At 38.2% G+C, this 116,198-nt stretch overlaps 7 protein-coding genes and 1 pseudogene across 8 annotated transcripts; 4 read left to right on the forward strand and 4 right to left on the reverse strand.

Annotated features, from left to right (window-relative positions):
* The first annotated feature begins 22,424 nt into the window (after positions 1-22,424).
* On the forward strand, positions 22,425-23,438 carry LOC127192022 (olfactory receptor 10T2-like). The gene has a single exon (XM_051149367.1). It carries the CDS (start codon positions 22,425-22,427, stop codon positions 23,436-23,438), a length of 1,014 nt encoding a protein of 337 aa, XP_051005324.1.
* A 9,197-nt stretch (positions 23,439-32,635) lies between these two features.
* LOC127191847 (olfactory receptor 480) lies at positions 32,636-39,696 on the reverse strand. Of its 2 annotated transcripts, XM_051149177.1 has the most exons (2): positions 39,677-39,696; positions 32,636-33,563 (listed from the first exon to the last, which is right to left on the reverse strand). In XM_051149177.1, exons 1-2 carry the CDS (start codon positions 39,694-39,696, stop codon positions 32,636-32,638), a joined length of 948 nt encoding a protein of 315 aa, XP_051005134.1. The 2 variants fall into 2 exon arrangements, with proteins under 2 accessions (XP_051005134.1, XP_051005135.1); XM_051149178.1 differs by lacking the exon at positions 39,677-39,696 and having other exon boundaries at positions 32,636-33,670.
* A 5,849-nt stretch (positions 39,697-45,545) lies between these two features.
* On the forward strand, positions 45,546-46,490 carry LOC127191849 (olfactory receptor 481). Its single transcript, XM_051149180.1, has one exon. The coding sequence runs from the start codon at positions 45,552-45,554 to the stop codon at positions 46,488-46,490; it is 939 nt and encodes a 312-aa protein (XP_051005137.1). The 5' UTR covers positions 45,546-45,551.
* Positions 46,491-66,602: 20,112 nt separating this feature from the next.
* On the forward strand, positions 66,603-67,549 carry LOC127191848 (olfactory receptor 478-like). The gene is given in 3 exon segments (XM_051149179.1): positions 66,603-66,650; positions 66,652-67,368; positions 67,370-67,549. Coding segments are annotated over 3 exon segments (945 nt in total).
* A 6,225-nt stretch (positions 67,550-73,774) lies between these two features.
* Positions 73,775-74,719, reverse strand: LOC127192292 (olfactory receptor 478-like). Its single transcript, XM_051149616.1, has one exon. The coding sequence runs from the start codon at positions 74,717-74,719 to the stop codon at positions 73,775-73,777; it is 945 nt and encodes a 314-aa protein (XP_051005573.1).
* A 6,759-nt stretch (positions 74,720-81,478) lies between these two features.
* LOC127192293 (olfactory receptor 502-like) lies at positions 81,479-82,424 on the reverse strand. Its single transcript, XM_051149617.1, has one exon. It carries the CDS (start codon positions 82,421-82,423, stop codon positions 81,479-81,481), a length of 945 nt encoding a protein of 314 aa, XP_051005574.1. The 5' UTR covers position 82,424.
* Positions 82,425-92,867: 10,443 nt separating this feature from the next.
* LOC127192023 (olfactory receptor 497-like) lies at positions 92,868-93,804 on the reverse strand (annotated as a pseudogene).
* Positions 93,805-103,519: 9,715 nt separating this feature from the next.
* LOC127192294 (olfactory receptor 497-like) lies at positions 103,520-104,445 on the forward strand. The gene is given in 2 exon segments (XM_051149619.1): positions 103,520-103,724; positions 103,727-104,445. Coding segments are annotated over 2 exon segments (924 nt in total).
* Positions 104,446-116,198: the final 11,753 nt, after the last annotated feature.

Here is a 116,198-nt window from a genome sequence, read left to right on the forward strand (position 1 = left end):
TGGTGCAAATGGATCTTGAGGTAGCACTATTCTCAAATTTCTGAGAAAATGCCAGATTGATTTACAAAGTGGTTGTATAAATTTGTACTCCCACCAGCAATGGAGGGGTGTTCTCCTTTCTCCACATCCTTGCCAGCATATGCTGTCACTTGAGTTTTTGACCTTAGCCATCCTGATAGGTGTAAGATGGAATCTCAGAGTAGTTTTGATTTGCATTTTCCTGATGACCAAGGACATTGAGCATTACTTTAAGTGTTTCTCAGCCATTTGATATACCTTTGTTGAAAATTCTGTTTAGCTCTGCAATCTATTTTTTACTTAGGTTGTTTGGTTTAGTGGTGTTTAATTTCTTGAGTTCCATTGGTAAGTGGTTTCTATCAAGAAAATCATCCATTTCATTTTGAATTTCCAATTTTGTTATCTACATGTTTTTGAAGTAAGATCTAATAATTCTTTGGATTTCTTCATTGTCTGTTGCTATTTAACTTTTTTATTTTTTGAATTTGTTAATTTGGACACTGTCTCTCTGTCTTTTACTTTGGCTAAGTAGTCATCTATCTTATTGCTTTTCTAAAAGAACCAGCTCTTGGATATGTTTATTTTTTGTATTTCTCTCTTTATTTTTAATTTAATGATTTCATCCTTGAGTTTTTATTATTATTATTATTATTATTATTATTATTATTATTATTATTATTATTATTATTATTATTATTGCCATCAATTTCTCTTGAGTATGTTTGCTTCTTTTTCTTCTACAGGTTTCAGATGTGATTTTAATTGCTAGTGTGAATTCTTTTCAATTTCTTTTTATGAAGGCACTTAGTGCTATAAACTTTCCTCTTAGCTCTGCTTTCATTGTGCCTCATAAGTCTTAGTACGTTGTGCCTTTATTTTCATTGAATTCTAGAAAGTCTTTAATTTCTCTCTTTACTTTTTCCCTGACTGAGTAATCATTGAGTATAGAGTTGTTCAGTTTCTATGAGTTTGTAGACTTTTTGTTGCTTCTATTGTTGCTGAAATTCAGCTTTAGTCCATGGTTGTCTGATAAAATACAAGTTGTTATTTTAGTATTCTTGTATCTGTTGAGACTTTCTTTGTGACTGACTATATGGTCAATTTTGAAGAAGGTTCTGTGAGTTGCTGAAAAGAAGGCATATTCTTTTATGTTTGGATGGAATGTTCTGTAGATATCTATTAGGTCCATTTGATTCATCACTTCAGTTAGTTTTATTATTTCTCTGTTTAATTTTTGTTTTGATGACCTGTACATTGGTAAGAAAGAGGTGTTGAAGTCTCCTACTATTAAGGTGTGGGTTTGATATATGTTATAAGTTTTAGTAATGTTTCTTTTTAAAAAATTAATTTATTTCTTGACTTTACACCCCAATTGTAGCCGCCTCCCTCCTCTTATTCCTGTCCCACCCTCCCTCCATCTTCCCCCTACCCACTGCTGCCTAGATCTTATCCCTACTAATTCAGCCTAGCACATCAAGTGTCATCAAGACTGAGTACACCCCCTTCCTCAGTGGCCTGGCAAGGCAGACTCACCAGGGTGAAGTATTCAAAAAGCATGCAACATAGTCCTTGTCAGAGACATCCACTACTTCATTTACTAGGGGACCTATACAAAGACCAAGCTGCCAACTGGGTTGGACGTAGGGGGCCTAAGTCCAATCTATGCATGGTCCCTTGTTGGTGCCTTGTTCTCCATAAGACCCTCTCCTCACCCCCCGCCCGGAGCCCAGGTTAATTGGTTCTATTGGTTTTCCTGTGGAGTTCCTGTCCCCTCCAGGTACTTCTAACCTTCCCCTCCACTCTTCCACAAGGCTCCCTATGCTCTACCCAATTTTTCGCTGTGAGTCTCAGCATTTGTTTTGATCCACTGTTGGGTGGAGCCTCTCAGAGGACAGCTATGCTATGCTCCCATTTGCAAGCATAGCAGAGTGTCATTGTTAATAGTGTCAGGGGTTGATTCTCTACCTTGATGTGAGTATCAGGTTAGACCAGGCATTGGTTGGCTATTCCCTCTACCTTTATACCTATGTATCTTGTAGACAGGGAAAAAGTTGGGTCAAAAGTTTTGTGGATGACGTGGAATTCTCCTCCCTCCACTGGGAGTCCTGTCTCATTAGAAGGTGGCCTCTTCAGTATCCATGACCCCTGCTACTACAGGTTTAAGGTAGAGTCACCCCCATACCCTCCCAGAAGTTCATACTGTTGTATGTCTCCATCTTATCTCAGAGATGCCCCCACCCTCAATTTCTCTTCTCTTTGCAAGCCCTCTACCTTCCCTCCCTCCCCCTCTCACCACATCTGATCCACACCCTCATTTCTTTCAGCACCCCCTCTCCTATCCTGTACCCTCTCTTCAACCACTTCCACTGTCTACTCTATTTTTTCCTTCTGAGTGAGAGTAAAACCTCCTCCCTTAGGCCTTTCTTGTAACTTAAATTGTTTGGGTTTGTTAATTATAGTATGTTTATACTGTACTTCATGGCTAATATCTGCTTAAAAGAGAATACGTGCCATGTGTGTCTGGGTTACCTCACTTAGGATGATATTTTCTAGTTCTATCCATTTGCCTGCAAATTTCATGATTTCATTGTTTTTAATAGCTGAGTAATATTCCATTGCATGAATGAGCCACCGTTTCCTTATGCATTCTTTAGTTAGGGACCTCTTCGTTGTTTCCAATTTCTGGCTATTATGAAGAAAGCATCTATGAACATAGTTGAACAAATTCCCTTGTTGTAAGGTGAAGCATATTTTGGGTATATTCCTAGGATTGGTACAGCTTGGTCTTAAGGTAGAGGTATTCCTTATTTTTCTGAGAAAGTGGTGGATTTATTTCTTTTACGAATCTGAGTGCCTTTGCATTTGGAACACATATGTTCAGAATTAAGGAATCAACTTGGTAGATTTTTTCTTTGATAAGTGTGAGAAGTCCTTAACCATCTCTTTTGATTAATTTTGGTTGAAAGTCTATTTTATTAGTATTAGAATGGCTACTCAAGCTTGCTTCTTGGGTCTGTTTGTTTAAGAACCCCTTTCCCTCCATTTACTATAACAGAATGCCTATCTTTGGTGCTGACATGTATTTTGTGTTTGCAGCTGAATGAGGAATCCTGTTTTCACATCCATTCTGATAGCTCAAGTCTTTTTATTGGGGAATTGAGTCCATTAATGTTGAGACATGTTAATGATCAATGATCCCTATTATTTTGAAGTTGGTGGTGCTAGTGTGTGTGTGTGTGTGTTTTGTGCTCTCCCTTTCTTTTGTTTTTGTTTGGAAATATTTATTTCCTGTGTTTTCTTGGATGTAGTTAACCTTTGTTTGGAGTTTCTTCCCTTAGTATTTTCTGTAGGGTTGGATTTGTGGACAAATATTGTTTAGATTTATTTTTTCTTGCAATATTGTGTTTTCTCTATCTATGATGAGCTAGAGATTTGATGGCTATAGTAGTCTAGGTTGGCATCTGTGATTTCTAAGAGGCGGCAAGTCTCTATTCATGCTTTTCTAGATTTAAAAGTCTCTGTTGAGAACTCTTGTATAATTATGTGTGGCTCCTGTGCCACCTGGTACCGAGTCAAGGGTGAGGGACTGCAGATTTAACACACAATAAAACAGAGGGTCCTTTGTGTTAAGAGAGCAGCACCAGCCTTTATTCAGCGCCCAAAGAGCCTTTTTATAGGCAGCAAAGCAGGAATGCCACTCGCAGGTGAAATCCCTCAAGAGGTGATTGCACAGATGAGGGAAAGTCCCAAGGAAAGGAGGGGTGTGTTCTCAGAGCGGTAACTATGACTAGCTAACCAACATAAGCACAGACATGGAAGCTGCTAAAAACAGGGCATGCAACAGCAAGACAGGCAGGCAGCCCAGTGCCTGGTTCCCACAATTATGCCTTTGTAGGTTACTTGGCCCTTTTCCCTTGCAGCTTTTAATGTTTTGTTGTCATTGTTCTGTAGATTTAGTATTTTGATTATTATGTAGAAGGAGGATTTTCTTTTCTGGCCCAATCTAATTAGTGTTCTGTATGCTTCTTCTGTGTTTATAGGCTTCTCTTTCTTTAGGTTGGGGAAATTTCTTCTACAATTTTGTTTAAAAATATTTTCTTTTCGTTGGAGGTGGCATTCTTTACCTTCTTCTATTCCTATTATTCTTAGGCTAAGTCTTTTGATACTATCCCAGATTTCCTAGATGTTTTGTGTTTGGAATTTTTTAGATTTAATATTTTCTTTGACTGATGTATCAGTTTCTTAAATTGTATCTTCTATGCCTCAGATTATCTCTTTCATGTTTTGAATTCTGTTGGTGATGCTTGCATCTGTTGCTGTTCTCTTATCTCCAGGATTTCCTCAGTTTATGTTTTCTTTATGGCTTCTACTTCCATTGTCAGGTTGTGAACATTTTTATTAATTTCCTTCATCCATTTAATTGTGTGGTTTTTAAAGTTAATTTATTCTTTTTTTTTTTTATTTTATTCTTGTTACATCTCAATGTTTATCCCATCCCTTGTATCCTCCCATTCCTCCCCCCCCATTTTCCCATTATTTCCTTCCCCTATGACTGTTCCTGAGGGGGATTATGTCCCCCTATATATTCTCATAGGGTATCAAGTCTCTTCTTGGCTACTTGCTGTCCTTCCTCTGAGTGCCACCAGGTCTCTCCCTCCAGGGGACATGGTCAAATGTGAGGCACCAGAGTATGTGAGAAAGTCGTATCACACTCTCCACTCAACTGTAGAGAATATTCTGACCATTGGCTAGATCTGGGAAGGGGTTTAAAGTTTACCTCCTGTATTGTCCTTGGCTGGTGCCTTAGTTTGAGCGGGACCCCTGGGCCCAAATCTGCCTATCATATTGTTCTACTTGTAGATTTCTAGGACCCTCTGGATCCTTTTATTTTGCTGTTCTCCCATGCGTCTCTCATTTCTTGTTACATCTCAATGGTTATCCCATCCCTTGTATCCTCCCATTCTTCCCTCCCTCCCATTTTCCCCTTATTCCCCTTCCCAATGACTGTTCCTGAGGGGGATTACCTCCCCCTGTATATGCTCATAGGGTATCAAGTCTCTTCTTGGTAGCCTGCTGTCCTTCCTCTGAGTGCCACCAGGTCTCCCCCTCCAGGGGACATGGTCAAATGTGAGGCACCAGAGTACGTGAGAAAGTCATATCTCACTCTCCACTCAACTGTGGAGAATATTCTGACCATTGGCTAGATCTGGGTAGGGGTTTAAAGTTTACCTCCTGTATTGTCCTTGGCTGGTGCCTTAGTTTGAGTGGGACCCCTGGGCCCAAATCTGCCTATCATAATGTTCTACTTGTAGATTTCTAGGACCCTCTGGATCCTTCTACTTTGCAATTCTCCCATGCTTCTCTCATTTAGAGTCACAATAGGATGCCTTCCCCTCTGTCCCAGTTTCCTGGTAAGTGAAGGCTTTCGTGGGACATGCCCCTTGGGACTAGTATGCAGATATAAGTGAGTATATACCATTTGAGTCTTTCTGCTAATTGTGTTTTCCTGTATTTCTTTAAGGGACGTTTTTCCTGGTTCCTCTTTAAAGGGCCCTATTTTTTACTCTATTTTCCTGTATTTCTTTAAAGAGTTTATTCATTTATTCTTTAAATGCCTCTATAATTTTCATAATGTTGGGTTTAAGGTCATTTTCTTGTGATTCAGCTGTATTAAGATATCTTGGACTTATTGTAGTATGATAGCTGGGTTCTGGTGGTACCATATCCCCTGTCTCTTGTTGTTTGTGTGCTTATGGTAGCCTTTCATCATCTGGCTGTCTCTCGTATTGGCAGGCCTCAGGTAATGCAGGTAGAGTCGTGGGCCAGAAAATAGAGCACCAGGGAACAGGTGTGGTTTACCTCTGGTGGTCCCTGATACCCACAGGACTCTGGTGGTCCCTGATGGCTGTCAGCCTCTGGGAAATGCAGGCAGGGCTCTGGTCCTGGAGGTGGAACACTCAGGGGAGACGATGTAGCTCACTGCTGCTGGGCTTGCTTAGGGCCACCCAACAGATGGGGGCTGGGCTGTAGAGGTCTCATTTAATTGTGCTGAGTAGGTGCAGGTGTCTGGGGATGGAGGCTGTGCTGAGGGTAAGGAATGGGATGCTCAGGGGACAGGGCGGTGTGTGTGTGTGTGTGTGTGTGTGTGTGTGTGTGTGTGTGTGTGTGTGTGTGTGTGTGAATTTTATATTATGCACCTCAATCCCATTCCTCTACTCATGCCTCCATATTCACCCTCTGCCCCTGCAACTATGTCCCCACAAACAAACAAAAACAAAACAAAAACAGCAACAACAAAGCCACTTAGCTGTGGAAGCTGCGGTGTTTCACAGTGTGTCACACAGTATATGCTTTTGTCCAAACAGCTTTACTTGCAAATATTCATTGCAATGAGTCACTGATCTGGTTCAAGGTCTCTGTCTTCGGCTACACTTTCAATACTCTATGCTCACCAGGACTCCTTTCAGAGACTCTGTTGTTGCCTTGTGACATGGAGATCCTGAACCTTTGGTTCTGTAGGACGACCCCCTTTATGTACTCTAGCAGCCCGTAAATGTGGCGGATGTTGGGGCACGGCAACTCAACGCCCTGGATCTGGTACTGGGTGGTAGCTGAGTTGTTCAGCTTGCCAGTTTTTCTGCACCAACCCCCAGGGTTAGCTCTTTTGCTTTTCCTGGGTGAAGAGCAGGGCCAGTGCTCCTGTTTGCTTTAGCTGGCAAGGGGAAGGCCTGGCTCTCTGGTGCTGTGCCGTCAAGCCAGCTATTCTCCACTGCCCAGGCAAGGGGTGTGGCCAGATCTCCTAAATTCTGCAGACAGTGAGGTATGAGGACACCTCTGTGCAGCCCTCAGACTTTAAGATGGCTCCAGGAGGCAGTCTGGACCAGGGATGTCTTCATGCCATTTTTTGGTAATATGGGCCACAGATATCAACACAGAACCCTGCAGCTTCAGGGCCCTGGACCCAGATATGGCCTTCAGCAGCACAGGCTGGGACCTTACTATGGCCTCAGGTATCAGTGAAGGCTGATCACATCAGACTATTCCTCACCACCCTCATGTTTCCAATTTGCCTCTTTATAGGATACAAATAATTCTGGTTCTCTTTCTCTCACAACTCTCCACCACAAATTGTTAATTATAGTGAAGGCCACCAGTCTACCAACCCTTGGTGGTTGGCATGTCTCTGGGTGTCCAGTGTTTCTCTTGGTGTCTTCTGTGCATGCCTCCTTTCTTGATCCTAACTATCTTTTCCCACTTACAGATTTTGGTTTGGCTTATTCTTGTTTTCTCAAGGTCTTAACATGAAACATCCAGTTACTTAATTGATATATATATATATATATATATATATATATATATATACACATATATATGTATATATATATATTTGTTTTTTTTATTCTGAAAAGTAGAAAATAAACAAACATCTCCTAATTCTTTTCATGCAGCCATTATTTACCTATACCCAAATCAGATAAATATCCAACAAAAATATAAAATTATAGGGCAATATCTCTAATGAACACAGATATAAAAATTATGATAAAAAACCACTTGCGAACCAAATTGTGGAACATATTAAAAAGGTTCTCCACCATGATAAAGTCAACATTATCCTTGATGGTTAGGGATATTTCAACATATGTAAATCAATAAATGTAGTCTTTCAATAAATAGATCAAAGGACACAAACCACATCCCAGTAGATGCAGAATAAGGCTTTGATAAACTCCAACATCCTTTGATGATAAGACTCCCAGGGAACTTGCCTAGGCCTTCTGCACATGTGTAACAGTTGTGAAGCTTGGTCTTCATACCTTCTTTAACTGTTGCCTGCCTTTGTGACTCTTTCTCCATATTGGGCTGCCTCATGTACCCTCAATAGGAGAAGATACCTAGTCTTACTACAATTTGATATGCCAAGGCTGCTTGATACCTATGGGAGGCTGATGGGAGGCCAGCCCCCATTTTCTGAAGAGAAAGGGAGGAGGAGTGGATGGGATAGAGGGGGCTTGATGGAGAGGACTGGGAGGCTAGGAATAAGGGGATGTAAAGTAAATCAATAGTTTAATTTTAAAAGTCCGAGATAATCTAGGGCTATAGGAAATACACCTCAACATATTTCAAGCCCACAACCAACATCATGATAAATGGAGAATAACTCAAATAATTGCCACAAAAATCAGGAACAAGAAAAGGATGTCTATTCTCTCGTATCCTGCCTAATATAGTGCTTAAAGTCTTATCTAGACTAAGAAATAATTGAAGAGGAAAACAAAAATACAACTCAAAATATTCTGTTTTGATGTCATCTTATATCTAAAAGGCCCCAATGACTCCACCGAAAATGATGATAACAGACTAAGCCTCTGAAACTGTAAGCTACCTCCATTTGAATGTTTTCCTTTATAAGATCTACCTCAGTCATGGTGTCTCTTCACAGCAATGAAAACCCTAACTTGGACACACACACAGAGGAGAAGAGTGAGAGAGGGAAAAAGGGAGACTGGGTGGCAGGGAAGAAATTTTAAATGTAGGTCTTGTACATGAGAGAAAATATGGAATATTTTTCTGTGTAAGTATACTTTTGCTATTCTTAATGAATTCCAGTTTCATCTCGTTCCTGTGGATGCCAAGATTTCTTAATGGCTCAATGACGTTCCATTATTTATATATCATTTTTTGTTGTTGTATTCAACTGCTGATGGACATCTAGACTAGTTCTGTTTTCTCATTATTGAGATTAGTTTAGCATTAACATGGATATTCAAGTGTCTTTCCAGTATATTGACATAAAGGCTTTCACTGTATACCCAAGGGTGGTATGGGTAGGCCATATGATAGTGGCAGTTGTTTAGTAAAGTCTTTATTCATTTACATGGTGATAGCACAAAGTAAAGTCAAGTTCATCTTTTCTCACATCCTAACCAGCATTTGCTGTCTTTGTTCCTTTCTTTTGTTCCTTTCTTTCTCTTTTTATTAAACAGTTTTTATTTTTTACATATACATTTATATTATCACACATATATACAATAAACTACCTACAGCAAGAAGAACCATGACACAATCAGGAATTATATGTAAATGTTACATTCTTAGTGTTTTGGCTATTTGTATTTGGCATCCTTTAAGAAAACACCCTTCCTACCTTGGTGCGTCTAAAATTCTGAATGTAAATCAATCTCCATGACATCTCCTCATTATCAACCTAAAACATCTATCTAGCCATAAAAACATCTTAAGCCCTAAACAACTAAGCTGCACCTAAGATGTATATTCTTGTGATAAAAGTAGACCAGTAATTGATATGACTATGATTTGATCAACTAACAATTAACTTTAGTAATGGCTATCTGACTTGGGTAAGATTGATTCTGAAAGGAGTTTTGATTTATGTTTCCTTAATGGCTAAGGATGTTAAAAAATTCATCCGTTTATTTGAAATTCTTTTGATATCAGTTTATTTATCTCAGTAGTTCCTTTGTTGACTTAATAATTATTTTTAGTATTTAAAATTTACAGTTCTTTTATATTCTGGGTAGTAATCCACTTTCTAATGCAGTGCATTTGGGTACACTTTTGAATTTTTTGCATTACATGTGTTATCTTTTTGCTCTGATATCAACCCTTCCACTATGCAGCTGCTTTAGATTTCATATAATCCCACTGGTTAATGATTGAGATTCTTATGACTTTATCTTGAGGACTTGCTTTTGAAGGTTCTATCAGAGGAGTGCAGCCCCACATGTGTTCTTGGCTGGAGAATCGATCTATAGGTGATGGTCTTCCTCTTTGAATGAATGCACAGCTTTGGACAAATGAGCATGAATCAGTGATTGGAGAAAGGCAACATCTGTTAGCCAGACAGATCAGTGGAATCATCCTTGGTGACAGATGCTACAGACCAAATTGTCCTTGCAGCTATGTCTATATCTTTTTTTTTTTTTAACTTTTAAAAATTTCTATTTTGAACTGAAAACAATGTAGAATTCAAAACATTAGATATGCATTATTCACTCATTTCCATAATGTTTATCAAGCATTTATCATAACATTCCATGGTATTAAAACATTCCATGGTAGTGCATACAGGAACAATTGGAATAACAACAAGAAAAACAAAAACAAACAAACAAAAATACTAATAGCAACAAAAACTGCAATGTTGTCACGAAGTCTCTACATTCAAAGAATTAATCTTTCTTTAAGTGGCAAACCCTTTCATCGTTTAAGAATGATTTATTAATTTATCTCATCACCACACATAAAAGACTGTAATTCGTGTTATTCCTGTGAAAATAGTATAATATTAAGTTTAATATTTCTAGAGTGACAGTGTGAATGCAAAATGCCCCCTACTAGTGTATGAGTTTGAAAACTTGCCCCTAGCTGGTGGTCCTGTTTGGGAGGTTATGAAATTTCTAGAACAGGAGCCTTGGTAAAAGAAATATGCCACTGGGAGTTGGGTTTTGAGCTTCTACAGCCTGACCACACTCCCTGTTCTTTCTCTCTGTCCTGTGTAGATGAAGTGTGATCTTTCTGTTTCCTGTCAGTCCAGTCTCATACCACTGCTGCTATGTCTTCACCATCAAGACAGACTGTGTCCCTCTGGAACTCTACATCCAAATGGATACCTTTCTCCTCTAAGTTGCTCTCTGCCAGGGTGTTCTAGTGCTGCAACAGAAAAGCAACCACTTCTGAGACCACTATGCTGAATTGATTATATTAACTTAATTGAGAACATTTCTATTGTAAGACTCTGCCTTCCCCACTTCAGGAAATTCACCTAGAAGGCAGTAGGGTGCAGGCTGAGAGGGTGAGGGAGAGTGACTGATCATGCTGATGCGACTGAGGCCCAGCTCAGGCCACATCATGATCTGTGCTGCATGGCTCATCTGAATCTGGGCAGGTAGCATGTGGGGAGGGTACCTGGGGGAAGGGTCAGAGACATCAAGGCAGGAAAGGCATATCTTGTGACCACCTGGTTGTCACTGATTCAAATGGCCTGTCATCTGCACGTGCATGCACTCTGATGGTCCAAGAACAGGAAGTCATCCATGAGCATCTGCAGTCTCAAGTTAGATGTTTGCTTTTCTTCAAAGAACTGTATGGGAAGAAACGTAACTGTAGCTGGATTGAGCTTTCTCATCACAACCACAATCTAAATACAATATATTATGGGCTATTTTTATCTCACTAAACAGCCATTCCCTTCCCTATTCTGTGTTGAACTGAAAAACAGGTTACTAGATTCTTGAACTACATAGACACACTGGAAGTTCAATCTGCTGGAGGCAATTTCTCAATTGAGTTTCCTTTTTCCCAGGTGATTCTAGTTTGTGTCAAGTTGACAAGACTAACCAGCACAGTAAAGATTAACCAGCACAGTAGACTCTCTCTCTCTCTCTCTCTCTCTCTCTCTCTCTCTCTCTCTCTCTCTCTCTCTCTCTCTCTCTCTCTCTCTCTCTCTCTCTCTCCCCACCTGAGCAATTCACAGTTGAGAGAAACCAGGTGGACAAGCCCCAGAGTTAGCACTGTCACATCAGCAACTCTGACTGCTGCCTTGGGCAGGTCCTTGAGTCACTAGGATGGGGCAGATAGGACAGGATGCCTGAATTCCACAGAGGAGAAACTATTCTTTGCCTCTGCCTGACCTCTGCCTTCATTTAAGAAATACTAGCCACCACTTCTAAGAAAAAAAAAATCAACGTGTATTGTGTATAATGTACTGATATTTTTTTTGAAGAAGTGAATGAAATTTTTTCTTGCTGTTGTTTGTTTTGCAGCAGTGGGTCTGAAATTTAGACCTCATGCCTATAACATGTACTATAATCCCTCAATCAGGAGTAAGACAATCTAAGCACACTTATGCCAACTTGACTTCCCAGACTGTCAGACTTCAGCTGTCAGACTGCTGAAACAACAGCCCTGGGTAATGGAGTCTCATGGTGGGAGGAGGAAAAGGCTGAAGCCTGCTGCCAGACAGTAGGGAAGCTGTCTCCCACTAAGAGATTTCACACAGTTCTGACAACTTGTCAGGCCACCTTGCAGGAGAGACAAGAGCTGAGACAGTGATGATTGACAGGACCACACCTTGACCAGGATTGCTTAGCTATGCATACCTCTTGTCCTCCCAAACCTCCCCAAACCTCATGTCAGGACTCCAAAGATGGACTTGGGGCTACAGTCACTGGACCTTTTCATTTGTTCTTCTTTAAAATGGGTCCACATTGAATAAATTTATTTTCTTTGTTTTTCACTGTTGACTCTTCACTTGGTCTTTTGAGGGCTGGTGGCCAAGCCCAGAGCCCAGGCTCTGACACACCACCCAGGTAACTGTGCTGTGTCCCTGAGCACTGTGTCAGCACATAGGAAGCATTTTTAGAAGTGATTTGGGGACACGGTTCTAATTTGTTGGAGGCTTCCATTTAGATGCACTCTGGATGGTTTTATGCTGCTGGAGTACTTTAGTAGGTATGAATTTTAGCTAGCATTGAATTCTTAAATTGGGTTTCCTAGTTTATTTTCTAAGTACTAAAAGTCAGTTTTAACGGGTTTGGGTCTTTCATTTTTATTCTGATCAAAAGTATCTTGGCTGCTTGAAAGATGGCTCAATCCTTAGGAGCCCACCAGGCTATATGACCACCTCAAGGGTGGGGGGGGGCTTATAGGAGCTGGGCCATGCAGGCCCAGAGCAGGGAGGAAGCAGTCCTACTCCTGCTGGTCTCAGGTTGAGATTTTTGAAGTATGAACATGATTTGACCTCATTCTTGCTCCTGACCGACTTTCTTTCTTTTCTTTTCTTTTCTTTTTTTTTGCTTCCACTTTTTTTAAATTAATTTATTCTTGTTACATCTCAATGTTTATCCCATCCCTTGTATCCTCCCATTCTTTCCTCCCCCCATATATCTTTTTTTTAACCATTGGAAATGTCTATTTAAAAGATTTGGCTGTCTTCTTTTTTTTTTTTTTTAAAAAGATTTATTATTTTATTTTTGTATATGAGTGCTTTATCTGGCGAAGAGGGCATCAGATCACATTATAGATGGTTGTGAGCCACCATGTGGTTGCTGGGAATTGAACTCAGGACCTCTGGAAGAGCAGGCAGTGCCCTTAACCACTGAGCCATCCTTTATCCCACCTCTTTTTTTTTTTTTTTAACACATTTTTATTGAAAAATAAAATAATTCATACTACATCTCTTTGGTATCGCATCCCCTGCATCCTCCCATTCCTCCCTCCATCCCTCCTTCCCTCCCTCCCGTTTTCACCCCATTCCCCTTCCCTATGACTGTGACTCAGGGGGACCTCATCCTCCTGAATATGATGCTAAGGTATCAAATCTTTTTTGGTCATCTGCTATCCTTCCTCCGAGTGCCATTGGGCCTCCCCAACAAGGGGACATGGCCAAATATGGGGCACCAGAGATCATGTGAAAATCAGTCCCCAGTCTCCACTTAACTGTGGAGAATGTTCTGTCATTGGCTAGATCTGGGTAGGGGTTTGATGATGACTGCACATATTGTTCTTGGTTGGTGCCCTAGACTGAGCACAACCCCTAGGCCCAGATCCCATCATAGTGTTCTTCTTGTAGGTTTCTAGGACCCTCTGGATCCATCTATTTCTCTATATCCTATATTTTTTCTCACATAGAGTCTCAATAGGATGTCCTCCCCTCTGTCCCACTTTCCTGGTAAGTGAAGACTTTCATGGGACATGCCCCTTGGGCTACTGTTCAGTTATAAGTGAGTATATACCATGTGAGTCTCTCTGCTTCTGGGTTAGCTCACTCATTATGATCATTTCTAGTTCAATCCATTTGTCCACAAATTTTGGAAATTCCTTGTTTTTAATAGCTAAATAGTATTCCATAGTGTAAATATACCACAGTTTCTTTATCCATTCTTTGGTTGAGGGACATCTAGGTTGTTTTCAGATTCTGGCTATACAAATAAAGCTGCTATGAACATAGTTGAGCAAACATCCTTGTATGGTGGACCATCTTTTGGGTATATACCCAGGAGTGGTATAGTTTGGTCTTGAGTTAGCACTATCCACAATTTTCTGAGAAGTGCCAGATTGATTTCCATTATTACTACCCCATTTTCATTTCTGATTTTGTTAATTTGGAGACTGTCTCTCTGTCTTTTAGTTTGACTAAGGGTTTGTCTATTTCATTGATTTTCTCAAAGAACCAGCTCTTTGATACATTGATTCTTTATATTTTTCTCTTTATTTCTAACTTACTGATTTCCTCTGAGTTTGATTATTTTTTTTTGCCACCTATTCCTCTTGAGTGTGTTTTCTTCTTTTTGTTCTACAGCTTTCAGGAGTGCTTTTAAGTTGCTAGTATGATATCTCTCCAATGTTTTTATGAAAGTGCACAGTACTATGAACATTCCTCTTAGCACTGCTTTCATTATGACTCATAAGTCCGGGTATGTTGTGCCTTCATTTTCATTGAAATCTAGAAGGTCTCTAATTTGTTTCTTTACCTTTTTCCTGACTGAGTAGTCATCAAGTAGAGAGTTGTTCAGTTTCTATGAATTTGCAGGCTTTCTGTTGCTTCTGTTGTTGTTGAAGTTCAGCTTTAGTCCATGGTTGTCTGATAAAATACAAAGTGTTATTTTAATATTCTTGTATCTGTTGAGACTTGCTTTGTGACTGACTATGTGATCAATTTTGAAGAAGGTTCTGCGAGGTGCCAAAAAGAAGCCATATTCATTTATGGTTGGATGGAATGTTCTGTAGACATCTACTAGGTCCCTTTGATTCACAACTTCTGTTAGTTTTTGTTTTGATGACCTGTCCATTGGTGAGAGAGAGGTGTTGAAGTCTCCTACTATTAATGTGTCGAGGTTTGATGTATGATTTAATTTTTAGATATGTTTCATTCTTTTCTGTGTGTGTGTGTTTCTGATTCAGGTGTATGTAATGTGTCTTTTAAAAAATTAATTAATTAATTTTTTGACTTTACACTCCAATTGTAGCTGCCTCTCTACTCTCCTCCTCGGTCCACCCTTCATTCCTCTTCCCCCTACATCCCATCCCCTAGATTTTATCCTCACTAACCCACCCCAGCACATCAAATCACAGCAGGACTGAGTGCATCCTCTTCTTCCATGGTCTGGCAAGCATACCTACCAGGGGGAAGTGATCAAAAAGCATCCAACATAGGCCTTGTCAGAGATAGACCCTACTCCCCTTACAATGGGACCTATATAAAGATCAAGCTCCCCAGTGGGTATATGTGTAGGGGGCCTAGGTCTAGTCCATTCATAGTCCTTTGTTGGTGCTTCATTCTCCAGAAGACCTCCAGGCCAAGATTAATTGGCTCTATTGGTATTCTTCTGAAATTCCTGTGCCCACCAGGACCTTCTTTCCTCCCCCTCCACTCAACGTTTGGTTGTGGGTCTCAGCATCTGTTTTGATCCATTGCTGGGTGGAGCCTCTCAGAGGACAGCTATGCTATGCTAGCAGAGTAGAGTGTCAATAATGTCAGGGGTTAGCTCTTTAGCTTGGTGAGGGTTTCAGTTTGGGCCAGGCATTGGTTGGATATTCCCTCTATCTCTGCTCTATCTTAATTCCTGCATATCTTGTAGTCAGGGTAAATTTTGGATCAAAGGTTTTGTGTGTGAGTTGGAGTCCTTCTCCCTCCACTAGGAGTTCTATGTTGTTAGAAGGTAGTCTCCTCAGTCTCCATGACCCCTGTAACCAAAGGTCTCAGCTAGAGTCACCCCCACATCTTCCCTACTCTGTTGTAGGTCTCCAGCTTGTCTCAGAGATGCCCCCACCCTCAGTTTCTCTTCTCTCTACAAGCCCTCTGTCCTCCTTCCCTCTCCATCTCACCACGTCTGATCCCCACCCTCATTTATTTCAGCACCCCCTCTCCTATCCTGTACCCTCTCTTCAACCACTTCCACTGTCTACTCTATTTCTCCTTCTGAGTGAGATTACAAGTCCTTCCTTAATCCCTCCTTGTAACTTAACTTCTTTGGGTCTGTTAATTATAGTATGGTTATTCTGTACTTCATGGATAATATCTGCTTATAAGAGGGTACATACCATGTGTGTCTGGGTTACTTCTCTCAGGATGCTCTTTTCTAGTTCCATCCATTTGCCTGCAAATTTCATTGTTTTTTGTTTTTTATATCTGAGTAGTATTCCATTAAGTAAATGTACCACAGTTTCTTTATCCATTCTTTAGTTGAGGGACATCTTGGTTGTTTGCAGTTTCTGGCTACTGTGAATAAAGCAGCTATCAACATAGTTGAGCAAATGTTCTTGTTGTATGATGGAGCATCTGTTGAGTATATTCCCAGGAGTAGTATAGCTGGGTATTGAGGTAGTGGTAGTCCCAATTTTTTGAGAAAGTGGCAGATTGATTTCTTTTATAAATGTGGGTGCCTTTGTGTTTGGGGAACATATGTTCAGCATTGAGGTGTCATCTTGGTGGCTTTTTCTTTCATAAGTATGAAGAGTTTTTACCCATCTCTTTTGATTATAATTGGAAGTCTATTTTATTAGCTATTAGAATGGCTACTCCAGTAGATTTAATTTTATAAATGTATTATTATTTTTAATATATTATCTTGGCTTTCGTAATTTCTTATAGAAACATGGAACATATGGATGCAGGGAGAGACAAAGGAAGGCAAAAGAATAGGAGAACAGAGAAGAAGATGAGTTCTGATGCTAGTTTTTAAACTCTATTTTATTTGTTGTATTGAAGCCTCTACCTCCCTTTCACCAAACCATTAACCCTGGGTATGAGAAAGAAAGCTTGTGGGGAGAGAAGGCGCAGACCCTTTTACTTCTCCAGGCTGTTTAGGGTCAACAGGTTCTTTTGGGCATAATGCCAGTTTCTGCCAATAATAAATGCAACAAGCAGTCTCCTTAGAGCCATTGCATTTCTCTGCAAAGCCATATTTCTCCCCTTCTGTCACACCAAACCTCTCTAGTCTCTCCAAACCACCACATGCCACACACACTTTCTCTCTCCTGGCTCTCATATTCATCTTCCTCAGAGTCCTAGACAATGCTCCTCTCCCTGCTGCAGGCCATTATCAGCTGGTGAACACCATGCCCTGCGTGAGACAATTATCAGCTAAAACCCAAACTAAAATCCCACACTGGGGATTAAAACAAAAACCTATTTACATAACACAATGGACTTTACAAAGAAACCAAAATTCCCATTAGATGCAAGAAATAAGCAGAAAAGAGAAAGGGGGAAGGGTAGAAGGAGACGGAATGGTACTACATGAATATGGCCAACATGTATGACTAGCGTGAAAGAATGTACCTTTATGAAACACCTTGCTACAAATAATGAATATACACCAATGGAAAAAAATCTCTTGCAAGAGTCCTAAATCATTATTGTCTATACCTGTGTATTAGTTACTGTGTGTCTGATAGTAGTGAGGTATTGAAATCCAGGGGAGGCCATTTCAAGTGCCCCTTCCTAATAGATTTCTTAATAGACTGTCTTTTTTGGTTATGGACTTCTTCTTGAAGAACTGTGCTTCCTGTCTCTGTCATTATGCAAAATGGGAAATTATTGAATAAAATATGATTTGTTCTGAAACAAACAAACAAACAAACACAATGATAAAACATTTGTGAGGGTTTATAGCTTCTTAGGAAGTATCAAAGAAATTGTATAGACAGGAAACAGTATTTTCCAATGGAAGAAATATGGAGAAGGGCAAGTGATATGGAAATTTTAAGGCAGAGCACCAATTGGTTCATCTATTGTATTAATATAACAGCAGATACTAGGGGTAAAACTGGAAAAATAGTGTAGGTCAAATGACAAGAACAGTGAAGATGCTGAGGGCAAAGTAGATGAGACAGATAAGAGGGGCTATTTTGGGCACTAATGACAGAGTGCCATCACTGGGGACTGGGGTGAAAGTGGGTCACTCCTAGAAGAAACAAGCACAGTATATACACTGTACTATATTTCTTTATCCATGCTACCTTTGCTTCCTCAGGCAATTGCTTCTTATGGCACCACAGTCTCATGTCCTGTAAATAAGATGTAGATGACCTGAGAGACTTGGCACATTCTTGGAACTTTAAAATGAAAACAAAAGGTATTGTGTAAGAAGCAAACTGTGCCTGTGGGAATCACGTCCATTCCCTAGGGTGCTGAAGATGACAGAACAGTTTTTCTGCATATTACAACATATGATGCTGAATACAATGTTCCTTGCATCTAGAAGCAAGAGTCTCAAGATGATGGCCCCCAAGGCATCAGGATTCTCATTAAGAATCCATTGTACTCAGCTCTATCGACAATAAATGAACACAGAACTGCCCTTTAGGGAGTCGAAATTTATAAGGGACTTATCACAGACAACTAAAGGGGTAAGTACTTAAAACTTAACCCTGAATTAAGATATATAAACCACGAAGACCTGCTAAAAGTAGCACCCACGCTGTGAAACTAAATTGTTCAGAAGGTGACAATTTCAGAGCAGTTTTGCTCTTAATGAATATTATTCTAATGATCAAGTGTTTGTGGGGATTATAGTCTGTTAGGAAGTAGCAAAGAAATTAAATGCACAGACAAGCTGGAAGTTAACAATACTACCAGTTGTTTGTTCTTGGTAGAGCAGAGAACCACGAGAGGCTTGATGATGTGAAACAGAGACAGAAGTACGAGAGTCAAGGCAAAGGGGTGGTGTATCTATAAAGAAGAGAAGTTCTTGGTAAAAACAAAGATGAGATTATATCTAAGTTATAGGTGTCTTATTCCTCAGTGACTGCCATGGCATTGGGAAGGTCGGAAATAATGTTATATAGAAGTATCTCCCATCACAGCTGCACCTGGATACTATGAGGACATCAGAATACAAGAACCATCATAACCAGATCAATTAAAACCGTCATCTAAAACGACTGAGAAACACTGTCAAGCAACATATAACCTGGTATGGATTAGAAGTTTGGCTAAAGCGTGTGGTGTGTGGGGGATCTGTGGGGGTGTGGGGGGGGGGGCAGGAGAGTGTAGCACTCTCTTTTAGTGATTCTAAAACTTCTGTAGGAAGATCATTTGGAGCTTTGTGGGAATTGCCACTATAGCAATATAAAAAATCTTTCAAGTATAAAATGATGATAGCATATTTCTCCTGGATGCTCTTACACAGTAGGGATGTTAAGAGGCACCCAAATGCTTTTATCGCTGCCACACCTCATTATTTTAGTTAAGCACACATTTGTAAAGCACCTGTTCTCACCACTTCATCTTAAAGACTTGAGTTTTAAAGTCTGTTTGGAAGGCAGCCAGCTCTTTCAGTGCATATTTAAACGCAGACAAATGTATCAAATAATGTATTGGGGGGCAATCAGTAAGAAAACTGAAAAGGCAGAGGTGGAAGGCTTTCTTCAGATGATGGGGCTTCTATTTTTCCCCCTATGGTAATTAAAAAAGCAGTACTCACAAACTACATTCACTCAGCTTAGGCTGACAGTTGGGGCATATGAAAGTTGACATAAGCCTCTCCTTTGTTTCATACCAGAATCAATCTTAGGGAAAAATTTTCACCACTATAAAATTTATATTAATCCCCTCTGCAAATAAAAAGACTAGCAGCCAGGATAACTTAGTAAGGATTCTAAGAGTAAAGTGGTATTCAAATTGCCCTTTCAAGAAAGCTGTGGGTTGTTTTTAGTTTTGTTTTGTTTTGGCAAAAAGGAAAACAGACAATCATTTTAGTTCAGAAAAATTTGTAAAGTAGAAGAGTCAAGAAATAACGTATTGTGTTTTAAAAATAGTGCATGTTGCTCATATGCATGTGACAAGAAATGAATATGGAAGGGCGGGAAAACTCATGCTAGAGCATATGAGTTTGGGGAAGAGGCTTTGTTGGCAGTGAGGAAAGTCAATTGTTTTCCATCCTCAACATCTTGCTATAATGTACCATCCAGGTAGACTTACCACCTGTATCACCTCTGAAGCCACACAGCTCTCTGCGCTATAGCTTCCTTCTCATAAACAAGGTCCTTTTAGTAGCTGGTCTTAAAACATGAGGACATAAGAAGTGTTACCCGAAACATTAGTGGTTTTACACAGATCAAGATGTCAGCAACCACAGCTCTGTAATCATAAAAGAAGCTTACCAGCATGAAAGGTGGGAAAGGAAAAAAATCTTTTATTCAATACTGAGAAGAATTATGACACTAATGATGTACCAGGAAATAGTTAGAGTGTGTTTGTTTCTTTCTGAGACAGAGTCTTGTTTCATCAAGCCTGGTATTGACTTACTATGTAGCCAAGGCAGCCCTTGAACTTCTGATCTGCTTGTCTCCTTCCAAGTGCTGGGATTATAGGCATGTCCTACCAAACCCATCTGAAAGCATTTTTGTAAGATCTAGAACAGGGGAGTCATATAGAGTAAACTGTATTTTAATCAAAAAGAACAGAAAAAAAAAAACAAGCGATTTTCCTTTAGAGGTAAATTGAGCAGGAAACCTTCAGGGAAAGAGTTTATGTGGGTAAACTTGAAGGCAAGCCTTAAGAGCCTGAGTGAAACCTGCTTGAGTGGACCTATTGCTCTGTGTCGTGGCTGTTTCCGATGCCACTGATGTTTTCCTCGCCAAGCCTCACGTGTTGAACGCAGTTTCTCATTCCACTCTATAACTGAGAGTGTCACCTCCTCAGAAAGGGAGTCTCTGATTGAATAACCAGTCATGCACTCCCACATAACGGGACTAACATTGTGTTTCTCACACAAGTTTAAGTATCTGAAACATCATGGTCATTTAGTTAACATATATTGAATACATTAATAACCTCTAATAGACACCTAAACATTCTGCACCCAAATCCCCTCTTTGTAAATCTAAATGCTGACCCTATCACATGTTTTGTGAGTATTCTATGAGATAGTACTATTTGTGACATAAATGTATGAAATATGTGCCCATTTTCTGGTTTGGATATTATGTTCTGTACCTACATTCACAATACAAATAGAAAACAGTAACTCTTCAAATAAGAATATATTTTTGTCATTTTAATTTATCTTCGTGACTTGTACTAGATAATTTCTAGCTAACATCTCTTTCTCTATTTCTCTTCCATGCCTTCTTTTTCTATCCAACTTTCTTAGTGTGTTTTTTCCTACACCTTTAACAGTAGCTGAGATTAAAAAATAAAATTGTATGAAAGTCTTTCTGGCAATTCCCTCTCCCCCCCAGCCTTCTTCATAGACTGCATGCCAACGGAACCAACAAGATAGAAATATGACTGTGTGAGATCGGTCTGGGAACTTCCATTGTTCGTTTCATGCCTGCATTGCAAAGAGAAACGTTCAGCCTCACCAGCTAGAAAAGACATTGAGCATTCTGCTAAAAACATAAAAGTTCACCAGACCATTGTGACAATAACTTGCAGTTCTGGAATGAGACTGTCTTTGTGATCATGTTGATTCCAACTAAGTTTGTTATATCGTCTCTGCCTTGAACAAGAATTTTGATGAGACCTTAACTTCTCTACTTTCAATTGCTATTACTAAGACAGCAACTCAGAAGTTGCATGTGCTGAGTTCATTTATTCATCTGACCTGGTTATTGGTGCAAAAATCATTCCTGGAGTCACTAGGTGGTGGATAATACAAACTAACAGATTAGACTGAAAAAGGGAAAGCTCCTTTAGAATTTCCTGCTTTATCTCTGCAGATTTAAAAAAAATCATGTCAATTTGAATGGAAATTACATTAACAAGTTAGTAAACAATACTGAAGGGCCAGGCATCATCTGATGAGAAATGTCATTTGAAAACTCTAGCACATTAAAATCAAGTGACTAAGACATTTATACTCTCTGTTTTCCTCCCTGAAGATCCGAAATAGGAAAAAGAATGTTAAGGAATGTGTTGTGAGTAGTAGCCAAGAAGATATTTTGGGGCCACTCTGTGACTTTCATGCAGATTCTCATATTCAAATCATTTCCCTCAACTGTTAGGCTCCTGGTTTGACATAGTTAGGTTCACGTTTATGCATACACACATACATTCATTTACTTATTATTTGTGCATGTGTATATGTGGTGTGTGTGTGTGTGTGTGTGTGTGTGTGTGTGTGTATGTGTGTGTGTGTGGTGTGTGACAAATACCATGTTACATGTGTGGGAGCCAGTTTTTTCCTTCCAAGATGTGTGTCCTTGAGATTGAACTCTCTTCATAAGATGCAGCTGCAAACACCTTTATCTGCTGAGCTATTTTACTGTTCTTACCTCCTCCTTTACAAGTTCTGTTTTTCAATTGCTTTGTACTAACTTGGACAATCTTAATTAAGTTATTGATGGCATTAGTGCAGAAGTTCCTCACAAACATCTTAGAGTCTTGACCTCAAACACATATTCACTTCCGAGACAAAATTGTTTCCAACAGGAGGATGGGCAATCACACCACAGTGACCACATTCATTCTGTGGGGATTTTCCAGTTTCCCAGAACTGCAGAATCTACTCTTCACTGTGATTCTCCTCTCCCATGTGACCATCCTCATAGCAAATGCATCCATCATGGTGGCCATCAAGCTCAATCACAGCCTTCACACCCCCATGTACTTCTTCCTCTTTGCTCTGTCCTTTTCAGAAACCTGCACCACTATGGTGATCCTGCCCCGCATGTTAGTAGACTTGCTGTCAGAGAGCAAGGCCATCTCTCTCCCTGAGTGTGCCACACAGATGTTTTTCTTCTTCGGACTGGCAGCCAACAACTGTTTCATCATGGCTGCCATGTCCTACGACCGTTACACTGCCATCCATAGCCCACTGCATTATCATATCTTTATGACCCAAAAGGTCTGTTTTCAGCTCATGGTGGCTTCCTGTGTGGTTGGCTTCCTCTGTTCCCTTGGCATCACCTTCACCATATTCAACTTGTCTTTCTGTGACTCCAACAATATCCAGCACTTTTTCTGTGATATTTCACCAGTGGTTCACCTTGCCTGTGATTACACTGCTCATCATGCAATGATTATTTTTATCCTCTCTGCATTTGTTCTCGTGGGCAGCTTTGTTTTGATCGTGATTTCCTATGTCTTCATAGTTCTCCTAGCTGTAAAAATGCCTTCTGTACAGGGGAGGTATAAGGCTTTCTCAACATGCTCCTCCCATCTCACAGTTGTGTCTCTGCACTATGGATTTGCCTGCTTTGTCTACTTAATACCCAAGAACAATGAATCCTTCAGTGAAGACATGCTGATGGCTGTCACATATACAGTACTGACACCTCTGCTCAACCCCATTGTTTATAGCCTAAGAAACAAAGAAATGCAGACAGCCCTGAGGAAGGTATTAGACAGTGTTAATAAAATTTTGCCTTGCCTGGCAAAAAAAAAAAAAAAAAAAAAAAAAAAAAAACCTGAACATTTAAAAACAACTATTGAGCACTTAGAACAATAGTGGGAAATTGGGTATTTCTATCAAAAAGCCATTTTTAATGTACAAAGAATTAAAATATTACCTAATTGTCTGAATAGTCCTGGTCTCACCACCTTCCTATGGCAACTAGATCATGGATTTAAAGCATTTATGGATACGTACATGCATTTAGCAGACATATCAGAATGCTTTGAACACGATTTTTAAGATCACAGTTGCTTTGGTGGAAAAGAAAATTATTATATTAGTGAACAAATATAAAAGAAAAAAATTAAGGAAGCAAAAGGAAGGCTATGAGTACAGATAGTGAAACAGAAGAAGGAGAGGCAGGGAGAGAGGAGTACAGTGAGTAGAACTCCGCAGTGTGATTGGATGACAAAGGAGGAAGTACAAACTCCTCAAGACAGAACAGAGAATGAGACATGATTGCAATACAGGAAAAATAAAGTCAACTTGAGAGAATTATTTATTTCTATTAAAAATCAGCTTAAAATATAATACATGTGTTCATGCAAAAATAAACTGATAAATAAAATCCCCAGATCAACAGATATTATTTTAAAATTTCAAAGTTTTTCTATTGATTCTTCGTGAATTACACAACATGTACCCAATCCCACTCATCTCCCTATCCCTTTGTATCTGCCCTCCCCTTTGCAGTCCCCCCCAATAAAATAAAATGAAATAGCTTAAAAAATCTTGTGTGGAAGCTGTAAAGTGTCACTCAGTATAACCCTTTGTCCTTACATCTTTATTTGCAAATGTTTATTGCAATGAGTCATTGGGTTCTTGCAAGGCATCTGGCTTCTGGTACACTATACTGAATCCTCACTGCAACTCCTTTCGGATATCCCAGTGTTGCCCTGTGTCATGTAGATTCTGCTGCCTTGGATCTTCAGGACTACCCCTTTCATGTGCTCTTCCAGCATAGATAGGGTAAATCTTGGAGTGGGCCAACTCAAAGCTCTGCATCTGGCCTCGGGAGGTAACTGAGCTGATAGGTCTGCCAGTTCACCGGCACCCACACCACCAGAATGACCTCTCCAGCACTGGCCAGGCTAGATCATTCACTGCCACAGCCAGCAAGGGGCAGGGTTAGCTCTCCTGCTCTCACTTTTTAAAAAATTTATTTATTTATTTTTTATTAATTTATTCTTATTACATCTCAATGGTTATCCCATTCCTTGTATCCTCCCATTCTTCTCTCCCTCCCCCCCCATTTTCCCATTATTCCCCTCCCCTATGACTGTTCCTGAGGGGGATTACCTCCCCCTGTATATGCTCATTGGGTATCAACTCTCTTCTTGGTAACCTGCTGTCCTTCCTCTGAGTGGCACCAGGTCTCCCCCTCCAGGGGACATGGTCAAATGTGAGGCACCAGAGTACGTGAGAAAGTCATATCCCACTCTCCACTCAACTGTGGAGAATGTTCTGACCATTGGCTAGATCTGGGTAGGGGTTTAAAGTTTAATGCCTGTATTGTCCTTGGCTGGTGCCTTAGTTTGAGCGGGACCCCTGGGCCTAAATCTGCCTATCATAATGTTCTACTTGTAGGTTTCTAGGACCCTCTGGATCCTTCTACTTTGCTATTCTCTCATGCTTCTCTCATCTAGAGTCCCAATAGGATGTCCTCCCCTCTGTCTCAGTTTCCTGGTAAGTGAAGGCTTTCGTGGGACATGCCCCTTGGGCTAGTATGCAGATTTAAGTGAGTATATACCATTTGAGTCTTTCTGCTTCTGGGTTAACTCACTCATTATGATCATTTCTAGCTCAATCCATTTATCCACAAATTTCGGGAATTCCTTGTTTTTAATAGCTGAGTAGTATTCCATAGTGTATATATACCACAGTTTCTTTATCCATTCTTCTACTGATGGACACTTAGGCTGTTTCTATGTTCTGGCTATTATGAATAAAGCTGCTATGAACATGGTTGAGCAAATTTTCTTGTTGTGTGCTGGAGCATCTTCTGGGTATATTCCAAGGGGTGGAATAGCTGGGTCTTGAGAAAGCCCTATTCCCATTTTTCTGAGATAGCACCAGATAGATTTCCAAAGTGGCTGTACTGGTTTGCATTCCCACCAGCAATGAAGGAGTGTTCCTCTCTCCCCACATCCTCGCCAGCATGTACCACAGTTTCTTTATCCATTCTTCTACTAAGGGACACTTCAGCCTGCATCTTTTGATTGGAGAGTTGAGGCCATTAATATTTAAAGTTATTGTTGAAAAAAGTGTGTTTGGAGTGAAACCATTTTTGCTTTTGTTGTTTGCTTTTAGCTATATTGTGTTTCAGTAATGATGGGTTTTTTTGCTTTATTTCTATAGTCTCTTGGCTTCCTCTCTTCAGTCAAAAGTAATGCTTCCAGTACTCTCTGTGGGCTGATTTGGTGACAAGAACACTTTTAGTCTAGTCCTATCATGGAACATTTTTTAATTCCTCTTTCAACCAGAGTAGATAATTTTTCTGTGTATAGAAGTCTAGTTGGCAACTGCAGCTTTTTAGAACTGAACACAGGTTATTCTGATTTTAAAGTTTCCATCAAGAAATCAGCTGCTCCTCAACAGATTTTCCTTTATAATTAATTGTGGTTTTTCTCCTGCAGGTTTCAGTAGTCTCTCTTTCTTTTATTTAGTATTTTAACTATCATATGCTGTAGGAGGTTATCTTTCTGGTCTTATCTATTTGGTGCTCTGTGTGATTCTTAGATCTGTATGGGTACGCCATTCCTTACTTTGGGGAAGTTTCCCTCTGTGATCATGCTGAAGATCTATGTCACCACATTGGGATTACTCTCCTACATCTACACCTATAATTTGAAGATTTATTTTCTTGTGGTGTCCTGAATTTCCTGCACGCTCAGTGTATCTGAGTCTTTAATTTTTTTTTCATATCCTTTGCTTGAGTGGTCTGATATCTCTAGTTTATCTTCAAGTCCTGATATTCTTTACTTGATCCATTTTATCGTTAGGATTTTCTAGAAAGTCTTTAATTCTTCACTGAGGTTTTTTTTTTTTTTTTTTTTTTTTTTTTTTTTTGGTTTTTTGAGATAGGGTTTCTCTGTGTAGCCTTGGGTGTCCTGGACTCACTTTGTAGACCAGGCTGGCCTCGAACTCACAGAGATCCACCTGCCTCTGCCTCCCAAGTGTTGGAATTAAAGGAATGCACCCCCACTGTCCGGCTCCATTTAATTTTAAGATTTCTTCCCCATTTCTATCTCTTTACTCAATTCAGTTTTCAAATCCTAGGTTGTTTTAGTCATTTATTTTTCTTTTCTTTCTTTTTGGTTTTTCAAGACAGAGCCATTAATAAATGGGAACTCATGAGGCTGAGAAGCTTCTGTAAGGCAGGAGACACTGTCAAGAGAACAAAGCAACAGCCTACAGATTGGGAACTCAAGAAATTAAACACCACCAAACCAAACAACCCAATTGAGAAATGGGGCTTGGAACTAAACAGAGAATTCTCAACAGAGGAATATCAAATGGCTGAGAAACACTTAAAGAAATGCTCAACCTCCTTAGTGATCAGGGAAATGCAAATCAAAACAACTCTGAGATTCCATCTTACACCCATCAGAATGGCTAAGATCAAAAATTCAAGCGACACCACATGCTGGCGAGGATGTGGGGAGAGAGGAACACTCCTTCATTGCTGGTGGGAATGAAAACCAGTACAGCCACTTTGGAAATCTATCTGGCGCTATCTCAGAAAAATGGGAATAGGGCTTCCTCAAGACCCAGCTATTCCACCCCTTGGAATATACCCAGAAGATGCTCCAGCACACAACAAGAAAATTTGCTCAACCATGTTCATAGCAGCTTTATTCATAATAGCCAGAACATAGAAACAGCCTAAGTGTCCATCAGTAGAAGAATGGATAAAGAAACTGTGGTATATATACACTATGGAATACTACTCAGCTATTAAAAACAAGGAATTCACGAAATTTGTGGATAAATGGATTGAGCTAGAAATGATCATAATGAGTGAGTTAACCCAGAAGCAGAAAGACTCAAATGGTATATACTCACTTAAATCTGCATACTAGCCCAAGGGGCATGTCCCACGAAAGCCTTCACTTACCAGGAAACTGGGACAGAGGGGAGGACATCGTATTGGGACTCTAAATGAGAAAAGCATGGGAGAATAGCAAAGTAGAAGGATCCAGAGGGTCCTAGAAACCTACAAGTAGAACATTATGATAGGCAGATTTGGGCCCAGGGGTCCTGCTCAAACTAAGGCACCAGCCAAGGACAATACAGGCATTAAACTTTAAACCCCTACCCAGATCTAGCCAATGGTCAGAACATTCTCCACAGTTGAGTGGAGAGTGGGATATGACTTTCTCTCGTACTCTGGTGCCTCACATTTGACCATGTCCCCTGGAGGGGCAGACCTGGTGGCACTCAGAGGAAGGACAGCAGGTTACCAAGAAGAGACTTGATATCCTATGAGCATATACAGGGGGAGGTAATCCCCCTCAGGAACAGTCATAAGGGAGGGGAATAATGGGAAAATGGGGGGGGGGAATGGGACGATACAAGTTATGGGATAAACATTGAGATGTAAGAAGAATAAATTAAAAAAAAAAAAAACAGAGTTTCTCTGTAGCTTGGCTGTCCTGGAACTCACTTTGTAAACCAAGATGGCCTAAAACTCAGAGATTCTCTGCCTCACAAGTTCTACCATTAAAAATATTTTCCAGCAACCTGACTAGAGAAAATTTTCTGTTCAGTTAAGTTTTACTTATTTTGCATAAATTTTCCAAAAACCTTTAAGAATGTTGAATCTTAGGTATTATGTAACTGCAGAAGTAATTGGAGAAAAGGTTTCTGAAAGCCTCAATTTCTTTTTTTTATTTTTTAAAATATATTTTATTAATTTATTCATACTACATCTCAGTTGTTATCCCATCCCTTGTATCCTCCCATTCCTCCCTCCCTCCCATTTTCCCCTTATGCTCCTCCACTATAACTGTGCATGAAGGGGACCTATTCCCCCTGTATATACTCATGGGGTATCAAGTCTCTTCTTGGTAGCCTGCTATCCTTCCTCTGAGTGCCACCAGGCCTCCCCATCCAGGGGACGTGGTCAAATATGGGGCAGCAGAGTTCATGTGAAAGTCAGACCGCACTTTCCACTCAACTGTGAAGAACGTCCTGTCCATTGGCTAGATCTGGTTAAGGGTTCGAAGTTTACTGCATGTATTGTCCTTGGCTGGTGCCATAGTTTGAGCGGGACCCTTGCGCCCAGATCCGCCCATCATAATGTTCTTTTTGTAGGTTTCTAGGATTCTCTGGATCCTTCTATTTCCCCATTCTCCCATGCTTTTCTCACCTAGAGTCCATGCTTTTCTCACCTAGAGTCCCAATAGGATGTCCTCCCCTCTGTCCCACTTTCCTGGTAAGTGAAGACTTTCATGGGACATGATCCTTGGGCTAGTGTTCAGATATAAGTGAGCATATACCAGTTGAGTCTTTCTGCTTCTGGGTTAACTCACTCATTATGATCATTTCTAGCTCAATCCATCTGTCCACAAATTTCAGGAATTCCTTGTTTTTAATAGCTGAGTAGTATTCCATAGTGTAAGTGTACCACAGTTTCTTTATCCATTCTTCTACTGAGGGATACTTAGGCTGTTTCCATGTTCGGGCTATTATGAATAAGGCTGCTATGAACATGGTTGAGCAAATGTTCTTGTTGTGTGCTGGAGCATCTTCTGGGTATATTCCCAAGAGTAGAATACAAAATGTCTTTCACTGTTCAATGTTGTAGGCATAATAGCAGCTTTCCATAGATCTACAGAAACAAATCCCATCAACTGGCAGTATACTAAATTACTCAGATAAGTTAAATTCATTAGTTGAAAAATAAATTGTCTTATCAAAGGGGTCTTGTTACAATGACAAAAGTTCTTAAAAATAGCCTAGCTGCACCTTCTTTCATCTGAGGTCATGCAAGTAGGAAACAGTTGCTGCATACGAAAGACTCCCCAATTCTCCACGATTGTCTGGAAGGTGTGCAAATAGATATAGGTCTGTATAAGACACCAACCATTTGGTTATGCTGCTATCATTGAGTCATACATGCTTTTGTGCATAACTCAAGCCATCTCAATAAAAGTATTCATTCACTAATCTATAAAAAAATAGCCTAGCTGAAAAAATGTTCTTTAAAGCTGTGACTTAAAATGAAATCTACACAAAACCTTGTTGGTGTGGAATACATAGAAAGAAAGGTAGAAACCAAGAAGAGAGAGCAGTTCTGATTGTCTCTTAAGCCTCCAAAGCATCTTTGAGGTATTGCCTTCTTGGCTGCATCTCAACAAGAATCACACTGGACTTTAGATATTTGGTACTATGAGATAATGCCTTAAGGTACTAACCCTGAAGTAACTTCTTATGGCACCAGCAGAAAGCTAACAGAGTTTGTTATTTAGTGTAGCAGTCCACTACCTCCTTCAGTGCTGGGAAACTGAAACTATCCATATGTCTTACATCTTTCCTTAGGGTGTTTTTATAACTCTGCAAGATAAAAATACAAACTTGCAGGTGTTATCTTTAATCTGGCACCATGACCAAGTCTTCCTCATGCTGGCTCAACCTGCCACTAGGTGACCAAGTAAACCTGTGCAGAGAGGAGCTGGGCTAGGATCAGACTGAAATACTCTGTTGGCAGTAGAGGTATCCAGACTGGTTCTGGTAGTGGAAATCCAGAAAACACCTTATCTGAAAAGGGAGGTATTCTATTTAAGGTCTTATTGAGTCCATCAACATGCTGCACTTTGAGGATGAAGGCTTGGCCATTCACTTATATAGCTTCTGCTCCTTCATACCATTTTAAGCTTAATCATGCACATTAGATAGCTGGGTGGGTATTTGCATATATCTTAAACATGGACTTCCAAGAACAGAATTCTTAGACACTGTTAGTCTACATTTTTCAAGACCAAAGAGAATAGAAACAGTTAGTGTACAGAGATTATATAAGATGCATATTTCATGACACATTCAATTTGGGAAACCCCAAGTAACTTGAATTAATACTTCTAGTGACCCTATGCCAAAACTCTTTAGTCACAATGGGAACTTTGATCTCTTCATTTCACAGTGAATCCATCATTCCTTTCAGGTCATTCCCCTCATATTTCCCATGGCCTCATATTAGATTAGATTCCTATACTTTCCCATTACCATCGATCACTTAGCCCTGAAACTCTTGATCTTTTATTTTAATCCTATTCTACTGGCTGAATCTTGATAATCTCTAAGTAAACAAGCAGCTATTTGTGTACAGAAGAAGACACAATCATACTAAATGGACTTACCCAATTCCAACTGAAAAACAGGTAGAGTTAGGGATGATGGGGAACACAATACAAGCACATGCTGGGAGATGAAGGAAAAACAAACTCCACCTTATTCCTCAACACTTTGAAATATACAAACTCTAGCTGCATTTGAAAGCACCTTAGGCCACTGTGTTTTGGGTCATAGATGATTTCAAAATGCATTCTAAAGACAATGAAGTGAGTACTCGAAAGGCTACATATTCAAAGGATCCTCCTTTGCATACTTTTATATTATTTCAAAGAAAATAAACATTTAATGATTATGTCATTTGCTTCTTTACACCTAGACCCTACTGGAATTAATTTTTTGTCATGTGCATTCACATAACACAGCCACTAAATGCTTGTGGCCACAGAAACATTTGTGGACCACATTGTATTATCTCGTATCAATTTTGTATATAGTGCTTGGTTGTAAATAAACCTCTAGGGTAAATGTTAGTCAGAGAGTTAGCATTGCAGAGACCAACAATTCCTCATTATTTAGTTCAGAGAATAATTTAACTTGTATAATTTGATATTAAAACATTACTGGAAAAGTCTAAAGAAGTAGAATTTATGAAGTTTCCATCAAACCTTCAATTTCAAAATCTTACTGACACAGGTTCTTGTTCTTCCAGCACTCAGGAAAATTGGACTTAAGATTGAAAACGGTGAAAACACTGCACATTGTGTAACATAGAACCTTCTTTCTTTCTCACATTAAATTTTTTTATACCAGAAAAAAGATGCATTAAGATTAATAAAAATGTACATTTTCATAAAAACCCCCAGCTTCTTCAAAGGTTATGCTTTTTGTTTAAATGCATTTACAAAAAAGATTGATATGTAAGTACCAAAGGGGTGAAATATAGCACAAATAATTTAAAATTATTAATATGAAACAGTCTGGTTCAGAGAAAGAATTCTAAAGACTGCTGTTTTTCCAATGAAGTACATATTAAAAAATTGAGAACACAGGGCTGGAGACATTGCTCACAGGTTACAAGCACTTGTTGTTCTTGCAGATAATCAAGGTTTGATTTCTGGCACATAGATGGTGCTTTTCAGCCAATTGTTTCCCCAGTTTTATGGGATCTGACACAGTGTTCTGACTTTCCTGGGCACCAGGCAAATACATGGTGTATAGGCATACATCTAGACAAGACACTTGTGCACATAAAATAGATAAATCTTTAAAAACAAAACTTTTCACCCACAGAGTAACTAAAGAAATGAATTGTTCAAAAACACTATAGAATTATGACACGCTATTTTCTATAGTGAAACAGCCCAAGAGTACTCTGAGTGCTTCATCTCCACAGGATTAAGGCAGCTGTGATTATCCTCAATAGATGTCCCCTTGACAACAGATTCCTAAAGGATAACAGCCATTGACTAAGAGAGAATCTGGGCTATCTTTCAAGTGGGCTGAATTATAGTTCACCAGCAGACACACAAGAGGAATCCTGTTGGGAATAGCATCCTTCCAACACCAGCTCTTATAGTTCCATTCCTTAGATATCTGTGGAGCAGGAGGCCATCTTTCAGACTAACTTGATGGATTGCAATGTTATACTTATTCAAGGGATTCTGGAAGCTTCTACCATTTTTATTCTAAAGGCTGTATTCAAAGAAAAGAGGACTTAAGTGAAAATATTTGTGCTTACAGATGCAAAAAAAATGGTAGCCAATAAAAGGATAAAGGAAAAAATAATGTTGCTATCTTAGTGAATTCATTATTTTTATACTGTAAAGACTCCTCATAATGGGATGATAAAATTAATAAGTCTAGAATATTTTAAACATAGTCTTAAATTTATTTAGTGCATTGTCATTCACCTGTAAGAGAAGAACTTCATTATGCTGTTTTTAAATTAAAATATTTCAGGACCACCAATGTGCTTTTGCCATCATTTTTCTCATGGCCTCTTTAACTTCCTTGTTTCTGAGACTGTAGATGAGGGGATTCAACATGGGGATCACCACTGTGTAGAACACAGACACCACCTTGTTCTGGTCTGTGGAGTAGCTGGACTGGGGCATCACATAGATGAATGTGATGGTCCCAAAGAACAGAGTGACTGCAGTGAGGTGGGAGGTGCAGGTGGAGAAGGCCTTCTGGCGGCCCTCAGTGGAGCGCATCTTCAGGATTGACACAAGGATGTAGACATAAGACAGAGAAATGATGAATACGGTGACCACAATAATGGAGCCTGAAGAGATTGCTGGAATGACCTCAAAAGAAAAGTCATGAGAACAAGAAAGCTTCAAAAGTGGTGAGTAGTCACAGAAGAAGTGATTAACTTTATTTGGTCCACAAAAGGACAGATTTAAGGAACAACCAGTAAATATCCAAGCATTCAGACATCCACCTAGGTAGGAAGCTCCCACTAAGAGGATGCAGACTATGGAGGACATCTGCGTGGAGTAGAGCAGAGGTGAGCAGATGGCCACATAGCGGTCATAAGCCATGGAAGCCAGCAAGAAAGATTCAGATGTCCCGAAAGTCACTACAGAACAGAGTTGAGCCACACAGCCAGCCACAGGAATGAGTGTTCCCTTCCTGAGAAAACCCCTCAGCATGACTGGTGTGACTGAGCTGGAGTACCCAATGTCTAGAAAGGCCAAATGGCTAAGGAAGAGGTACATGGGGGTATGAAGTTGAGGGCTGCTTCTGATTAGGACAATTATGTTCAAATTACCCATGAAGGTGACAGAATAAACTATTAGAAACATAACAAATAAAATGGCACTGACTGTAGCATCCTCTGTTAACCCCAAAAGAATGAATTCTGTTACAACTGTGTAGTTTCTGGGATCCATCTACGTCAGGAAGCTGCCACAGAAAGAAAAACAAGAAGCCATTAGAATGGAATCCAGTAGGACCACTTGTATATTGTTTTTATTATATAAGTGACAAAAAATAGTGACACATGTGCAGGAATATGTTGCCATTTGAGAGCTTATGGAAGAATTTCAGCTTATAAAATTCAATGATGCATGGTCAGTTATGATTAGAAAATTTATTACGTTTTTATAATTAAATCCTATGTAGCTCATGTTGGTAGTTTACGCTTCCCCACTGAAATGAGAAAAACTTGTTTTCTTTATAGAGTTCAGTTTCAAGAGGGATGAACTAAGAACTTGGTTTTATTACTGGCAACCTGAGGAGCTTTAGACAATTGGCATACAAACACAAAATCCACCATTACTTCATCATAAGTTACATCAGCATGTACCTCGTAGAGTTATGTTGGATAAGATGAATATGTATAAGAATATGTATTGAGCATATGAACAGGTGGTTGTTGGACAAATTATCAATGTCTCAATATAACCCACCCTTAAATTGTAATGCAAAATGAGACATAATCACCATTGCATCAATAGAAAAGAAAAACTATTACCTGTTAGTGTCTGTGCCTCAACAATAAGGACAAATGGCAAAGAACTGCCAATGCAAAGCAAGGCTATGTTTATGAGAAACAATGCCTTTTGGGATATAACCTCTCGAGTACTTGACTTGCTTGTTAAAATTCCACTGAAAATCCATCTGGACTGTGAAAATTACAACGACCTGCATTCATATAAGTATGCATTATCTGCTAACTTCTATTATTTACCTTTCATGCATTAACTTTTTTGGTGAAAACTTTTTGTGGGTTGCTAAAACTATTCTAACTCTCTTGGAAGTGGCAAGAATGATCAAGGTACAGCATGTAGAATCAGTTTCAACTTAAAGTTGAAAACTTTCAGGAAGTAAATATTTTTAATGCAGCTCTCGATGACACCATCTTTTTTTTTTTTTTTAAATTCAATTTTCAGTTTTAAATAGTTGGAAATTGCATCTGGAAAGATGACTCAGCAATTAAGAGTACTTGACGCTCTTGCAAAGGACTCAGGTTTGGTTCCCCATACTCCCACAAGAGCTCATACCTGTACTTATTGCTTTTTCCAAAAGTAAGAAGTGAATTGCTCTTTCTTCTACATCAAATACGTACTATCATGTGTCATTTAAAAAAAAATCAGTAATTCCAAGAATATACATTTTAGGTGCAATAGATATATATGATTCTATAGAAAGATAAGGTAAAATAGTTTGATAAGGTCTTCAAAAACCTCAGAGGCATACAGAATATGGCATTTTAAAATGCTTTTATTATTTTAAAGATTCACTGACTATGAGACAGGTTAATTCCAGGCAACGCCCAGCCTACCTCAAAGAAGATGATGAGCATCAAAGAACTTTCTTATGGAGATGGCTTCAAATGTGGCAAACAAGCCACTGGGCAGAATATCCTTGTTTCTACTACAGACCTTTAAAAAAGGGCAAGCTTGGATCCATGCAGAGTTGATGGCCAAACTCTGCCAAGACAGGATAAGCAGGTCCTCAATAGTTACTGCCTCACCAATATGTCTGTCAGATATATTGGTCCAGAAGGCTGAAGATGATGCTCCAATGTTATAGAGAGTTTGGGTGACTGCTCAGGTAGCAAACTCTCTCTGTCATCTTCTCATTTGGGAAGCTGCTAACCTGTACCCCCTGTAAACTCAGGTAAGTAATTTTATTCCTTCTCAAGTCTCTGATGGGGTTGAAGACCAGACAGTTTAGTTTTACAATTAAACTTAGTTGTTTAGGAGTTAAGACACTTTTTAGATCTAGATAGATGTTTTAAGTTGGTAATAATGAGATATGATAGATACTAATTTACATTCAGAATTTTGGATGAACCAAGATAGAAAAGATGTTCTCTTCAAGGCTGCCAAATACAAAAGGCCAAAACACTAAGAATGTAACACTTATATAATTTCTGATTGTGTCATGGTTCTTCTTGCTATAAGTAGTTTATTTTATTATATATATGTGTGTGTGTATAATACTATAAGTGTATATGTAAAAAATAAAAAAATATTTATTAAGAAACTTAAAAAAATAAAAAAAATAAAGAACACACACACAAAAACCAGTCATTACAGAACTAGAGCAACTGGCACCCTCTTCTGACCTCTGCGAGTGTTATATGTTTGTGACACACAAGTTCTCATGAAGGCCAACTACTTACACACATATAATAAAAATAAATAAATCTTTTAATAATCATAGTTGGAAATTCACATGCAATTTTAGGAAATAACACAGAGAGCATATACTTCTTTCTATCTGTTTCCTCAATAATAACATATTGCCAAATGTTAGTACAGTTCATAATTAGCATACCAATACAGTATTAGTCTATAGGCAAGATGTAGAACATTTTTTTTATCACCATCAAGATTGGTCAAGCTAGATATATATCCTCAAGAAATTTCCTTTAGGCATGATTCTCTCTCAAATTTCTGATAACATGTAACATGTTCTCCATTTCTTAGCTTGGCCCTTTCAATTATTAAGCACCAAATAACACCTTATAACATCTCCAGTAATCTTCATTGAAGGCTATGTGTTGGATACTAATATACTATACTCAAGCTATTCTGAAGACAGGAAAAAAGAATACTTCTAAACTTGCCATATTAATACTAAACTTGACAGACTAATGAGAAAGTAAAACCACAGGTCACTATCCCTGTTGAATATAAATCCAAAACTCTTCCACACAGTATTAGCAAAGTGAATTTAAGAACAGTTTTTTTTAAAGACCAGGTACTCTAAGTTTATCTATGGCATGCAAAAATGCTATATTACACATGTAAATCAATGTGTTACAAAATTAATAATAAAAAGCACTGAATTCTCTCAGTAAATCCAAAGGAAGCCTCTGACACAAGCACTTTTATAATATAACTTCTTAAACAACAAGCTTTGAAAACAGTAATTTCTCTTGCTATAATAAAAGTTGCATATTATTACCTCATAACAAACATTATACTCAGTGGTGAAAAACTGTTGCCCCCACAAAATCAGCGGAGAATGTGTCCAATTTTGATATTTTAATTCAGAATAGTGCTGAAAGTCCTAGCTTGGGTAATTAGACAAAATAAAATAAAAGACAACAAACATGTAAGCAGAGGAGGAGGAGTGGGCTTTCTTTGGATACCTGTGACACATTTTATTCCTTCTCAAGTCTCTGATCAGGTTAAAGACCAGATAGTTTAGTTTTACAATTAAGCTTAGTTATTTTTTGGGTTAAGATGTTTTTAGGTCTAGATAGATGTTTTAAGTTGATAAAAATGAGATATGATAGATACTGATTTACATTCAGAATTTTAGATGTACCAGGATAGGAAAGATGTTCTCTTCAAAGTTGCCAAATACAAATAGCCAAAACACTGTGAATGTGACATTTATATAATTCCTGATTGTTTCGTGGTTCTTATTGCTGTAGGTAGTTTATTGTATATATGTGTAATAATATAAATGCATATGTAAAAAAAGAAAAAATACAAAAATTTTTCAAAAAACTAAAATTCATCATCAAAGTGGTATGCCATGTAACCAACCAACAAAGTTAGTTGCTTCTCTGTACAGGGACCATGAATTACTTGAAGAGGAAATTCAGAAAATAAACCCATTTCTAAGAGCATAAACATAGATGAAGCAAACAGGAAAAAAATTAACACAGGAATGTGTTGTACCTACAACTTCAAGAGGTATAAATAAAACTACCAAAGATGTAAATAAATGGTGTGACATCTTTGGTTCAAGCATTGAGATATTCAATATTGTTAAAATGTCCACTGTATCTAATGTGAGTATGGAGCCACCCAAATCCTATCGAAACCTTGAGGCCTTCTTTATATAAATAGAAATGTCAACTCAAAAATTCTTATCCACTCACAGAACATTCAAAATAATCAAGGTTTTCTTGAGAAAGAACATAGCTGAAGTGTCCCAAATTGTTTCCAATGTTATTTATTTTTGGTTGTTAACCTAGTCTTTAATGCCTGAACCATCTCTTCCAACCTCCAAAATATGAATGAAGTAAAATCTTTGTGAGCTCCAGGAGTCCTGGTTAGTTGAGTCTGCAGGCTCTGTTTGCATGGTGTCCCTAACCCATCTGGTTTCTCTGATTCTTCCTCCCCTTCCTCTGCAGGACTATACGTTTGGGTGTGGGACTCTGCATCTGCTCCCATCAGTTACTGGATGAATGAAGTCTCTCTGGTCTCTTTGATGACAATTCTGCTACGCTCTGATCCCAGAACACTCTGCAGGCAGGACAAACTATAGGCCAAAGGTTTTGTGGTTGGGTTGTTGTCCCAATCTTTTCACTTGAGGCCTTGCCTTGTTACAGAAGATGGCCAGTTTAGGCTCTGTGTCTCCCATTAGTAGGAGTCTTTGCTAGGGTTGCTCTCATAGATTCCCTTGCACTAGGTTACCAACTTACCTCTAAAATGCTTCCCACCACTACAGTCCTTTTTCCCAGTATTTTTCCCTCATCTCAATCTGATTCCTTTTTTCCCCACTCCCTCCTTTCTCCATCCCACCTCTGAAGGAGAATAGGGAGCCTGTGTGGTTTGACTTAGTCTGCATATATGTAATGGGCAATTAGCTTGGTGTTCTTGTGACAATCTTGGGAGTAGCACCAGGGGATTTCCCTGACTTTATTGCCTGCTTGGGGAACCTTTTTACTCCTTCTGGCTTGCCTCATCCAGCCTTGATGTGATGGTATATACTTAGTCTTATTCTAATGCAGTATTTGGTTGATGTCCCTGAGAGGCCTATACTTTCCTGAGGGGAAGCAGAGGTGGGTGGATCTGGGAGAGAGGGGAGGTAGAGGGGAGAGACTGGAGAAAAGAGGAGGGAGGGGAAAATGTAGTAAAGTTCAAATAATATATGTGATGATGATAATGATCATCATCATCATAATCAATAATGTGAGACTCTCAGTATAAGCCATCACCTATGTTCTGAATGATCTTTGAAGACTGTGACATTATTACATAGCAGATAATGGAAATTCACATTAACAAATGGAGTAAGGGGAAAATAGGAGGGAGGGAGGGAGGAATGAGAGGATACAAGGGATGGGATAACAATTGAGATGTAATATGAATAAATTAATAAAATATATTAAAAAATGATTGGGAAAACTAAATAGCTAAATATAAAAGAATGAAATCCAATCTCAGTCTTACATCATAATAAAAATCAACTGAAATGGATTGATGTCAGTCCTGAGACTAAAAATATCCTGGAATTACAAGTGGGCGACTGATCCTTGACATTTGTATGAGCAGTCATTTCTTACATATGAAACTTAAGGGGACAAGTAACAAAACAAAAACAAATAAGATCCCATCAAAAGAAAAGTGTGCCCAAAGCACAGAGAAGACTCTGGACAATGAAGAGAAAGCCTATGGAACTTGAAAATATCTGCACATCACATGTTTGAAAAAGAGTTACTTTGCAAAAATAAGCAAAGAATTCTTTGAACTGAAAAATCCATGATTTAAAAATGGATTGGAGCTGGAGAGATATCTCAGCAGTTATGAGCCTTGGGTTTCATTCTTAGCACCCACATGGCAGTTCACAAATGCCAGTTAACTCCAGTATCAGGGCATCTTACACTTTCTTCTGGCTCCCAGATATACATCCAGGTAAAATTGCCAGAGCCTGCTCTGGACAGTATTGAAATGAGAAACTGAGGCAAGACATAGTTGGAAACACAGAATAGGCTTGAGAGGGCCTGCAGTCAATCCCGCATGACCCCTTAACTTTATTCACTAGCTCAATTTATAGACATCAGGCATGGGGAAAAAAGCAGAAGGTCACTCTCAGGAGATAATGCTGACACAGGGAAAATGGTTTAATCTCAATGGACTCTCAGCCTTGAGGCCACAGTGTACATTTTCTGAAATCTGAAGTCCTTGAGTGTATACTTGGCAGAACATCCTTTTTAATCATGGGCTCAGCCAATTCATGTGATTCTTATGCTGGAGCAGAGATCATGACAGCAATGCCTATTGATAGCCTTTACAAATGGCTCCTGCTGTAAAATGCCCATATACATAGAATAAATAAATTAATTAAGCTGGGTGCAGTGGTGCACACCTGTAATCCCAGCACTTTGGGAGACAGGGGTAGGTGAATCCCTGTGAGTTTGAGGCCAGCCTGGTCTACAGAGTGAGTCCAGGACAGCCAAAGCTACACAAAGAAACAAAATCTTCAAAAATAAAGAAAAAAAAAGTAGATTAACTAAAAATAAATAAAAATGGGCTAAGCTATTGAAGAGATGTGTAAATGGCCAGTGGACACTGTGAAGGATGCTTAGTGTCACTAAATCATAGTTGAAAAGTTAATTAAGTCACAATTGTATATTTTCTATACTTCTCAGGATCACTGATGCAAAGAAAAAGATTAAACAAGAGCAAGGGTTGTTTCATTAGCCTGGAGTATATAAGCATCTGTCTTATAGATAAGAGTCTAAAACAGCACAACCTTTACAGAAAAGAATTTGTAGTTCTTTTTTTAAATTGAGAATGAAACTATCGTGTGAGCCAACAATCTCTATCCAAAAGAACTGAAGTCTCTGTTTTAAAACACTATTAACATTGCTCATCATTATAGTACTCATCACAATAACCCAAATTTGAAAGACACCTAATGCCCACCAGCGTATGAATGGACGAAGAAAATGCAGTATGCTCGTACAACAAACCATCATTCAATCTTAAAACAGAAGGAAGCTGCCATACGCCACAGTATTCATAGTGCCTGGAGACACCACGCTAAGTGAAATAGCCCTATCACAGAAGAGCAAGCATTGTATGATTCCAAGTAATATGAGCTCTTTGAAACAAACTGGTACAGCCACTTTGGAAATCTACCTGGCGCTATCTCAGAAAACTGGGAATAGGGCTTCCTCAAGACCCAGCTATTCCACTCCTTGGAATATACCCAGAAGATGCTCCAGCACACAACAAGAAAATTTGCTCAACCATGTTCATAGCAGCCTTATTCATAATAGCCAGAACATGGAAACAGCCTAAGTGTCCCTCAGCAGAAGAATGGATAAAGAAACTGTGGTACATTTACACTATGGAATACTACTCAGGCATTAAAAACAAGGAATTCCCGATATTTGTGGACAAATGGATTGAGCTATAAATGATCATAATGAGTGAGTTAACCCAGAAGCAGAAAGACTCAAATGGTATATATTCACTTATATCTGGACACTAGCCCAAGGGGCATGTCCCATGAAAGTATTCTCTCACCAGAAAAGTGGGTCAGAGGGGAGGACATCCTATTGGGACTCTAGGTGAGAGAAGCATGGGAGGATGGGGAAATAGAAGGATCCAGAGGGTCCTAGAAACCTACAAAAAGAACATTATGATGGGCGGATCTGGGCCCAGTGGTCCTGAGCAAACTAATGGCACCAGCCAAGGACAATATGTGCAGTAAACTTCGAACCTCTAACCATATCTAGCCAATGGACAGGACGTTCTTCACAGTTGAGTGGAAAGTGGGGTCTGACTTTCACACGAACTCTGGTGCCCCATATTTGATCACGTCCCCTGGATGGGGAGGCCTGGTGGCACTCAGAGGAAAGATAGAAGGCTACCAAGAAGAGATTTGATACCCTATGAGTATTTACAGGGGAAGAGGTCCCCTTCAGTCACAGTCATAAGGGAGGGGAGTAAGGGGAAAATAGGAGGGAGGGTAGAATGGGAGGATACAAAGGATGGGATAACAATCAGATGTAATATGAATAAATTAACAAAATATATTATAAATAAATGAATAAGTGAATAAATGAATAAATAAATAAATAAATAATAACAACAACAAAAAATAAAACAAATCAATTCACAAACCCAGCAAGTAGAATTGTGGACTCTGGGCTTGAGTGTATAGAAAATATTTTATTTCCCTTACTAGTTCATGATCATAAATTTTTAGGTAGGAAGAATTAATATATTTTTACAGATATGCTACTATATAACCTTATATCTATTGTTAACCATGCTTTCTTACATGCTTAAAAATGGTTAGGAGGGTAGATTACCTGTGATAGTCTTACCATGATAAAATAAAAACTATAAAAAGATTTGTAATTCATTCTTTTGATATTGGTAGTACTATGTATATGGCAATCTCTTGTGTACTAAGAACTAGGCACATGAGACCCCTTCCTTAGGGTAATTGTAGAATACACTGAAAGCTGTGGTAAGTGCAAGTTTGAAGCATTTTTTCAGGGTTCTCTGTGATTGCCTATTAGTAGAAAATGTCTTAGTTCAAGACGTCAGGAAAATCGTTGATGACAAAGTTATTTAAATCTTGGACCTAAGTTGACTATAGTTAGTCCTCTATGAGAAAAGTCATGGAGAAAGGCATATAGAATGCTTTGCAGTTTAGTAATGATACGGTTGTGGAAATTTATCTTATCATTTAACTATGCCACACTGATTACTCAAAGAAATATTTTTTATTAATTTTTTAGAATTTTACATATACATTTATATTATTACACATAAATACAATAAACTACCTACAGGAAGAAGAACAATGAAACAATCAGGAATTATATAGATGTTAAATTCTTAGTGTTTTGGCTATGTGTATTTGGCAGCCTTGAAGGAAACATCTTTCCTATCTTGGTGCATCTAATATTCTGGATGTAAACCAATACGTATCATATCTCATATTGATCAACTTAAGACATCTATCTAGACCTAAAAACATCTTAATCCCTAAACAACTGAAGAATGGATAAAGAAACTGTGGTACATTTACACAATGGAATACTATTTAGCTATTAAAAACAAGGAAATCTTGAAACTTGCAGGTAAATAGATGGAACTAGAAAAGATTATTCTGAGTTAGGTAACCTAAACCCAGAAAGGCACGCATGGTATATACTCACTCATAAGCAGATATTATCCGTTTACTACAGAATAACTACACTATGGTACAGAGACTGATTTCTTAAACATTGTAACATGTGAATTCAACAAACTCCTAACTCTTCCTGTATTCTAGAATTGGATCATTAAATATGCACATACAAATTCATAGAGAGTAGCATACAAATCAGTTAGTGTGAGCACAATGCTAGTGGGAAGACAGAGGTGAAATGAACTTCATTCTCCCAGATGCAGTCCGGGATACTTTAACTTAATTGTTGGCTAGATGTTTATGCCATTCATCAGCCGCTGCACTTCCTTACAATCTAAATGAGATGAACAGATGAAACTGAGCATCCTCTTCCTTAGTTAGCTGGAATTGGGCCATCTGAGGTTCTACATCCTCTTAGTGTCAGCTTTGTGCTAAAGAGAGATGCCCAATGGTCTCCTTAAGCCTACAATGAAAAGATCCTGACTTTTAACCTAGGGAAGTAAAGCCCCAACTTAAGGTCATTGCAAGTGTCAGTCATGGTTAGGACCATCTGACAGTCACTGTGCCAGTGTGCATGGCAGGGCCATTAAAATGTTGGTATAAGTTTGATCATTCTTTTTGGAGTCATAAATGTTAGTAGGCAATAGAGAATGGGGGAATATCTGCCCACTAGTATAGTTCATATCTCAAGTCTTCTATAACAAACCTACAAGATGTGGAAAATAAACACGATTTCATTATTGAAAATGGTATTTCAGATCGGTTGGATATATGGCTATAAACTAAATTCTTATGGTGAATGCAACTCATCTCTGAATACGAAATATGAAACCTTAGCCACAGAACACAACCATATTTTAGAAGTGCCACAGTTAAATTACAGCGGAATGATGTCATTTCCTTTTGTGAATCATTCAATTAAAAACAAATTAAACCCATGGGTAATTAAAAAGATCTCATTCATACACTTTTATATAATCACATGCACATTTTATTTCTCTGTCCCAATAGGTGAGTTCTTAGAGGTTCTCTGTCCCACTAGATAGTCAGTACAATTTTCCAAAATAAATGAAGTAATTAACTTGTAATTTTAAGGGAAGTAAGTTATTTTGGGCTGGATCCCAAATGATTAAAAACTCACTTAAAAGTTGCTTTGCTGTGCAGGAAGAATTCCTCGGGGCCCGCCCTGGGTGTTGTGGTAGATGTGTCACTGACTTAGATGCCTGGCTTTTCAAGGATAGAAGAATACTTAAATTTCCTAATCATTGCAGAAGTAACTATTTGTCTTGAGGAAAATGTAGGAGATTGAGACTTTTTTTTTTTGTTGCTATTTCATTACAGTGTGAACAGTGCTCAGTGTCTGTAGTCACATTTATGAATAGTGCAAGAATCCATGGTGGTATGTATGTTCTCCTTTGTACAGGTAGGAAACAGGAGGTGCATAGTTCTTGTCATTTGCCTGTGTTTCCAGCACTCAGAGAGGCACAAATTGGTCCTCGGATTGAGTGTGTCCCTCACCCCATTGCATTTCTGTGTACTGCTTTGTCTTCCTGCAGGCAGCCACATCCCACATTGAAAACATTTATATCTTTTATACATTTATATCCTGTAAGTAAATTTGTCTCTGATACGAATCTTTCTCTAGAAGCCATTATCGGGGAATTGTGAGTCACAGTACCAGAGAAACTTTGGCCTAATATAACTTGATAAATTTGAATAAAAATGCAGTTACCAGTAGCTATATATGTATTGCTGATGGCTATATATGTATGTTTCTTAGACATCAGAATACGTCTTTGAAGAAAAAAAATAAGTTTAAGGAATCCATTGGCATTTAAGGTTGTGGAAATAGATAAACAGGACCTTGTTCATCCTCTTGAATGAAGGGCCCATTATTCTTATGTGAGTTGAAGTGCTAATTGGTCTTTCTTCCATTATAATTTGTTAGTTTTTACACCTTCCCATTCCACCCTGACCACTCTAACTGTCTCACCCTATGCCACATGCACAGCCTTTTTCTTTTCTGACTGCTGTTTTTTAGAACTGGTGATATAAAAACTTGCCTAAAGCAAGCTCCCAGACACCTCTGTTCATTTATTTGCTGCAGAGACATGGCACTACCTAGACTCTTATCATGTCCTACAATCCCATAAGCATAAAAGGAGTGGATAAAAAGTCATGTGACACTTTGCAAAATGTCTAGTATAAAAATTGTGACGGTCCTTTCTATCTGGAATATAGATAAGGTATAGCACTTGGTACTGATTTTTATTTTAGTATCTCGCTCTCATCTACCATCTATCTATCATCTATCTATCTATCTATCTATCTATCTATCTATCTATCTACCATCTATCTACCATCTATCTATCTATTTATCTATCTATCTATCATCTCTATCTCTCTATCTATTTCTCTATCTTGCTATCATCTATCTTCTATTATTTATTTTTTAGTGTTTTTGAGACAGGGCTTCTCTGTCTCTGGCTGTCCTGGACTCGTTTTGTAGACCAGGCTGGCTTCAAACTCAAAGAGAGCGTGCATGCCTCTGCCTCGCCACTGCACCAAGCTTGATTTTTCTTTTTAAACTAAGAAATTGGGTTATTTTATTCTAGCATTTCATTAGAAACAAAAGATGCCCAAATGACCTCCGTTGTTATTAGTCAGACAATTACACAAAAGGAGGTTCCATTTGCTGGAGAACAGAATACTGGGGCAGAGGTGAAGTTTGTAATGTGGATGGGAGCACCAAGAATCAGCCCTGACATAAATCTTTAAATTAGTCACAGCTTGCACTATGCAAGTAGGAACTTCCTAGTTTTAGGATCCTAAAATAATTGAGTTTCCTATTATAATATCTTGTGGTATTTGAAAAGAAAATTTACAAGCATTCTATGACTAAGATAAATTTGCCATTTAAAATTTTAAGATTACATTTTAGTACATATACTAACTGCAGGGTCATTTCTGCCAGTGACTCTCCTCTGGTTCTGGTTCCAGTAGGCACCACTGAGTGAATGAATGGAGACTGAAAATGACACCATGGTGACAGAATTCATTATTTTGGGACTAACAGATAGTCCTATACTACGTGCCATCTTATTTCTGTTTTTTCTACCAGTTTATATAGTGACCGTAGTGGGAAACATCAGTATAATCCTCTTAATCCGAAGCAGCCCACAGCTTCACACCCCCATGTACCTGTTCCTCAGCCATCTAGCCTTTGTGGACATTGGGTACTCCACATCAGTCACACCCATCATGCTCATCAGTTTCTTAAGAGAGAAAACTACTATCCCTCTCACTGGCTGTGCAGCCCAGCTTGGCTCTGATGTAGCTTTTGGAACAACAGAGTGCTTCCTGCTGGCCGCCATGGCCTATGACCGCTACGTGGCCATCTGCTCACCCTTGCTCTACTCCACGCAGATGTCCCCAGAGGTCTGCATCTTTCTGCTGGGGGCATCTTACTTGGGTGGGTGCATGAATGCTTCGTCGTTCACAGGCTGTTTTGTGAATCTAAACTTCTGTGGCCCAAACAAAATCAACCATTTTTTCTGTGACCTCTTCCCACTCGTGAAACTCTCTTGTGGCCATGCTTACATTGCTGAGATATCCCCATCCATCTCCTCTGCATCGGTCTTGGTGAGCACACTTTCTACCATCATTGTGTCTTATATTTATATCCTACACTCAATCTTAAGGATGCGCTCTACTGAGGGAAGGAACAAAGCTTTCTCCACCTGCACTTCCCATCTTACTGCAGTCACTTTGTTTTACGGGACAGTTTTGTTTGTGTACGTGATGCCCAAGTCTAGCTATTCAGCGGATCAAGTCAAAGTGGCCTCTGTGATCTATACAGTGGTAATTCCCATGTTGAATCCTCTCATCTATAGTCTGAGGAACAAGGAGGTGAAAGAGGCTATGAAAAAATTAATGGCCAGAACACATTGGTTCCCTTGAAATCAGACAAAACTCTATGGTTAATAAAATCAATAATCTGAAGAACATCAGTGTGTCATATTTCCATGTTATTTATCCTTAACCTGAACACTTACATATAGGAAAAGCTCCTATAAGTACAGAAAATTGATGCTTATTTCCATTTAAAAGCTAAAAAGTGTCATTTACATGGATACCTGCTGCATTCAAGTGAAATGTGGATTTTTTCAAGGTAAGAACACATCACAGGATAAGTTATAACTTTAAATATTACTTATTTGCAAATTTTGTAATGTTATTTAAATAGATATATTTCAAAGCTCTTTTAATCTCTTATTTAAAATAACACCTGGGAATGAAATTTCCAGTAGATATGAAAAAAATGGAATGCCTGTAAAGTTAGAGATTCAGGTCACTGCCCTCTAAAGGTATTTATTTCCCTTACATGTTGGAAACAGTGGGACATAGTGTCACTGAAAAAAAATAAATTCTGGTGGGGGGATTCCAAGATGGCGCTGACCATTAAGCCACGTATCTGATCTACTTTGTGGAGACCAGAGATATAAGAGGAGCAACAGATTGCTGGACTTTGAGAACTGTAGGTGAGTGGGGCCCCAAAGGCCACAGACCAAACAGGGGGCCTACCCCCCTGGGTCAAGCAACATCCCGGAGGTGCTAAACGCACTCCCCAAACTCTGAGACGGAATCCACATGCAAACTGCAGCCTGTATATAAAGCACAGACTCGCTGTTTGGAGAGGGGTTTTTCCAGAGTCCCCAGCCAGAGGAATCGCAGCGAAGAGGGTGAATCTGCCCTAGGATTCCTCCTTCCACACCACCCCAAACTGCAGAGGTCACCCGCCTAGGCTGACTGAAAACACAGGCGGCGGGACCCAACAGAGACAGTTATAGTGGGACTACAGCTCGCTGGCCATCCGGGGGCCAAACATAACACCAATCACAGCAGACTGAGCCTGCAAACAGCGGCAGTGAGAAATCAGTTTGAACTGCTTCCACAGACCCATCGGGAGACATGGGTCTTGCCTAGAGCTATAGCTGAACTTATTAGCCCTGCAGGAAGACCTGGGTCCGCGGGCTTCTGCCAGAGCTCTGCAACCCTTTTGTCCCTACCCAGCCGCAAGGCACTGGTCCTTCGCTCTGCTCCCCGCTCCCCGAATGAGAGAGCCCAGCTGGAGATTCTGGCCCGAGCAAGGCAGGCACTCTCACATTATCGGGAGACGAGACGTGGATGGGTTGTGTTTGCAGTGCCTAATTGCTGACCCAGAGTGTGAGGGGACCCACATACCTCGGCGGAAAGATTTGGGTCCGTGAGCGGCTGCCAGAGCTCTGCAGAGCCAGTCTTACTAACTGCCCAGCCGCAAGGCCCTGGCACTGCGCTCCTTGCTCCCCGAATGAGAGAGACCAGCTGAGCTGGCCCTGTGCTCCCTGCTTCTCAATGAGTGAGCCCAGCGGGAGATCCTGGCCTGAGCAAGGCAGGCACTCTCACATTATCAGGAGATGAGACATGGATGGGTTGTGTTTGCAGTGTCTAATTGCTGACCCATAGTGTGAAGGGTCCCACATACCCCAGCGGAAAGATTTGGGTACACGAGCGGCCACCAGAGCTCTGCAGAGCCAGTCTTACTAACTGCCCAGCCGCAAGGCCCTGGCACAGCGCTCCATGTTCCCTGAATGAGAGTGTCCAGGGGAGATCCTGGCCCGAGCAAGGCAGGCACTCTCACTTTATTGGGAGACAAAAAGAGGGTCTTTCTTGCAGTGTCTAATTGCTGACCAAGAGCGACCTTGGTCCCTCTAGGCATATAGTACTGGGAGAGGTTGGGCACTGCTACAGGGTATAGAGGCAGAGCTAAAAGACAGCTACACCTCCAGAAGATCTGATCTACCTGGGGTCTTGACTACAAATCCACAGGAAGGACAGGCAGCTGGGATCAACCTACTCAGCCAGAACGTTTGTGTGCGGACCTTATTCTAGGTCCCAAGACTGCTGATCTGAATTACAGCAGTAAAGTCCAAACAGATATCTACTTTGGCTGGCTCAGCCTGGAGCCCAGGGGGCAGACGAAAATCACCAGGAGTGAAACCGGATCACCTACCTGTTCCACAAAAATACCCCCTGATCCCCACAGGCAAGAGCACCTGACCTATAATCAGTCATCAATTAACCACTCTCAAACAGTGAAGGTCACTACAAATACCTTCCAACACCAGAGTCATCAAAATGATAAGAGGACAGCGTAAGAATCCTATCAAAAACCAAAACAGTTTGGCATCTCCGGATTCCAACATTCCCAATGAAAACAACCTAGAGAACCTAACAGCAATGGATAGGCAAGAAAATGACCTCAAGTCCTTAGTAAAGAAGATGATAATGGAAGAAACAAATAAAATCTGTAAACAAATGCAGGAGGAGGCAAACAAGAGGGCTGAAGAGTTAAAAGAGTCATATAAAGAGGCACTTGAAGAATTTCAGAAAAATATAAATAACCAGATGATGGAAATCATTAAAACAGTCCAAGACATGAAGATAAAAATGGAAGCTATGATGCAGGAACACACAGAAGAAAAACGTGACCAAGAGTCTGCAAAGAGGAAAACAAGCATCTCAGAGGTGGCCTTATCTAACAGATTGCAAGAAATGGAAGAACGAATATCAGGACTTGAAGATACAATCGCAGAACTGGAAACAACCATTCAGGGAAATGCTAAATCTGAAAAGTTCCTAACACAGACCATTCAAGAACTGAAAAGACGAAACTTTTGAATAATAGGGATACAGAAGAAACTGGACAGCCGACCCCACAGCCCAGAACACATCTTTAATCAAATAATGAAGGAAAATTTTCCCAGTTTGAAGAAAGAGATGCATACGAGCATACAAGAGGCCTACAGAACACCAAATAGAATAGACCTGAAAAGAAAATCTTCCCGCCACATAATAATAACAACACAAAATATACAGAACAAGGAAAAAATATTGAAAGCGGCAAGAGAAAAAGGCCGAGTAACATACGAAGGCAAACCTATCAGAATTACTCCTGACTTCTCAGCAGAGACCATGAAAGCCAGAAGGGCCTGGACAGAGGTGCTGCAAACCCTAAGAGAACACAGATACCAGGCAAGACTACTATATCCAGCAAAATTATCAATAACCACTGACAGAGAAGACAAGTTATTTCATGACAAAAACAAATTCAAACAGTACCTAGCCACAAATCCAGCTTTACAGAAGCTTTTAGAAGGAAAACTCCACCCCAACTGGTCAAACTACAACCAAAAACTACATAGGAAATAGGTAAATATACCATTGCAAAATCACAACCTCACAAAATCTCAACTGTTACAAATACCAAAAATGAAGGAACTCACCAATCACTGGTCGTTAATATCTCTCAACGTCAATGGTCTCAACTCTCCAATAAAAAGACACAGACTAATGGAATGGATGCATAAACATGACCCAACATTCTTCTGCATTCAAGAAACACACCTCAACCACAAGGACAGACATTGCCTCAGAGTAAAAGGTTGGGGAAAAATATTCCACGCAAATGGTCACAAGAAGGAAGCTGGGGTAGCCATTCTAATATCTAATAAAATAGACTTTCAACCAAAATTAATCAAACGAAATGAGGATGGTCACTTCGTACTTGTCAAAGGTAAAGCCAACCAAGAAGACATCACAATTTTGAACATCTATGCTCCGAATACAAGGGCTCCCACATTTGTAAAAGAGTTATTAACAAAGCTTGCCCCACCCATTGATACCCACACATTAATAGTGGGAGACTTCAACACCCCTCTTTCACTCAAGGATAGGTCTTTGAATCAAAAAATAAGCCGGGAAATAACCTCAGTAACCAATGTCATGAATCAAATGGATCTAACAGATATCTACAGAACTTTCCACCCAAATGCAAAGGATTATACCTTTTTCTCAGCACCCCATGGAACGTTCTCTAAAATTGATCACATAGTTGGTCATGAAGCAAACCTCAATAGATACAAGAAGATTGAAATAATACCTTGTATTTTATCAGATCACCATGGTCTAAGGCTGGACTTCAACAACAACAGAAATAACAAAAAGCATACTAACACGTGGAAACTAAACAACTTACTTAATGACACATGGGTCATGGAAGAAATAAGGGAAGAAATAAAAGACTTCCTGAAATTCAATGAAAATGATGGAACAACATACCCAAATTTGTGGGACACATTGAAAGCAGTGCTAAGAGGAAAATTCATAGCACTAAGTGCCTTCAAAAAGAAAAAGGAATCATCCCACATAAACAACCTAACAACACATCTGGAAGCTCTAGAAAAAAAAAGAAGCAGAAACACCCAAGAGGAGTAGACGCCTAGAAATAATCAAACTCAGGGCTGAAATCAATAAATTAGAAACAAAGAGAACAATCCAAAGAATCAACAAAACCAAGAGCTGGTTCTTTGAGAAAATTAACAAGATAGACAAACTGTTAGCCAGTCTAACTAAAAGACAGAGAAACACTATCCAAATTAACAAAATCAGAAATGAAAAGGGAGACATAACAACAGACACCGAAGAAATACAAAGAATCGTAAGAACCTACTTTAAAGGCATTTATGCCACAAAATTCGAAAATTTAAGGGAAATGGACAAATTTCTCGACCGATTCCATTTGCCAAAATTGAACCAAGTCCAGATAAACAAATTAAATAGCCCTATTTCACCTATAGAAATAGAAGCAACCATTGATAGTCTCCCAACCAAAAAAAGCCCAGGGCCAGATGGTTTCAGTGCAGAATTCTACCAGACCTTCAAAGAGGAGCTAATACCGATACTATTCAAGCTATTCCAAAAGATAGAAATGGACGGAATATTACCAAATTCCTTCTATGAGGCCACAGTCACATTGATACCTAAACCTCACAAAGATCCAACAAAAAAAAGAATTTCAGACCAATATCTCTTATGAACATTGATGCAAAAATACTCAACAAAATTCTCCCAAAGCAAATACAACAGCATATCAAAGATATCATTCACCATGACCAGGTAGGCTTCATTCCAGGCATGCAGGGATGGTTTAACATATGGAAATCCATCAATGTAATCCACCATATAAACAATCTGAAAGAGAAAAACCACATGATCATCTCTTTAGATGCAGAAAAAGCATTTGACAAAATCCAACACCCATTTATGTTCAATGTTCTGGAGAGATCGGGAATACAAGGCACTTATCTAAACATAATAAAGGCCATATACAGCAAACCAACAGCCAACATTAAATTAAATGGAGAGATACCCAAGGAAATGCCTCTAAAATCGGGAACCAGACAAGGCTGAACCCTGTCCCCTTATCGCTTCAATATAGTTCTTGAAGTTCTAGCCAGAGCAATAAGACAGCAAAAGGAGATCAAGGGGATCCAAATGGGAAAGGAAGAAGTCAAATTATCCTTATTTGCAGATGATATGATAGTGTATATAAGTGACCCGCAAACTTCCACCAGAGAACTCCTACAGCTGATAAACACCTTCAGCAAATTGGCAGGATACAAAATAAACTCAAAAAAGTCAGTAGTGTTCCTGTATACAAATGACAAACAGGCAGAGGAAGAAATTAGGAAAACTACTCCCTTTACGATAGCCACAAACAATATAAAATATCTAGGAATAACTAACCAAGCAAGTGAAGGACTTATTCGAAAAAAAAACTTCAAACCTCTGAAGAAAGAGATTGAAGATGACATGAGAAGATGGAGGGATTTACCTTGTTTGTGGATCGGGAGAATCAACATAGTAAAAATGGCCATCTTACCAAAAGCAATTTACAGATTCAACGCAATCCCTATCAAAATACCTACAAAATACTTTGAAGATATTGAAAGATCAATTCTCAAATTCATATGGAGAAATAAAAAACCCAGAATAGCAAAAACAATCCTATACAACAAAAGATCCTCTGGAGGAATCTCCATACCTGATCTCAAGCTGTACTACAGAGCAACAGTAATTAAAACAGCATGGTACTGGCAAAGCAATAGAGTGGTGGATCAATGGAATTGAATCGAAGACCCAGAGATGAATCCACACACATTTGCTCACTTGATTTTTGACAAAGAAGCCAAATCTATTCAATGGAAAAAGGATAGCATCTTCAACAAATGGTGCTGGTCTAACTGGATGTCTACATGTAGAAAAATGCAATTAGACCCTTATTTGTCACCATGCACAAAACTCAAGTCTAAGTGGACTAAAGACCTCAACTTAAAACCGAGACATTAATTCAGTTAGAGGAAAAAGTGGGGAAGAGCCTGGGACACATAGGCACAGGAAACAACTTCCTGAACAGTACACCAACAGCCCAGGCCTTAATGTCGACAATTAATAAATGGGACCTCATGAGGCTAAGAAGCTTCTGTAAGGCAGGAGACATTGTCAGTAGAACTAAGCGACAGCCTACAGAATGGGAAAAGATCTTCACCAACCCTTCATCTGACAAAGGTTTAATATCCAAAATATATAAAGAACTCAAGAAACTAAACACCACAAAACCAAACAACCCAATTGCGAAATGGGGCTTGGAACTTAACAGAGAATTCTCAACAGAGGAATATCAAATGGCCAAGAAACGCTTAAAGAAATGTTCATCCTCGTTAATCATCAGAGAAATGCAAATCAAAACGACACTGAGATTCCATCTTACACCCATCAGAATGGCTAAGATCAAAAACTCAAATGATACCACATGTTGGCGAGGATGTGGAGAGAGAGGAACACTCCTTCATTGCTGGTGGGAATGCAAACTAGTACAACCACTTTGGAAAGCTATCTGGCGCTTTCTCAGAAAAATGGGAATAGGGCTTCAAGACCCAGCCATCCCACTCCTTGGAATATACCCAGAAAATGCCCTACCACATAACAGGGACATATGCTAAACCATGTTCATAGTTGCTCTATACATAATAGCCAGAACATGGAAACAGCCTAAGTGTCCCTCAGTAGAAGAATGGACTAAGAAACTGTGGTATATTTACACAATGGAATACTACTCAGCTATTAAAAACGAGGAATTCCCAAAATTTGTGGACAAATGGATTGATCTAGAAATTATTATAATGAGTGAGTTCACCCAGAAGCAAAAAGAGACAAACGGTATATACTCACTTATATCAAAACACTAGTCCAAGGGATACGTACCATGAAAATCTTTACTTACCAAGAAAGTGGGTCATAGGAGAAGATATCCGATTGAGACTTTAGGCAAGAGTAGCATCGAAGAAAGAGGAAATAGTAGGACCCACAGGGTCCTGGAAACCTACAAGAAGAACTTTATGACAGGCAGATCTGGATCCTGGGGTTCTCCTCAAACTAAGGCACCAGCCAAGGAGAATATAGGCAGTAAGCTTCGAACCCCTACCAAGACCTAGCCGACGAACATGATACTCTCCACCGTTGAGTGGAGAGTGAGATCTGACTCTCACACGAACTCTGGTGCCCCTTTTCTGACCATGTCCCCCGGATGGGGAGGCCTGGTGGCACTCAGAGGAAGGATAGCTAGTTACCAAGAAGAGACTTGATATTCTGAGAGCATATATAGGGGGAGGAGGTCTCCCTCAGTCACAGACATAGGGGAGGGGAGAAGGGGAGAAATGGGAGGGAGGGAAGAATGGGAGGAAACAGGGGAAGGGCTAACAATCGAGATGTAATATGAATAAATTAATAAAAAAAGAAACAAAACAGAACAAAACAAAACATAAAAAAACAAAACAAAACAAAAAAAAGAATTGAAAAAAACCAAAAAAAAATTCTGTTTATTTTTCTTTAATTGGATCCAGAATGGAAAAAATCATAATACCTCTGTTTTACCATTACAAGATCCAAATCAGATAACAGAGGAAATTGAATGACTCTCAGACTATATCTGCCAACTGAGGTCTGCATACATAGCTGTTAGTGTGGAATTGGGTAGCAGACATTTTTTTGGAGGATGACAACAGGATGGGGAAACTCTCCTTGAACAATATCAAATAGACAGGAAATTATGGCTCAATCAGAGAACACATTTGCCACTCTCTGGGTCACTGCTTACCCAATTCATAATCAGTCTGCCCATGGAAATTTCTACCTCTAAGTCTTCTAACAATGATTTATGATTAGTACTTTAGTGAATGTATTTTTGTTATTAATATGGTTGTAATGTTGGACAAACCATGAGAAGATATGGAAAAACCATTTTACAGGCTGACTTCTTGTTCACAAAAGACACTATTAAAAAAACCCACACAGAACTGGATGCTGCTGCCCATGCTAATGAACATTGGAAATGAACATACATGACAAACATTGACTTAAACTTGAAAAAGCTACAGGAGAGGCATGGAACTGATTCTCCCTCAGAACCCCAAGAAGAAACAAGCCCCAACAATGCCTTGGTCTTGGACTCCAAGCCTCCAGAGCTGCAAGACATACATCTGAATTGCCTAAGACATGCACCTTACAGCACTTGGCTATGGTAGACCTAGCAAGGAAATAAAACTGCCTGCTTAGTTCGCTATTAAGTTTCATTATTGGGCAATTTATTCCTGGAAGAGAGGGGGATACAGGCTTAGAGAGTATCAAGAACACAAATAATAGAAGCCTTTTTAAAAAGAGAAAAGACAAAAATAAAAAAGGCTATCAGTGGCAATAAAAAGAATTTTACCAAAATAGACTGAGTTAATAAATAAGAATCAACAATAATGACTCTACTCCCATTGAGAGCAATCTAAAACTCTCATACAGGTGTGTGTGTGTGTGTGTGTGTGTGTGTGTGTGTGTGTGTCTGTGTCTGTGTCTGTGTCTGTGTGATCTTTACTTATTATTTGTAAGATTTGTAGTTAGAAGGCAGGGATTCAAACTGGGAAAGATTTAAAATTCTTATCTATGTTTCTTTTAAAAAATTTTAAAAATATAAGTCTTTTAAAATATAAACCTTTTAAATCTTTTAAAATATAAATTTCAGTAAATTTTCCATCTATGAAATGGATTGGTGCTTAGAAACCATACAATTTCTCATATCTTTGTAAAATGTAGCAGTGGATTTATGCTTAAAAGTTTAAGAGAAGGAGATCAATTTATAGGGGTGACAAAAATCAATGTATATTGTAATTGGGGTAAAATTATAGGGGTATATGTACTTAGGAAAATTCACCAGCCTGAGTGCTCAAGTTTGTGTATGTGATCCTTTCAGTAAACCTTTGCAGAAAATTAGACAAGAGAGCCATTTTTTTCTCATTTCAACCTGATTCTGCAAGCTTTTTGGCAATGATGTCACCTACTCACTCACAGGAGCCAAAACTGCTAATTATTTCTTAAAACTGTTCCCTTCTCCTTCTTAAAGCTCACCTAGCTTACTATATATGCTTTTTTTTTGCAATCCATTGCTTTCTTCAGTTGCTTTTTATTTAATATTTTGTTTCTTCTCATAATGGTAGTTTACTGATGTTGAGTTTTTAATAGGTTTCTTTTTGTCAAAATATTCCTTTTTGCACCCTCAATTTTGAGTGATATTTTGTTTAGGATAGAATTTTGTATTAACAGGTAAAATTATTTTTACACAAAACTTCACTGGAGTCTAGTTTTTATCATTTCTTTGAACGTATCTTTTTTCTTTTTAAGTAGAATACATACTTTATCTTCTACCTGTTTTTCTCTGTCTCTCTCTCTCTCTCTCTCTCTCTCTCTCTCTCTCTCTCTGTCTCTGTCTCTCTCTGTCTCTGTCTCTCTCTCTCTCTGTCTCTCTCTCTCTCTGTCTGTCTCTCTCACCCCTTTCTTATAACACAGAAAATCAAATCCAGGGCGCACTACCTGCTAAGCAAGCAATCTACTATTAAACTATAACTCCGCCCACAGTTCCTTTTTAGTACTCTGTCCATAATTTGCCTAAATGTAACCTGGACTCATATTTATCATCTTGGGTATCTCAGACTTCTTAGAATTTCTTAGCTCAGGTTATTTCACTAACTTGGAAATCTTTTGGTGACTATCTTCAGACATGTCTTCTACCTCATGGGCCTCCTATTTTGAACTTAAATTCTTCACATGTCAGATGCTTTCACATCTCATAGGAAACTCTTGGACTATCTTCACTTCCATCCTGTAGTATTTATTTTTCTTTCAACAAGTCTTTCAGTTACAAACTCTACTTCTGCTGTGATAGAATTGTAAGCCTACTGAGTCTTTCACTTATGTTTCTTTTCTCAGATTCAAATGTACTATTTTCTCTATTTTCCTCCCTTTTCATCTTTCTCTTCCTCTCTTTTTCCCCTTTATTTCATTCCGTCCTCCTATTTCTCTCTCTCTCTCTCTCTCTCTCTCTCTCTCTCTCTCTCTCTCTCTCTCGTGTGTGTGTGTGTGTGTGTGTGTGTGTGTGTGTGTGTGTGTGAATGTGTGTATGCAATTCTTGAATTATTTTCATTTGGCGCTACCTTTGCTGTGCCTTGTCATTTTAAGATTATTGAGTGATGGACAATGAAGACAAATGATAAGAAATGAGATTGACATATCGACATATCTTCCTGTAAGATATGTTTTATTTTGGAGTCTATGAAATCAGTTAATCCCTTAGAGAAGATGAGAACACTGTGACAAAACAAATCAGTCACATAGGAAATCAGCTGGTATCTGTGCACACAGTTTAACACTTAAGTTTGCATTCCAGCCAACTGCTGGTAGCCATGAAGTTTTGACTATTGTTTGTAGTTGAGGACCACATTTTCCTAGATTACCCTAAAATCTTCCCAAGCCTAGTATCTAAAATAAAAGACAATGACACTATAGGCTCACTTTCTCCTCAAAAACTTAAACTTACCTAACTTTGAATGATGAACTACAAAAAGATAAAATCTGTACTGAGATTTTCAGCTTATTATTGTCTGGACAGTTGCTGTGCATCCTGAAAAACTCAAATTTCTTTGTAGAAAATGACTAGGGGAATTTCTAATTCCATTCTCTAGCTTCTTAGATCCCTGAATCTTGGTCTCATAATTTTTAGCTCCAATATAATCTTTAGCATATACAAATAACTCTATTTACACAGCCTGGAATACTGCTATAAAGTTCAAGAACTCATGTTTTTGCTAAGTCTATAATTTTTGAAACCTAGAAAGGTCTCAGTTGTAGAAATGACAAAAACTCCACCAGAATGCCTCTATAGCTGATAAACACTTTCAGAAAAAAAAAACAGCAGAATACAAAATTGATACACAAAAATCAGTAGCCATCCCATATGCATATGACAATTGGATTAAGAAATAAATCAGGGAAATGATACTATTTACAATAATCTTAAGAGACATATATCTTAGGGTAACTTTAACCAAGCAAATGAAAGACTTGTATAATAAGTGTTTTAAGACACCTAAAAATTGAAGAAGTCAGAAGATGGAAAGATCGTCCATGCTTGTGGACTGGATGGCTGATATAATAAAATGGCCACCCTACAAAAAGCAATATAAAGACTCAATGCTATCTCCAGCAAAATTCCAAGACAAGTCTTGACAGATTTTGAAAAGACAATCCTTGGTTTCTGATGGAAACAAACAAACAAAAAAACAAACAAAAAAACTGAGAGAGCTTAAAACATTATAAATAATAAAAGAGCTTCTGAAGATAGCACCACCCCCAATTTCAAGTTGTGCCACAGAGCTATAGTAATAAAAATAACATGATATTGACATGTTTATTAATGGAATCAAATTGAAGACCAATATATAAATACAACACACCTATGCTCTCCTATTATTTTACAAAGCACCAAAACTACACAGTGGGGAAAAAAGACAAGCATCTTCAACAAATGGTGCTGGTCACATTGGATGACTGTGTGGAGAAGAATGTGAACACACCCATGCTTATTATTTTGCACAAAGATCAGATCTAAATGGATCAAAGACCTCAATATAAGGCTAGCTACTCTGAATATTATAAAAGAGAAGCTAAGGAGTAGTCCTAAACTTATTGGCACAGGAAGGGACTTTCTGAAGACTACCAACAGTGCAGGCACAGTCAGTAATAAACAAATTAAACTGAAAAGCTTCTGAGTGGCCACGGACACTGTCAGCTGAACAAAGTGGCAGGCGATAGAAGGGGAAAATCTTTACCAATAATATACCCAATAGAAAGTTAATGTCTGAAATATATGAAGAACTTTAAAAAATTAAACATCAAGAAAACAAATAACCCAATTAAAAGTGGTGTAGAGAACTAAAAAGGGAGTTCTCAAAAGATAAAACACAATTATCCGAGGATAAAAACTCCTTAAAATGTTTAATATCTTTAATCACTAGGGAAATGCAAATTGAAGCTACTTTGAAATTTCATCTTATATATGCCAGAATGGCCAAGATCAATAAAAAAAATGATGGCTCATGCTGTCTTGATGTGGAGAAAAGGGAACACTCATCTACTGGTGCTAGTAGTTCAAACTTGTACAGCAACTGTACAAATCAGTGTGATGTTTTGCCAAGAAGTTGGGAATAGATCTATCTCAAGATCCAGCTACACTACTCGAGCATATGTGCAAAGAACTGTCCTTTCTACCACAGAGCAACTTCCTCACCCATGTGCATTACTATACTAGTCTAATCATAACAGCTAGAATTTGGAAACAGCCTAGATATCTAACAAACAAACGCATCAGGTAAACATGGTACATTTACATAATGGAATATCATCCATCTGTTTAAAAAAATAAAATAATGAGATTTGCAGGTAAATAGATGGAACTATAAATAACACCTCGAGTAAGCTAACCCATACCCCAAAAGGCATATATGATATGTAGTCTCTTATTTATGGATGTTAGATTTTAAGCCTTAAATAGGCATACAACTAGTGTATAACCACAGAAGTTAGTTATATAGTAAGGAACTAGTGTGGATGAAAGAATTTCCAAAGGAAAGAGAAATAGACTATATAGTTAGAGATAAGGAGGGTGTGTACCAGAACAAGTGGATTACGTGGAAGTGGAAGGAACACTAGGTTAGGGAAAGAGATGCAGAAAAGGCAACTAATCCTAACGTCCATTTGAGGTGTCATATGCAAAATCATTGCTTCTTTAAATATATACTTACATGAAAGAAACTTAAATGGGTTCACTAAATAATAGGGGAGACAAAGCTCCAGCTAGGCATCTCTTGCACCAAGTGAAATTTCCAGTGCCAAAAGTTGGTTACAGCTAATTGAGTTTCTGGCCAAAGAAGCCCAATGAACCCCTCTGAACAGCTCAGGCTGTTGCCAATACTACTGATTGCTCCACACAAACTGATGTTAAGCCACTGTTGCTGAAGACGACATTTACATATCTCACTGAACACGAAGAAGTTGGGTTGATGCCTAACTAGAGGCAACCCAGATGACTACTGTTAATGGTACTAGAAGGCACTCTGCACACCAGAGGAGATAGTTAAACATCAACACAGCTACAAACCCATCAATTTACGGTGGTGATCTGCCTGTATAACACACTGGTGCAATAGTGGCACAAATGTCACACAGGAACTAAGCACTTTCTTATTGGATTTATGGCCCACTCCATGAGATATAACCCATGTCTGACACTGGATGTCAAGATTCTGAGATTACATAGGCCATGAACGTAAGAGAAAACCAAATAATATTGTTCTGCTAATGGAATGCAGCAACAAACTAACTCCTAACAACATCCTTCTATTCATAGTAAACATCTGTTCATAGATGAGCGTCTCACTCAACCATCATTAGTGAAGTTTCCTCCTTAAGTAGATGGAACCCACAAGTGAGCAAGGTACAGAGAGGCAGAGGCCTTGAAATACTCAGTCTTAAGTGGAATGTCTTCTTCAAATCCCTCCCCTTAGGGCTCTAGAAACTATGGAGAAGAGGAGGCTGAAATATTATAAGAACCAGAGGAGATGGATAATACCAAGGAAACAGTGTCTTCCAGACACAACAGGACTGATGTACATATATATTTGCAGAGATTGTGGCAGCATACTCAGACTCCATACAGCTTTAAAGCATATAGAGTCCCAGTGCTATGGTAGGAAAATAGACATGAACTCCCATCCCAACTAAGATGCTGTCTCCAATTAACAACTCACAAAGGAAAAATTAGTTTATTCATGAGAGTCTTATGAATACCAGCAGTCCATAGCCAACACAACACAAATTCAAAGGTATTTGGGGGAATTTTTGTCTGATTAAGATTTTTTTTTGTTTTTTGTTTTTTTGTTTTTGTTTTTGTTTTTGTTTTTGTTTTGAGATAGGGTGTCTCTGTGTTAGCCTTGGCTGTCCTGGACTTGCTTTGTAGACCAGGCTGTCCTCGAGCTCACAGTGATCTGCCTGTCTCTGCCTCCAGAGTGCTGGGATTAAAGGCATGGCCACCACACTCAGCCTGATTTTTTTTTCATTTTAAAAACTGGTTTTTGGTTTCCAATTTTGTCTGTTTGTTCTTTTTTGTTTTACTCTTGTTTGTCTTTTTACTTATCTGTTTTTCTTAAAAAAGAAATAAAGAAGACATGAAGTTGGCAGATTTGGGTGGTGGGAAGGAAATGAGAGAAGATAGGGGAGGAGAAACCAGAAAATATTGTATAAAAATAACTTCATTTTCAATAAAATTGAATAAAAATAAAAGACATAAGAAAAAGTAGCAGTGTGTTTATATGGTGGATTACATTGATGGATTTCCATATATCAAACCATCCCTGCATGCCTGGAATGAAGCCTACTTGGTCATGATGAATGATATCTTTGATGTGTTCTTGTATTCATTTTGCAAGTATTTTATTTAGTATTTTTGCATCGATGTTCATAAGAGAAATTGGTCTGAAATTCTCTTTCTTTGTTGAGTCTTTGTGAGGTTTAGGTATCAATGAGACTATGGCCTCATAGAATGAATTTGGTAATTTTCCATCCATTTCTATCTTTTGGAGTAGCTTGAAGAGTATCGGTATTAGTTCGCCCTTGAAGGTCTGGTAGAATTCTGCACTGAAACCATCTGGCCCTGGGCTTTTTTTGGTTGGAAGACTCTCAATGATTGCTTCTATTTCTGTAGGGGAAATGGGACTATTTATCTTGTTTATCTGTTCTTCACTCAACTTTGGCAAGTGAAATTGATCAAGAAAATCGTCCATTTCCCTTAGATTTTCAAATTTTGTGGTGTATATGCCTTCAAAGTAGGATCTTATGATTCTTTGTATTTCTTCAGTGTCTGTTGTTATGTCTCTCTTTTCATTTCTGATTTTGTTGATTTCAATACTGTCTTTCTGCCTTTTAATTAGTTTGGCTAATGGTCTGTCTATCTTGTTGATTTTCTCAAAGAACCAGCTCTTGGTTTTGTTGATTCTTTGGACTGTTTTCTTTCTTTCTTTCTTTCTTTCTTTCTTTCTTTCTTTCTTTCTTTCTTTTTAAGTGACAATTTGTTTATTAACATTTTTCTTTTACAGTTGGTCACAGCCATAGGTGCAGAACCCACGGATATGGGGAAAACACTGTTTAAGTCTTTGTCCCTAGGAATGTTTGTTTTTATGATGCTGCAATTATGATATACTATGGATTTTAATGTGCCATTAATGTTTTAATATGAAATACTAAGCTTTTTGTATTAGATTGAAAATCTTATAAATTATCCTATAAACTGGATATGTATCCTAAAGGACAATAGTTAAAATGGACTGTTTTCTTAGTTTCTAACTTGTTAATTTCAGCCCTGAGTTTGATTATTTCCAGACGTCTACTCCTCTTGGGTGTTTCTGCTTCTTTTTTTTCTCCACAGTTGAGTGGAGAGTGGGATATGACTTTCTCACGTACTCTGGTGCCTCAGATTTGACCATGTCCCCTGGAGGGGCAGATCTGGTGGCACTCAGACGAAGGACAGCAGGTTGCCAAGAAGAGACTTGATACCTTATGAGCATATACAGGGGGAGGTAATCCCCCTCAGGAACAGTCATAGGGGAGGGGAATAATGGGAAAATGGGAAGGAAGGAAGAGTGGGAGAATACAAGGGATGGGATAAACATTGAGATGTAACAAGAATAAATTAATAAAAAAATTTAAAAAAAAGAAAAAGTAGCAGTGAATTGGTAAACTTGCATTTATGCGTTAGCCTACTCTAACCTGAACTATAAAATAAATTTAAAGCCATACTGATTCAATATAGTTTCAGCTAAAGCAATTAAGACAACTGAAGGAAATCAAAAGGACACAATTTGGAAAGGAAGAAGTCAAAGTATCTTTATTTGAATATGATAGTATACACAAGTTATCCAATAAACCCCACTGATAACCTCCTACAGTTCCACAGAAAATCAGCAATCAGTCTACCTCAAGATCCAGCTATAGAACTCTTGGGCATATACCCAAAGGATGTTTCATCCTAACCCTTTCTCAAACATATTCCATGCTGCTATATTCATAGTATCCAGGAATTGGACACAATCTAGATGTCCTTCAATGAATGAATGGATAAAAATTATGTGGTAATTTACACCAAGGAATATTATTCATCCATTAAAAACGACATCATGAACTTTATAGGCAAATGAATGGAACTTAGGTATCTCAGACACAGAAAGATGAATATGGTGTGTATTCTCTTGCATATGGCTACTAGCTGTGGAGCTACAATCCATAGAACAACAGAGCATAGTTACAGAATAAAGAACTAGAGGGATTGGATATATCCTGATAAGAAATAGAAATAGAAAAGGTGGTTATGGATGGATGGGGCAGGAATGAGAGAATAAAGTGGGGCAGGATAGGGAGAAAGGGCTATGGGAGAAATATAGTGAGTGACAGCTAAATTTAACAAGCATTTGAAAGGTAACATGGTAACTTAAAACAGCAGAAACTTCAATATATATATATATGCACACATACAAATATGGAATATATACTAAGATTTTATTTAAATATATATGTATATATTTATATGTGTATGATCTAAGTGAAAGCAGCAAATAATGGAAGAAAGACAGAGTCCCAGCTGGATCTCTGTCACCAAAAGAAGCTTTGATTGCTGGAACTGGGTTACATCTAATTATGTTGCTAGATAAAGGAACCGAATGGGGATCCTCAGATAACCTGAGACTATGGGTTATTCTCCACAAACCGACAGCAAAGTCGCATTGCTGAAGACAACATGTTCACAGCACATTGGATAGGGAGATATTCAGCCAGTGCCTACATAGAACTGTCACTCCTATGTTCCAGCATCTTTCATAGAGCAAGATACTCTGGGTGCTCTTAAAAATGTAAACACCAAGCCAGCCACAAAACCTTTATCGACAAGGATGTCTGCACAAAGCTTATATGAGTAACTATCCAACAACTGATTTTACTTAAGGCCCACTCCTTGATAAGAAACCCCATAACTGGCATCACTCAGGGTGACCAAGAATCTGAGACTATATAGCTCAGGGACCTAGGGCAAAGCCAAATAATACTGGTCCTGAAAAAGAAAGAAAATGTAATGATATTCTGCTTTACTCATAGATCAGTGCCTTGTCCAGGTGTCGTAAGAGAAGCTTCCTCCTGAAGCAGATGGAAGCAAATATAGACACCCACAGGCAGACATTATGCAGAAGTAAGAGAACTTGGAATACTTAGCCCCAAATGTGATGTCTCCATCAAATCCCTCTCTTCAGAACCCTGCAGAAGAGGAGGCAGAAAGATCATAAAAGCCAGGGTGATGGAGGACACCAGGAAAATAAGGTCCTTTTAATGAACATGAGCAAATCTCATCACAGAGACTGAAGCAGCACACACAGGGCCTGCAGTGTCTATACAGGGTCCTCTGTATATCTTATGGCTTCCAGTTCAGTGATTTTTATGAGATTCCTCAGTGTGATTCTTGTCCCTTCTCTTGGGTTCTTTCCCAGAGTTCCTCATCTTGAACTCCAAAGAGAGAGTTTCTGTGTTATCTCATTATATTTTCCTTTGTTATGTTTTTAAAAATGAGTGAAAGAATGGGTAAAAAACTAGCCACTGGGTTTTCTCCAATAGAATAACATAGCATAAAAATCACCTCAGGACTGGCTTCTTATTCAGGAGAAGCTGAGCAACATATAATAGATTCCATTATATGTTTCTTAGTTTGTCTTATTTGGTTATAGCTTGGTGTTTTGTTTGTTTTCTCTCTGGGTATAGTTTTATGTTGTTTTCTTTGTTTGGGGGGCTGTTTTTTGGTATGTGTGTTTTGCTTGTTTTTAGGGAGTGTGAGAGGTTCTGGAAGGACATGAGTAGGGGAAGAATATTATCTATCTATCTATCTATCTATCTATCTACCTATCTATCTATCTATCTAAAAACTGTTTCAAATAATAACACTAAAGTAAAAATCTGGCATAGATTTAGAATACAATATAATCAATAAATGTGCAAAAATGCAATGTTGAAAATATAATGAATTATAGATTCTCTCTCAAAAACTTTCATGTGAGATAATTTTTATCACATGGTTTGAGGAACTATCTGATGGATGTATGTTAGTTCTTACATAAAAGGAAAGTGCCAGTGGAAATTTATAGACTCCTAGGAAAGTACTAGTGTGTGTGAAATGAACTGTTCAGTACTCACTGGGAGTGATGTAATGATCCCTGATTATTTGAATTCTCACTGGAATCCAGAGCCTCAGCAGGGACTTATCCTCGGTGACAAACTATGATAGTAGAGACAGCTTTGCAGCTATAAAATCATAATGGCTTTGAACATCTTACTTTGCATGAATTCTTGATTGAAGAGGTAAGCTTTGAGATTAGTGGGTAAATCTAGTTTACTGATTTGACTTTTATCTTTGGAGAATACTTTATTTTTAAAACAATGCGTCTAAATGTATAAGCTCTTATGGACACAAGTCAGGTAAACTAAGGCAATAAACTAGACCAAAAATTGACTGAATCAACTTCTATTTTTATATTCAAACTCCTGTGGATAACCAGATGACCTCCATTGTTAAAGATTTCTTATTTATTTATTTATGAATCCAGAACCCAGCATGATCTTTAATCGTATAGGAACTTACTATTCAGGAAAATGAGATCACTATCTTTGAAATGCTCTGATGGAATATTGGTAGTGTCTTGTAGAAATACTTGCTTTGCTTATTGGCTGAATTTTCTAGTATCAGAAGCACCAAATATTTTAGACAAATAGAAAGTATAATGTCAAAAATATTGAGGTAAGAGTGCATGTAGCCCTGAGCTGGATGAGACCATGTAAAAAAAATCTTAATTTTTTTTTGCATTGAGTATTCATTCACCATTGCACTATGTAGAATACCAGCTGATTTCATTCCATCAAACTTCAGTCAGAAAACTCGGAATTTTTTTTATGTTTCAAGTTTTAATAAGAAAATTTATCTTGATGTGGCCTTGCTTCACTAATATACAATATGATTTGTGAGCTATTCTTTCGTGTATTCAACCACATAGATGTAAGTCCAAATTTTTGTGTGCTCTGATCTTCACTGTAACTCTTTCATAAATGGTATTGACTTAAAGGTTAGAGGAGTTCAGCTTTCCTGAATCTCATATTCCCATTCTTGGCTTCTCATGAAGTCATAAGATATTTACTGATAATCAAACTATACATTCTCAATGAAATAAAAACAATAAAGGTGATGAATACTATCTCTTAGAAATGAAAGGAGTATACTTAAAATTCTTTGTCTCATCCTGGTTCTTAGTGACCACTCAGTAAAGGTTACCCATCATTTAAGTTTTCTTCACACTATTTTGTGGTTTTATAGTTTAACTCTTGAGATATTTAAAATTTCTGACACTTACATAAGTTCATTTTAAAACTTTGGATATAAAACCACATAGGTATATTTTACAATATACAAATTTTAAAATAAAAGATATATTAATTGATATAAATTTTCTAGCATTCATGTTTAAAATTGGAAGTCACAAGAATTGAGCATAAATATATGTACACCAAGAGTCCTGAGTAAAATGTTGTCAAATTCTCTTTGAATGATTTATTTATTTTCTCATGTTTCAATGATAATGTCATGTCTGAGTTAGTGAAAATGATGGAATTTATTTATAAATTTTTTCTTATAATGTCCTTATCACAGCCTTGATCTGGCAGAAGTTATACTGTCCCATGGCTTTTCTGGAGGATGGGAACCACACTGCAGTGACAGAGTTCATTTTTATTTGGATTAACTAATGACCCAGTCCTTAGAATTGTCCTCTTCACCATCATCCTGTGCATCTACCTGGTGACTGTGTCTGGGAACCTCAGCACCATCCTTCTCATCAGAGTCTCTTCCCAGCTCCATCACCCCATGTACTTTTTTCTCAGCCACTTGGCTTTTGCAGACATAGGTTACTCATCTTCTGTCACACCCAATATGCTTGTCAACTTCCTGGTGGAGAAAAACACCATCTCCTACCATGGATGTGGCATCCAACTTGGTTCAGCTGCTTTCTGTGGGGGACTTGAATGCTTCCTTCTGGCTGCCATGGCTTATGATCGCTTCGTGGCAATTTGCAACCCACTGCTGTATTCCACCAAAATGTCCACACAAGTCTATATCCAGTTGCTCCTAGTGGCTTACATAGGTGGCTTTCTTGATGGCTGTTCTTTTACTGTTTGCTTCTATTCGTTAGTCTTCTGTGGAGCCAATGAAATCAATCACTTTTTCTGTGATTTGGCTCCATTATTAAAATTATCGTGTTCTGATATCAGTATCACTGTAGCGGTTCTCTCATTTTCAGTTGGATTTGTTCTTGTGGTGACAGTGTTTGTCATAAGCGTCTCTTACACCTACATCCTCGTCACCATCCTGAAGACGCGCTCCGCTGAGGGTCGACAGAAAGCCTTCTCCACCTGCACCTCCCACCTCACTGCGGTCACTTTATTTTATGGGGACCATCACATTCATCTATGTGATGCCCAAGTCCAGCTACTCCATGGAACAGAACAAGGTGGTGTCTGTGTTCTACATGGTGGTGATTCCCATGTTGAACCCTCTCATCTACAGCCTAAGGAATAATGAGATTAAGGGCGCTCTGAAGAGACATCTTGGTAGGAAAATATTTACTTAGAGATATCTGTTATGTTGTAGCTACTGATATAGCAATTATGTCTCATAGGTTTAGTAATAAACTAAAGTTGACTGTCTGTGATAAAAATCTGTTAATATGTTATTATGAAACCAGAAGAATTATACATTAAAATTCAAATTTCAGATTACAGAAGAAATAGCATTGCCATAGTAAATTACTATAAATAAAAATAAAACTTTACTAATAGTATAAATTTAATCATATAAAATATAATCTGACCCTATAAGCATATACAGGGGGAGGTAATCCCCCTCAGGAACAGTCATAGGGGAGGGGAATAATGGGAAAATGGGAAGGAGGGAAGAATGGGAGGATACAAGGGATGGGATAAACATTGAGATGTAACAAGAATAAATTAATTTTAAAAATTATAAATATATATATATATAATCTGCTGAAATAATTTGACATTATTTTCATATTATTTTAAATACTTTGTAGTCAACTTTGTTTCAGATTACATCTTAGCAATCCATAAAGTCCATGTATTTTTTAAATGTCTGTTCCCTAGTGCTGTTAGGAGGGGTTAGAATCAGAGAACTTGAGCCTAGTAGGCTATCTTAACTTTATTAGAGACATGGCATGAAGGAGAGTGTCACTCATAATGTTCTTTGTCCCTTTTCTGCAATGACCATAAAGGAGGTGTTTTGCTCCAGCATGTGTTTCATCATCAATGAATTCACTTCACAATGAACTGTGGCTTCATAAACTTTTTCCTTAGAGTAAATTTCCATTGTCAGTTCTGGTTAATTCACTCAGCTATTTTTTTCTAGGAACAGAAACCTTAATATTATCTCTCACAGTGTTTCTGGGTATGTCTGCTTCGACACCATTTCATCCTGAGATAAACCTTATGACTATAGTTATCTCTGCACACAGTAAGAGAAATGATAGAGAGATACTAGGGGGTAAAATTGGTGGAAATGTTCTTTTCATATAAATGTTGTATGAGATATGGATTTTGTGTACCTACAAAAAACTGATGTGTGCTATAATCCTGTGGCACTGGCCTGATATGACATCCATACAAAAGAGCAGGAAATCCATATCTCATTAATCTGAATTATTGTCAAGAGCAAAGGGTCAGTTCCTATGTTAGAATACCATGGAAAGCAAGCAAACACACAACAGAAATGATTTCCCAGAAGAGAGTCAAGTTCTTAAGTTCAATAGTGAGACTGTGAAGAGGACAGTTTCAGGAAGACTTCATGGTCAAGCCCCTCATCCTTATGTGCACAAGGGAGCAGACCTGGCTACACCTCCTTTAAATCCAACTGGCGTTAGGACAGATGTAATCAGCCTTTAGTTGTGAATGATGATCACATTTTCTTCCCTTTTCTCTTCACTTTGGTGTTTCAGAAATAAATTCTATCTTATTGATGATAGAACAAAAGACATTTATATTTTTATTTATCCACTCATTTTCATACATTCCAGATGGTGTCCAGTGATCTTACATTTTAAATGTTAGTTTTGTGGAAAGGGTTATAAATAAAAACTGACAAGGTTGGGATTTATCCTCTAATATCACATCTTCACCAATAAATAGAGACCTCTATAGACAATTGATTTTTGACAAAGAAGCCAAAGCCATATAATGGACAGCATCTTCAACAAATGGTGCTGCTCTAACTGGACGTCTACATGTAGAAAAAACCCAAACAGACCCTTATTCATCACCCTGCACAGAACTAAAGTACATGTGGATTAAAGATTTCAACATAAAACCAGACACACTAAATTTGCTAGAAGAAATCGTGGGGATGAGCCTTGAAGTCATTGGCACAGGAGACAACTTCTTAATGGGACCTCATGAAACTAAAAAGCTGCCATAAGACGAAGGACACTATCAACAGAAAAAAACAGCCTACAGACTGGGTAAAGCTCTTCACCAACGCTGCATCTGACTGAGAGCTAATATCCAAATTAGATAAAGAGCACAAGAAATAAAACACCAAACCCCCAAATAATTCAGTTAGAAATGGGGTACAGAATTAAGTAGAGAATTCTCAACAAAGAAATATCGAGTGGCCTAGAAACACCTGAAGAAGTGTTCAATATCCCTAGTCATCAGGGAAATGCACATCAAAACAACTCTGAAATTCCATCTTAAACCCCTCAGAATGGCTAAGATAAAAAACTCAAGTGACAACACATGATGGCCAGGATATGTATAAAGGGGAACATTCCTTCATTGCTGGTGGGAGTGCAAACTTGCACAACCAATTTGGAAATCAAGTTGGTGCTTTCTTAGAAAATTAGGACTAGTGCTAACTCAAGACATAGCTATACAATTCCTGGGCATATGGCCCACCATACAACTAGGAGGGAGGGGGCTATGACAAAGATGTAAAGTGAATAATTAAGGGGAAATAAAGATCCTACAAGCAAATGTACACAGACTTATGCAAATGTTTTAGTTCAATAAAGCAGTGGGTTGCAGATTGCCACACAGCAATCATAAGCGTTGGTAGACAGAAAGAAGCTTTCTACTGACTTAAAGAAAGCTACTGAGCCAAACTGGGTGCCACATCCAACGTAGAAAATGGTATTTCTCTCCATCAGGAAACTGACACGCACACTGGGAATGACAAAAGATGAGGTGCATATGTCAACAGAAGCCACGTGAGAGGAAAAAGTTCATGTGGTGATGGAACTAGGAAGAGACTGATAAGAAGGATGGTGCTGAGATTCCTGGACACAGTCTCCAGTTAGATGCCCAGGACGATGGTGAAGAGGACAACTCTAAAGACTGGGGCATCTGTTAAGCTAAATAAAATGAACTCTGTCACTGCAGTGTGGTTCCTATTCCTCCAGGAAAGCCATGAGACAGTGTAGCTACTGCCAGATCATGGCTGTGATGGAAATGGTATAGGAATGAATTTATAAACACATGGCTGCCTTTTTATTAGTACATAAATAGAAGTTATTAAAAATATATCATTCAAAATGGATGATTTTTCATTCACATTTAGTTAGTGAACAAAGTTTGTGTTTCCACAATATATTTGTCATGAAATCAAATTATATCAAAGCTACTGAAGTTATCAGCAATTTTTCCTTGAGCCCTAAGCTCACATGCCATTAGAGACCACGCGGGTTTCAAGTCTTCTTGAAGTGTTTGGATGAACAAAAAAACTTTGAGGGCTAGGTTCTATGCCTAATTATTCACAAGAATTTGACTTAAAAATAAGTTGTTTCAGTTATATTTTTATTATAACTGACTCATTTCTCAAATACAACATATATATTGAGAAATATATATATATATACATACATACATGCACATACATACATACATACATACATACATTATCAAAAAACAAAGATCTTTCAATGGTAGAATGAAGTCAAAACAGCCACCTTTTGAAATAAGGATTAATTTTAAACTAGGAAGTCAAAATAATTAAACATGATGTCATAGTTTCCTAGTTATGTCTTACAATCATTGTTTACCATTGAAATTAATTCTCTGAAGAATCTTGGCATTAAAACATGACATAAAACCTTCAAAGACTATTCCCTTAGATAAAAATTGTTCATTCACATGAACACAATTTTCAAGGAGTCAATCTGATTTACTTTGGTGAGAATTTATACACCTTCATTTGATAATTATTACAGGTATATGATAAATTATCTCAGGTAAATGTTGGTTCTAGGTCCATTTTGTATTCCTTTTAGTGCATACTAAGTCAATTTCCACTAATTAAAAGAGACAACATTAGCTTCATTCATTCAATATCTTTTCATTTGTATAAGTATTTTTTTTAGTTAGTGAAGTAATACACTTTATTAGATACCTTGATGAGTATGAAATTGGAGGAGATGTAAATTTTATTTTCAAATAACAGTTATTTAAAACAAGCATAATTCTTACAAAAAGCTATAAAATATTATTATAAAGAAAACTTTAAAGAAAGAAAACTTATGCCTTGCTTTCAAGTAAGAACTGATACCTCAAAATTCGTGCTGCAAACAGTGGTAGAGCCTTGTGTGACTTGAATGTCCTCACAACTGTCAGTCCTGGTATTAGGTTTTCAGTGACACCTGTACCAACCTCTCACACATGACCTAGGTTTCTGTTGTTGATTTTTGCTTTACCAACAGTATTGAACGTCTTCTGATAGTCTAAATAACTTACCTTTTAATTTTTTTGTAAACATCCCATATTAGAAGATAAATTTCATCCTTACCAGTTTTCATTTTATAGCCCTATTCTCTGAACTAAACTAATATTTACAATGTGAGATCACTGGACACAATTCTGGAATGTATGAAAATGTAAATGGATGAACAAAACCATCAATGTCTTTTGTTCCATGAGAAATAAGACGGAATTTGTTTCTGAAACATTAAAGTGAACAGAAAAAGGAGAAAAATGTGATCATCATCAACAACTTAAGGTTGATTACATCTCTCTTAAAAGCAGTCAGATTTCAAAGGAGATGTAGCCAGGTCTTCTGCCTTGTGCACATGAAGATGAGGGGCTTAACCATAAAGTGTCCCTAAAAATATCCTCTTCACAGCCTCACCTCTTGATCTTATGAACTTGGCTCTCTTCTGGGAAATCATTTTTGTTGTGTGTTTGCTTGCTTTCCATGGTCTTTTCAAGCTGAAGAATGGCACTCAGTTTAACAGGAACTCATCCTTTGCTCGTGACAATAACTCAGATTAATGAGAGATGGATTTCCTGCTCTTTTGTATGGATGTCGCATCAGGCCAGTGCCACAGGCTTGGACCACACATCAGATCTTTATGGGTACACAAAATCTATATCCCATAGAGCATTTCTATAGAAAGAACATTTCCACCAATTTTACCCTCTCCTATCTCTCTATCATTTCTCTTACAATGTGCATAGATGACAGTCGTCGTCAGGCTTATCTCAGGATAAGACAGCATTGTACCAGTCATACCCTGAAGCACTGTGATAGGTAATCTTTCTGTTTCTAGAACCAAGAGCTGAGGAAATCAACTGGCATGGAAGAAAAAAGTTTACTATTACGATGAAGCTTTTTGAGGCCTCATTCTCATTGAATTCATTGACATGTGCCTGTGTTTGTATACCACCAAAGGAACACATAGTGGAGCAAAACTCCTCATTTTGTTTTCCATAAAGAGAAGACACAAAGAACATTGTGAGAGCCACTCTATGCTTTCTGCCATGTCTCCAGTAAACTAAAGATCTCCCAGTAGGCTCAAAGTCTCTGATTCCTGCACTTCCCAACAACACTAGGGAACATATGTTAACCAAATACATGACTTTGGAGACAGTTAAGATGCAATCTGGAAAAGAGTTAGCTATGAAGTATTTAAAAGAATATGAATTCTGCCAAGTGGAAAATCTTGGATGCAGGCAGATTCAAAGGCCAAACTCTGCCAAGACAGAGTAGGCAAGTCCTCAATAGTTCCTGCCTCATAAATATATCTCTCAGTTATATTGGTCCAGAAGGGTGAAGATGATGCTCCAACATTATAGAGAGTTTTGGGTGACTATTCATACAGCAAACTGTCTCTGTCATCTTCTCATTTGGGAAGCCACTATGCTGTACTTCGGCTATACTCAGGTAACTAATTTTAATTCCTTCTCAAATCTCTGATGGGTTTGAAGACCAGGTAGTTTAGTTTTACAATGATGCTAAGTTGCTTAGGGGTTAAGATTGTTTTAGGTCTAGATAGTTATCTGAAGTTGATAGTGATAAGATATAAAAGATATTGATTTACATTCAGAATTATAGATGCAACAAGATAGGATAGATGTTTCCTTCAAGGCTGCCAAATACAAATAGCCAAAACACTATGAATGTAACATTTGTATAATTCCTGATTATTTTGTGCTTCTTCTTGCTGCAGATAGTTTATTGTATATATGTATATTAATATAAATGTATATGTAAAAAATAAAATAATACTTCATAATGAAAAAGAAAATAACTTCAAAATACTTTCAGCAGATTATATTTCATATGATTCAATGTATACTTTAATTAAATTAATTTTAATTTAAAGTTACTCAGTATGACCCTGTTATTTCTTCTGTAATCTGAAAACTGAAATCTAATATATAATATATATTGCTATGCTCCTCATTTTCTAAGAATATACCCACAGACTTCATCAATCACAGACACTCAACTTCCTTTTATTACTAATTTGTGAGACACTACTGCTATATCAATTGTCACAACATCACAGATGTCTCTAAGGAAACATTTTCCTAGCAAGGTGCCTCCTCAGAGCACCCTTAATCTCATTATTCCTGAGGCTGTAGATGAGGGGGTTCAACAAGGGGACCACTACCATATAGAACAAAGACACTACCTTGTTCTGATCTGTGGAGTAGCTTGACTTGGGCATGACATAAATGAATGTGACAGTCCCATAGTAGAGAGTGACCGCAGTGAGGTGGGAGGTGCAGGTGGAGAAGGCCTTCTGTCGACCCTCGGTGGAGCGCATCTTCAGGATGGTGACGAGGATGTAGGTGTAAGAGATGCCTATGACAAACACTGTCACCACAATAACGAACCCAACTGTAAATGAGAGAACTGCTACAGTGAAACTGACATTGGAACACGATAATTTTAATAATGGAGCCAAGTCACAGAAAAAGTGATTGATTTCATTGGGTCCACAGAAGACCAATGGATAGAAACAAACAATAAAAGAACAGCCATCAAGAAAACTACCAATGTAAACCAGTAGGAGCAACTGGACATAGACTTGTGTGGACATTTTTGTGGAATAAAGCAGTGGGTTGCAAATTGCCACAAAGCGATCATAAGCCATGGCAGCCAGAAGGAAACATTCAAGTCCCCCACAGAAAGCAGCTGAACCAAGCTGGATGGCACATCCATGGTAGGAGATCGTGTTTCTTTCCACCAGGAAGGACACAAGCATATTTGGTATGACAGAAGATGAGGTGCCTATGTCAGCAAAAGCCAAGTGGCTGAGAAAAAAGTACATGGGGTGATGGAGCTGGGAAGAGACTCTGATGAGAAGGATGGTGCTGAGGTTCCCAGACACAGTCACCAGGTAGATGCACAGGATGATGGTGAAGAGGAAAACTCTAAGGATGGGGTCATCTGTTAAGCCCAATAAAATGAACTCTGTCACTGCAGTGTGGTTTTCATTCTCCAGGAAAGCCATGGGACAGTGTAGCTGCTGCCAGATCAAGGCTGTGATGGGGACATTGTAGGAAGACCATTTATAAATAGATGCCCTCATTTTTATTAACTCAAACAGGAGGTCATCATTGAAACATGAGAAAATAAATATATCATTCAAAGAGAATTTGACAGTTTAATCTGCTAACACTTTTGTTGGGAGTTTTGGTGTATATACATTTATGCTTATTTAATGTAATTTAGAATTTTAAACACAAATTCTAGAAAACTTCCATCAAATACTGTATCTTTTATTTTTTATTCATATGTTGTAAAATACACCAAAAAAGCTTTATCTCTAATTTTAATAAGGACAACTTATAGAGTGTCAGAAGTTTTAAATATCATCAGAGGTAAAATATGTTACCAAGCAATAATGTGAAGAAAATGTAAATAACAGTTAACCTTCTGCCATTAAGCACCAGGAAAGTTGTTTTGTTTCCATGAGGTAATACTGAACACTTTCTTATTATTTTTATTTTTCATTATTGGGTAAGTATTAAAACTACATAAGAAGTCTAGGATGACATGAACCTCCAGCCCACTAAACTTTATCTAGCCTTCATGTAAATGCTATTTATGAAAGAGTCACAGTGAAGTTCAGAGCACATATCCATTTGGGACATATAGCTGGGTAGTTCTTCAGCTATGTGGTTAATACACAAAAGATGAGCTTTCTTAGTACACAGTCTGTTAGTTAAGCAAGGCCACATCAAGATAAATTTGCTTATTAGCTTGAAAACGTAGCAAAAAAATATCTGTTCTTTCTGACCAGAGTATGGTAGAACGAAATCACATGGTTTCCAACACTGTGAAACTGGAAGTAAATACTCAAACTAAAAGCTAAGAAATTTACACAGGCTCATCTAGCTCAAGGCAATGTGTGCTTTTACCTCAATATTTTTGACATTATACCTTCTGTTCATCTAAAACATCTGGTGCCTGTGAGAGTAGACCATTCAGTCAATAAACAAAGCACATATTTCCCTTATACGTTACCAACAATGCTCCATCAAAGCATTTCAAGGATAGTGACCTCATTTGCCTAAGCAGAAAGTTTCTATACAGTTAGAGATCATGCTGGGTTCTAGATTTACCAATAGGTAGGTAAATAATAAGCCTTTAACACTGAAGGTTACCTGGATATCCACAGGAATTCTAATGTGAAAATAGAAGTTGATTCAGGTAGTTTTTGTTCTGCTTTTTTGACCTTATTTTACCTGACTTGCGTGCCCACTAAAATTTATACATTTAGATAGACTGATTTAAAAATAAAGTATTCTCCAATGATAAAGCTCAGATCAGTAAGCCAGATCTACTCATTAATCTTAAAACTTACGTCTTCAAACAAAAATTCATTGAAAAGCAACAAGTTCAAAATCATTATGACTTTATAGCTGCAAATCTGTCTCTACTGTTATTGTTTGCTCCTGAGGATGAGTCCCTGCTGAGGTTCTGGATTCCAGTGTGAATTCAAATCATCAGGGATCAATACATCACTCCCAGTGAGTACTGAGAAGTTCCTTTTACACACACAATTACCTTTTAAGGAGGCCTTTTATCTCACATGATACTTTCCTCTTATGTAAGAATTAACATGGTTCCATCTGATCATTTAAAAAGCATGTAAATAGTTTTTTTTGCGAGATAGTGTATAATTCATTATATTTTTCACATTGCATTTTTGCACATTTACTGATTTCATGGTTTGTGACAGAATATAATTAACTGTACTGTTCCTGATGACCTGTGTGTTAGTGGACATTGTTTTAAGTTATTTTCCCAATGCTAAATATTTCACACGATAGTTTTTGAACATTGGCTTATGATCGTGATTTCATTGTTCTCTCTTTCTGTAGCAACACTTTTACTATTGTAAAAAAACTGGACAAAACCAAGTGAGAGAGGAAAGAATTTAATTGGCTTATATTTCAATATCATGGTCCATCACTGAAGTAGGAAGTCAAAGACAAAACATGGAGGCAGGTCCTGAAGCAGAGTGCATGGATAACTGGGCTTAATGGAGTGGTCCCCAAGGCTTCCTCACCTTGCTTTCTACAAGACACAAGAGTCCTGCCCAGGAGTGGCATCACCCACAGTGAGCTGGGTCTCCCCATACCCATCTGTAAATAAGAAACGTCTCATAGAAGTGCCTATTGGTCATTCCTATCAAGGCATGTTCTCAGCTGCTGCTGTCCCCTCTTCCCATATAACTTTAGCTGATTCCAAACTGACAAAAAAACATCTATCCAACATATCACTAGGCTACAGGATGACAAGAGGTTCATTTACCAAGTATAATAGCTAGCCCAGGTGGATTGAACAGAAAGGATGATAGGTTGAATCACCTCTGCCACTCCATTGAGCCAATGAAACTGGGTGAGTTGCAGGTGTTACTTCTCTGTGAATTCTTCTGTGAATTATCCATGTGCAGACATACAAGGAGTTTACTCCATAGCTGACTCTAGATCCTATGTAGCTGACAATTAGTCTGAATCACAATGATGGCATTTCAGCAACTTCTAAGACATAGCAAGTAATGCAGATCTTTGGTTTTGAGAAAGAAAATAATTTCTTTAAATTTATGGCTATGTCTGATGCATGAAGAATAAATTAGAAGAGAGCAAAGCCAAAAGAGGAAAGATATTTAGGGGATGTAGTAGGCTTGCTCATATGTGAACAGAACATACATATATAGGAGTACATATAAGCATACTCAAATTCATGTCTCAAGAGATATTTGAAATAATTGTGCTCTGAATTTACATACACAGAGGAATAAAGGGAAACATAAGAGGAAGTGGAGAAAAGTGACAGGAATGACAGAAAGAGAGAGAGAGAGAGAGAGAGAGAGAGAGAGAGAGAGAGAGAGAGAGAGATTATATTAGATGCTAAACAGAATAGAGGCAAAATTTTTTCTTCTGAAGACCTCAATCATAAAAACATGTAGCTAATTGAATAATGACCACTAAGATTATTAAGAATTATCTGTTTTAGTCAATGATCAAATGTTGATCGAATTATGTGGTCACTATATCCTAGACAGGGTTATATAGTATTAAACCTCTAAATTGTTGATTTTTTGTAAAGTAAATGTGAAAAGGGTCACCTTGAATCCTCACTGTCCGTGAAGATGCACAGAAGTGGTAGATTCATGCTGATCAGAATGTGCAAAGCTTTTGTTCTACTGTAAGAGTGAAAACAGGAGAGGGAGAGAAAGAGAAAGAGAGAAAATAGCAGAGAGAGAGAGAGAGAGAGAGAGAGAGAGAGAGAGAGAGAGAGAGAGAGAGAAAGAGAGAGAGAGAGAATTACTCTCAAGCTTCTGAATTAACACACTGATTAAATGATGTGATTTGTAACTAGAAGACAATAAATTGGGAGTAAAAGAGAATGCAGAGAGGTATAAAATAAAATAGTTAATCATTATCATGTATAAATAAATTAACTTTCTGTGGGAATATGTAAAATACTTTTACCCAACACATCATAGGATCAATTTGCACCATTAAAAATGTTTTTTTTTGGGGGGCATCAGAGATCCAGAGAATCTCCATCTGGAACACCCCAAAGCAAGAAGCTAATATAGAGTCAGAGAAGAGAACACTAATCTAATTCTTATGGATGTGCAAAGGCCCTTCCAATAGATTTCATCCAACTGAGATTTTATTCAGTAAAATCTCTCAAGCAATTCGTTTTTACATTTTGTAAAAAAAAAAAAAAATGTATTTTCTGCTTCTTTCTTTTGATTCGAAATGTTAGTTTAATACAAACCACCATGCCAGGTGCAATGGTCAAGGCCTCTATTGTGCTTGAAACAGAGATTTAATGGAAAGAAATGTTGGAAACCAAGTAACCTATTGGCAAAAATCTTTAAGCTATTTTGTCCTTCTACTAGTTTTCAATGAATGTGCCTTAAAGATAGCAGATATTGAGATTGATGTTTTTCTTACACTGTAGTGCTTCTTTTCATCCTTGGTAAATATTTAAAGTCTAATGAATCTATGCTTGAGACAGAGAAATGTTTCCTTTAGCAATTTAGATATTTACTTTTTTTCATTTATTTTCACTCAATATGCATTAAAGCCTACTAGGATTCTCAAACTGTGGGAAAATTGAAGAGGAGGGGCAGAGAACATTATTTTAACTATCTATGCCAAAATTTGAGCGCTTCATAAAAACTAGCATTAGTATGTAACAAGCACACTGAAGATTTGCATGGCTGTGCATCAGATAATGGAAGCCTGTGTTTAGTGTGGAGCTTAAAGAAGTCTTCCAGAACCACCGAACGATGCATGAGTTGGTAGCTCCAGACTAATCTGAGTGTCACCCATATGATGGGAACAGTGCATTGAGGGAAGAAGTACTGTAAGTGAGAGGGCCTTGAGGTAGCAAAGAGTATGGAGAAATTTCAGGTTTTAAAAATGATTAATTCTTAACATTAATGTGCTTATGTAGTAAGGAAAAAAAATCACGAGACACGAGAATCAACCTGCTGGACATAATAATAAATGTAGGTATCTGACAAAGCTGTCAAAACACACACTAGAGAAGAGACAATATCTTCCAAAATTGGTGCTGGAAAAATGGAATATCCATGTGAAGAATGAAATTAGACTAATATCTATTTTTCTGGGCAAAAATCAACTCCAAATGGACCAAAAACCTCAACATGAAACATGAAACTCTGAAGACAATAAAAAAATGTTGGCAGTCTCTGCAAGACATGGATATGGGAAAAACATTTCAGGATAGGTGTCTATTTGTCCATAAATTAACGTCAATAGTTGGCTGGTGGGCCCTCATAAAACTCAAAACATTCTGCACAGCAAAAGAAATCATCGTTGGGCACAGAGAAACTAAAAAATTAAAAGACAATCTCTTCAAACTATACATTTGACAGGTAATTAACAACAAGAACATACCAAGGATTTAAAAAAGAAAACAACAGTCAAGAAAACAAATCAACCACTCCCAAAATTTGGAAGATTAGAAAGGAACATAATTTACTTAAATTAATGAGATGTGAACTAAATATAAATACTAAATTTGTGTTTGAGACATAGAAATTAAAAGCTAGTGTGAGCTATGGTATTCGGCATCCACAGAAAACAAGCCTATATCTACATTAAAACACATTTATGTGTGTGTATATAGACGTATACACAGATAAGGAACCATATATCCAATCTCTCTTAGCCATTTTTTATGTCTTTGCCTCATAAAATTCACACACATATGAAAAAACTTGGAGTGAAAATATTAAGTTACATATATAACTATATATATAGATTAATGTATATAATATTATGTAATATATATCTATATGGTATTTTTTTCATGGCTGTATATGACTGGTCAGTTTAAAATACACAGTGCCAGCTGGGTGTGCTGGCACACATCTTTAATCCCAGCACTCAGGGAGGCAAAGGCAGACAGATTGCTGTGAGTTCAAGGCCTGTCTAGTCTAAAAAGTGAGTCCAGGACAGCCAAGGCTACACAGAGAAACCCTGTCTCAAAAAAACATAACAACAACAAAAACAATAAAATCCACAGTGCAGGTGAAGAGTGTGAATATACCAGCAGGAGTTGATGCTATAGCTTGGATTCCAAAGCCATGCTGGAGGCATAAGATTTTCTTTGAGAGGCCCTAATACTTAAAGCCTTGAACTGATCAGAAAAATCTCTTCACATTGAAAGATAATCTGCCTAATTCATGAGTGTTAGTTGCAAATTATCTTGCTGCACCATCCTAGGCTTACTGGCACTGGTATTGGATCAAATATGTGAAGACCACATTGTAGTCAAGTTGACTTGTTAAGTTAACCATCTTACTGCCACTATTTATTGTGAAGGAGGTCAGCCTGAAGTAGAGACACTGGCAATGAACAGTAGTTGATCAAGGTTGGTCTCAAATCTACATACTTTCTGACCAAGTAGAACCACAGAAAGGGTAGAGAGAAAATACTTTCATGCTCTTGAATTCATGAACTGATCCAAGGATGGGGGCTGTTGAGTGTAAGGAACTAAGTTTGGAGAGAAAAAAAAAAAGGTAGTCATTACTATAATGAGATTAATAAAGACTTTGAGGGAAAGCAGGGGCTCTGGCTTTTAGGTAGAATACATTGATACTGCCAGTTTCTGGATTCTACTCTCATAATTTAAAAACTTTCCTAGAGTAGCATATTATTCAGCAGTATCTCATTCTCCCCACAAGAGAATCCACTGCCACTACAGTGAGTGTTAGCATCAGAGTATCGGAACACAGATATGATACATATCTATGTGAAAGACTCATCAAAACAGATGATACTACCGAAATACAAATTAATTGTCTGCTCCACCTTGGCATTCTCCCCCCCCCAAAATGTTCTTGATTTCAACTATAGTTACTATATATATTTGAAGGTAGCAATTATTGAGACTGGACATTCACTTAAAAAATTAGTTACTAAATAATTTGTACACATTAGGCAATTACTTTCTAATATGACTACAACTGAAAAATAATTTTCAGCATATGATTTTTGTGTGGAAAAATTTTTGGTTATACATGACATTTATTAATTATAATTTAATTTGAACATGTAATTTAATTTGGGAGGTATTACTACTCATCCTGTATGTTGACTACCAAATTTCAAGTCTGGCTAAGTATATATCATAACATGTGTTCCTTTTTATACTATTATATACTATGTCATTACTATACTACATGGGACAAAATAATGATTTAGCAGATATCTTAAGAAAATGGTTTTTTACTAAGCTGTCTCTTCAGAGCATCCTTCATCTCATTACTCCTGAGGCTGTAGATGAGGGGGTTCAACATGGGGATCACCACCATGTAGAACACAGATACCACCTTGTTCTGGTCTGCGGAGTAGCTGGACTTGGGCATCACATAAATGAACGTAACGGTCCCATAGTAGAGAGTGACTGCAGTGAGGTGGGAGGTGCAGGTAGAGAAGGCCTTGTGGCGGCCCTCGGTGGAGCGCATCTTCAGGACGGTAATGAGGATATAAACATAAGATATGGCTATGACCAAAAGTGTGGTAATAGTGACTGTGCCAGCAGAAAATGAGATAACAACTCCAGAGACACTGGCGTCAGAACAGGAGAGTTCCATCAGAGGAGCAAAATCACAGAAAAAGTGATTGATTATATTTGGTCCACAGAATAGAAAAGAAAAGAAAGAAAAGGTGAAGCAGGAAGTGTTAAGAAAACCCCCTATGTAAGATCCTACAACCAATTGGATACAGACTTGCGTGGACATTTTGGTTGAATACAGCAGTGGATTACAGATTGCCATGAAGCGATCATAAGCCATCACAGCCAGAAGGAAGCATTCAGTTGTTCCAAAGAAAGCAGCTGAGCCAAGCTGGATGACACACCCAAGGTAAGAGATGGTGTTTCTCTCTACGAGGAAGTTGACAAGCATATTGGGTGTGACAGAAGATGAGTAGCCTATGTCAACAGTAGCCAAGTGACTGAGAAAAAAGTACATGGGGTGATGGAGTTGGGGAGAGGCTCTGATGAGAAGGATGGTGCTGAGGTTCCCAGACACAGTCACCAGGTAGATGCACAGGATGATGGTGAAGAGGATGACTCTAAGGACTGGATCATCTGCTAATCCCAATAAAATGAACTCTGTCACTGCAGTGTGGTTCCCATCCTTCAGGAAAGCCATGGGACAGTGTAGCTGCTGCCAGATAAAGGCTGTGATGGGGACAGTACAGGAAGGGATTTATGTGGCTGCATTTTCACTAACACATAGATAGTAGTTATGACAAAAACATATCATTCAAAACATATAATTATATTTGATACTCAGTGTTTGTATATTCCCATGTACTGAATCTTTCATAAACTTCAAAACACAATGTTAGACATTTTCTTTAAATAATGGACTTTCAATTCACATTTATGTATATAGTAAATACACAGATGGATTTAAAACTAAGCATGTTGGTGTGAGATGAAATAGTTATCATATGTACAAGAAAAATAATTTTACAAATGTAACATTTATAAATGAAGTCTTAAGTAATTTCTGGCCGGTAAGAATCTTTTCCAAATTACCTGTAGTGGCTTTAATACATTGTGTGGTGTCTACTGCCATTTCCATAATAATATTAGGGCCCTCATTGATTTAATTGTATAGTAAATAAAAATGTGTGATTTGAAAATGTTAAGCCACCTAACCTTCTATAAGAGGCACTAGAATGAGGACACACACTGCAGGCAGAGTCAATTCATTCTACCCTTTGCTCCTGTGTATGAAGAGCGGCAAGAAAATGAAGAACGCATGAGAATTTGGGAGAGGCAACATGTCCACTCCTTCGTACAAACAAGATATCCTTGGCTAGAGTCATGAGTCAAGTCTATCAGCTACCTGGTTGCCATAAGGCAATTTTTATTATGAGGACTGGGAAGAAATAAAAAAGAACTCACACTAAAACTATAAATGTGAAGACCTACTACTGTAAATTTATTAAATACTTTAAAGATGTACCAAATAAAGCATTGTTTTATCAAGTCCTTTGTACTACCAGTTTGTGGAAATAGATTATTTCTAATATATTAGTGTGTGCTCTCACCAAATCCTCTCCTGGCAGAATGATGTTTTCTAACTGAAGTACAGTGGAATGAAATAACGTGATTATCAACAGAGTTACATGGTTAAATGTAAATGAAGTGTTTACTCAGGTTCACCCAGATAGGAGCAGGCTGACGCTCACGTTTTTAATTTTTTCACCTCTGTATTTCTGTATTTGTTCATGTTTCTTGGAGCCTGTGGTGTTAGGGCATCTAGTCATTAAATAAAGTTTGTGTTTTCACAAGATGTTTGTCATGAAACCACCAAATTATGTCAAAGTTATTGAATTTGTCAGCAGTTTTTTCCTTGAGCCTTATGGCTCACATGCCACTAGAGACCATGTGTATGTCCAGTTTGCTAAGTGTTTGGGTAAATAATAAAGCTTTGAGAGCTAAGCTCTATGCTTGATTATTCACAGGAATTTTACTTAAAAACAAGTTGTTTCGGTTAATTTTTTTCTTTATTACAACTGACTTGTTTCTCAACTACAGCATATGTTTAAAAACATTTATATACATACATAAATTTTCAAAAAACAAAGTATCTATCTATGATAGAGGGAAGTCAGGGCACTCACCTTTGGAAATTAGGATTCATTTTAAAGTAAGAAGTTAAGATAATTATAACGTGACTTTATAGCCTCCTAGCTATCTCCTACCATCATTGTTTATAATTGAGAATAAGTCTCCAAAGAATCTTGGGATTCAAATGTGAATTCAAATCCCCAGGGACCATTATCTCAGGTAATGAACACCATTTTCAAGGAGTCAATCTGATTTTTTTGGTGAGAATTCATACGCTTTCATTTGATAATTATTATAGACATATGATAACAAATTATCTCAGCTAAATGTTGTTTTTCCATTTTAGTGGAAATTGAATTAGTATCCACTAATCAAAATAGACAATATTGGCTTTTTTCATTCAATATCTTTTCATTTGTGTAAGTATTTTGTAGTTACTGATGTAATACATTTCATTAGGTATCTTGAGGAATATGAGGATGAAGGAGATGTAAATTTGATTTTCAAATAACAGTTATTTAAAACAAATGTAATTCTTACAAAAATTATAAAATATTGTTATAAAGAAAACTGTAAAAAAATTAAACTTACTTGAAGGTTTTGATTTTATTTTGTTATGGAGGATGGAAGAAAGTGTTCTTTAGTTTGAAGATGCAGTCTGACTCCTGCTAATCTTAATTTTATGGGTCATCACTCTATCTTTGATGCCCCCTTGATGTAAGTGGTGACCACTGAGCACTAATCAACTTTCAAACTTCCTTTACTCAAGATCTATTTACATTGTCTGCTTCTGTAAGTACAGTAATTCCTTTTCTTTTTCTTTTTTCAAAATTTATTCACTTTACATCCTGACTGTAGGCCCCTCCCTTGTCTCTTCCTCATTCTACCATCCCTTTCTCTTCCCCCAAGTCCCCCTTTCCTAGTCTTCAGAAAGGGGGAGCCCTGCTCTCCTACCATCTGACCCCAGCATGTCATGTTCCATCAGGACTGCCTGCATCCTCTTCCTTTGTGGCCTGGTAAGGTCACCCCACCAGGGGGAGTGATCAACAAGCAGGCAAGAGACTTCCTGTCAGAGACAGCCCCTGCTTCTCATATTAGGGCACCCTTAGGGAGACTGAACTGCCTTTCAACTACATCTGAGCAGGGGATATATGTCCTCTCCACACACGGTCCTTGGTTGGCACATCAGTCTCTGCAAGCTCCCCTGGGACCAGATTTGCTGGCTCTATTGGTTTTCCTGTGGATCTCTGGTCAGTTTCCAGTACTTCTATGCCCCAACTCTTCCATAAGACTGCCTGCACTCTGCCTGAAGTTTAGCTGTGAGTCTGAGCATCTGCTTTGATCCCTAGCTGGATGGAGTCTTTCAGAAGGCATCTATGGTAGGCTCCCACCCTGTTCCCTCTCTTTAAGCACTTCTGATATCTATTCTAGTTGCCCTTCTGTGTGAGAACTAAGCATCCTCCCTAGAAGCCTCCTTGTTATTTGTCTTCTTTAGGTCTGTGGATTGTACTACGGTTATTCTGTATTGTATTGTTAATATCCACTTATAAGTGAGTATAGACCATGCATGTCTTTCTGGCTCTGGGTTACCTCTCTCAGGATGATCTTTTCTAGTTTCACCCATTTGCTTGCTAATTTCATGATGTCCTTGTTCTTGATATCTGAGTAGTAGTCCATTGTGTAATTGTAGCACAATTTCTGTATCCATTCTTTGGTTGAGAGACATCTAGGTTATTTACAGATTCTGGCTATTATGAATAAAGCTGCTATGAACATAGTTGAACAAATGTCTGTAGACTCAAATTTCTTTTTTTTTGTGTGTGTTTTTTTGTTTTTTATTATTTTTCTTTTTACATATACATTTATATTATTGCACATATATACAATAAACTGTCTACGGTAGGAGTACCATGAAACAATCAATAGTTACACAAATGTTACATTCATAGTGTTTTGGCTATTTGTATTTGGAAACCTTGAACAAAATATCTTTCCTACCTTGGTGTGTCTAGAATTCTGAATGTAAATCCATATCTATCATATCTCATCTTTATCATGCAAAACATCTGTCTAGACCAAAACCATTTAACCCCTGTTAACTAAGCTTAACCAGAGTAATTTATTAACAACTTAGTTACTGAGCCTATGTCAATTATAACCCGATTAACCAAAAACAGTAGGAAATGAAGATTAGTGGACACAATAATAAAACCTTAAGAATATCAGTTCCAAGGAACGATTCTCTGGTTGGGAGCTGCAGGATTTCTTCCACTGGAACCTGGAGTAACAAGACCCCAGAGCCTCAGCAGGAGCCGGAGCTCTGAAGCCTTCCCTTGAGTGGTTTTCTCTAGGAGCGTCTTGAAGGGCAGCGATGAACAGCCAAATCTATCTCAAGTCTCCAATCTGCCCCACCGCCAGCTCTGGGCTCATTTATATATCTCCTCCCAGAGTCTGTTCACGGGATCTTTTCAGTTGGCAGCAATTAAGCTCCTGCAGGAGGTGGTTGCTCTTCTAGTGAATTAAAATCACCTGTTCTCTCACTAGACCATTCCGATCCCACACTTGGGATCCTAAAGAACAGGTTTCTCTCCTTCAAATGTCCTTGTAAAGTAGAACATAATTTATGCATATGTCCAGGAGTGGTATAGCTGGTTCTTGCATTAGAGCTATTCCCAATTTTTGGAGAAAACATCAGATTGAGTTCCAAAGTGTAAGTTTGCACTCACAAAACAATGGAGGAGTGCTCCTTTCTCCAAATTCTCTCCAGTATGTGATGCCACTTGAGCTTTTTATCTTAACCATTCTGATGGGTGTAAGTTGGAATCTCAGGGTTGTTTTGATTTGCTTCATTTCCCTCATGACTAAGGATGCTAAGCATTTCTTTAAGTGTTTTTTGGCCACTCAATATTCCACTGCTGAGAATTCTCTGTTTAGCTCTATAACACATTTTTAATTGGATTATTTGGTTTGTTGGTGTTTGATTTCTTGAGTTCTTTATGTATTTTGGATATTAGTCCTTTGTCAGATGTCAGGTTGGTGAAGATACTTTTGCAGTCTGTAGGCTGTCATTTTGTCTTAATGACAGTGTCTTTTGGTTTACAGAAGCTTTTAAGTTTCATGAGGTCCCATTTATTATTTGATGATCTTAGAGCCTGGGCTAGTGGTGTTCTGTTTAGGAAGTTGGCTCCTGTGCCAATGTGTTCCAGGCTCTTCCCCAATTTTCTTCTAACAGATTTAGTGTGTTTGGTTTTATCTTGAGGTCTTTAATCCACTTGGATTTTAGTTTTGTGCAGGGTGATAAATATAGATCTATTTGCATCTTCTACGTGTAGACATACAGTTAGACCAGCATCATTTGTTGGAGATGTTATTTTTTCCATTGTTTGGTTTTGGCTTCTTTGTCAAAAATCAAGTGTGCATAGGTGTGTGGGTTTATTCCTGGGTATCCCATTTGATTCCATCGATCCCCTAGTCTGTTCCTACGCAGGTACCATGCAGTTTGTATTGCTGTTGCTCTGTAGGATAGCTGGAGATGAGGTATGCAAATACCTCCAGAAGATCTTTTATTGTTCCAGATTGTTTTAGCTATTCTGTTTTTTATATGAAGGTGAGAATTATACTTTCATGGTCTGTAAAGAATTGTGTTGGTATTTTGATGGGAATTCCATTGAATCTATACATTGCTTTTGGGAAGATGGTCATTTTTACTATGTTAATCCTACCTATTCATGAGCATGGGAGCTCTTTTGCCAAGAGCCATCTTGTTAAAGGAGCTTATTAGGCATGTGGGCTTTCTAGGAGGTGATCCGGTATTTTGCAAGGTCTATACCATGATGCACCCACAGAACTGCTTCCAGCCTCTAACATAGTGTCAAGAGCCATTGATTTGGGGAAGTTCAGTAGGCATGAGAGATCTCTGGAATGGATCCAGTATTTTGCAAGGTCTGTACCGTGTTGCACCCCTGAATTGCTTCCAACCTCTGACAACCCTATCAATTGTGCGCTGCCGTATCTCTTTAAGATCTGGCATTAGAGCCAGGCATGGTGGGGCATGCCTTTAATCCCAGCATCCAGGAAGGAAGAGGCAGGTGGATCTAAGTCTGCGAGTCCAAGGCCAGCTTGGTTTACAAAGCAAATCCAGGATAGCCAAGGCTACATTCAAGACCAGTCTGGTCTACAAAGTAAGTCCAGGAAAGCCACAGTTACAGAGGGAAACCTTGTCTTGAAAAACCAAAAAGAAAAAACATCTGGCATTGGTGTGAACTGTTACTTTCTGAGTATTGACCACCTTTGATTGAACAAACTTCCTACAGGATCTTGTTGAGGATGTGCTATTTGTTGTTCAGATAAATTAATCTCTGATTATGGAATTCCTGATTTGATTCAAATAGTTTTAAAAGTTAAACTGTTTTATATCTTCTAAAGCAATTTTAGGGAGTTTATGACTTCAGTAAATACCTTTGTGGACATCCAGATGCCTCACTAGGAATAGCCTTGAAGTAGATTTGTTGCCTCAAGTAAGCCTTCACTCCAGATGGCACCATGAATCCTGGTATTCACCATAAATATAGGCAAGTTGGTTTAAATTTCCCATGAAACCAAGATATAATGGGACTACCTAGAAATGTCTAAACTAAGTACGAGCCTTAATGTCTAAATATACAAACTGTTCTCTTATACCTTGTCACTTTGTGGACTCATATGCTGTCATTTTAAATTTACTCTTGTTTCTTAGAATAAAAGACAGATAAAAATTTTGTCCTGAACTCATTATGAACTAAGAGATAGCTAACTAAGAGATAGTTAGGTCAGTCCTCATTGTTAAGTCATAAATTCTTGTAAAATTTAGACCCTGTTAACCTTGAGATCATGTCAACCTTTGTCACTCTGAACTCACTGTGAACTTATGTAATGGATACATAGATAAGAAATGTTTAGCTTTACAGTGGTGAATATGATGATGGGGGCAGGAGGATCCCAGTAGTGGGTTTTTAGTTCCCAGCATCTCCACAGCCTCACCCTAAGAATATTTCGCCATGAATCTTGTGCATTCAAGTTTGTAACAAGGAGCTACCAGCTCAAAACAAATACCCAAAACACTGAGAATGTAACATTTATGTAACTCCTGATTGTGTCATGGTTCTTCTTGCTATAGGTAGTTTATTGTATGTACGTGTAATAATATAAATGTATATGTAAAAAATTTAATTTAAAAAGTTTAATTTAATTAAGAAAAGAAATGTTTAGGTTTAAAACATGTAACCTGTTGTATTTTAGAATTCATCTGTTTTTGTGACTAACTGCCCTGTTTTGACTATGAGGTAATTCTCTTTTCTCTGAAGTACAAGCACGGTGACCAACAATAAATGGTACTGAAATTGGGAAGCTTAGCCTCAGTTAAAGTTAAGGTGCCTGACTTCATCTTTTGAATGTGTGTATGTGTGTGTGAGTGGCTTACTTTCCATTTCTCTCTTTTGCTTCTCATTTCTCTGTTGATTCCCAAATAAGCTAGTAGACTCACAGCTTTACCATCAGCCTTCTAGGGCAATCAGGTGTAAGTTTACATTAGCTTACCGGACATCTCCAAAAAGAGGCCTATCTACAGATCAAAGAGTTTTTGGACATCCCTGCAGTTTCTAGCTAGAAGCTGCTCTTATAGCCTCAGCTATAGGATAATTGTGGTCAGTTTAAGTTTTCCAGCCAGTCTCTAGAGGAGGAACACTGGGCTCCCTTTCCTCTTTCTTCTTTCAGTCTTTATCAGTTGCCCGAGCCATTAGCTTTGGAGACCCAAGAGATGAAGCAAACTGGAAGGGAATCCGCATCCTATCCCCAGAGACTTTACCCTGTACCTTCACAGAGCAGCAGCCGGGCATTAACGCTCTTTCCATTTTCTCATAGTGTCTTCATTTTTTTTTTCTTCAGAGACTTGAAGTTTTTCATACAAGCCTTGCACTTGCGTGGTTAGAGTTACACCAAGATATTTTACGATTGTATGGCAATTGTGAAAAGTATTGTTTTCTTTAATTTCTTTCTCAGACCATTTGCCTGTTTGAACGTCTTGTTTTCTCCATGTGTGCTGATTGAGAGTTTTGATGGGTATAGTAATCTGGACTAGCATCTGTGGTCTCTTAGGGGTTGTAAAAAGTCTTCTCAGCCCCTTCTGGCTTTTATGATATCTGCTGAGAAGTCCAGCGTGATTCTGATGGGTTTGTCATTATATGCTACTTGGCCTTTTTCTCTTACAGCTTTTAATTTATTATTATTTTTTGTTCTGTACATTTAGTGTTTTGATTATTATGTGGCTGGAGAATTTTCTTTTCTGGTCTAGTTATTTGGTATTCTGCATGCCTCTTGTATGCTTATAGGCACTTCTTTCTTAAGATTAGGGAAATATTTTTCTATGATTTTGTTGAAAATATTTTCTGGGCCTTGGAGACAGGAATCTTCTCTTTCTTTGGTTCCTATTATTCTTAGGTTTCATCTTTCCATGGTGTCCTTGATTTCTTAGATGTTTTATATTGGGAAATTTTTAGCGTTAACATTTCTTTGATGTATGCATTGATTTCTTCTACTGTGTCTTCTACACCTTAGATTCTTTCCTCCATCCCTTGTGTTCTGTGGATAACGCATATCTCTGTAGTTCTGGTTTTCTTCTCTAAGTTCTCTCTCCAGGATTTCCTATTTGTGCTTTCCTTATTGTTTCTATTTCCATTTTCAGATCTCGAATCAACTTTATTGATTCCTTCATCTGTTTGTTTGCGTTTTCTTCCAATTCTTTTTTTTTTTTTTTTAATTTTTAGTTTGCTCACTTTGCATCCTGATTGTAACCCCCTCCCTTTTAGCCTCCTGATTCCACCATCCATTTCTTTAAGTGATTTTTTTCAATTCCTTCACCCATTTGTTTGTATTTCCCTATAATTCTTTTAGTGATTTATTTATTTCCTCTTAAAGGCCTTGCTGTACCTTCTTGTATTTATTTAAGGCTTTTATATGTTTCCTCTGTTATCATCTTCATAAGCATAGTTTTAATGTCATTCTATTGTCTTTCAGTTGTGTTAGGGGATCCAGAGCTGCTTTCCATGGGATAACTGGGTTATGAAGATGACATATTGCTCTGGGTTTTCTTCATTGTGTTTTTATGTTGGCCTTTAGCCATCTGGTTGTCTATGGAAATGGCTAGTAGATCCTGCTGCCCATTGTAGTTCTGGGGGTGTGGAAAGAGCCCTACTTAGGAAGCTGAATGTTCCTGCTGGTGCCCTCCCAAGGTGGGTGGGAATGGTCTTGAACCAGTGGATAGTTCTCAGGGACTTGCCTGTGACTCTCGTCAAACGTATGATTCTAGAGAACAGATGGGTAGCATAGGAACCCAAGGACCTTCCTCTTGCCAAGGGAAGTCCCAGAGTCAGCTGCCCTGCTACTATCTTTCTTTTTTTTTTTTTTCTGATCAAGATTTTCTTTAATGCGGATGAGCAAGACTTTATGTAGTAAGGTCAGTAGGATCTATTGTGATCCCTCTCTCCCTAGCTCCCATGGCAATAAGAACACAATCGCTACTATCTTTCTTGCTCAAGGTTAATGAGGTCCTGTTTCCAAGACACTGTGCTCAGACACTAGACACTGTGATTACTGGACACAACCATTTTGGAGTACCTGTGAGCTCAGAGTGTGGGTTGAGCTTTGGAGCAGTGGCTGGGGTTGTTTTTGTGATTGAATCTGCATGCCTGGGATAGTGAGAGTGGGCCTCTGTGCTTGCAGCTACAGGCCTCCTGTACCTAAAAGATATTCACTCCAGGGGACAGTGCAAAGTTGGAACCTCAAGCCACAGGTACCCAGAATGTTTCCATGTTGGCAGCTGCGACTATGAGCCTCCAATACCAGGAAGGCAGTATCCACTTTACAGGATGGTCTAGGTTGGTGCTGCTAGTACCCAGAAGGTATCTGTATTTTGGTTTGAGGCTTTTGTGCCGTGGTACCCCAAGGTATCCACAGACAGTGGGAGTGGGTGTGTGGCCTGAGGCTGAGGCAGCACCAGCAGGAGTGTGGGAAACTTTCCCTCAGGTTTAGCCATATGACCTGAGGTTGGACCTCTGAGTTTCCTTCATCATGGGTACCCATCTTACCTGGGAAATGAAGATGTTGGGGTTTTGGGGTCCACAGCACAGCCTGTTAGTCACTCTGCTCTCACTGTTGTTCTACTGTTCAGAAACCATGTGCACTTAGTATTGGATCTCCGTACAGTGATTCCTAAAAGTCTAAAGAACTCTTGCATGGATATTGAAAAAGCACCTAACATTTTAATACATCTTTCATTTAGAGAGTCACAGGGGTCTTAGCAAGGGGACTTCTCTGCATAGTCATAGGGGTCTTAGCAAGGGTGATTTCTGCACGTACTGCCACAAGAAGTGCAATCTAAAAACAAATGACTGCTGAGAGTGCTGAAATCAAGAATTTTTCAGTTATGAAACCCTGAAAGATTTTATTTTTCATTTTCTGTTACTACATACATTTCAGCTGTCCATTACCCTTTCAGTGAACATAATAGCACTGTGTATGTTAATGGCAATTTTATTTTTCATTAATTCTTTTATTTATTCAGTTTACAGTCCTGCCATACCCCCCTCCCTCCTCTACTTCCAGTCTGCTCTTCCTAACATCCTCCCATATTCCTCAGACCCACCCACCCCAGGTCACCAAGTCACATCAGGACTGAGTATATCCTCTTCCCTTGTGAACTAACAAAGCAGTGCCATCAAGTGAGAGTGACTGAAAAGGAGCCAAAGGTAAAGATAAAAGGACCCAGTTTCAAAATTTCAATCATAGTGGCTTTGTTTCTCTTATGCAGTATCACTGGATTCTCTGTTTAGGATCCTGGGCTTCAAGTCATTAAATTAATAATTTTTCTCTGTGTTTGACAAGGATAATTGAGGCTTGTTTAATAATTTACTCAATTAGTCTTGGTATTTCATTTATTTTTTGGCTGTATTACATCCCAGGTCAAGGACTGAGCTTCCCTAACCTACTTTGGCTACAAGGCTTGTTTGCCTGTTTTTTTGCTTTATTCTGGAGATGAGGGGGTTTAACATGGGGATCACCACCATGTAGAACACAGACATGACCTTGTTCTGGTCAGTGGAGTAGCTTGACTTCGACATCACATAAATGAAGGTGATAGTCCCATAGTAGAGAGTGACAGCAGTGAGGTGGGAGGTGCAGGTGGAAAAGGCTTTCTGACGGCCCTCAGTGGAGCGCATCTTCAAGATGGTGATGAGGATATAAACATAAGATATGACTATGACAAAGAGTGTGGTAATAGTGATTGAGCCAGCAGAAAGTGAGATAACAACTCCAGAGACACTGACATCAGAACAGGAGAGTTCTATTAAAGGAACAAAATCACAGAAAAAGTGATTGATTCTATTAGGTCCACAAAAGAGAAAGGAGAAAAAGGAAACTGCAATGATGGAAGCATTAAGAAAACCCCCTATGTAAGATCCTACAGCCAACTGGATACAGACCTGTGTGGACATTTTGGTGGAATAAACCAGTGGGTTGCAGATTGCCATGAAGCGATCATAAGCCATGGCCGCCAGAAGGAAACATTCAACTGACCCAAAGAAATCAGCCAAACTGAGCTGGATGCCACATCCAAAGTAAGAGATGGTATTTCTCTCCACTAGGAAGTTGACAAGCATATTGGGTGTGACAGAAGAAGAAATGCCTGTGTCAACAGAAGCCAAGTGGCTGAGAAAAAAGTACATGGGGTGATGGAGCTGGGAAGAGACTCTGATGAGAAGGATGGTGATGAGGTTCCCAGACACAGTCACCAGGTAGATGCACAGGATGATGGTGAAGAAGAGAACTCTAAGCACTGGGTCATCTGTTAAGCCCAATAAGATGAACTTTGTCACTGCAGTGTGGTTTTCATTCAGGAAAGCCCTGGGACAGCATTGTCGCTGCCAGATCAAGGCTGTGATGGGAACATTATAGGAAGATCATTTATAAATGTATGCTATCATTTTCATTAACCCAAACAGTAGGTCATCTTTGAAACATGAGAAAATAAATATATCATTCAAAGAGAATTTGACAGTTTCATCTGACAATGTTTTGTTGGAATTCTTGGTGTGCATACATTTATGCTTAATTAATGTGACTTAGAATTTTAAACACAAATTCCAGAAAATTTCATCACGTAATATCTTTTATTTCTTAAGTATATAAATATCAAGTACCCTATGAGCATATAAAGGGGGAGAAAGTCCCCCTCAGGCACAGTCATAGGGGAGGGGAGTAAGGGGAAAATGGGAGGGAGGGAAGAACGGGAGGTTACAAGGGATGGGATAACCATTGAGATGTAATAAGAATAAATTAAAAAAAGCAAAAAAGTATATAAATATCATAAAATATACCAATGTAGTTTTATATCTAAGGTTAAAAGGGTAATGCTTATATAAATGTCAGAAATTTTAAATATCACAAAAGTTAAAATATGAAACCACAGAATAGTGTGAAGAAAACTTAAATAATGGGTAACCTTTGCTGAATACACATTAAGCACCAGGACATTTCTTTTGTTTCCATGAGGTAGTATTAAACATTTTTATTATTTTTATTTCTTTGAGCATATTTAGTTTTATTGTTGGTAAATGTATTAAGACTATATAAGTCTAGAATGAGGATGTGACCCCCCCAGCCCATTAAAGTTTATCTCACTTTTAAGTAAATACTATTTATGAAAGAGTCAGTGAAATTCAGAGCACATACACATTTGGGACATACAGCAGGGTAGTTCTGCAGCTATGTGGTTAATACACAAAAGATGAGTTTCTGCAGTACACAGCCTGTTAGTGAAGCAAGGCCACATCAATATAAATTTGCTTATTAAAACTTGGAAAAATAGAAAAAAAATCTGTGATTTCTGACCAGAATGTGATGGAATGAAATTATATAGTTTCCAACACAGTAAAATTGTGAGTAAATATTTAACCTAAAAGCTAAGAAGTTTACCCAGGCTCATCCATCTAAGGGCTACATGCACTCTTACCTCAAGAATTTTAATATTATGCCTTCTGTTTTTCTAAAATAACCGATGCTTATGATGGTAGAACATTCAGCCAATAATCAAAGCAAGCATTTCCACAAGGCACTACCAACAGTATGCCATCAAATCATTTCAAGGAATATTGACCTCACTTGCCTGAGTTGAAAGTTTCTATACTGTTAGAGATCATGCTGGGTTCTGGATTTGTAGTGTCTAGATAAATAATAAACCTTTAACAATTGAGGTCACCTGATTATCCGCAGGAGTTTGAATATGAAAATAGAAGTTAATTCAGCTAGTTTTTGGTCTAGTTTATTGCCTTTATTTTATCTGACTTCTGTGTCCATTTATATGCATTATTTTATTTTATTTTTTTTGGTTTTTTGAGACAGGGTTTCTCTGTGTAGACTTGACTGTCCTGGACTCACTTTGTAGACCAGGCTGGCCTAGTCTCAAATGATAAAGCTCAAATCAGTAAGCCAGATTGACCCACAAATCTCACAACCTACCTCTTCAAACAAGAATTTATCATGAAGTAAGAAGTTTAGACTTGATACCCTATGAGCATATACAGGGGGAGGTAATCCCCCTCAGGAACAGTCATAGGGGAGGGGAATAATGGGAAAATGGGGGGGGGGAAGGAATGGGAGGATACAAGGGATGGGATAAACATTGAGATGTAACAAGAATAAATTAATAATAATAAAAAAAAGAAGTTTAAAGTCATTACAATTTTATAGCTGCCAAGCTGTCTCAATTGTCATTGTCCCTGCTGAGGCTCTGGAGTCCAGTGTGAATTCAAATCATCGGGGATTATTATATCACTATCAGTAAGTACTGAGCAGTTCATTTCATAAACAAAACTACTTTTCAAGGAGGCATTCCATCTCAAGTGATATTTTTCTCTTGTTTCTTATATAATAAATAACATTTGGTAGTTATTCAAAGCACGTGATAAAAATTTTCCCACTGTGTGTTATTAATTATATTTTTCCCATTGCATTTTTGCACGTATATTGATTGTATTGTATTCTAAATCTATGCAAAATTTTTACTTTAGTTTTATTACTTGAAACATTTTTTAATTTTAAGTATATTTTGGTCCTATTCTTTCCCTCTCCACGCCCTTCCAATTCTCCTCACCCTCCCTACATGCCCAATTTTAAGTTCTTTCTCAAAAATAACCAAACAAAACAGAACTTAACAACATATACCCACCCAAACGAAGAAAACAGCATAAAACTACATCCAGAAGGAAAACAACCAAAACACAAAACTAATAATAATAATAATAATAATAATAATAATAATAATAATAGCAAACTAAGAGACTGTGGAGTCCATTATATGTTTCCCAGCTACTCCTGAATATGAATCCTGTCCTGAAGTGGTTTGTATGCTGTTACTCTACTGGAGACAACCTAGTGGATAGCTTTTCATCCATACATTCACTCCTTTTTAAAAAATATAATAAAAGAAAAAATAATGAGATAATGTAAAACTTACCTCTTTGGAGTTGGACAAGACAAACTATGGAAAAGAGCCCAAGAGAAGACACAAGAATCAGAGAAACAGTCATTCTCACAAAGAGGAATTTCATAAAGGCTCTGAACTGGAAGCCATAATGTAAGAAAAGAGGACCCAGCACAGACACTGCAGCCCCTCTGTGTGCTTCTTCTGTCTCTGTGCATTCAAAGGGTCTTAATTTCTTTTTTAAAAATATATTTTATTAATTTATTCATATTACAGCTAGATTGTTATCCCTTTCCTTCTATCCTCCCATTCTTCCCTCCCTCCCATTTCCCCCTTACTCCCCTCCCCTATGACTGTGACTGAGGGGGACCTCCTCCCCCTATATATGCTCATAGGGTATCAAGTCTCTTCTTGGTACCCTGCTATCTTCCTCTGAGTGCCACCAGGCCTCCTCATCCAGGGGACGTGGTCAATACATGGTATACACTCACTTATATCTGGGCCTTTATTTCTTATGAAGCGAGGTTCTGAAGAGGATTCTGAAGAGATAAATTTGATGGAGACATCCTACTTATAGCTGAGTGTTCCAAGTTCTCTTACTTCTGCATAATGTCTGCCTGTGGGTGTCTATATTTGCTTCCACCTGCTTCAGGAGGAAGCTTCTCTTACGACACCTGAACAAGGCACTGATCTATGAGTAAAGCAGAATATCATTAGGAGTCATTTTATCACATTTTCTTTCTTGTTTTAAGTCCAATATTATTTGGTTTTACCCTAGGTCCCTGAGCAATCTAGTCTCAGCTTCTTTGTCACCCTGAGCAGTATTGAGTATGGGTTCCTTATCATGGAGTGGGCCTTAAGTCCGTTGTTACTCCTGTAAGCTTTGTGTCAACATTGGTCTAGCATATTTTCAGGTGCTACACCCCTGTAGATGAAGATTTTTTGTCTAGCTTGGTGTTTACATTTTCTTCTTGAGAGCACCTAGAGTACCTTACTTTACTACAAATTCTGGAACATGGGAATAAAAGTTCTATATAGGCACTGGCTCAATGTTTTCCTATTCAATGAGTTGTGAATGTGTTGTCTTCAGCAATGTGGCTTTTGTCAGTTTGTGGACTATAGATTTGGGTTATTTGGAAATTACCATTAGGGTCCTTCATCTAACAACTTAATTAGATTTAACCTATTTCCAGTACCAGAAGCTTTGGTGACAAGAAAGCCAGTTAGGACTCTGTCTCACTCCCATTATTTGCTGATTCCATTTAGATCATCTATTATCTATCTATCTATCTATCTATCTATCTATCTATCTATCTATCTATCTATCTCTATTTCCATGTTTCCCACAATACAGAAGCAGCTGGACCGATAGAAACATAGAATGGCCCTTAGAAGACAGGTACTACACCCATTTGGTGGCAGCACCATAGAAGTCTGGGACAGAATTTTAAAGAAAAATCATATGCTTTGAATCAGCACTCAATATATATGGTAGGTTTTCTTACATAGGATCTATGGGTCCAGAAATCAAGGTGTAGAAAAAGGAAGAGATCCATACTTCTGCTCATTATCACCTCTAGTGAGTCACTAGAAAAATTTTGCTTCCTGCTCCTGTGATCTCATTATCTGCTTGCCTAGAAGTTTGGTTCCTGGAGAGAGGAGAGCACTCCTCTCAGGAGCCCCAACAAACATTCCAATGAACAGGAAGCTCACACTATTTACCTTAGGAAGACTTTGATCTTCTAATGCTCTTAAACCAATAGGATAAGAGGGCGTTAACAAGGCTAGAAGAGGTCATTCTAGTTCCTAGAATACAACAAATGTTCAGCACATATTTCTGAAAGATATGAATGAAAGAAATATTTCCCCATATCTGGTGGAGAAACCTAATCATAGTCAGTAATGTAAGCTAATACCAGCTGTCACTTATTGAGGTACGAATTATGAAATGTTAGTTATTACTGGAGAACATCCATACCACTTTCTACACACTATTTTCTAGGTAACAATTATATTTTATACTCTTGTGTGTATCTCAAATAACTGTTCAGCTTTGCATCTCATCCCTCCCTCCCTATATTCTCCAATGCCTCTAATAGTTGTTACTAGACGTAAGATACACCAACCACTAAAATACTAAAAAAATTGGAGTACATGAATTAAAGAAACCAAATTAGTCCGTTTTTATAACTGATTTAATATCTTTGATCATGAATTAACCTGAATCAAATATCAACTTGCAGGAAGATAATTTGTTATCACTACCTCACATTATTACCAAGTGAAAGTGCAACAGTACTCAAATAGAGAGGAAAACAAGATATTACTTGAGATTAGCAGACTCCTTGAAAATTAATTGTGTTTGTGTGAAATGAACTGCTCAGTACTCCCTGGTGACTTGAATTCACACTGGAATCCAGAGCCTCAGCAGGGACTTATCCTCACTGATGAACAATAACAGAGAAGACAGCTTTGCAACTATAAAATCACAATAACTTTCAACGTCTTATTTTGGAATGAATTCTTATTTAAAGAGGTAAGATTTTAATCCACTTGGACTTTAGCTCTGTGCAGGGTCATATATATGGATCTATTTGCATTTTTCTATATGTAGACATCAATTTAGACCAGCACAATTTGTTGAAGTTGCTATCTTTTTTCCATCGTATGGTTTTAGCTTCTTTGTAAAATATCAAGTGTGTAGGTATGTGGGTTTATTTCTGGCTCTTTGATTCAATTTCATTGATCCATCAGTCTGTTTCTGTGCCAGTATCATGCAGTTCAAAAAAAAAAGTCACTGTTGTTTTATAGTATATGTTGAGATCAGGGATGGAGATTCCTCTGGAAGATATTTTCTTGTACAGAACTCTTATTAATCTGGGTTTTTGTTTTTCCTAATGAGGGGAGCAGGGACTATCCTTGACATGGACTCTTGCCCACTGTTTGATCATTTCCTCCTGGTTGAGTAGCCTTTCCAGGCCACAAAGAACGAGGATACAAGCACTCCTAATGATACCTGATAGGCTGGGGTCAGATTGTAGGAGAGGAGGGTTCCTCCTCTAAAAGGACATTGGGGAAGGTGATAAGGGCAAGGAGGAGGGTAGGTGGGGACAGGAGGGATGAGGGAGCATTACAATTGCATATAATGTGAATAAATTATAAGAAATAAATTTTTTTTAAAAGATGTAAAATTTTGACGTTGGCGGTAAATAGAGATACTTTGCAGGTTACTGAGAAGAGACTTGATACCCTATGAACATATACAGGGGGAGGTAATCCCCCTCAGGAACAGTCATAAGGGAGGGGAATAAGGGGAAAAGGGGAGGGAGGGAAGAATGGGAGGACGCAAGGGATGGGATAACCATTGAGATGTAACAAGAATAAATTAATAATAAAAAAAAGAAAATGCATTATATTAATGGACATGGTATAGAATGAAATTAGATGGAGTTGGGCAAATATGTAGCTGAAGTAAAATGAACTATATGGAATGACTTTATAGTTACATAGGCGAAGTATTCAAGATGATTGGTATAAAACTAAGTTTCCTCTTTTTTATTGAAAATAGATTTTTTTCTTTTATACACTACATCCTGATTACAGTTTATTCTCTCTCCACTCACCTCATCTACACTGAAGTTTTAAAAAAAAAATCCTTATTTAACCATCCACCTGTAAGACCAGAAAACAACATGACCATCTGGTGTACATATGTAGCATTCACCAGAAGACTACTAAGTTCAATAGCTTTGAAATGCTTTGGTACCTTACTGTCAGGAAATACTATGTGCAGAGACCTGCTTTGCTGGCATACTATGTGCAGAGACCTGCTTTGCTGGCATACTATGTACGGAGACCTGCTTTGCTGGTGGACTCATTTTACCAACATCACAGGCATCACAGTGGACAAATAAAAATGTAAATATAGGATGTGAGAAAAGAGAACCAATCTGCCCCTTTTTGGACTTCTTAACTTCTTAGTTTGATATTTATCGAGCAGTGCTCTCTGTTGAAAATCATGTGGATTTATCACATCACACTCCAGTTAAAAAAAACATGCTGTGACATTGGGAAAGAATTCATAGTGTTTTAATAGAAAATTGATAATAATGTGGTAACATTATTCATACTGTACATGATGAGAAAATTGGTATTTCAAATTAATTTAAAGACAGTGATGCATTTATAACCATTTACAATATTTAATGAGCCTACAACAGGAAGTTCTATTTGTAAATTTAGTGTGATCTCTATTGTATTTCTTCCCAATTCTGAAAATAAAATTTATCAGCTTTATAAAAGTGATGAAGACATGACCTTTCTTACAGAAATGATAGATTATATGACCAGCATCACCAACAAAGCATCTCTCTGTGTATTAGCCATCAGAAAACTGAAATACTACCCTGATGTCTGTCATTAATTTGTATGTGCCCTCAACTGCATGGCCACTCTTCATGTATAGTGTGGTTATTAAAAGGAATAGACTGAATCCAACTTACATCATGTTTTTGATTCTCTTTTTAAAATTTTGTTTTTATTTTTGTGTATGAGTTTTGCATGCATATGTATATATTAGTGCACCATATATATGCCTGGTGCCTGTAAACACCAGAAGAGGTCACTGGGTTCCAATAACTGGAGACATAGATCAAACCTGGGTTCTCTCCAAGTACACCACACACACACACACACACACACACACACACACACACACACACACGTTATTAAACTAGAAAATATTTTCTACTGTAAAGTGGATATTATAAAATACATTAATGTGTTGTAAACATAAAAATAAAAACATAACTTTTCAATCCCGTGCTGGTGATTTAGTAAGCATTCAATAAAAGTTAACATAGACTTAAGTCTTCCTTAAATGATAATATGCTCTTAGATTTTAATCCTTTGTTGCATTTATAATAAATACAGTGTTATTAAGACTCATATTATTGTATATTTTTTTTGTTTATTTGTGTGAATAGAATGGTGCAGGGAAAATACCGTGTGTGTGGATGTAAAAGACAACCCAACCAACATTCAGGAGTTGGTGCTCTCTTCCCATCATCTGGGTTCGAGCTTTCCAACTCTGGCTTTCAGGTGTCAGGCTTGGTGGAAAGAACCTTTACCTGAAAAGCCATATCATCAGGCAAAATCTCATAATTTCAAATCTAAGGATGTAACATCAATTATGTTTTATTATAAATGTAAATAATAGGTACATATTATTTATAATATATTTCTAGCATTTCTTCTTTTTTATTTTTATTTTTATTTATTTTATTTTATTTTTTATTAATTTATTCTTGTTACATCTCAATGTTTATCCCATCCCTTGTATCCTCCATTCCTCCCCCCCCCCCCCATTTTCCCATTATTCCCCTTCCCTATGACTGTTCCTGAGGGGGATTACCTCCCCCTGTATATGCTCATAGGGTATCAAGTCTCTTCTTGGCAACCTGCTGTCCTTCCTCTGAGTGCCACCAGGTCTCCCCCTCCAGGGGACATGGTCAAATGTGAGGCACCAGAGTACATGAGAAAGTCATATCACACTCTCCACTCAACTGTGGAGAATGTTCTGTCCATTGGCTAGATCTGGGTAGGGGTTTAAAGTTTACCTCCTGTATTGTCCTTGGCTGGTGCCTTAGTTTGAGCGGGACCCCTGGGCCCAAATCTGCCTATCATATTGTTCTACTTGTAGATTTCTAGGACCCTCTGGATCCTTTTATTTTGCTATTCTCCCATGCGTCTCTCATTTAGAGTCCCAATAGGATGCCCTCCCCTCTGTCCCAGTTTCCTGGTAAGTGAAGGCTTTCGTGGGACATGCCCCTTGGGCTAGTATGCAGATATAAGTGAGTATATACCATTTGATTCTTTCTGCTTCTGGGTTAACTCACTCATTATGATCATTTCTAGCTCAATTTTATGTGGTAACCATGGGAAGCTTAAATGTAGTCTTTCCTTGATTTGTGTATACTTTGAACAACACTGTCAATGTTTATTTATAATGTGGTTACTGACAGTAATTGACTGAGTTCAACCTGTTTGGTTTTCATATCTAATATTCTTTCCAAAGATTTATTATTTTATTTAATGTGTATGAATGTTGCCTGGTGTACATACTGTACATATGCCTGAAGGAGCAGGAGAGGGCACTGGGTCCAAATAACTGTAAAAACAGACTTCTGTGATAAAGAATGTGGGTGCTGGGAATCAAACCCAGGTCCTCTGCAAGTGTAGCCAGTGCTCTTACCCCAGAGCAATCTTTGAATTCCACAATGTGTTACTTTATATATGTGAAAGGTGTTTTTCTGCTGTTACATGGGAAGTATAAAAGAACTAATTGCAAGCTAGTTGGCAGTGGCATACACATTTAATCCCAGCACTTGGGAAGCAGAGACAGGAAGATCTCGGTGAGTTCAAGGCCAGCCTGGTCTACATAGCAACACAGCCAGAACTACACAGAGAAACATTATCATGGAAAAAGGAATTAATTGATAGTTCATGGAAATAAAAACATAAATAAATAGAATTTTTTAAAACCCTGTGCTGGTGATTTAGTAAGCATTCACTAAATTTAGCAATGATTTAAGTACTCATAGCATAATTCTATGATGTTACATTTTAATACTTTGTCATTGATATTTTGTAAGGAGTCATATTATTTTTTTATTCATTTATGATTTCTTTGTGTGAAGCGATGGTGCAAGTAAAATAGCATAGATGTGACTGTCAAAGGACAACATGCATCCTACCCTGTGAGTTCCAGGAGTCAAACAATGCCTGTTAGGTCTCAGGCTTGGTGGCAAGAAACTTTACCTGCCAACCTAACTTACCAGCTTAAGTCTAATGATTTTTACATATTTGAAATTAATGACAAGTACATATGTTTTGTTGATAATAAAAGTTATTTATTATTTGTGGCACATTTCTTGCATTTCTGATTAAATATCTTGAAGAACTTATTGTACATAAATGTATAAATAATGAAAACCCTGAGTAAGACATCCATGTTGAAATAATTTTGGATAATATATTCGCTTATAAGGCTCACCATGTCTGTATTATATTAAGGAAATTGAACTATTTATAAATTTTTCCTGTTCTCTCTCCATCACAGCCTTTATCTGGCAGCAGCTACAGTGTCCCATGGCTTTCTTGAAGGATGGGAACCACACTGTAGTGGCAGAGTTCATTTTATTGGGCTTAACAGATGACCCAGTGCTTAGAGTTCTCTTCTTCACCATCATCCTGTGCATCTACCTGGTGACTGTGTCTGGGAACCTCATCACCATCCTTCTCATCAGAGTCTCTTCCCAGCTCCATCACCCCATGTACTTTTTTCTCAGCCACTTGGCTTCTGTGACACAGGCATTTCTTCTTCTGTCACACCCAATATGCTTGTCAACTTCCTAGTGGAGAGAAATACCATCTCTTACTTTGGATGTGGCATCCAGCTCAGTTTGGCTGATTTCTTTGGGTCAGTTGAATGTTTCCTTCTGGCGGCCATGGCTTATGATCGCTTCATGGCAATCTGCAACCCACTGGTTTATTCCACCAAAATGTCCACACAGGTCTGTATCCAGTTGGCTGTAGGATCTTACATAGGGGGTTTTCTTAATGCTTCCATCATTGCAGTTTCCTTTTTCTCCTTTCTCTTTTGTGGACCTAATAGAATCAATCACTTTTTCTGTGATTTTGTTCCTTTAATAGAACTCTCCTGTTCTGATGTCAGTGTCTCTGGAGTTGTTATCTCACTTTCTGCTGGCTCAATCACTATTACCACACTCTTTGTCATAGTCATATCTTATGTTTATATCCTCATCACCATCTTGAAGATGCGCTCCACTGAGGGCCGTCAGAAAGCCTTTTCCACCTGCACCTCCCACCTCACTGCTGTCACTCTCTACTATGGGACTATCACCTTCATTTATGTGATGCCGAAGTCAAGCTACTCCACTGACCAGAACAAGGTCATGTCTGTGTTCTACATGGTGGTGATCCCCATGTTAAACCCCCTCATCTACAGCCTCAGAAGTAAGGAGATTAAGGGTGCTCTGAAGAGATTATTATAAGCAAACATTTGCATAGAGTAATCAGTTGTTTGGTGAAGCTTAATAAAATAATGGTAATCATGCAAGGCCAGTGTGACCATCATCTCAGCTTTGGTTATTAGCCTCATCATTACTCCTTTGGCCCTAACCCATTTCTTTCAGTATATATAACTATTGTATTTTATTGCATTTCTCCTTTTTATATTTTTAATGTATTTTTGGAAATATTATTCAACTCTTCTCAGTACTATAGTTCCATCTCCTATACAACCAACACTATGCTCTTTTTTGTCAAATTCAACTTGGACTGTCTGTATACACTTAGGTGTGTAGGCATCTATTGATGCATGGTTAGCCTGATGGGACAACACTCTTAAAGAAAATTGACTCTCCTTTTCTTACAAATATCCATTGTCCAAAACAACACAGCTAAGGAGAAATGTCATTCCCTCTCTCTATGCTGGTATTTTGTAAATTTTGAGCTTGTAGACACTGACACAGATACCATAAGTTCATATCTACAACCATTCTTCTGTGTCCTGAAAGCAATGGTTCTTTATAGTCATCTACCACCTTTTTCTCTCACAATCTTTTCACCTACTGTTTCACAGTGATTCTTGAGTGTGGAGAGAAAGGTGTGTGATACACAAGTTTCATTTAGAGCTGAGCATTTTACAACCTCTAAGTCTCTATACACGGACAGGTTGTGTGTTAATCATCAACTATTACAAAAAGAATCTGCTCTGATAAGGGTTGGTAGATGAACTAATCCATGGGTATAATGTCAAGTCATTGCCATTGGATTGATACTATGTCTATTTAGCAGGATAATGGTGGTAGGTTCTTCACTAGGGTACATGACCTCTCCAGTGCTGGTTTTGGCCCTGGTAGTGGTGCTAGGTGTGTGCTTCATCTTGTGGAGCTTGCCTTAGATACAGACAGTAAGTTTTTGGTGGTTCCATGATATTTGTGCCACTACAGCAAGAACAGCATGATGGTTACTTTATATTGTAAGTTTCATGAGACAAATTGTCTATACAACATATGAGATATTTATGAATATGGTAATTATTAGGCTATTAACATTTGCAAATACTAATTCTTTAATTCACCTCAGAATAGAATTCAGCTGTTCCTTTATTTTCTATGATTCTCTCCTTTGATTGCCATTACTGGATTTTTTATTTCTTGAGATTATCAAGTTTGGTGTATTTGCTATTTTCTCTGGCAGATAATAGTCAGCTTTCCATACTTATAATCTTTTCTGGATTTCTTGATCTAATTTTCTGGGTTTCCTAATTAAATATCACTTGTCCCATAGAGATTTCATCACTAACATAGCCAACCTACAAGCGCTCACTCCCACTACATCTATATTTATTACTCATAGTATTTGCATTTATTCTTCTCCACCACATTCTACCTTTTCAAATGTTGATTTTTTACAAGTATACTATCTACTGAAGTATCAATTTCATGAAAATTATTTTTTTTCTTTTTTTATTAATTTATTCTTGTTATATCTCAATGTTTATCCCATCCCTTGTATCCTCCCATTCCTCCCCCCCATTTTCCCATTATTCCTCTCCCCTATGACTGTTCCTGAGGGGGATTACCTCCCCCTATATTTAATTCAGTAACATATCTTTTTGGTTCTGCAATACAATCAATTCTCAATATCTAGAATTGCTTCAATGGTTATCCTGTATCTACCTGTAAAACAATTCCAGCCTTTGATTCAATATGCCATAAAGGATTTGACATCATGAAGGTAGACATCACTGGTGTTTGGTACTTACTCCCTCCTTCTTTCTAAACTATCCTCAAATATGAGAGAGAGCGAACGAGAGAGAGAGCAAGAGAGAGAGAGAGAGAGAGAGAGAGAGAAGAGAAGAGAAGAGAAGAGAAGAGAGAAGAGAGAGAGAACAGTAGAAACCTTCACAATTATGTAAATTAATGTTTCTTACTGGCTGTTACATTTTTTCTCTGTTATCAAAGCTCAGAAAACACTTAATGTGTAAAAAAGGAAACAGTTAAAAAATTCTGACCTTAGAGATGTAGATTCAACTAATCTATTTGTTCTGACTTGTGTGAGAGTGCTGTATTGAGGATTCCCACTATCAGTGGCTGAGGGCCAATATGTGACTTAAGCTGCAATAGTGTTTATTTTACAAATTTAAGTGCTCTTGTGTTTTGGGGATAGATGTTAAGATTTGAAATGTCTCTTGGTTGAGTTTCCTTTGATGAGTATGGAGTGCTCTTCCATATCTCTTCTGATTAGCTTTTGTTTGAAGTCTATCTAATTAGATACTAAAATGGATACACCAGGTTCCTTCTTAAGTCCATGTGATTGTAACTTCTTTTTACAGCACTTTACCCTGAGGTAATGTCTATCCTTGATGTTAAAGAATGTTTCTTGGATGCAGCGGAGGATGGGTACCATTTCCTAATCCATTCTTCAGTTAAGGGACATCTAGGTTGTTCCTAGATTCTAGCTATTATGAATAACTCTCCTACGAACATAGTTGAACCTTGTGGTATGGTGGAACTTATTTCAGGTATATTCCCAGGAATGGTATGGCTGGGTCTTGGAGTAGAATTATTCCCAATTTCCTTAGAAAGCACAAGATTGATTTCCAAAGTTGTTGTACAAGTTTGCTCTCATGCCAGCAATGGAGGAGTGCCCCCCCTTTCTCCACATCCTCACCAGCATGTGCTGTCACCTGAGTTTTTGATCTTAGCCATTCAGATAGGTGTAAGATGAAATCTCAGAGTTGATCTGAGTTGCATTTCCCTGATAAATAGGGAAGTTGGGCATTTTTAAAAGTGTTTTCCAGCCATTTGATATTCCTCTGTTGAGAATTCTCTGTTTAGTTCTGTAACCAAATTGGATTATTTGGTTTGGTGGCATTTAAGTTCTTGAGTTCATTATATATTCTGGATATTATCCCTTTGTCAGATATAGGTTTGGTGATGATCCTTTCCTACTCTGTAGGCTGTCCTTTTGTTCTGTTGACAGTGTACTTTGCCTTACAGAAACCAGTTTCATAAGGTCCCATTATAAATGGTTGATGTTAGGGCCTGAGCTGTTGGTGTTCTGTTCAGGAAGTTGTCTCCTGTTCTGATGAGCTCAAGACTCTTCCTCGTTTTTTCTTCTAACAGATTTAGCATATCTGATTTTTTTTTTATTGAGGTCTTTAATCCATTTGTACTCCTGGCTCTGATCTAGAGTCAGCCTCTTCAGTTGCTTCTTCTCCTCACCTGCTCTAATCAATCATGTCTTCTCCTCCACTCCAAGTTTCTCTAGCTCCTGCAACTAAGTACACCTCCTGCTTATTAGATAGGCACCTCATTCTCTCTGGCTCTTATAGCCTGCTATGTCTTCCTGAGGTGCCTGTGTGGGCATTTATCTGGCCTGCTAAAACCTCTGGGCTTGTATACAAAGACAGTTACCATCTCTCTTTTCCCAAAAGGGTTTCCAAGTCTGTCTCTTCAGCTGCGTTCTCTTCTCTTCCTCTCTTGAATAAGTGTCTTCTTGGAGCTGCCTGCTTTGTCAACCATTACTACAAAAGTCACATTAGTGTGGTCCAGGGTGCTCCTTTCATGCTCCTGGGCCCTTATAATGTGAAGAGGGATGCCTTTCCTCCATAATTTGAGATATTTCTCTCTGACAAATCTCTCAATACATTTGAGAATGCTCTATATTGAAATACTTGTTGCCAGGACACTTACCCAGTCTTTCTGGAGCTCCTTTGCCTCCTGCCAAAAGCTGTAGTCTCACAGCCTCTCTACACCCTCCTGAGCCTCTGTGAATTGGAATCCTCATTCCACACAGTATGGGCACAGTTCCCACACACGGTGACCCTTTTCCCTCTCAAATCCCTCCAGGAAGTCCTGTAGCTTCCCTGTAGATTGAAATTTTTGTCACCAGGATACTGACCCATTCTTATCTCTTTGTTCTCATCTTCCCTACATAGTCCTGAGATGTCATAGTTCCCTCACATCCCCCTCAGACTTGTTGGCAACTTACTCCTGGAGTTTCCTCTCTTCCCATTTGGAGCTACCCGATGTTTCTTCCTTAAGTAGAATCTTTCCTCACGTGGACTTTCTGAACTTTATAAATCTCTCGGCTTTCTCCTCAAAGTTCCACAGTTTTTTATGCTCTCCTGAGCCTATACTGTGACTCTTTCCTAACCTTGTCCTGAGAGATGTCTGCTCTGTCTTTTCTTTATGCCCTCCTGGGCCTTATATGGCATTTTCTTTTGTTCTCCTTGGATTCTATTAAAGCTTGGCTATCTTTCTGCAAATGGCTTGGCCCTGTCATATGGTAATATCTTCCACTGCACAAACAAATGCTTCTCAAATCTTTTGTATGTAAACTTACTCTTCTCTACACTCCAAAAGGTCTCTTGTCTCTAAAGTTTTTCAACTTTCCACTTTAAAAAATCTTTTATCTTGGAAAAACTAAGATGACAGCACCTAGTGTGTTCCGTGTCTAGGGAGCAGAGGATCATAGACTGAAAAAATTGACTGAAGGGAAGGAGTTAGCAAAGGTCAGAACTAGCCCCCCCAACATGGGTGGGAAAAGTCCCTTGATTTTTATGTTGGTTGAAGTAGAGTGTTTGTGTGGTTGTGTTTTTGCAACAGTGTAGTTATCCATTTCCTATGTGATTTTGGTTGTAGCTTGTCACTTTGGGATGTAGTTTTTCCTTCTAGTAACTTCTGCAAGGCCAGATTTGTTGATAGATACTGTTTGAACTTGTTTTTATCATAAAATATCTAGTTTTCTCCATCAACAGTTATTGATAGTTTCACTGGGTCTAGTAGTCTGGCCTGGCATCTGTGGTCTCTTAGGATTTGCAGGACCTATGTCTAGGCCCTTCTGGCTTTTATGGTCTCTGATGAGAAGTCAGGTGAAATTCTGATAGGTTTGCAATTATATGTTACTTGGCCTTTTCCCTTGCTGCTTTTAATATTTTTTCTTTGTTCTGTATATTTTGTATTTTGATTATTATGTTGTAGGAAGATTTTCATTTCTGGTCTATTCTATTTGGTGTTCTGTAGGCCTCTTGTATATTTATATACATCTCCTTCTTTAAATTGGGGAATTTTTCTTCTATGATTTTGTTATAAATATTTTCTGGGCCTTGGAGTCAGATGTCTTCTCTTTCCTCAATGTCTATTATCCTCAGGTTTTCTCTTTTCATGGTATCCTTGATTTCTCAGATGTTTTGTGTCAGGAATTTTTCAGATTTAGCATTTTTTGTTATAAGATCATTAGTGCATTTTATTACCTTAAAAGCTCACCTTAATATGTCATCTACATTACATCTATATTCTATATAATGCCCAAATTTGATTCCAGTTCATTCCATTATTCATATATAACATACTTTTTGGCAATTTAAATACATGAAGTTTTCATAATGACATTTTTTACTCACTATTGTTTAGTACATTTTCTTTTTTTTAACACATTTTTATTGAAAAATAAAATAATTCATATTACATCTCATTTTCTATCCCATCCCCTACATCCTCCCATTCCTCCCTCCCTCCCACTTTCACCCCAATCCCCTTTCCCTATGACTGTGACTGAGGAGGACCTCTTCCCCCTGAATATGGTGCTAGGGTATCAAGTCTCTTCTTGGTAGTCCGCTATCCTTCCTCCGAGTGCCATTGGGGCTCCCCAACAAAGGGACATGGCCAAATATGGGGCACCAGAGATCGTGTGAAAGTCAGTCCCCAGCCTCCACTTAACTGTGGAGAATGTTCTGTCCCTTGGTTAGATCTGGGTAGGGGTTTGATGATGGCTGCACGTTTTGTCCTTGGCTGGTGCCTTAGTTTGAGCGGGACCCCTGGGTCCAAATCTGTCTATCATAATGTTCTACTTGTAGGTTTCTAGGACCCTCTGGATCCTTCTCCTTTGCTATTCTCCCATGCTTCTCTCATTTAGAGTCCCAATAGGCTGTCCTCCCCTCTGTCCCACTTTCCTGGTAAGTGAAGGCTTTCGTGGGACATGCTCCTTGGGCTAGTATGCAGATATAAGTGAGTATATACCATTTGATTCTTTCTGCTTCTGGGTTAACTCACTCATTATGATCATTTCTAGCTCAATCCATTTATCCACAAATTTCAGGAATTCCTTGTTTTTAATAGCTGAGTAGTATTCCATAGTGTATATGTACCACAGTTTCTTTATCCATTCTTCTACTGAGGAACACTTAGGCTGTTTCCATGTTCTAGCTATTATGAATAAGGCTGCTATGAACATGGTTGAACAAATTTTCTTATTATGTGCTAGAGCATCTTCTGGGTATATTCCAAGGAGTGGAATAGCTGGGTCTTGAGGAAGCCCTACTCCCATTTTTCTGAGATAGCACCAGATAGATTTCCAAAGTGGTTGTACTAGTTTGCATTCCCACCAGCAATAAAGGAGTCTTCCTCTCTCTCCACATCCTTGCCAGCATGTGTTGTCACTTGAATGTTTGATTTTAGCCATTCTGATGGGTGTAGGATGGAATCTCAGAATTGTTTTGATTTGCATTCCCCTGATGACTAGAGATGTTGAGCATTTCTTTAAATGTGTCTCAGCCATTTGATACTCCTCTGTTGAGAATTCTCTGTTTAATTCTGAGCCCCATTTCTCAATTGGATTATTTGGTTTGGTAGCAGATTTAGCATTTTCTTTGATGATTGCTTCAAGTTCTACAATTGTATCTTCTAGTCCTGAGATTTGTTCCTACATTTCTTGGATTCTGTTAGAGAAGCTTGACTGTGCTTCTTGCTTTCTTTTCTCAGGTCTCTCGTTCCCATTTTTCTTCTGTCTGTGCTTTTATCATTGTTTCCATTTTCATCTTCAGATCTTGAACTGTTTTATTAATTCCCTTCATCTGACTGTTTCTTTTTCCTGTATTTCTTCCAGTGCCTCTCTATAGACCTCTTATGTCTTCAACCTGTTTGGCTGCATCTTCCTGCATTTGTATACGGATTTTATTTGTTCCCTCAATTATCATCTTCATTACTAAGGATTTGAGGTCATTTTCTTGTATTTAAATTGTGTTTGAGTAGTCAGGATTTCTTTCTTTGGGGTAGCTGGGATCTGTAGATGTCATATTGTTTTATTTTTTGTTGTTTATGCTTTTACACTGGACTTTAGTCATCTTACTGTCTCTGATGTTGGGAGGTAGCTTCTGGTGTCCTTCACTGGTGGTTGAGAGTGGGTTGTTGCTGAGTGATTATAAGTCGAGGGCCTTTGCCTATGGGGATCAGGGAACTCTTCTCTGGGACAGGCAGGTGACCTTGTTCCAGCTCCTGGAGACTTTGCTCCAGACCCTGGCTTCCCCACTGGTTCAGCAGAGGTAGGTGCCGGTGCTCTGGCGATCCATGATCAGTTTGAGGTAGTGTATGTAGAGCTGGTCTTCCTGTCTTTGGCTGGGTTTTGAATACCCTGCCATCAGGCCCTGGGGCTTTGGGTCCTAGGCTCAGATCACCCTAGAGTGTCTGAACCCCTGCTGGCTTCTAGTGGTAGTTTAGGTTTCTGCCTGATCCAACCAGGCAATAGGGCGTAGATTCTGCCTGCCAGGGAGAGAGCAGCTACTGTCTTCTGATTATTGTTGGTTGGCTAGATTTCTGCCCAATCTCTTCAGCCCTGCCCAGCATCTCCCTAGAGCTTAGGAGGCCCTGCATGGCTGGTTAGTTTTCTGCCCTATCCCCTCAGGCATGCCCAGCCTCTCCAGAGTGCATGGGAGGCCATGCTAGGCTGTGGAGCCTGGCTAGCCTGGGTCTGTTATGGCCAATTGTACAGGAACAGTCCACTGGGGCTGTTAGCTAGGTTCCTGCTTGGTCCATTCAGATCAAGCACCTGAGGTGGCTGGGATGTTCTTGGTAAAGATCTGTTCATCTTGTTTTCAAGGTAGTCACAAAGGAATGGAGATAGGTTAGAAAAAATGGCTAAAAGTGGTGGTGAGGAAGATATAAAGAGAACCCTGGGTCTTCATCATTTGGGTAATTTCTAAGAGGGTGGAAGTGAATAAGGAGGAAAGCAAGAATAGTTTTATTTCCAGGAATTCTTATGCTTTGGGTTATTTGAAATTAATGTAAGTAATATACTCATGTATGAAAACATTGGAAATTTATTTAAAAATATGTCTAGCGATGGGACGATGAGATTCACACTTACACTTTGACATGAAGAATTAGTGTTGTCATTGTTCAAGTCTTACGTAGACAGTCATATTTATGAGTTGGTATTATAGATACAGTTGCCTTGTCATTTCTAGGAGACATGGTCTCTCAGATGACTTGTTAGTCTTCCTGCTTTCATTCTTTCTATCTCCCCTTTTAAGATGTTTCCCAAGCCTTGGATGCAGGACTTGTGTTACAGATGGAACCATTGAGGCTGGGCTTCCCGTGATCATTTGATTCTGTATTAAAACCAGTTGTGGTCTTGTGTGATCATCTCCATCTCCTGCAAAGAGAAGCTTTTTGATTTGGAATGAGAGCTTCACTTATCTTTTTGTGCAATAATAAGATTTAGAATGCAATTAGGAACTCTGCTGACCTAGTAAAGTAGCAGTAGTAGGTTCTCCTCTAAGACACATAATCTCATTAGCCCTGAGTATCTAGTTAGGTTTACAATAAGAGGCATGATTTGCTCCATGTTGTTCAGGCTGGTGGTAAAGGGACAACTAGTCTCTCCCAAATATGGGCCCCCTAATGTGCTATCCCATACAAAGTGGTAAGCATTAAAATCACATACATAGTCTCAACATTAAGAGAACTCAACAGGTTATAGTTACATTTATGAACTTGCATCTTTAGTTTATATGATCTCAAATCAAAGGTGATTAATGATAATCAACATGTCTGATATTGATTTCAATAGCATGATGGTGAAGTCAGTCTTGGCACTGGGATGGCATGGCATCTGGGGCTCCTGAGTAAGGTGTCACTGCATTTACTACGCTAATTTTTTTCTAGTGGCTTATCAACTGAAGTCTAAATTTCCTTAAACATCCACTTACCTTAACCTATCTACAGTGTTCACCCAGTTTCTAGAATACAACAAATATTTAACACATATATGCACATTTTGTTTGTTTGTGCAAATGTTCATTTGAGTCCAGGACCATGCATTCCATAGTATGCATATGAAGGTCAGAAGACACTGTCACTGTCAGTCATGATCTTCCACCAATTTTGTACTGGGTCTTTTCTATCATTTGCTGCTCCATACTCTAGCCTAGTGGACCAGAGAGCTTCCAGTGATGATTTTGTCTCTGCCTATCTTGTGCCAGCAGTGACAGAAGACATTTTGAATGAAAGTTGACTGATGCTCAGTGACAAACCACTTTTATCAGGGTAATATCAAGAGATCAGTATAGACTTTAATAAAATTAAGATTAGGTGGAGGATTAAGCTGACTCTTCAGATGGAGGATCACTGTGCCTTCTACCTTCCATTATAAGCATGTAAGCTGAGACAAGGTTGAAATGTTAATTCTTTTGTGCCTCAAACAATTATTCAACTTTTCTTGAGATCATCCCTCCCTATATTCACCAAAGCACCTAGTAGAGTATGTTACATCAACCACTGAAATATTAAAAAAACAAAACAAAACAACAACAACAACAAACTGATGCATGTGAATAAAAGGAACAAAAATAGTCTATTTTAGTGATTGGCTCAATATCTTCTAGCCTGAGGTAACCTGAAACAAATATCAACTTGCAAGAAGCTTACCTAAAATAAATTGTTATCATGTACATCTCATAATTACAGAGTAAATGCACCAATATTCACAGAAAAGAGAAAACAGAGGTTTCTTGCGATTAACAGACTTCTTGAAAATTGTGTTTGTGTGAAATGAACTGCTCAGTACTCGCTGGAACAAAGCTAATAATCCCTGGTGATTTGAATTCACGTTGGAATCCAGAGCCTCAGCAGGCACCTATCCTCAGGGAAAAACAATGACAGTGGAGACAGCTTTGCAGCTATAAAATCATAATAACTTTGAACTTCTTAGTTTGAAAGGAATTCTTATTTCAAGAGGTAAGATTATGACTGTGTTGGTAAATGGAGATAATTTATTCTTTGAACTGTGCTGTGTTTATAAACCATGGTGGAGAACCAAGTCAGATGGAATCAGGCAATTATGTAACAGAAGAGGAAAAAAAAACTTAAACTTTTGTAGAATCATCTTGTATTTCATTAGTCAATTACTTGGAGTGATAAAGCATAAAACTGAGTTTCCCCAGATTCCTTATTTATTGAGCTATTGGAAAGACCAGAAAGCAACATGACCTTCAAAGTGTACAGAGGTAGCATTCACCAAAAGGCAAAACAAAACAAACAACAACAACAAAAAAAAAAAAAAAAAAAAAAACCCACTAGCTTTGTGGCTTACTGTCAGGAAATTTCATGTGCAAAGATCTGCCTCATTTATGGACCAAATGTTCCAGCATCACTGAAGACAGACATGCTGTAAATATAAAAAGTAAGGCACTAGAGCCAATCTGTGCCATGCTTGCTGAACCTTGATACATGTCAACTTCTTAGTTGGAAATATTTATAGATTAGTGTCCTCTATTGAAAAATCATGTGAATTTATTCCATCGTACTCCTGTTAAAACACACTGTGACACTAGGAGAGGATTCAGTGTCCTAATGAAAAATTAATAATAATATGCTAAATGCTGTTCATATTTTGCTTGATGAAATTAATATTTCAAAGTACTTCAGAGAGTGATGATCTATTTAGAAGTATTTAAAATATTAAATGAGTTTACAGCAGGAAGTTGGAATTTTACAGTGATATGCCTTCTGTGTCTACTCAGTTCTAACATGAAAATTTATCTTCTTTTTAAAGTTGATCAAGACATGACCTTACTTAGAGAAGAGGTAGACTTTGTTACCAGTATTAGCAACAAAGCACTCCCTGTGTATCAACCATCAGAAAGCTGAAATGCCACCCTGATGTCTGTCCCTAGTTTGTATGTGCCCTCAACTGCATGACCACCCTTCATGTATAGTGTAGTTACTAAAAGGAATACTCTGAATTCAACCAGCCTGGTTTTCATATCTACTTCTCTTTTTAAAGACTTGTTATTTTTACTTTGTGTGTATGAATGTTCCCTGCATATACATTTTAGGCTGCATGTATGTCTGGTTCCTGTGAAGACCAGAAGAGAGCACTGGGTCCTCAGAACTGGAACTATAGACTACCGTGAGAAACCCTAGGGGAGCTGGGGATCAAACCTGGGTCTTTTAGTAGTGCACCAATTGCTCTTAATTACTGAGCCATCTCTGAAACCCCATAAATTGACTACTACTACTACTACTACCACACACACACACACACACACACACACACACACACACACACACACACACACACCTTAAATTGTTTTTCTGCTGTAAAATGGAACCAATGAAAATGGAAATGCTACTTCATGGAAATAAAAATAGGAAAATATACTTTTAAAAAGTCCTGTGCTATTGATATAACAAGCATTTAATAAAAATTAGCAATTATTTAAGTCTTCATTGCATAACTCTATGCTTTTATATTTTGTTATGTCTATAATAAATACATTGATGTTTTAAGATCCACATTATTTTATATTTATTTATCTATTTATTTGAGTAAGAGTGTGGTGCTGGTAAAATAGCATATGTGTGCATAACAAATGAAACACTAGCTGTAAGCTGTCGGGCTCGATGGCAAGAGTCTTAGACCTGCCAAGCCATCACACCAGGCCAAGTCTTATCAT

The sequence above is a fragment of the Acomys russatus genome, chromosome 7, assembly GCF_903995435.1.
Source record: "Acomys russatus chromosome 7, mAcoRus1.1, whole genome shotgun sequence".
Taxonomy (NCBI): Eukaryota; Metazoa; Chordata; class Mammalia; order Rodentia; family Muridae; genus Acomys; species Acomys russatus.

Excerpts from the sequence above, each read along its gene's own strand:
- LOC127192292 (XM_051149616.1), bottom strand. The coding sequence starts at position 74,719 with ATGGCTTTCCTGGAGAATGAAAACCACACTGCAGTGACAGAGTTCATT.
- LOC127192293 (XM_051149617.1), bottom strand. The coding sequence starts at position 82,423 with ATGGCTTTCCTGAAGGATGGGAACCACACTGCAGTGACAGAGTTCATT.
- LOC127191847 (XM_051149177.1), bottom strand. The coding sequence starts at position 39,696 with ATGGGCATTTTACAGCAGGA. Across the intron at positions 33,564-39,676 it reads ATGGGCATTTTACAGCAGGA|AAACTACACAGTTGTAACAG; the intron begins GCCATTTGTAAA and ends GATGGATCCCAG.
- LOC127192022 (XM_051149367.1), top strand. The coding sequence starts at position 22,425 with ATGGGCAATCACACCACAGTGACCACATTCATTCTGTGGGGATTTTCC.
- LOC127191849 (XM_051149180.1), top strand. The coding sequence starts at position 45,552 with ATGGAGACTGAAAATGACACCATGGTGACAGAATTCATTATTTTGGGA.